The sequence below is a fragment of the Globicephala melas genome, chromosome 14 (assembly GCF_963455315.2).
Source record: "Globicephala melas chromosome 14, mGloMel1.2, whole genome shotgun sequence".
Taxonomy (NCBI): domain Eukaryota; kingdom Metazoa; phylum Chordata; class Mammalia; order Artiodactyla; family Delphinidae; genus Globicephala; species Globicephala melas.
Window position 1 is genome coordinate 11,257,426 of NC_083327.1, and position 144,179 is coordinate 11,401,604.

Sequence of the window (144,179 nt, forward strand, 5' to 3'; positions counted from 1 at the left end):
ATGCACTCAGGGATTACGGAAATAATTTTTAACTTCGTCAAGGAGGAAATATACTATGAAAGTAAAAATCCCAACATATATCTCAGTTATTTATTAATTTGTGCTTAAGACTGCCTTGGTCCCTCCCCCCTCTCCCAGCACAGACCAGAAGGTAGCAAATCTGCATCACCAACATCAAGAATTGAACCCACATCCAGCTGGTGAGGGAAGGTGGAATTCCTTTGCGCCTCAAATCCATGTGGCCCTGGGACCCAGCTGGGTCAGTGACAAGGAACTGAACCCATCTTCAGGCTCCCGATACAGAGGCTCATCATCAAGGAGTATCAGAAACCCAAATGAATCAGAAATTAATGAAGATAGGGCTTCACTGGTGGCGCAGTGGTTGAGAGTCCGCCTGCCGATCCAGGGGACACGGGTTCGTGCCCCGGTCCGGGAGGATCCCGCGTGCCGCGGAGCGGCTGGGCCCGTGAGCCATGGCCGCTGAGCCTGCGCGTCCGGAGCCTGTGCTCCGCAACGGGAGAGGCCACAGCAGTGGGAGGCCCGCGTACCACACACACACACAAAAAGACATTAATGAAGATACATTCATAGAACCTTGAAAGATGAAAGCTCCTGCCCAGAAACTAGGGGCTCCCAGGAAGGGAGAGGAGAGTATCTGATGATAAAACCAGGTGAGAAGCACAAGGCCTAGAGTCCTAGTCTTGCTCTGATAACTGATTAGCTGAGTCTGTTTCTTCCTAACAGAAAGCAAAGAATTAGACTGGGACGATCTCAGTGGTCTCCTTCAGCTTTAAAATGTACGTATCAGAAATTACAGATGAATGCTATGAATTTGGCAATCTGCTTGAAACCTCTTGATCACAATACATTTATTATCTAGTCCTTTTTTTTTTTTTTTTGCGGTACGTGGGCCTCTCACTGCCGTGGCCTCTCCCGTTGCAGAGCACACGCTCCGGACGCGCAGGCTCAGCGGCCATGGCTCACGGGCCCAGCCGCTCCGCGGCACTGGGATCTTCCCGGACCGGGGCACGAACCCGTGTCCCCTGCATCGTCAGGCGGACTCTCAACCACTGCGTCACCAGGGAAGCCCTATTATCTAGTCCTTTTTTTTTTGACTCGTGAATTTTTTTATTTTTATTGAGCTATAGGGGATGGGTTGGGAAATATCTCAGTAAGTTATGCCCTACTAGGGAAATGTCCATTCTAACTTTCCTGGGGTAGCTTTCGGAGCTTTTTCTTTTTCTTGGCGCTGCTGTTCTTGCTGACAGCAGCCTCTTCAGGTCCACTGCTGAGAGGCTCCTCCTTGGAAGAGAATTTCCTCTTTTTCTTGGGGACCCTCTTGATCGCAGTCTCCAGGGAGCATTTAACTCGAGATGTTTTGCTCTGTGGAAAATGTTCTTTCAGTACTTCTCTCTTCAATTGATGTCAGTTCTTTCAAACAAACATTTACATTGTTTTCTTTGATATTTAAAATGATGTTATTGTGTTCGTAAAAGTAAAAAAAAAGAAGGTATCACTAAATGTAAACATTTCCATTAAGGATTATCCTTTTTGCAGTTAAACATGCTATTGGGTAAAGTATGGTATAGGAAAGTGACTGAATGCATATGAAATCTTGTGGCTTGTTAAAGGTTGTTTGGTTGTTTGGGGTCTCCTAGGATACTTAGTTGTTTTTCCACCAACCCACACTTCCTCTACATTCCTAATAAAGCCTTTGGAATCTGCTGGGCTTTTTAAAGCTCTCTCACTACCCTCTTTCTATGACTTCACCACATAATTAAAAATCTAAAGTTATTTAGCATAATTTAATAGTATTAGCAAGATTTGTAACTGTATCCAAGGATATGAACTTGTTTGTTTTAACAACCGCCTGGACAGTCCAAAAGGCCATTAAAGAAAAAACATATCATGTCAAATTTTCAGTAGTTTTATTGAAAAATGCCTCTTTTGTTTCAGAAATAAATAATATAAGGCAGTGAAATTCACAATCTGCAGTTAAAATATAAAAGCAGCAATTCTATGTTCATAGTCTTGCAAACATTTTCCAACTGCTTTTGATAACTAAGAAACATTATGTTCTGGGAAAAAAAAGTTCATACTAAATGTACAACACAAACATGCAATTCCATCTCTGCAGAATAATCTGCAATTTGGTATAAATGTTAGCGTGTCTAAAACAAGGAGGTTTAAGGCAATATGGAACTGTATCCAGTTGATACAATAATTTCAGCTACATGGCTTAAGGTTTGTGGTTGTTAAAGGAGATGTATAAGAGCATACTATGCCCTAATGTATAACAGAAGATAGAAGAGGAAGATAAATAGTCGCAACAGAGTTGACTTTTCCCTCTTTTTTGGTTTTAGGAGGGGAACTGCTTGGATCGGGATGTAATTGAACTGCAAATAAGCATTGGAAAAGATAAACTGCCCTCTCGAAATACACAGTCGTTCTGGGTTCCAGGACTTAACTGCTGAACCTAAGAGTTTCGTTGAGGCTTCCCGCTGTGCTACCTAAAGGCACAAGGCACGTTCTCTCCCTGCAGCTTTTGTGAACAAAGTATTTCGCAAGCACTTCAAGGGCAAAGGCAAAGACTTCTACAGACTGCGTGCAGCGAGCTAGGCTTCCTGCAGGAACAAGGTTCTCTACAGCCAGAAAGGGTACTCTCGGATGAAGCAACGCCGGAAGAAACGTGACAGATAACACGTACACTGCTCCGTCTGACCTGTAAATGAGAATCCCAACACCTCCCCCCAGCCTGGCCGTGCTGCGCGCGCGCGCGCGCCAGGTGTCAGCTTCACTGCCGGGGGCCGCGGAGCAGGGCGCGCCGCCAGCGCTCATGGGGAGGACGCTCCTCGGCGGGCTCGTCGGCGCCATAGTCCTCGTACTCGTCCGCCGTCCGCTCGGGCTCCACCGGCACGATGAAGGGCTCGCGCTCAGGCAGGTAGGCCCCGCCCTCGGGCACGTAGGGCTCTGTCCGATTCAACATTACAGTTATGGCATGATTTGGAAGGCACACACGCACACACACACACACACACACACACACAGCAAAAGCTAAATCATCACCCGAGGGGATGGCACTCCAGTCTTAATCTCATAACTATAAATAGATAAATTACAATGTTCCCATTGCTTCCATTTGCAGAGAGAATTTGGTGATCAATAATGAAATGGCACTTGTTTTTAACCTTCAAAGATCCAGCAGTAAGTACAATCATTGCACAAATACCTGGGAAGGGTCAGAGACTGGGCCAAGGAGAACTGTAAACCAACCTAGGTAGGATATTGCAAATCCCCGAGTAACCGTTCATGACTTCAAACTCCTCAGTTCAGAGAACCATTTGGAAAGATGAGGAGGTATGGGGAAGTGACATTGGCTCCTAGAAACTGAACTCTGGAGGTGAAAATCAACTATCACCAGGTAATATACAGTACATGACATGTTCTGTGGCTGTCTCTCCCACGGCCTGAGTTACAGCTGGTGGGTGAGGACCTCCAGTGACTACAGCGAAACAGGAAGAGAAGAAGTGACTCTCAAACTTTGGTGTGAAAATTGCGATTACAAAATCCAAATGAAAGTACACGTACAAAAGGTAATCATAGTAAGACACATGCCCTGAATCAGACACATCGCTAACAAGCGAGAGATGAGATTCTATTTGGTGTTATTCCGGCAGAGAGCAAGCAGCAGGCAGAAGCTGATTGTACAGGACTGTTAAGTGATTTTAGTGGACAGGATCACATACAAATCATTTACAAGCCGTCATTAGTTTATTATTTACATAAGGTATTTCTCTTGAACCCGGTTAATTGTTTTTCTCAAAATGGCATCATCTCTGCGGTTAGTAGTTTTATTATGCGCCTCTTTCAAAGCGGAGGCTCCTCATGAGCTGTGTGTTTGAACGTTTTCTTTTAAATAATATTTTTCTACATTATTACTGAAATGCATCAGGCTTATAAACTAACACCACTGCTTTTGTCTCATTCAAGTTAGTATAAAGAGTCTCCACCCTCCGTTATGATGTCCACCCAGGTTCATTAACCATATCTGTGGTGAGATTTCCATACAGACTCATTTCCTAATAAGCACGTGCGCAAACATCTCAGAAACAGGATTTTCATGTATTCAAACTGTAAGCAGCGCTGGCGACTTAGAAAATTTGTTAGCCGGAACCTGAAACAGGTCAAAGATGATAGTTTTTAAAAGTTGAATTACTATGCAAAAAAACATCTATACACATTCATCTAAGTATGTAATGGTTAAAGTAGATATGTATATATCCATATATTTCAAGTTATTCACACATACCAGAAGGCAGAGGTAATTTAAATTTCTTTTATAAGGAGTGAAATTGTAATTTTGTGAATGGGTTGCTTGAGAAATTTACGATTCATGATTACTTCTGGTCATAGGTAAGTATGCACATAAATATATAGATATATAGATATTTAGATATTCAACTACTCATGCACTACTTGCTAGTAGCCAACCATATCAAACAGCAGTATCATTTTTAAAACTTGCAAGATGCTCGAGGGTGTGCTGATGGAAAGGTCACCGCTGACCGCTGCCCACAGCATTAATGTATTTATTTTCAGATCAGCATATCTCCTTTATCCCCACAGTCCCCAAAGTCAGGCTTAAGAGACTTCTGCCTCCTGTAATTGTCGAGTACTAGAATTTCATGACTGACTCTAAAAACATTAAGTCCCAGAGTTTATAAATATTAATTCCATGGACAATGTGAAATAGTGAAATATTTTCAGTTGTCTGTACCATGTTATCGAATAGTCTGCCTACACAATAGAGTCTCAAAACAGTTTTTTAGATATATTCTTGTATTCAACAAATCCCTCTTCCCAGCCTTTAGGGTTAAAAAAAAAACAAAAAAAAAACCCAGTCAATTGGTAGCATTCTTTGAACTCCCAAGAGAAATAGAGGTTTATGATGTGATTTGGTAAGTGCAGAAGTATAGAAAGGAGGAGAAGATAATTATTCAACTCCTAACAGTGAAATAATGTTATAAAATTAACATTAATTCTTTTGAGAGAGAATAACAAAACATACAACTGAAAGAGTTGATATCTTCAAGAAATCCTCAAATCAACTTTCCTTCCGTCCTAGGGAACTTCATTTCCATAAAGGTTTTTTAATTCAGGTGAGTTTGGGTCCCTATAATGGCAACAACATACCTGGATAGCCTTGTCCATTGTATGGGATGCTGGCACACTGGGAAGAGTCACAGTATCCAGGAGGACCTGGGGGGCCTCGGATACCTGAGTTTCCAGGACGACCAGGGGGACCTGGAGGACCTCTTGAACCTGTGGACCCTGGTGGACCCGTTCTGGATTCTCCTTGTGGACCTATTATGGGTTTAAAAGAAATATTTCCCCTCTTGTCAAACACATCTCCTGAGGCAGTCAACAATACTTCGGCACCTCCACTACTTCAAGACTAGACGATTCACTAGTGTATGGTAAGAAAATATGTCCTTAAGGAATCACCAGTATGACCCAGTGTAGAACTTTCTTACCAGTGATTCAAGAATTAATGCCAAAAATCCAACTATGTTAATGATTTTATTCAAAGAAAACTGACTTAGCAAGAATTGAGCCAAACTAAAGATATCAGTGAGTTCTCTGGTTTGCTCCCACTGTCTTAGAGGTAAGACTCGCTGCAGGAAATGGCTGTGGTAGCCAAGGCAGACATTCGGGTTGCCTGCTCCACCTCCAGACTATGTGAAGCAGTGCTATTTCTGGATCAAGTGACGCTTACTCATGCTTAACATAAATGTAAAGATTTAACCTCCAGGACTGACCATGGTTGCAAGGGTCTCACGGACCTTATAACGAAGAAAAAAATTCATTTTCAATCTAGTAAACAAAATGCACAGAACAACTATTATTTCCTTCCAAAACATCAATAAAGAAACTGTGAATGAAATCTTGCAGCGTGTCAGGATTTGTAATGAGAGTATATTTCCTCAGTCTACTAGCGACCTCTTAAAGAATACCAGAAGGAACAGGAAATGACAGCATCCTTAAAGGCTATGAGGCCAAACAAAACAAACAGGAATCCCATAAAGAGAAAACAACAGCCCTCTGTGTCACTAAAACTCAAACCCTCCTATATTAAAGTTAGAGTAAATGCTTAAATAGAACGCACTGAAACATTTTTGAACAAAGAGAACATAAAAATGAGGTATAACCTCCTCTATAACTTCTTGCTAAAATACCTTCCGTGATGGTCAGTATGCCTGAAGCTAACAGGATGAGTTTGTGCATCTCGTGGGGTCGTATGCTCTCTCGGTAATGATATGTTCACTTGTTTGATGTACTAGCAAACCTACCTGAGGGGCCAGGCAGCCCTCGAGGTCCTGGAGATCCAATACCCCTTTCGCCTTTCTCTCCCGGCAAACCTAAGCGAGCACAAAATGGGAAAACACAGAGGGAAAATGATCCGGAAACATGTAGCCTTCATCGGAACTGATAGTACTTGATTCAAGTAATTCGTTTCCCGTAGTGAAAGCAGAACCCAATTTTTCACAGAAGTCCACGCTTTAAGCCAAATTCTTTCTAGACATTTGTGTAATTCCAGATTCATGGCCAAGAAACAAATCTGGCTACAAGTCAGGGGAAAAATTACTTGAAGAAAACAAACACATCTAATATATTATTTTAGAAGCAGTAATTAAGAACAGAAATCTTGAATAAATAGTTACAACTCACTGAAGACGTCTTAAAGGTATCTTATCTTTAGTAGCCCTATCAGTACCTCATCTAAATAATCAGAATTATAGACATATCTACGTTTTCCGCAGAATGTTAGCCATCACTTTGACAAAAGTGAGTACCCAGCATCCTGAAACATCTGGAATCACATAATCCTGTTTTTCTTCTTTTCCTTCAGTTACACTTATCTACCATGAAATTAAAGCCACATAAACACATAAGACCAGTTTCCAGGCCCTGAATAAAGGAACCAGAAGAATTTAGATCCAAAATCTTAGGGCTGCTTGCATTCAGTTGCTGCCCAGCTCTTGCCAGTCAAAACAATTAATAAGATTTTATGCCTGATTCAGTTTGCCAGGATACAGTTTTCCCATTAACGACAGCAACAATCAGAAAATAGCGTTGTCTTTACTGAGCTCTCATGACAAAATCTTCCTGTTTTCTAAGACAGGGATCTCTACAGCCTGCAACTGCCTAAAGAGAAAGACAGGTTCATGGATGCACGGCTCTTCTGGGGCTGTCCGAACAAGACCAGTGTAGTTTGCTAAGTCCAGTCTTCTACATGCTTTTCAACCGGACCCAGCTCCTACGCTTGCAGATTCCTTCCTTTATCCCTGTGCAGCAGTCAGGAATGCCTACCTCGTTCGCCCGGGGGTCCCTGCATCCCTGGTGTGCCCGGGAAGCCTGGCCGCCCCCCAGGCCCTGGTTCTCCTCTGGCTCCTGCGCTGCCAGGGGGCCCTGGAGGACCCGGCGGGCCTGGTTGGTTGCGATTAGAGTGGTAGTCGTTTGGAATCTGATTCAGCATCTGATTGAATCTGCTCATCTGACCTAAAAAAAATAAATAAGACTTATTAGTAAGAAACCCAATAAGGGGGCTACCCTGGTGGCGCAGTGGTTGAGAGTCCGCTTGCTGATGCTGGGGACACGGGTTCGTGCCCCGGTCCGGGAAGATCCCACATGCCGCGGAGCGGCTGGGCCCGTGAGCTATGGCCGCTGAGCCTGCGCATCCAGAGCCTGTGCTCTGCAACGGGCGAGGCCACAGCAGTGAGAGGCCCGCGTACCGCAAAAAAAAAAAAAAAAAAAAAAAAAAAACAATTTTCTATCAGACAGAATGTAAGGATAACAGGCTATTATTTTACCTTGGTTTATTGTTTTATCTTAATGCTAGTCATTAAAATATCATTGGCTTTATCTAACAGGATACAAAACTGACAACGTATAAAAATAAGAGCTCATGGAAATAGAAACATCTATCTTTGAAAGTTTATGACACAAACTGCATTTTCCTGCAATTAACTAAAAACAACACACACACTCATACATTAAAAGGAAAAGAAATTTTACCACTTATCAGTTGTTCACAGACTTGTCTTGCAACTGCTCGCATCATGTTCTGGGAAGCAATGTCTCCCTAGTTAATTAAATCAATAAGCAGGATCAGCATATTATTTCCATAGTTTCAGAGTTCAATGTTTAACACACGATATAAATTTGTGAGTCAGATTTTAAGCAATACATACTCTATCACCTTTCTCTCCTTTCAATCCCGATGGACCCTGAAATATAGGAATTTCAGATATTAGAAACTGACAAACATGGTCTAAAATGACTCATGAATGGACAGGATGATGAAAGAGGGCAAGGTCTGCTTTGTAACAAATTAGCAAAATGACACATCACATTTACATCCATGTTACTCACATTTTGTTTGTCTGTCAAAAGGAATCTAATCTGTCTCCCTGTCTCTCTCTCTCCCTCTCTCAGAAGCACGTGTCCTCCAATATAGTGCTGAGTTGTGAATTTTATGATCACCAATTTAGAAGTTATGTACTGTGCATATATTTTATGATGCCATTCACAATACAGGTCTGCAACTGAAACACATGTAAAATTGCCCTTGCTACCATTCTACTTTCCTTTACGTCACCATGGCTGGGGAGCTCAGGTGGTTACTTTAGGTTGTGCATGAGGTTAATCTTGGTTCAGTCAGAACCCATAAGAACCTGTTCTAGTAAGAGCTTTCTGTCAATTCCCTAACTAAATATGTATCTGTAACTCCTTCCAGTGATTTTTTGTGCACTGGGCATGAAAGGAACCATGTGCCTCCCTTATTAAAGGGCTCAATCCAAGTGGTGGTTCCCACATCCAAACGCAACCACAGAACATTTGTCCCTATTCTGTCAGGCCTCTCACTGGCCATGAGAGGATCTTGGAAAAAGTCTTCCTTCTAGTGCAAGAAGTTTTTGTCTTTCAGTATATCTCCAGGCTGCCAGCTGAAAGGAACGCCCAAACCATTGACAAATCTGATGGTCAGATAACATCCCAAACCAAACTGCCTCTTACCGTCTCCAAGACTCTTGCCTGAACGGCTCCAATATCCTCCTTACTGGTCCTCCTGCAACCCATTTGGCCCCTTTTGAGTCTGTTCTCCACAGAGAAGCCAGACTGATATTTTTAAAAAGAAAATTGGCGCATGTCACTCTGGCTCCAAGGGCTTCCCATCACACTAAGAATAAGATAAGAGATCCTCACCATGGGCTGGGTGGTCCACATGCTTACCTGTGCCCAGCTAGCTGACCTCATCTTTCATCCCTCTCCCCTCACTCCCTTTACTTCCGGTGCCCGGGCCTCTCTGCTGTTCCTTCCACGTGCCACCTTCGTCCTCCCTCGGCCTTTGTTCATGCTGTTCCCACTTCCTGGAATGCTGTTCCCACTGCCTGCTCCCTTGCTTCATTCCACCTCCTCAGACAGACTCCCTGACTGCTGTATCTGAAATAGCCCCCTTCCACCACCACAATTACCCGCTAACCCCTTACTCTGTGTTTCTTTTCTTTGTTATCACTCATCATCACCAGAAACCGTATTGTTTATTTACATTTTGGGGTCTATATCCTCCACTAGAATCTCCATGAGGGCAAGGACTTTGTCTTGTTTACGTTTATATCCCCAGACCTTAGAACACCGACGGGCACATTTAGGCACCAAACAAATGGGTGTTGAGTAAATGAATAAAAATATTCCATCAGCAGTTCCTGGAAACATCCACGACACAACATCAGGTGTTACAAGTTAGCAAGAAGACACCACTGGTTCCAAGAGCTAATGACATAAGCTAACAGTGACTGAGCTAAGCTCTCTCCTAAGACCTTTATACTCCCGTCTGCTAGTTTTGGTTTTAGAAACTAAAGGTAAGATAGAAGAGAGAAGAAAAGGAGAGGTAATTTGCTACCTTAGAAGGATGAGGAAGGTAAAGGGGGAAAAGGGGGTAGATAAGGTCCAAATAAATGTTACCAAATTATAGTCATAAGAAAAACTGGAGTTTGCCCTTTGCTAAAAGTACTGGACTCTTATGGAAACATTATTTAGTTTGGAGCCTTTTGTAAATTTCAGGAAATTATTTTTTACACTTACTGCTACTTTGTTCCCATGTGTTCTTTTTTAATTTACTGCCACTCTGAGATTGTTCTAGGATGTAAGATTTAGAACTCATCTTTATTGCCAGTATCTAGAGCTCTCATTTCAAGTAAAGGAAGTAGAAGTTTCTTTCAGGTTTCTAACTTCAGCCATCGATTACATCCGTGATATTCTTACGTTAGACTCTCTTTCAGTCATAGTAAAACGAAATAGAATTCTGAAAGGGTTAACAAGTTCCATGTACTTTTAAGGGCTCTTGTGAAGTTTCTGTCATGATTCATTGAGGAAAAGAAAGTAATACAGTCATATACTAGAGTACACACAGAGTAAGAAGTACACCAGGAGTCCTTTCATCTTTATCCTGCTTGCTTAATTTTATGTAAACATAGAAGGCAGGCCATATCACATGAAGATTCTAAGTTAGTTTGACATTAAAATTTTTTAAGCTTGGGTTTATATAACTTTGGACAATACTTCAGAAGAGAGAAGTTCTGTTCAGAGAACAGCCCTGATAGATGTGTCATTACTAATAATTGGACTTGTTGATATTTGAGATAAATTTTTATATTTCAGAATTCTATTCAGACAAAAAAAAAAACTGCTTAAAATAAATTCATTCCTCATACATACAAATAAGGAAGAGCTTGTAACAAAGAATATGGAGCCCAACAGTTATTACAAATACTTCTGGGTATTTTAGAAGCTATGAATTCAGTTTTGGAAATACTGATTTGCAAATAGAAGATATGCATGATACCATCTCAACTATTCTTTTAATCAAAACATCTGATGAAAAGAAAATTAAACTGGATGTAAATTGGAGCAGGGCAGTATAAAAAAGTATAATGGGGCTTCCCTGGTGGCGCAGTGGTTGAGAGTCCGCCTGCCGATGCAGGGGACGCGGGTTCTTGCCCCTGTCCGGGAAGATCCCACATGCCGCGGAGCCGCTGGGCCCGTGAGCCATGGCCGCTGAGCCTGCGCATCCGGAGCCTGTGCTCCGCCACGGGAGAGGCCACGACAGTGAGAGGCCCGCGTACCGCAAAAAATAAATAAATAAAAAAGTATAATGGTGGGTGAGATAAATCCTTTTAATTCTGGGACTAATGTTCTAGCAACCTCAGCGCAAGAGAAAAGAGCCAGCAGTGTGGCTACAGGATACTGACGAAGGGTTAACTTCTGCAGAGCACCCGTGGAGGCGCTATGCACCATCATGTACTTTTCTATCTTAAGCTGCATACCGCTCCTAAACAAAAAGAATGATTTTGCTGACCCAGCTCTGAGTGTTTATTCAGTTCAGAAATATGTGTCTTGGCTTATAATCCCATTCTCCTTTTAAAGAAACCCTATGACCACAATTTTCATCCCAGAATGTTATAACTTAGAGAGAAAATTTTTAGAACTAGTACCAAGTTAAATCCATGGATTTAGCATAGCTTCAGCAAATGCTTCACACACATTACAGCAGAGATAACATAAATATGCCACAGCCTTGCAGTCTCCTCATTCATGGCCACAGTGGAATGACTAGGCATGCAAGCCGTCCACTTACTGGTCTGCCATGGTCTCCGGGTTTTCCTGGTTTCCCACTTGGTCCTGTGACTCCTGGAGAGCCTGGGCTTCCCTACAACACAGGGAAGCTTACCATCAAAGAAGAATTTCATCTAAAGTAAACTAGCAAAGCATGGCTGGTTTTAAAAGCTTTTAGCACATAATCACATACTAAGGAAGAACAAAATCAAATTTTAAGATAACATGGAGGAAAAAAATCTTGAAAATTCCCATTCAATCTTTATGGACTATATTTAATCGGTTTCACTATTCACAGACTGTGATCCTAGTAAATTGGCTGCTAAGTGAATTTGCAGAAAGCAATTCCTATTAGTTTGTTTCTATTACCAAACCAGAAAACTCATCAAAAGACAGGAGTGAACTCTGGCTGGGGAAAATACTGAGAAGGTAACTGGGCACCACGTGGTGGAGTTTCCCCTTGTCTCCTGGGAGTTGTATCTCAGCCTAGAAACTCACTTTTTCTTTGGTGCATTCAATAAAGGGTGCCTCCTCTTCTATCATACCAGCACTCTCCATCCCATCAAAACCATAAGAATTTCTCCCCGTTCCTTTCAGCACAGCTTTAAGACATTTTAGCAACATTTTTAGTAAAATATTTATAATATCGCTAAGTCAATACATTATGTCTAAAGCTAAAATATCCTTAAAATAGAATCATCAGATTTTGGTAAAACAATCCTTTATTCATCAATTATGTAAATTTTAATATCTGTAGTAAATACTTTAAATCAAAGCTTATTATACATTTTCAACTCTACTTGAGAACATCTATATTAAACATAAATAATAAAATTATTTTAACATATGCTCTCCAGTCCTCATATACAGCCAGAAGCCATGAAGAGCATCCCTCACCTCAAACAATGTAATTGTGATCTCACCTGGATGCAGGTATACAGACGCTTCTTTCAAAATCATTGGCTTCAGTATTTTCCCCAAAGATCTTAATTAGAAAACCTACTCGGGTAAAACTTACTTCCTCTGAATGACTTAAACCTGTTCGGTAATTAATGTCCTTAAAATTCAAATATCATAGGCTACGGACTCTTAAAATTCTAGAACAGGAAGTAACCAGTAAGGTCATAAAACCTACCACTTAACATGGGCATGGAAGGAACTGGTTGGTTAGGGATATTTTTGTTGTTTTTCAAATATAACTTGATTAAACGAAAAGACTCTATTTTAACACCTCTGTTTTCTCTAGCCCATTTTGATTTAGGAGAATAAAAACAAGTAGCTCCCTCGACAGTGTGCCCCCCAGCACAGATGGAACATGCCTCAAAGGTCAGGTTACTAGGCTCTTCCCTAGCAAGTGGGGCTAGGGGTTTAGGGTGGGGAGATAAGAGTGTCACCTATTCCATTCTTACCGGTGGCCCAGGGGGGCCCCTAGGTCCCATTGCTCCATCTTTTCCAGTAAAGCCCTATTGTAAAAATAAAATTAATTATAGATTAGTGAAATAATGACCAAGTAAAATGGAAAGACACTAGACAGGTTGATAAGAGTGACAGGTGAGGGATTTAACCCAACTGCAGGTAACCTTTCAATATAAAGACAAATATGCCAAAAAATGTTTTCCATTGAAGTTATGCTTTTTATTGAATAATTCATTTCTATACTCAGTCATTTATATAGTTATAAATATAAAATAATTTTAAGAATCAATCCAGTCTTCTCCGAAGAAAGCAGATTCCTTTTATGAAGATACTCACGTTTACTTTTATAAGAGTGTAAAGAAATCTAAAGGAAGACTAGCCCTTTCTACCAAAAAGTCAATTGTTGACTAACTGGCCCAGGAAGGATCAAAGTAAGATGAAGGGAGTGTTGCATCACAGAAGATGCAGGAGGGGCCAACCACCTGGTTAGAAAACCCCCTTCCTTGTTTCCTAAGCAACACCAGACAGCCAGGGCAGGGCCACTGATGCTTCACTCCTCAGGGATTTCTCTCCTCCCCTCCAAGAAAGAGGCAAAACTATCTTAACTCCTCCACTCAAAAGAAAGGAAATCCTCAATCCTCACTCAATTTTTTTATCGGTCCGTCTCTCCTCATCTCACAGAAAGGCCAGACCCGGTCAGGGTTGCAGTGGGAGAAGAGATCTGTACAGAAGCACCGGGCATCTCTGAGCAGCTTGCGTGGTGCCAAGTGACCTCTGCCTGGAATGAGTCACTCGCTGCCCGGTTAGCATTCATCCCAAGTACAGACCTCTGAAATCCAGCCAAGGATTTCTGAGTCAGGTCGTTTTTTGTGTTGCTGCATTCCTCTGTCAAAGGAGATTTTTGTCTCCTTGGAGAATATGTGTTAATTTTATGCATATTCTTGGATTCTAGCACAAATGAAGAACATTTGGATCAATACCTCCATTAAGTATCCACACTCCCATTGATTTTACAAAAGAGGACGTTTAAATTATTTCTTTAAAATTGTGTTAGAAATATTCCACCCCCTGCAAAAAAAATTTTTTTTTCAGAAACTTATAAACATTTCAGACTGTCTTCTGGAAGATCTAGGCCTGCTTAACAAAATGCAGACTACAAATTCATCTCATGTAACATCAACACTGCTTCTGAGAGCCACTTAAGAAGCAGAAATGCTCGGAGTATTGCTTGGACAGTTCAAATGGCATTTCTACCATCTAAGTTTCCTCCAGCTGCTGTAGAAGATACACTTTTTTTTCCACTTTTTTTAGGTAAGTATCATATCTCTGAATAATCCTCCTTCAGTCATCCTAAGAACTTCCTGATCAACCATTTTCTCTTTTTTTTCTAGCTTTATCGGGGTATAATTGACAAATAAAAATTGTATGTATTTATGGCATACATGTGGTGTTTTGATATATGTATATGTTGTGAAATGATTACCGCAATCAAGATAATTAACACATGTATCACCTCACATAGTTATCATTTTCTTAGGTAGGAGAATAGTTAAGATATACTCTATTAGCAAATTTCAAATACACAATATGGTATTAACTATAGTCATCACACTGTACATTAGATCTCCAGAACTTATCTTGCATAACTGAAACTTTGTATCCTTTTTAAAAAAATTTTTATTGGGGTGTAGTTGCTTTACAATGTTGTGTTAGTTTCTACTGTACAGCAAAGTGTATCCGCTACACGCATACATATATCCCCTCGTTTTTGGATTTCCTTCCCATTTAGGTCACTGCAGAGTACTGAGTAGAGTTCCCTGTGCTATACAGTAAGTTCTCATTAGTTATCTATTTTATACATAGTATCAATAGTGTATATACGTCAATCTCCATGAAACTTTGTATCCTTTGTCTAATATCTCCCCATTTCTCCCTCTTCCCAGGCCCCTGGCAACCACCACTGTACTCTGTTTCCGTGAGCTCAACTTTTTAAGGATTCCATACATTAAGTGAGATCATGCAGTATTTATCCTTCTGTGCTTGGCTTATTTCAGCTGGCACATCCTCCAAGTTCAAGGTTCATCCATGTCGTTGCAAATGACAGGATTTCCCTCTTCTTTAAGACAGAGTAATATTCCATTATATACATGATATATACATATCACATTTTTTAATCCATTCATCCATGGATGGACACTTTGGTGTAACCAACCATCTTCTTTTAGAAGAAATACATATCTAAGTTGGGGTGAAGCAGATTTTATTCTGATGGCCTCAGAAGGGCTACCACTGAGCCATCTGTAGCACTTTGTAGTGTAATTTTTTTTTTTATTCTCCATTTTCAAAACTGTAGCAGTTATTGTTGCTTCCCTCAATGGGAGGGTGGCTGAGAGGACCTATGGCTGCTTTCACAGATATACTGCATGTCATGCCTGCACCTGTGGCTCTCTTGCTACTTTCTGACCGTCCCCAGAGCTGTGCCTCATTTGAAAATCATCTGTGCTGAAGGCAACCCATGCCTGCTGTTCCTACCACCTCCACCTTGGTAACATGTCTTCCTCACCATGGTCCTTGGGTTTGCTCTCCTCAGCTGTCTTCTCTTCTCTTCTACCACAGGGTTCAACTTTCTTTCTTTCTTTTAGTTTTCAGCGGAGATGCCTGCACCCAAAGTCTAACTTTCCAAAACTGTTTATGTTCCCTCAGCTGTGCCTTCTACTCTCAGCACTCGCAGTAGGACACTAAGTGGTAGGTCGGCGTACAAGACTGTGATGGAAAAAGACAAATGATTTCCTGAAGACTTTCCTCAGCCTCAACACGAGAGTCCTGGGTGGCCTCACCAGGACTGGATTCACAGGTTAGAGCTAGAAGAACGCAGTCCTTTCCACTCCCTCACTTTTCAGGGACACAGCGATGGCAGCGGTGGCTGCCTGACTGCCAGTTCAGGAGGAACGTGTTGATGGGATGGCGCTGGCCACCCAGAGAGTCTGCACAAAGCCTGCACTGCATGATGGGCCCAACAGGGCTTCAGTAGCAGCGGCAGCAAGAGAGGCAGCCCATCATTTTTTTTTTTATTGGACTATCGTTGATTTACAACATTGTGTTTAATTTCTGCTGTATAGCACAGTGCTCAGTTATACACACACACACACACACACACACACATATATATATTCTCTTTCATATTCTTTCCCATTATGGTTTATCACAGGATATTGAACTATATTCAGTATGTATCATTACTTCCTGATTGCGGTATTTTTGGGTTTGTTGACTAACTGAATAGACAGACTGACTTGTCACCTTTGCAATCTCACTATTGTCCTTTATTGTAAAATAAGAATTCCAAAAAACTGAAGTGTCAGTCTCAAAAGAGTCAGAAGAATATGTATATAGAAGTACCACTGGGCCCCAGACTCCCAGAGAATACCATTTTCTCTTTGACCTCACTCTCTCATAAACTCAAGAGTAGGCATTGCAGCAAATAACTGTCACTGGCAAATCATCCAAATCTGGAATTATCTGGGCAAAATCTTTGCTCCATCTGACTGACCCAACGCTCCTGCCCCATGATGTCGGAGAGGCGTTAAGGGTAACAGATCAATGCCTTTAGTGACAGCTATTATAGCCCTGGCCCTCTGAGACCCTGCTGCTAGTCCTGTGTTTTAACTTGATAAGTCAGAATCTAGACAGCTCTCAGACTGTTGTCTGGACCAGAAGATGCTGAAAAGTCATTAGTGCCTTGGTTCTGAGCAACTCTAAAATAGTTTATTAAAGCATTCGTCGTCTCCTATGAAAGCAAATTTTCTGTAACATTGGATTAGAGCACAGAAGCCATGTTCACTGTGCTTCTCATTTACTTGTCCTAGAAAAGATTGGGTCTCCGGCACTGATTTCATCATAAGTCAAGAGCAAAACTGAAATCTGCCACAAATGAGCAAGATGCCTACTAGGGTCCAGTCGGCTTTCCATCACAGAGGCCTACAGGGGGTATCTGAGTTCTGAAGGCGTAGAAGAGATGTCCCTGACGGCATAGAAAGTGCCACGGAAATCAAGACTATTCTTAGAGTTACGTAAAAGATGCCTCACAACAAAGATTTTAATTTTAGGATTCAAAGCAATTTGCTAGGATTCTTGAATCTCTTTCCAATGAACCAAAATTCCTTTTAGGGACTTGGTTTTCCAAATATGATCAAAGAAAACATTTTTCCAAAATTAAAATTCTGACAACTCATTTGAAGTCCCACCATTTTGTTTCATAGACCTTGAGATTGACCTGGTATCGGTTGGTCCGCTGATATTAGCTTTTCTGCCTCCCGTGAGGTGTGTGAACTCTGCATTTCCAGCCATGCAAATTGAATTATGGGGGGTTCTTAATTAATAGGCAACAATGTGATATCATTTCCAACATCCTTACAGCCTGCCCAAGAAAACTTACTCTATCTCCTGGAGGGCCCATTGGTCCTGGTGGGCCAGGTAATCCTGGGGTTCCCTACACAAAAGGAAACAAACAAGTGAAACACTGTAATTAACTTCTTGTGTGAGAAAAGGGATTTGTGTTATTCTCTAAGATGTCTGGGGAAAAAATGCAGGGGGCTCTGAAAGGAAACAGACACTCAGAAGCAAGCCCAGTGCCAGCCCAAGAGGAAGATGCTCGCTCAGTCATCAAGCCCAGACCTGACTGAACAGCACAAGCTTGAAGACTAACCAGGCAACGGAATGGAAATGACGTGCAGCACACGGCCAGGCTTCTGCTTTGCTGCTTAACCTTGGCTCACCTTTTGAGGCACCACAAGGGCAACTATGCAAATAACACTTGACCAGCAAAGAAAAGGCAGCGTGAAGAACAGCTCACCGTCCGGCCTGGAAGTCCCGGCTCTCCAGCATCGCCCTTCATGCCCTGGCGACCCTGGAGCAAACAGAGGGAAAACAGGTCTCAGGTGTTTTACAGAAATTAAGTGAAAAGGAAAGACGTGAGCCATTCCTGAAATCTCTGTCACTTCATAAATCCAGTGAAGCATATTTGTGATGGGAGGTGAATCAATTATTGGAGGGACTGATGTTCACTTTTTAAACTACAAATGCTGTTATAATTTCCACTTATCATGTGATGGGATAATTTTATATAATCATGGGAGAATATGTCTCCTTTGAAAGAACCTAATTGAACATAGGGATTTTCATAGAAATAGAAGTTGAAGGGAAAACTGTTTTATTTAATATATTTAATTTGGTGCTCATTTTAATAGATATTCAATGAAACACTGTAACATAATTTTGGTCTTTATAACTACATGCTAGAAGACACTTGTTACACAGGCAAATCTGAATTAATTAAAGCTGATAAACTTCATTTAGTAGCAATAATAAGAAAAGTTAAAAGCCCCTAAATCTCCCTTTTGGACATAAGAAGCTAAAAGTTAGATGCATTCAACCCTTTTGAGTGAAAAAGTCCTAGCCCTTCAAATGTTTCATTTCTAGTGATATCTGATACAGATTGTTTTTCCTCTAAATGCCAAAAGGATGTATGTGTCTTCTATTATGGCATCTTTAAAAAGGAGTTTAGAACTAAACTTAAAACTATGAAATTATCTGTATTCTTATTCATTTACTGTTATGTTTTAAAGTATAGAAAAAAGTAGTTAAATAAAATATGAGCCTTTAAAGATAAAACACCTCTTTATAAGTTCAGATTAGCATTTGGAACAAAAGGTAAACATGTTATTAAAAATTTTTATAGAAGTAATGATGTAGATAAATAATGCAAGCTTGCCTTGAAGTCATAAACATTAGAAAAGGACCCCGGGGCTGCCACAGACTCAAAGCAGTATCAAAGCTTTCAGGATGTTGAAGGATATTTGCATTACTTAGTAAAAAATTTTTTTAAAGGTCAAATAATTGGCAACAATTTTCCCTACACAGTTACGTATTATTACATACAGTATTTACATATCTGAAATTACAGTCATAGGAAGTCTTCTCAATGACTAAAATTTGTTGAGTTCTCTGAGAAAACATTTGAGTTTGGCGAAATAGAATAAAAAAATGTTCCAGTTAAACTCAACGTTAATCCACCACCCTCATTTCATACAGAAAGCTTTGTGCTTACTTGTTCTCCTGGAATAGAGAGGCCGTTGGGTCCCTGGGGGCCTGGCGGACCCTGGGGACCGGGAGGACCTGAATCTCCACGAGGACCAGGGGGGCCCTAAATACACGGAAGAGAAACAAGCACAAAGTCATGGAATGCCCTTCCAGTGCCTGTCTTCATAACTCTAAGACACCAATCACATAATCTTTGCAAACATTTTACAAATCTATCCATCTATAAAAGCATGTAATGCCATTCCTTTCTTCCCTTTGCTACTCATTAAAAGAACAACTGGAAAGTACAATAAATTCACAAGAGCACTTATATTTCCAAAATTCCTATTAAAAGTAGGTTTCTAAAAGAAGTAAAATACATTGAATATAATATATTCATATATTTATAGTCCTAGATTCATTCAGAGATCAAAGCTCAAAATTCACTGGATTTGGGCTTCCCTGGTGGCGCAGTGGTTGAGAGTCCACCTGCCGATGCAGGGGACACGGGTTCGTGCGCCGGTCCGGGAAGATTCCCACATGCCGCGGAGCGGCTGGGCCCGTGAGCCATGGCCGCTGAGCCTGCGCGTCCGGAGCCTGTGCTCCGCAACGGGAGAGGCCACAACGGTGAGTGGCCCGAGTATAGCAAAAAAAAAAAAAAAAAAATTCACTGGATTTGATTTCTTTTAAGCTCGTCCTGATTTCTCTTAGACTTGGGCTTATTTCTGGGACTAACGTATGTATAAGTCAAGCAAGGAAAGAGCAGATATGTTCACTCTATGCTGGAGCTTCTTTGCAGTGTGTCTAGGTGGAAAAGGCACAAACTTGGAGTCAGACAGACCTGGGTCAGTCAGCACCCCAGCCTCACTTTCCTAACTGGGTTAGCTCATCATTAGTGATAGTATGACAAAAACTACACATCATCTCCATAATATATTCCCCTAAGAAGCTTCAGTTGTCTTATGGAGACCAGTATGGAACCGGTAGAAGGGGCTGGTGACCTGCCATGAACATACATGTGGCTGCTGAGCTATTTCTCTGAGACAGGTGAACCGTCCCCAGCAGGACCCTGCTCCCTGTGGGGTCTTCCAACTGATGGCCAGGTCACCCCCTCTGCTTCCCCAAGTGACAGCAGAGCCCTTAGGTGCTTCTGCAGGTTTCCCATGTGCAATTCCTACATCAGTGAGATGCCCGGTACATTCTTTATCTGGCTAGCCTAATCCATCATTTTGACACCCAGAGACAAGACAGAGATAATTATATCGCCTAAGGCACACTAAACTTGAATCAACTTGCTCAAGTTGTAGAAATTTGAATAACCAGACTTTAACATACAGGTGAAAATAAAAATGCACTCTAAAATATACTTACAATTGCCCCACTGATACCTCTCTCACCTCTGGGACCTTTAGCACCAGGTCCTCCCTAAAATACATAGTAAGAGTACATTTTAGAGTGAACACAGGAAAGTAGGAAGAAGTTGATATATAAAAGTTGCTTCGAGAAGCAGTGCATTCTCCAGACAATACAGTTATTTATAAAATATGGAAGTAAATACTTTATATCCTACAAATGTGTGGGGAAAGAGAATTTCGAAACTTTGTACATTCTAAGGATCTCATTTTTACATTCTGAACTTTTCTTAATTGTTAGCAAATTTTGAAGTTATTTGAAAATTTGAGGTTTACTGGGAAAAAAACAAGCATTACTTAAATACTATAGTTAAGTATTTTTAAGGAGAAAAATCTGTTTTGGAATTATATGAATGCATTCTTCAGGGAAAATAATATGCAAAAAGAATCTCTCAAAATCTCAGAACATGTAGTTTAGTAACAGGAATTCAGAGACCGCTGAACAAAGATGAAATAAACACGATAGTGAGATCCAACAATGTTATCATACAATTAGAGGGAAAAAAATCCCTACTTCTCAAGAACATCTGAGTCACATCCAGCATATAATTTTATGATTACAAATATAAATCAGGTAAGTCACTGTTAATTGCAAATAGTCTTATGTTGAATCTTGCTTTGCTCTTTAATATCTTTATTTTATGTTTTGCTTTAGGAAAACTCACATCACAAAAATATGTTTACAAAATCATCAGGACCACTGGTAATTCCAGAGACATTTTGATTCCGTATATGTGGAGCTAGTTTGTAATTAACTTAAAATCAATTTACATTATTTGCTATGACCCATGTATAGTAAAATCTGGTGTTCCGAGGCTCTCTGAACTGTTCGTATGTTAATTAACCATTTTCTTAAAAGAGTTCAATAGAGCTTAAAGGTATCACTTCTATTCTGAAAAACCAGCCCAGGTCAGATGTTAGATTGACTAAATCGGGGAGTCCACATTGATTAATGAGACACATGAGTGTACTCTTCAATGTTTTGCATTGCATTTTCTTGGTCTCCCCTCCACCCATGAATAGACCTGGTCAGTCTTCCCACTCAAGTTATTCCTAACACCAACACTTTCACCCAGAGTTTATGATATCATCACATATGTATATTATCCTCTATGTTATTCTATGATATGTTTGCTAATAACAAACACATATGCTAGGTTCTAAACAAGTTGTTGTTGGGCCAGCCTCTCAACCACGGCTCCATAACATACGTACGAGAAGCGTCAGGAAACAAAGGAATTTTCAAAATCAAGTGATTACAGAGAGAAACCCAAATTCATATCTTTAAGAGAAAAGCTCTTGAATGCTAGTCGATATCATTCATTCTTGTGTGGCTAGAGAAATGTGTTCAGATGTGTTCAAATTTTCTTCTTGATTTACTCCACTTCAGATCTCAAAACACGCTACAAACATGGTGTGCAATGCAGCTTGTTCTGCCCTAGAACACACCAGTGGCTGGGAGCTTCTTACGCATGACATACCGGCCAAAGGGTGATCATGCCCAAGATTTACCAGGAAAAACTAGAGGAACTCTTTGTTTCCTTACCGCAGGGCCTGGTGGTCCTGGAGGTCCAATGCTGTCCTGCGTACACGTGCAAGCATTTGGAAGACTGGGGCATTTTGCTTCATCTCTCTGAAATTTTGAAAAGAATATTTATCCATGAATTGATGGTAAAAACAGCTTCCCATCCCCCATGCTCACTAATCTTATATACACAAGGGAATCTATTTCCCAACTTGAAGAAAGAATTTTTAGCTATGATTACAAACAGTCTTACGTTGAATCTTGCTTTGCTCCTGATGTCTCTATTTTATGTTTTGCTTTAGGAAACCTCACACAACAAAAATATGTTTACAAAACTATCATCAAGACCATTGGTTATTTAATCCAATTTTCTCTAGTCTGGCGTTAGGGAAAGGCTGAGTATCTCAGATATGGAGGCCCATTTCCTTCAGAACAAAATCTAAACTCCTTTCCAGGCCTACAAGGGCTTACATGCACTGCCAAGCAGCAGCACACCACCGTTCACTCTCCCATTTCACTCTCCCACTGCCCTTCACTCTGCCCCAGCGCTCCCTCATCCCCTTCATGCCTCTCAGATGTTTAGGGCACCTTGCCGCCTTAGGGCCTTTGCACTTACAGTCCCCTCTGGCTGGAAGTCTCTATGTCCATTATCCACATTGTGTGTCCTCTCACTTCACTCAGGTCTCTGCTTAAATCTCCCCTTATCACTGACGGCTGAGGGTACTCACCTGGCTATCTCTCCCTGTACCCTGGCGTGTTTTCACGCAAGGACTTTTCACTCTATAACGTACTGTATACCTACTTGTTCATTCCTCCTCTCTCCCTGCCTTTCACTAGAATATTCCCTTTCACCGCTGTAACCCCGGCACATAGGATAGTGCCTGGCTTACAACAGGTGCTCGGTAAGTATCTGTTGAATAAATAACGCATACTCATCCCGTGGGTACGTGCAGCTCACTGTTCGCCTAAAGCTTCAAATCCATCATCAGCATTCACCTTTGTAATTATTACAACCTACACAGATACTATGGGTAAAAGCCATCATCTTGAAAAGAAATATGGTTATTTCTACTTAGATATCCAGAGAGGTGATGGCTTATCCTGTAAAATGCTGGTATTTTACAAGCAATAGGAAGGACTCTGCGATAAGTGGGTTTATCAGACACTGATTCAGCTGGACTTTTCTGACTATGCATAACCACCCTGGCTGGCAGGGAGGATTTCCAGATGTGGTTCTCTACATTCTGGACTTTCGAGGGAGGGGTCCCCAGCCTGAGCTGTGGTCGCTGATGAGCACACACACTTTGCGTGTCCCTGGCTCCATCCTGGAGATGCAGCTGCAGAGGGCTACTTGCTCTCCCAAGCCATCCACGCCCACATCCCTTATTCCTCGGGGACTCTTAACACCGCCACAGAATTCCATTCTGTTTTACTTACCCTGGAAGGAATATCACAGCATCTGTCTCTACTGGTCCACACTGGACTGCAGACAATATCAAAATTCTGGATTTGGAACTGCAAACAACCAACAGCAACATGAGCTAAAGATGCGTGAAAACATTTCATATTAACGTTTCCACATTTTAACCTTTGCCAACTTCTCACAGAGACGCTCTTGAGGGAACAGGCAATGAAAGCAATGGGATCCTTACCTCATAAGAACAGAAAAACCTATGCCTGAGAGAAAGCGATAGTAAAGCAAAATGCATACGTGATATTCCCACTTCTGATCCATTTCCTTGGCTAAAATGAAACGTTTGATTGAGTTTTGGGTTTTTTTAAGAAAACATTTACTTAAAAATTAAGAATGTATTTAATTCTGAATTTTAAGACTACACACATTTAAATCAACTTTTAAAAGTCCACCCTTGCAGAAAAGTAACATTAAAAAAAAATATTCCTCACTTATTCTAAAATTGATGCCCTTCTTTTCATAAGTTCTTACCTAGGGGCTAACTGATAATTTTATGATTACCTTTAGCTTAACTATTTCAATATAATATATATTTTCTATCTTTCTACATTTAAAAAAATAGAGCTCTTTTGATAAAGATTGTTTAGCTGCAGCCATTCTTTTATAAACTAATGTAATTGTTCTATTTAAATATCAAATCCAATATTCAATAAATGATTTTAATCAAAATTATATTAAATTTGCACTCTTTGGTTCTACATTGTGGCATAAAAATTTCACTTTTGAATCAACAAGAAGAAAATCCTATCCGTGGAAGAAAGCTACATTCAGTAAATGCAATTTTAAAAATAACAGAAGTCAAGGCTATTAGTCTTGCTTTTAGAACAATGTTATTATTGGTCAACATTTAATATGAACTTAATTAACCTGGTACAGTGAAAACCTTAGGTTGAAAATCTTACTACTAAGTAGCGTTGTAAAAGGGTTGGCAAGCCCCCGCCTCCAACTTGAGCCAGTGACACTTGTGAGTGAGGGGTGGCTGACCGACTACACTCATCTTCCTTCTGAGGCAGATGTGACCCCCCAGTGAGGGGACAGCAAGTCTGTGACGGTCACAGCCAGTGTCCACAAATCATAGTGTCCTGAGTGCACACGTTTTTATTAACAGTTACTACCTTTGAAGAACAAAAAATGAGTTGGTTTAGATTTCACTGATTATCCTGGCAACTATCTGTGTTGTACTCTCCAGTTTGATTCAGCTTCAAGTCGACTACATGATGTTCTCTGGTGCCTTGACAACTTAATTTGTTTCTAGCAGTAAAGCCCATTATCATGTTTTGTCAGTAGCATATTTTCTCAGTGTAACTTTTCCAGCCTTTCAATCTAACCAAGAAATAAAACAATTTAAAACTCACCGAGGAAGAAAACTTCACTGATTACTTTTAAAAATGTCATTTCAATCTTAATACAAGATACCAAGAAAAATAAAAATGTGTTCCTTACCGTGGCTGATTTCCTCTCCCCTTTAAGTAGTTTTCCAAGAATTTCATAACCATCAGTTGTGATATTTCCAGCTTCCCTGATGTCCTTCTCTATAATTTCATAGCAGTCAATGTAAATCTTAACACTTTTGGAGGTCACTACGATATGAACCTAAAAAGATCATTTGTTTCCATTACAAAATTTCTACCCAGAACAACCTGGCTCCTACATATTTCAGATCACAGTTTTAAAAAAATGTGTTCTTAAAGCTATTCTCGTCCCAAGTCAAGAAGCTTGGACTAAAAATCCAAGCACCAGGTTGCCGTGTCAATGTCATTTATTAACAGCGTCAAATTAAATGAACCACTTAACCTTTCTGGGTCTCAGTTTCCTTCAGCTATTATACACTTGCATAATTTCTTATTTTCCCCACTCTGTACTCTTCCTGAGATGGCCAGAGATATTGAAGTAGATGAGATGCTTCTGTAAACTATAAAGAGCTATTCAGAAAAGAAGCAGACTCAACAGATGTAGAGAACAAACTAGTGGTTACCAGTGGGGAGAGGCAAGCGGAGGGGCAGGATAGGGATACAGCAAAATAGGGGTAGGGGACTAAGGGGTATAAACTATTATGTATAAAATAAGCTACAAGGATATATTGTACAACACAGGGAACAGAGTCAATATTTTATAATAAGTATTTAAGAATAAATTACAAAAAATGAGCTATTCAAATACAAGTAAATAAATCATTAATATGTTATTATACTCAGGACAAAGGAGCCTCGAATGTCTTCCACTGATTTCGCTAAATTCCATTTTTAATTTGTTAGTCGCTAATCCCTGCCAAACAGATCTTACACACCATGTAGATACCTAACATAGGAAAGAGCTGGCACGTGTCTTTTATAGAGATTCAGCTCTGGGAATCAATAGATTCAAGATTCAATTTCCTTATAAGAAAAGAATCTTGTTGATTTAGTTTTTTATCTGATATTGAAGACACTCAGAATCTCAAAAAATCCATTAGTACAGATAATTAAGAAAACATCTGTATTTCAGTCATGTAAAGAATGGCTGTGGGTAATCTTTGACTTTATAGTTATACTCATAGTTTCCACTTATCACAGCCCAAATACTCAAGTAAGCCCATGATGATTACTTTGAAAAGTTTGGCTCCAAGTTAAGGAACAGAAATTCCCTTAAATGCTTTGAGTAAATAAGCATAAGACAATCTCTAGAGATTTTTTTAAGCAGTAAATATTTTTTTCCACATAGAATCACCACCAAAACACTAATTTAGTGCATCTATAAGTGGTAAGTATGAATTATATATTGCTTTTATATAAAAGTGATATATGGCTTACTAAAAATAATTTTAAATACCCCTAGGGAAATCATCTAATACTAAATTCAAGAAGAACACCATACAAACATTCCCAAGATATTTATTATCTAATAAGAACTAAAACTTATTTGTTGGCTCTTATATGAACAATCTCAGAAGCAAACATTCACAAACTATTTGAAAAATCATAGTATCCAGAAAAACTATTTCAAAATCAAAACTTTCAATTTTTGAAACAAAGTTATTCCAAATACACTTGTCATTCAATGCTAACCAGAAAGAAACACATGCTAAAAATATACTTTGCTACAATCTCTTCAGTGTGTTTCATTGCATTTTAAACACACGCATAATTACATTTCAGAGAGGCTTTTATCTGGAGACCATTGTCCCAAGTATTTAGGGACTCTTTCCCAACTGGTAAGGATTGTTGGTCACAGACCAGTAGAAAGAAATAGGAACACTCTTGTCAACTCATCACCCTTCCCAAGGTCTGCCATTCCCTAAAGCCTTATTTTTCATCTATTCCGCCTCTTTGTCGCATTACAAATTTCTCTCTTGAATCTATGTCATCTGTTACAATTGTCCCAAGTATTTAGGGACTCTTTCCCAACTGGGAAGCATTGTTGGTCACAGACCAGTAGAAAGAAATAGGAACACCCTTGTAAACTCATCACCCTTCCCAAGGTCTCCCATTCCCTAAAACCTTATTTGTCATCTATTCCACTTCTTTGTCTCATTAGAAATCTCTCTCTTGAATCTATGTCATCTGTTACAACAGGATGGAGACATAGAAAACGCTTCAAGAGAATTCTCCAGAAGCAGTAGTTGTCTGCCATTCCTTACTTAAGCTATCCCCATCTCTCCCAAGAGCCCCCTGTATGTTATTCTCACTAATTTGCTGCTATCAGAGAACTACTTGTTCTTATCTCAAGGATTGAAGAACTTCAGTTCCCGAATTACATGGAAAATGAGAGAAGAGTGTTCGAATCCTTGGATCAGTGGAATGTAAGCAGCCAATAGTGATCGCACTTGGTACTTGAATAGATAGGATAAATGAGAGTAGGTCAGAAGAACGGTGTGGGGTAATGAAGGAGGGAAAACAGTATAATGAAAAAGTAGAGGAGGAAGTAAAAACAAAGAAAGACATTATGCAAAAAGAAGGTAGAGAATTTGAGGAGAAAAGAACACTTGTGAGAACAGGAAAGAAGAGGCATTATGTAAAACCTAAGAATACAAATACCTCTCTCTATAAAGCCAAATTAAGAAGGGAATGTCAAAAAATAATTATCTTGATTTGCAATAATTAATGACTGTCACTCTTGACCTCTTCAAAATACTGCCTTATTTTGCTCAGTAAAATGAAGCACTCAATGAAAGTTGGAAATTAATAATAGTTATATTATTAATAATAGCTCCTAAATGGTTATCCATTGGTTAATAGAGGGCTGAATTTCTAATATCTTCAGTGGGTATGGAAGAAAAATAAAATAGTCTTTTTGGGCAAGTTATTCAAGCGTAAGTTTAATAGGTGTATCAATGAGCCAAAAAAAAGTTCCTAAGAACTTTGCCAGATTCAACATCTATTATCGGACAAGGAGAAGTTGAAGCCAGTAATATTTGTCTAGAATCTGCTTTCCCAATGAGGCATTTATTTTGCTGGACCTTACCAGGAAAGTCTGTAAACTGTTAAGCAAATAGGCCTTTATTCTCAGAGATCTCTGTGTTTCCATCATTGCTTTTTGCTCCTCACTAATGTGCCTGCTGAGGCCTCTCCAAGCCCCATGAAGAGAGTCCCTTGTCATCCTCACCAAGAATCTGATTCATGAATAAGAAGAACATTCTGGAAAGAAGCCAAGATTCTCAGGAAGGGAATCAGCAAGAAATTCAGCTAAATCTACCCAAGTACAGGGTCGTTCTTCAATTTTCACCTGAGAATCACATTGAACTAGAAATATTTGTCTTCTGTGTATGGGGACTAACTTTCTGAGAGCTACACTGGGGAAATTTTAGACCACTTGCACGACAAGTAGTCTTCCTCCTGCTAACTTGATCCAGTGGATGAAGAAATTCCATTAAAAAGTCCACTCCTGGGCTTCCCTGGTGGCGCAGTGGTTGAGAGTCCGCCTGCCGATGCAGGGGACACGGGTTCGTGCCCCGGTCTGGGAAGATCCCACATGTCGCGGAGCGGCTGGGCCCATGAGCCATGGCCGCTGAGCCTGCGCGTCCGGAGCCTGTGCTCCGCAACGGGAGAGGCCACAACAGTGAGAGACCCGCGTTCCGCAAAAAAAAAAAAAAAAAATCCACTCCTAACCTAGACGGTGCTTTTCATTTCTAACGCTGCCAACTTCAGCACTCTTATCTGTAAGTTAATTTTCCTGACAGCAAGTTTCTATTTATCCTCGATGTTGAGATTTAAAAAATTAAGATCATCAAGAATAGATAATCCCCTAAGAATTTATCTTAGAACTTTTAATAAGATTTTTTTAGAGAAGTTGTAAATGTGTTCATGCAGAAGTTAATTTAGTAAACAGTTATCTTAATTATTTTGATAGTTAATGATAACTTTTGGACTGGCATGTTTGTAACTTTTCAATAAACAAGCAGGCAGAAGCAGCTTACTATTCTCTATAAAAGAATAAATAATTTGATCAATTAAATACAATCCACAAAAATTAAGCTTTTGAAACAGAATGACATAAAGGTTCAAAGTAAAATGGTAGGTAGAAAAATGGGCATACAATATTGTATATACTACACGACTCATATTCTGAAAAGACATTAGCATTGAAAATACATTGAAATGTTAATAGTAGTTATCTCATGGTTAGTAGAACTATCGTTTTAAATTTCCTTCTCTGAATTAATCAAATTCTTTGAAATAAGGTATTATTTTTAAAAGACATGGCTATGTTTCCACCAGTTTAACATGACATTTTAATAAATAATAAATTAAATTAGTTTAAATTTTAAGTCATATATGTTTTTCTACAAATAACTTTTTTCTATAAATATTTATTTTTCTATAATCTTACGTTTTTACCTTATGAAAACTTCCATAGAATAATGTCTTCACTTCCTCTGTGTCAAATGTAATAGTTTGTACCTCACCCCTTGTATCCTTGTTAAAGAATGATAATGTCTTGCTAGAAGCTGTAATCAACACATAATTGTTATTAAATCAAATGCATGGACACTCTATATTGAAAGTATTAATTCTTGTTGGAGAATTCTCTAAAACAATTAATAATTTCAGTTAAGATAAAATGTAATTCAAATATTTACTGATATATTTTTAAAACTTTAAACATAAAAGCATAATGAAGTAAATATATATATATCTCCAGAAGGTTCTTAAAGAAAGAGAAAAGGAAAAACATAATCAAAAATATGCATGCATGTGCCTTAAAATAAGATAAATTATAATCCTTACGATCGGCAATCACCCCAACTTGTGGTTTGTAGTCTCTGTCTGTGATCTGCCAAATTGCGAAAGGGTCATTGGGAGTTTCTGGGAGAAGTCTGAATAGTAATATAATCGTATACGAAGTGGGGAGGCCATTGGGATGTAGATCTCTGTTGGATGAAACAAAATTAATTAATTAATAAGGATTTCTCACCAGAAATAGAGGATATTTTAAATCTTTGGGCTAGAATCTCATCATGAGTAGTATTAGAAGCCATTTATAATAATCTGGCTACATATTAGAAGGGGAAAAATTTAAGAATGACCTCAAAATAGCAAACACTGAAGACCCATTATGTAAGCAGTAATAGATGATTTATAATCGGATCAAGTCACAAAAGTCTGGGAAATTGCCAAGTGGTCTTTCATCCTACTGGTAATAAATCATTTTTTCTAAGCACATAGATAATTATAAAACTATATAATGATTTTAGGGTGATAAAACTTGTATCTAGGGATGTAATTTAAAGAGAGTAAATCTTACTAAATATATTTAATTTCCAACATCAGGAGTATGAGGTCATAAGCAAGATGGCTTAAGGCTTTAATTGCGCCCTCCCTGTATCTAATAGTTTTTACACTTCCCTAGTTCTCCCTTAAAATCAAGTAAATCAAATAATCTCCAGAAGGTCACATGTTCCCCAAAACAAAACCAATAATAGATTTTATGGCCACGTACATTGTGATTCAATTAAAAGGAAATGTTTCTTGGCTCTAAGGCTGTTAGACGTAAAATGTGGCCCCATGTGTCCTTCTAGGGTTGAGTCAGTCATTGTTCTGGGGGAATCTCTGAAGCAGAATTAATGGTTTTTTGTCTGAGACCATTTAATAGCACTATCTTCCTGAAGGTAGGAAAAGGGGCTTAATAATCAGCTCTTGGAATGGACTAGAGGACACGGGGAGGGGGAAGGGTAAGCTGGGAGTGAGAGAGTGGCAGGGACATATATACACTACCAAATGTAAAATAGATAGCTAGTGGGAAGCAGCCACATAGCACAGGGAGATCAGCTCGGTGCTTTGTGACCACCTAGAGGGGTGGGATAGGGAGGGTGGGAGGGAGACGCAAGAGGGAGGTGATATGGGGATATATGTATATGTATAGCTGCTTCACTTTGTTATACAGCAGAAACCAACACACCATTGTAAAGCAATTATACTCCAATAAAGAGGTTTAACAAAAAAAATCAGCTCTTGGACAGACGAGAAGCAACTCCTCCATGGATTTTGACAGAGGGCATAGATTGTCTCTTGAGGTTTCGTGTCCTAGTACCACACTGCTAGTATTTCTGGAATATAATGCTGCCCTACTTTTTCTTTTTTTAATTTTTATTGGAGTATAGTTGATTTACAATGTTGTGCTACTTTCTGCTGTACAGCAAAGTGAATCAGTTATACATATACATATCCACTCTTTTTTAGATTCTTTTCCCATATGTATAGCACAGGGAACTCTACTCAATACTCTGTAATGCCCTACTTCTTAAAGCATATGTTCTGGGCAAGCTGACACGATGCCTTTTGTATGTCCATAAACTGACCATCTTCATAATATTCCACATTAAAAATAATTTCTCCATATTAATTCATTTCTCACCTAGCCCATTTTTCTCCTTTTTTAGTTAATGAGTGATTAGGAAAAAAGTTATTTAATTGCATTTATGCCTCTTTCAGCCACAAGTTCTGAATCTTAAGAGGACAGTGGTCTGTCATAAGTTAAAATGTAGGAATCACATCTTGAGGTGACAGAGTTACATGCTGGGTACTTAGGTTCATTGATAAACCTAAAACTGCGAACCAGTGTGGTTAACCATAAAAGAGTTAGGAACTCACAGTGTGGTCACACTACAATACAATCTGTGCTTCCTTAAAAGAAATGAACTTTGGTTTTACTCTGAATTTTCCGTCAGCTTTCTCAGAGCATTTCAAATTTCAGGCATCATTGACTGACCCTGTCCTAAGTTTCGGAAAACTTTATTTCTTCTTGTTCTTTTCCCTCCATAAGATGCCAAACACATATTTTTTGACATTCAAGTGTTTTCATTCTAATAAATAAAAAGTACATATTTTGGTTATTGGACCCAGGTACAAACTTTCATCAAGTAAAATAACCAACATCTAGAGCTACCCAACAGATTGCCAGAGCACCAGCCAATAAAAACTAACTGTTGGGCTTCCCTGGTGGTGCAGTGGGTGAGAGTCCGCCTGCCGATGCAGGGGACACGGGTTCGTGCCCCGGTCCGGGAAGATCCCACATGTCGCGGAGCGGCTAGGCCCGTGAGCCATGGCCGCTAAGCCTGCACGTCCGGAGCCTGTGCTCCGCGACGGGAGAGGCCACAGCAGTGTGAGGCCTACGTACCGCAAAAAATATATGAAATAAAATAATTTTAATAAAACTAACTGCTGCCTGTCAGATCACAGATCATGGACAAGCAAGGCCACTGCAGTCTTTCATCTTGTGGAGTCGGAAACACTGGGGAGAATTCCTCTTCTCATTCTGCGTTGATTCCATGCAGTCCCTCTGCACCAAGGGAGAAACGTTCAAAAGAAGAAGTTGCCTCCCTGTTTAAACGACCTCTCTTAGCAGCGTAACTATAATCCTAGACTTAAATTCAAAAGGATCAGTAATCCATCATATGGCAGACACAGGATGAGATTCTTGGGTCTCAGAGTAGCAAGCTTGAGTCCTAGTCTCCCGTGTGACCCAATGGAACGCAGTTAACCCAACTGTACTTAAGGAAACTAAACCAGGTCATCCATAGGACTCAATTCTAAAATACCAGGGTTCTAAGACATCAGCAAAGATTCCAAGCCTCAAAAAAGCATCTGGCCCGTGGTAAGAAAGGGAACTCCTGTTGTCACACTCACGCTGTAGGCTGATTCACAAAGGCGTTCTTCTGAAGCCTGTAAGACGAGTGGCTGGGAAAAGACCCTGACTCCAAAGAGACTCCTTGCACAAAAGCAAAATTCTTTTCTGTCAGGTTGTATGCTTCAAGCATCTTAAAACCTGTACATCAGAAAAAAAAATATATTGAAATGAGGTCATTTTAATTATCTTATTGCTTGAAATCCTGAAATAAATTAGCCCGAGTATGAACGCTTACCTGGTGAGGTGTAGCCATCCAAATAAATGAGAGGACAACCTGCAAAGCACAGTGTTCTTTAAGTACGATTCACCAACAAGGTATACAAACATTATACACGCACAGAAAGCACCTGCGTACATACATCAAGTAACAAACCTGTTCATTCATTTATAAAACATTATCAATCTAACCTCTTCTGAGTTATTTTGTGTAGACTTTCCACGTGTACATGAAATTATACTACTGACCAGTGTGGCCATGTTTTCTGGACATTCTCCAGTCCAGCTGGAATTTTACAATGTTCTTAAGAATGGTAAGATTGGGGCTTCCCTGGTGGTGCAGTGGTTAAGAATCCGTCTGCCAATGTGGGGGACACAGGTTCGAGCCCTGGTCCGGGAGGATCCCACATGCCGCGGAGCAACTGGGCCCGTGAGCCACAACTGCTGAGCCTGCGCTCTGCAGCCTGCGAGCCACAGCTACTGAGCTCGCGTGCTACAACTACCGAAGCCCATGCGCCTAGAGCGCGTGCTCCGCAACAAGAGAAGCCACCGCAATGAGAAGCCGCACACCGCAACGAGGAGTGGCCCCGGCTCGCCGCAACTAGAGAAAGCCTGCACACAGCAACAAAGACCCACCGCAGCCAAAAATAAATTAAAAAAAAAAAAAAAAAGAATGGTAAGATTGAATTAGAGGAGGGAAATTTATAGATGTTTTTCAATAGATTAAAGAACTTTTACTGATGAGGATGATTATAATTTTTGTGACTTTCTGTTTGAATAAAAAAAAAAAATCCCACAAGGACTCAGAGGTGAAAAATATACAAATCAATTTTCACTGCAAAGTAAAGGAGCTGTTACAGTGGAGGATTCCTGGACTGAATGTCAATATTATGACATAGGGTGAGTGTGCTTCGTGTTTGGTAATTGCAATCATTGTTGCTTTTGTTGTGGTCATCCATTTACAATACTTGGTGTCAGTTGATTTATCTCTTGTAAAAATAAAATACAGTGTGAGTTGTGGAAAAAAAAATAGAAATCTAAAAAAAAAAGAACTTTTCTCCCAGGAAACTTCAGATTTGTGCAAGGGCAGGAGGCGTTTGTCGCCACCCAGTCTTCTCTGCCAAGCCATGGAGGCTCACACTGGCCACCAAACCTCACAGTGGCAGGTGTACAGCGGGTCTCACCCTGGGCCCTGGAGCTGGGGCAGCACAGGGCTGCATCCGGGACCTCGTGGAATGGAGGGGGCAGCTGCTGCTCCCTGCTCACTTGCACTAGTGTGATTCCATTCTGAGCTTCGGCGAAGTTTTACGGTAAACCACCGACGTTTGTTTACTACTGCCGCCTCCAACCCGAGTTCTGAGATCTCAATATAATGTTTCATAGGGGAAAACATAACACTTAAAAAGCACAGCCCTGCCTGGGATCAGGGGTCTAGACCAGCCACGCAACTGTCTCCATAATCTAAGACCCCAAGACTCAGAGTTCATGGATGGAGAAGAGGAACAAACCAACTTCGGTAATCAATCTTTTGTCCTTCACTGTATTTTAAGAGTTGAGCTTGAGGTCTCGGTATAATATGAAAAGTCTACACCCAAGTAAACAAGTGGGAACCAAGTGAATTTCTACAGTGCACACTCACACAAGTCAGTTTTCTCGTGGCTCTCCTGAAATACGGATGTTGACGGAACAAATACCAATTGATTGCTAACAGGGAAAAACCTTCATCCCACGGAATGCTTCTATAAATGCATTTCTAAGTTGAAGATTAATTTTCTCAAATGTCACAGGCATTGGGACGGTGGGAAAAGGATATATTCAAACACTTTATTTCCATACAAGGAACATTATGTCTTCAAGGCTAAAAATGGACCTCTGACAAGCACACAGTTAGCATGATCTCAATAGGAACAGTGATTCATCAGGTTCTCAAGTGGTTTCCCAGGATCTGTTTATGCACGGACTTGATCTCGTATAGGATAGGGAACGGTCTACCCCAGCGGTCCCCAACCTTTTCGGTACCGGGGATTGGTTTCGTGAAAGACAATTTTTCCACGGACGGCGGGCGGTGGCGGTTCAGGTGGTGATGCAAGCAATGGGGAGCGGCTGTAAATACAGACGAAGTTTCGCTCACTCACCCGCCGCTCACCTCCTGCTGTGCGGTCCAGTTCCTAACAGGCTGTGGACCAGTCCCAGTCCGCGGCCCAGGGGTTGGGGACCCCTGGTCTGCTCAGTAGTTACTTTTGCAAAACAACTGAGACTATGGACCCATGTGGGTCATGACTTACTTGAAGTGGCAGTTTCACAGACGAATGTGATGAGGTTGTCCTCTATCTTCTCAAAAGATTCAAAGTCGTCCACAATGAACACGTGCCGCTCGCTAGGTTTGCTGGCTATGTTGGCAAGTTCGTTGTAGTCGACGTCAGCCACGCCAACTACAAAGACACTGAACCCTGCAGAGCAGTGTTTATAGAGAGAATTACACATCCTTTTTTCCATCCTTTATGGTTTAAACAATTCAAAACAAAATCTTATCAGAAATGATGCCATATTTTCTCAGCTAATGCAACAAGTTCTTTTAATTGACATAAACTCTCTTTAATGAACATGTACTTTTTCCAGGTCTTCCTACTTTCTGGCTTATAAAATTCAATTAATTGGATTTCCTAAAATAAAGTCTTAACAATTAAAAGATGAACATTTTAATAGCAGAATGACTTAATGTGGTACTCATTTCCTTCCACACATCCACAGTCCTAATATACCCATTCATTCTGCAGCTGTCTTAGGCAACATTAACATTTCAAGCTCATGTGCCTCAGAAACCAACAATGGGCTCATTTTAAACTCTGAATTCCTGAAACTGATTTACTCAATAAACTCAGGCTCAAAGTCAGCACTGTGACCACTTTCAAAATGGAATCTACAAGTCCCCCTGGCAATAAACTTTCACTTATTTAGGCTAATACAAATAAACAAAGTTTTCACTCCAAAAGCTTAATTCAACAGTAGAATTAGTTACATAATTAGATATAAATAAGGTAACTTGAGAAGCAAGCATTCATAACCCCAAAGTTAAATCACAAAGGAGCCTAAAATATACAGGAATCTGCTCAAAGTGCATAACGTAACAGCAACAACTTATAAAAAGATCAGTGCATAGAACAATCTCTGTTGTAAGAAGACACAGTATGACTTAGCACTAGTCATGACTCACTTTTAGCCAAAGACCCATGTATGTGCAGATGACAAATTCCATGTAACGAAGGACTTTACGATTTACACCACAATAAATCATGCATAGCATAGAATTCTCTCTAAAATATGTCCACCTTGGACGCTGCCTGAAGGATTGGGGGTGTTCATGCAACTATAAAGACTTAGTTTCATCTCTAATCATCCTGAATACCTAATCCAAAGGGCAGTGTAACAAGGAGGCTTTCAGCATGTTTGATTGACAAGATCTACACCAGCAATATCTCCCTGAGATCTCTCTGCTCCTTTGCAGTGAACCTTCCAGCAATCTGTTTGGGATCTGCATCTGCCAGGACGTGCTAAACCGATGCCTCTCCTTGCATAGGACTGAACCAGCATCAAGACTCATTTATGCTATGGCAGGAAGCCTGCTCGAGGATCATCCCATTACTGCTGTTGTGTAGGCTTCCAGCCACTATGGGGGACTGACCCTGAGGCACGTCTTATACAAAGAATACACCATGTCATTTCTGAGCAATTATCAAACCATTCCATGATGAAATGTAAACTAACATTAGAAGGGTACGGAATACAGACTAAAACAGAAACTAAAGTAAAATCAGTAATTTTGGTCTTTTGCAATCATTCCTGGACGTTTGAAACTGTGAAAATAATGAGTGCCATCACGAGGCATCAGACTTAAGCTCGTGTGATGTGGAAAACAAACTTACGGTCACCCGGGGGTAAGGAGGTGGGGGACAAACTGGGAGACTGGGATTGACACATACACATTACTATATATAAAACAGATAACTAATAAGAACCTGCTGTATAGCACAGGGAACTCTACTCAATACTCAGTAATGGCCTATATGGGAAAAGAATCTGAAAAAGAGTGGATATATGTATATGTACAACTGAATCACTTTGCTGTACACCTGAAACTAACGCAACATTGTAAATCAACTAGACTCTAATAAAATTTTTTTTTAAATGTATGCTTGTGCTTACCTGACTGTTGGATGACCAAAGCTGCCTTCTTGACCTCGTCCTGTGACCGACCGTCTGTGACCACGACCAGCACCTTGGGGACATTCTTCCTCATACCACTCTCCCAGGTCAAGACCTTCTCCTTGATAAACGTGAGAGCTTTGCCTATAGAATGTGGCATGGAACATTTTAGTGTCATCTCAGTGGAAGCTCTCCAAGTGCCCTTAGCCACGCCCAACCGAGAAGCAATTGAATGTTAGAGTTACACTCCGCCTATCACTCCAAAGGCTTTGGAGAGTAAAGGTCTATGTACACGCTGATGAACTGTACCTGTTCTTGTGTTTCCTCCTCTGTACCGGATATTCTGGAGGGCCCCGAGGGCCAGGGCCTTGTCGTTGTACGTGTTCAGCTTAAATTCAGACTTGACCTCGTCGCTGTACTGCACAAATGAGACCTGAAAGGAAAGGCGGTTTGGTGGTGAGGGTAAGTCGCCTCTTTTAATGTTTCAATTGTCAAGTGATTCTTCTAGCTGCATAATGGGAAAAAGAAGTCTATTAGACCTGACAGAATATGGTATGCTCTTTATAGCTAATATTATAACACTGACTACTGTTGTCTCACTAAATTCTCTGATTTCTGATCTTCAATGAAAGTGTCAGTAATTGATATGAATAATGTACATGCACTGTATTTATTCTCTAGGATGTAAGAAGGGATGGGTAAAGCTGGAGAGCAATGAGATTCCAAGATCAGAAATGAGAACATACCATCTTGAGCTCAAATACTGGCTAAGCAATTGCTTCTCAGACAACTGACCCTTCTCACTGACCACATCTATTCTTCATTGTAATATAAAAATGGCACATGAGTGATAATAATCAGCACTCGTCACCAATTCAGTGACAGTGTGATTTAGTGGAAAGAATAAAAGCTTTATAGTCAGGATTCAATGGGCTCAAATCCTAGCGCTGCCAGTTAATAGCTTTGTGACATTGGGTAGGTTCCCAACATCTCTGGGCCTTTGTTTTTTATCAGTAAAATGGAGATAATTATACTTACTTCTATGGCCAGTTTAAGGAATGAGAATCATGTATACAAAGTAGCTGGCACATAGAAGTTAATAAAATATGGTAGCTTTTTTTCTTATTTTTTATCAGAAATCTTAATTTCTAAAAGGATTTCAAAAAAGGCTTACTTGCTCACACTTTAAGACTGTAACTAGCCTGACATTTTACTCTTCTTGGGTTGGAATAACATCTACAGAATTATTTGGGGATTTGAAATTTAACATATTCCACAAAGCATTATTGCATAAAAGAAGACATGATTTGTTTATGAAATTATTTGTGATTTATGTCAAAAATCTCTTATTTTCATAACATCTCTAAGATGTACCTGCCTAAATAAAGAAGAAACTTCACCAAGAGAAATGGGAAGGGAAAGAGGATTCAGAAAAATAATAACACAATACAGTCTCTTGCCTTAAGGAGTCAATGATTTAGACAGAAGAGAATCACACAAATAGTGACAATATAAAGAGATACGTGCCGTAACGGCAACATAAACAAAACCCTTCAGGAGTCTGAAATGCCTAAAACTATCAAGGAAGCCTCTCCAGAAAGGGTGGAATTGAAGTGGGTCTTCGAGGTTGCAGAATCCAGGTAGTAAGTGACAGAGCCGCCGGCCCTGAGTCCAGGGGTATGTTGGGAGTGGAGGAGATTCTCAGCTTTACTGGTGGGTCACAGCTAAGCGAGGAATTATTCTTTGAGGTGTGTCATGGAAGGATTAATTTTTCTAAGTTCCCACTCTAGTGAAAGCAATAAATTTGGAGTGATTCCAAAGCAAGATAATTGGTAGTTATCATTGTAGGAAAACAAATTAATTTCCCTTTGAGTTAACAATGGCCTTTCTTCTTCTGGTTCAGGTAATATCTGCAGCGTCATGATAGAGGGGGCAGTAGGGTTCCACACAGCCCCTCCAGTCACTATCCATCACTGAATCTCCTGACTTAACGGGTACAACAATCACAATGCATTTAACTTCCAGAACATAAAATGACCTTTCAGGAAATTGTATCATTGTCAAAAGATTTAAGCAGGAAGTTAGAGTTAGACTCCCCTAAATTCTGCAACAGGAATATCATCTCGCCAAGAGAATACCTAGAGGAATATTTATTTTTCTCTTTATTTATCATATGCACCCAAGTCCTTCCCAAAAGTCTATGTGTAAAGGAAAGAGAAAATAACAAAGTCAAAATGGAGTTTATACTGAAAAGTCTTTCTACTTAAAAGTTTAAAGGAAAGAGCAAGACATTACAGATGAATAACCTTTGAAACGACACCCACCTGAATTCCAGCAGGACTGATTTCATCAAAGGCTCCCACAGTATTGAAGATGAATTTTACAACTTTGTTAAAATTATCATCCCCGATACTCCAGGAGGCATCAGTCAAGAATACAATATCTGCCTTGGCCCCTTTGCACACTGGGGGAAAAACACAGAGGACGCCCCAAATCTCATGAATTCTTTCATTTAAGTGAAGTTACACAACCGAGACACGTAATCTAACACCCTGCTACTCCTCCAAGCGTGGTTCAGCAGCAACGGCATCGCCTGGGAGCCTGATAGAAATGCAGAGTCCTGGGGCCCACCCCAAATGTCCTGCAACCGAATCAACAGTAGCAAGGTGCCAGATGATTCATGGGCCCAGTGAAGTCTGAAAAGCGCTAGTCTAACTGGCCCTCAATTTCTGCTCTGGAATTACTCCATCTGGTCATTCTGCAAACATACGCTCCCTCCTCATGGGATTCTTCAAGGAGCTTCAAACAATAACTAAGGAGGAAATCAAGTGAAAAAACAACCATGCTCAGAACTTAAGAAGAGCCCTCAGTGGGTTTGGAGATTTTTGTATATAATTATCAAAGACTTGGTGTAGATAAGGTGTCTTTTCATTTTAAATTAGGCCACTAGAATTATATGGAGGGAGGGAAGGGATGGAATAAAATAAAGAAACACCTTTAATTATTATCTTCAGACTTGAAAGCTAAAAATTCTGAAAATAAAAATTTAACATTTTAGTGATAAAAGCTTACGTGTAGAATGTATAACACCAAGAATAAACCCTAATGTAAATATGGACTTTGGTGATAAAGATGTGGCAATATAGGTTCACAGGATGTATCAAACGTCCCACTCCGGGTTGGCAGGGGGGATGTTGAGAGTGGAGGGAGGCTGTGCAGGTGAGGGGGCAGGGCATGTCGGGACTTCTGTGTACTTTCAGCTCAAATTTGCTGTGAACCTGAAACTGCTCTAAAAAATAAAGCCTATGAAGAAAAAAACCTTAACATGTCTTTTTTTTTTCAAAATTCACAATCTTATATGTTGTGGAATACGAATACACCAGAGAAGTAAGTCATTACCACCAAAAAGGTAACAAACATATCCATGCCCCCCAAAAGTTCACTGGTGTCCTTTTATAATAGTCTCTCCCTGTCAGTCCTCTCCACACCCCTTCCCATCCCCAGAAAATCACTGATCTCCTTTTGACACGATAGATTAATTTGAGTTTTCCAGAATTTTATATAAATGGAATCAGACAGTATCTTTTTTTTTTTCCTCAGGTATCTTGCACCCAGCACCATCATTTGCAGATTCATCTATGCTGTTGTGTTTAACAATAGCTTGTTCCTTTCTCTTGCTGAGAAGAATTCCATTTATTCCATTATTGCTTATTATTTCACTTTTTCATGAACATTTGGGTCATTTCCTGTTTTTTTCCAATTACCTGGGTTTTTTTTTTCTTACAAATAAAACTGCTATGAATATTCATGTAGAAGTCTTTGTGGGAACATATGCTTTCATTTCTCTTGGTTTAGCACCTTGTAATGAAATGACTGAGTGGTACCGTAGGTTTATGTTCAACTTTAAGAAACTGTCAAGCTGTTTCCAGTGTAGTTATACATTTTACATTCCCACCAGCGGCGTATGACGGTTCTAGGTACTCTACATCTTTGCCAACACGTGGTCATTTTAATCTTAGACATCCTAATAGGTGTAGTGGTGTCTCATTGTGGTTTTGGCTTGCATGTCTCTAATGACTGATACTGAGTATTCACACATCTTCTTTGGTAAAATGTCTTTTCAGATTTTTTCCTCACTTATTAAAATTGGGTTGTTTGTATTTTTATTACTGTGATTTGAGAATTATTTATGTAATATGGATATAAGTATTTTAGCAGATTATGTGATTTGTAAATATTTTCTCCTAATCTGCGACTTGTCTTCTCATTCTCTTAACAATGTTGTTCAAAGAGAAGTTCTTAATTTTGATGAAGTACAATTTATCAGTTATTTCTTTGCTCACATTTTTGGTGTGATATGGAAGAAATCTTGGCCTAATTTCAGGTCACAAAGGTTTATAGATTAATTATTATATGTGGGTTTATGATCCATTTTTTAAGATGTTTTTTTATCGTGGTAAAAGCCACATAATATAAAACAAACTATTTTAACCACATTTAACTATACAGTTCAGTGGCACTAAATACCTTCACATTGCTGTGAAACTCTTACCATCATCCAGCTCCCTAATTTTTTACCTTCCTCAACTGAAACTCTGTCCCCACTGAACACTAACTCCCCATTCCCCCTCCCCACCCCCCATTGCCCTCCTGCCCCGGCATCTACCAAAGTACTTTCTGACTCTACGAATCTGACTGTTCTAGGTACTTCATTTAAGTGGAATCAAACAGTATTTTTCTGCACCTACTGTATAGTGGAATGCATTTTTAAGGTAAACTTAATATATGCCCTACAAACAGATTGTACCTTCTTTTTTTTTTCCCCCTGTGCTATACAGTAGGTTCTCAATTAGTTATCTATTGTATACATAGTAGTGTATATATGTTAAATCTCAATCTCCCAATTTATCCCACCCCCTTTCCCCACCTTGGTGTCCACACGTTTGTTCTCTATGTCTGTGTCTCAATTTCTGCTTTGTAAATAGGTTCATCTGTACTATTTTTCTAGATTCCACATAGATGCGTTAATATATGATATTTGTTTTTCTCTTTCTGACTTACTTCACTCTGTATGACAGTCTCTAGGTCCATCCACGCCTCTGCAAATGGCACAATTTCCTTTTTGTGGCTGAGTAACATTCCATTGTATATACGTACCACATCTTCTTTATCCATTCCTCTGTTGATGGACATTTAGGTTACTTCCATGTCCTGGCTATTGTAAACAGTATTGTAAATAGCTGCAATGAACATTGTGGTACATGTCTCTTTTTGAATTATGGTTTTCTCTGGGTATATGCCCAGAAGTGGCATTGCTGGGTCATATGGTAGTTCTATTTTTAGTTTTTTAAGGAACTTCCATACTGGTCTCCGTAGTGGCCGTATCAATTTACATTCCCACCGACAGTGCAAGAGGGTTCCCTTTTCTCCACATCCTCTCCAGCATTTACTGTTTGTAGATTTTTGGATGATGGCCATTCTGACCAGTGTGAGGTGATACCTCACTGTAGTTTTGATTAGCATTTCTCTAATAATTAGTGATGTTGAGCATCTTTTCATGTGCCTCTTGGCCATCTGCATGTCTTCTTTGGAGAAATGTCTATTTAGGTCTTCTGCCCATTTTTGGATTGGGCTGTTTGTTTTTTTTGATATTGAGCTGCATGAGCTGCTTGTATATTTTGGAGATTAATCCTTTGTCAGTTGCTTCGTTTGCAAATATTTTCTCCCGTTCTGAGGGTTGTCTTTTCGTCTTGCTTAACATGTCTTTAAGCCAAAAATATTTACTGAATTCCTTTCAACAGTCTAAAGAAACACACTACTATTTTATCCCATAATAATACACTTTTAATTTTACTTCTTTAATAGGCTTAATAACCATAACGTTCTAGAGCCTTCTAAGAGAAAAGAAAAATACTTTCAATTAAATGTTGGAAACAGAATGTGGGAAAAGAATAAACCAGTAGTTAATTAGCTAAAACTTAATTTGATGAAGCACTGAGCATTGCCCCAAATTACTGAGAGACCAATCTTAATAGCTCAGTCTATGTCTTTTTACCAGTTTACTACAAGGGACAAATATGTCTCCAACCTTGGTGAATGGAAATATTTTAGCTTTGTGTAATCCAGGGCCCTTCTTAGGTCAGAAGCCAGGAATTCCAAAGCCAAAGGCCCAGGGGTTATGCTGCAAATTTAGCCCAAAAGGTCCCCAGTGCCTGTTGATGCCAGCAGCCACAAGACAGAAATGCCCTCCGTGTGACAATGGATTATTTAAGGCATCCCTAGACCTTCATCTGCAAAATCGAGGAAACGGAGTTCCAGCTGAAGAGGCAGAGTGGTTTATCACTGGGTTTTTTTGTTTTTTTTTTTTAATGTCGGTTCATTGGTTTGTTTATTAATTTATTTTTGGCTGTGTTGGGTCTTCGTTTCTGTGCGAGGGCTTTCTCTAGTTGTGGCGAGCGGGGGTCACTCTTCATCGCGGTGCGTGGGCCTCTCACTGTCGCGGCCTCTCTTGTTGCGGAGCACAGGCTCTGGACACGCAGGCTCAGTAGTTGTGGTTCACAGGCTCTAGAGCGCAGGCTCAGTAGTTGTGGCTCATGGACCTAGTTGCTCCACGGCATGTGGGATCTTCCCAGACCAGGGCTCGAACCCGTGTCCCCTGCATCGGCAGGCAGATTCTCAACCACTGCGCCACCAGGGAAGCCCTATGACTGGTTTTATTCACACTAAAATGGGCCTGGAGCAGAAGAACAAATGCCTGGTAATCTTTGCCTTTAATTGAAAAACTCTTTAGCAGGAATAATAGGTCAGAAATGTTCTATATCAACTGCGTAAGTAAGAAGGCTATCAATCCCGATCAGCTGAATGCATTGCCTAATGGCTGTACTTACCTTCCCGGGCTGGTGGAATCGTGGGAGGGGGAGGAGGTGTAGGCGGCTCTGTAGGAGCTTCTGTTGGTTTTACAGCTAGAGTTAAAAAGAATAATTAGAAAAACGCAACATGTGCACATTTCATATCTCAGAAAGTAAATTTTTAGAGCCATTTCAGTCCTCGATAACGAATCAAGTGTCATGGGCACTGACATACTGGGAATCCTATCTTATCCAAAATTGGTACCATTGGTAGTCACTCAACATTGACTACAGCAGCACGAAGCAAAGCCCAGATGCAAAGGGAGAGCGTAAGACCTTCAGATACAGTCAGATGAGCAGAGATCACCAACACGGATCCATGTGCACCTTTCACTGTCAGCTAGAGCCAGCTCTCCCTCCTTTAGGTCATTCCTTACAATTACGCCAGCTCTAACAGGGCAGCACGGATCTGCTGCAGATAAAGGTGCTGAACCAGCTGCAGACGCCACCTCAAGGACCTGCCATCATGTCACTATTGCCGCTCGTAAGGAGAAGTGTCACACAGGAGTCACTTATGTCTCCCACACCCAGAGCATCCTACTCTGAAGCCTTACAGAGACTCCCCGGATTACTCAAACACTTACTAGTATGTTCTTTGACAGAGACACCTGGTCCCTCAAGATTTGGTGTCTGCACAAAGACAGTGACGCCATAATCAGTGTCTGGTGACAGGCCGGTGAAACAGTGACTGGTTTCTGATCCACGCACTGTAATTTCCTGTCCTCTTGTTCCTGATTAGGACAGCAGAGGAAAAATGCCAGTGTCACCAGCAATTATCTTTAAAGACATTCTGATCCATCATTTTATAAATAGAATGACACCTTTACTGAAGTTTTAAATGTAGCTACTATGTGCTCCAGGTCATTTTTTTGCACACGTACCATCTGCAGGGCTTAGTTTTAGCCTGTAGGAAGTGGCTGCCCGGTGAGCTGACCATCTAACACAGAATGTATCCCACCCGACCTGGTGAGTTTTCAGATCTGTCACATTCAAATATACTACAAAAGAAGGACAGAAATAAATAGATTTACTTCATAAATAAAGGCAAAAAAAAGCATACTTTTAATCACAGCACAATTTTAAAACTTCCACTGTGGCTGAAAAAAATAAAGTCTCACATTGTTTCTTCATAAGAAACAGACGTGAAACAAACACGAAAACATGGTATTGTCAAAACCGACCTCCCTTTCTATGACTGATTTTCAAGGGAAGGAAAATCCACATTCAGACGTACCTCTGAGATACTGCAGGTTCAGTTTCAGACCACCAGAATAAAACAAATATTGGTACAATAAAGCGAGTGACACAAATATTTTGATTTCCCAGTGCATAAAAGTTATGTTTACACTATACCGTAGTTTAGTAAGTGTGCAATAGTGTTATGTCTAAAAAAATAATGTTCATACCCTCATTAAAAACACTTTATTGCTAAAAACTGTTAACCATCATTTGAGCCTCCAACGAATTGCAATCTTTTTGCAATAGTAACATCAAAGATTACTGATCTCCGATCACCATAACGAACATAATAACAATGAAAAAGTTTGAAATATTGCAAGAACTACCAAATGTGACACAGAGACATGAAGTGAGCAAATACTGATGGAAAAATGGCCTTGCTCCGTGCCGGGTTGCCGCAAACCTTCAATTTATAAAAAAAACACAGCATCCGCCAAGTGCAATGAAACGAGGTCTGCCTATAGCCCCTCTCCACGCCATGAATGTCAACGACACCTCATGAAAAATAATAAAAAAAAATTTTCTGAAAGGCTATCTGCTAAGTCCTCAAATAGCCATTAAAGCACTGATGATAACAAAATCTACCTGCAAGCTGAATCAGTCATCATGGCATTTATGGGAAAACTTTCAATTAGATCAATACATTTAGGGAATATATGTTTAACATCCAGTGTCAGGAAAAAACCACATACCATCCCACATGGATAAAACCATAATTTTTATAATTTTTATCTTTTAAAATTCAAAATGTATTTTCTATGAAACAAACATATCTCATCATTATACATTTTGTACCCTTGATTATATGACGTAAGTATTTGTTTAGCTGGACACAAAAGAGTTACCTACTCAAGGCCGAGGAAACATGCGTAAGAAAAAGAAAGAAAGAAAATTAAAACAGAAGGACCTGGTCATTTACACTACACTTTTTCTTACAACCACAAAAAGCTACGTGACTCACAGGTAGTGCCTTGGTCCGTCAGAGGGACACTGAGACCAGAATCATACTGCGCGTAAACGTTCACGTCATAGGTGGTGCTGGGGCTGAGATTGTGCAACGTGTACGATGTCATTTCTCCAACAAAGACCTCCATGGGCTCATTGGAACCTTTAATAACAATCACAAAAATACATAGACATATGTCATTCCTAGTCTCAAATTTTTCTTAAAATCAAATAACTTATACTCAAATGATAGTATGAACACCATTAATTCCATAGCCCTCATGCACGTGCTCCCCGTAACACCCGCTGCATTACATGGTGAATACGAAACTGGAAGCGGAGACCGAATCCTTTTCCTTGTTATTCTCAAAGCATAGCACAGTAGGTAGCATGTGTACTAATGAATGTAGCAGGTTTGTAATTACTGTTCCTTTAACGAATAAATCATCACACCGTCAACTACTCTAGACTCTCAAGCCTCTTCTTTAAGCTGCAGTTTGCAGCATAGTGCTTTGTACATACTGGGTGCTCAATGAACATTTTTCTGTTGTAGAGATGATTTAAGAACGTCTATCTCCCACCCCGTTCCATGCAGTGTGGTTACTGAAAGTCCTCCACCTTGAAGTTCCCTCTCCATTTCTTACACAGGCTCACATATCCTTACACTTGCCTTCTCTCCTTTATTTTTTTCTAGTTCACATCCTTCCTGGGTGCATGGAAGATACCCCAGCAAATTTACTATAAAAGTATTTTGCTTCCATTTTGCTAAACATATAGACAGAAGATGGAAACACAGATGGCGAATAATTTAATAGAGGGGATGTCCATTTAGGTGAAAGTGTCCGTGGGAAGCCAAAAGAAAGCCTGTCGTGAATAAACTAAAATGCACATGCCCCAAATGGAATAATACCTTGACCTATTGGGAAAAATACACAAGTTTATACTAATTAAGTACTCATTCTTTCACAATCATAATAACATATAGGTTGTCTGATCACAGCTTCAATTTGTGCAATTTTATGAACCAGATCAGACGTTTTTGCCATGCAGATTAATGGGAGTTGCATCTAAACCCATAGTTACAATGATACTTTAGACCATTGGCTTAAATACTATTTCCAGAAACGTTACCTCTGGTAGGAGAGGACTTGATGTGATAACTGAGCTATCAGGAGAATCTAATCGTGGGGGATGCAACAAAGAACACCCTCATGCACAAATAACCCTCCAATGCATTTCTAAGATGATAAAGGTGCTTCCTTACCCACTGGCTTATACACAATTTTATATCCAAGAACGGGAGATGGTGAAGGATCCCAGGACACTCTGAATCTCGTATACCATTCATCTGAGATGTGTATGTTCTGAGGAGGAAGTAATCCCACTGAAAACAAATATTGGCACACGTTACTGACCTTTTATTGACAAACGAGGAGAGAGCACAGAACTTTATGAGTATTGACCATGAATATTGACAGTGCAGCCTCATGAGAGCAAATTAATAATATCCCATATTGTCCCGCTCCAGAAAACAATTAAAAGGTCTTGAAATGTTCAACAGAAAGCTTAGTAGTTTTCCAAATTCAAACAGCAAATCAAATGGACTCAGGAACCGGTGATTTCTAGAATTGGATTCAGAATTATAAAAAGTAAAAGAGATCTCATACCATTTTTTTGAATGTTATAGATCACAGATTGTTAGAGCCAAAAAAATGATTTATAGACTATTTAATCCAACCATCTTATCACAAAAATAAGATATGATTTGCCCAAGACCACACAGCTAGCTAGTGACCAAAACGAGGTTCTTCCCCAGCACCACTATAACCTCTACCAACATAACCTAGAGTAAATCCTCACACCTCCAGAGTACTACCCGACTCTATCCCCTATTAGATCAATGCTGTGCGGTAGCCTGTTAGTCAGCCACTGAGTTTTTATTCACAGCATTACACAAATAAGGACTTAACTTCAAAAACTTTTTTACAAGAGAAGCCAGAAGCGGCTTTGGCCCTTCCTAGAAAACTAAAGATCTAGTAGAGATTTTTGTATGTTCTTGATTAAGCACAGAATTCTGAAATACAGCATTTCCTCCAGAAAAATACCAAAATATATTCTGAAACCTAAGGGAAGAGTGAAAATGGGAAGCTGTTAAATTAAAATCATCTTGAGTCGCTAGATGGAGTCTGTGTTGACTCAGTCCTGTAGACAACAGGTGTCAATAAATATACAAATTCCTCAGCCTCCAAAGACTGAGCTGAAACACTCTGGTCCTGCTTTTCTCTCAGGAGTTTTCAAATGTTACCTCTCCCAAATCCTGTAATGTTGTCAAGATCATTTAAGTAGAAAAAGAGTTTGGGCAACTAAGTGTAGCAAGGAGACTGAAATCATCTTACTTAAGTGGATTTTTGCTGAACGAAGTGGAAAAGTGTCTTACCCATGTCTCCCAGTAACGGAACCCAGCGGACCCATGGCCCAACCCACCTTCACGCTCAGCCAGGGACTCTCAACTTTGGCTGCGCACTAGAACTTCAGCAGGTCTGGACCATGTCTAGACCATTAACATCAGTATCTCTCGGGCTGGCGTACAGGCATAAGCCTTTTTAAAGGTCCTCAGATGATTCCAGCAACCAAATTAGAGAACTTTTGATCTAAACCATAAGAAACTGCTACCCACGCAGGCTAGAAAAGGGGCCTGAACCCTGGTAATCCATTAGTACAATAGAAAAAATAATTTTTAAAAAAAGCTAAATTTGTAAAGACAGAAGATGATTCCCAATCATCCTGCTTCTTTTTCATGACTTAAGATTCTATGGTGATGGGGTCTTTTTTGCCGAACACTTAATTGACTGAGTTAACAGCTACAGCCTTAACTGATACCACACAAACTAAAACATTATTCAGTGACTAAGCAGTTGTTTTCCAAAGAATAAAACTATCTCAAGCAAAGCAAAATATGCAGATTTGTGTCTCATTTTCCTTCTTTCAGTGGACCTTTAAAAAGTTAATAACACATTCCGTTGTCATATCATTCTGACAACATTCAATACCTAATACAAATGTTAATGCAGTATTAATGGAGTGTCTGAGATGTGTATACTCAAATATGACCAAATTTAAAGATTATAAAAGGTTTAAGACATTTACCAGTTCTTCCATTTCCTGTCAAATGGGTACCATCTCCATCTTCATAAACAGCAATAACAGTAATTTTATATGGGGTATCAGATTGCAGGGGCTGTAGCATTACGTTGTTTCTTCTGCCTGGGACAGTGGTCTGCAGGGGAAGTTAAATTATGAGTTATCATCAGCTAGAGGACTTCCAGATCAATACTTTTGTATGTATTCCCATAAACAGGAGTGTTTTCTTCATCGTTTCTTTTTCTTGCACAATGCTCAGGGCGAGGCAAACTGTCTACCACTGTGCAGCAAGGGAAATGGTTTTAGAGTCGGGCAGGTCTCAGCTCAAATCCCGCATCAGCCACCTCCCAGTCTTGTGGCTCAGCATCTCAGAAGGAAGGATGGAAGCCGTGAGGATGAAAGGCAGTATCTCGTACAGCACCTCCACACACGTGACTGAGCACCACTGCGCTCCCTTCCTTCCCCACTCCTCCATGTGTGTCAGTTTCGTGGGACTCCTTCCACAAATGGGCACCCTGTGCCCACCGTGGGCCAGGTGTGGTACCAGCCACTGGGAGCCCACTGGGGAGCAAAAGCGGACTCAGTTTCTGTCCTCGAGAGCATCAGTTTTGGCTTCCCTGGTGGTGCAGTGGTTAAGAATCCGCCTGCCAATGCAGGGGACACAGGTTCGAACCCTGGTCCGGGAAGATCCCACACGCCGCGGAGCAACTAAGCCCGTGAGCCACAACTACTCAGCCTGCGAGCCACAACTACTGAGCCTGCGCTCCACAACGAGAAATCACCACAATGAGAAGCCCGCGCACCGCAACGAAGAGTAGTCCCAGCTCGCCGCAACTAAAGAAAGCCCGCGTGCAGCAACGAAGACCCAGCGCAGCCAAACGTAAAATAAATAAATTTATATTAAAAAAAAGTATCAGTTTTGCTAATATTAATTAGGGGAAAAAGAAGAAATGGAAAATACATTCAGCTGCCCCCACGAAGAGCAAATGAACCAGACAGACCTCTCAGTCTTTTTTCCAACTCTATGCTTTGCTTCTACAAAAAGCAGGGATCACTTAAACCATGAATTCCAGCGTGGAGTCCCCTAATTCCAAATGGTGAATTGGGAGGGAAATTACATCTTTAATGTTTCCAGAAAGTGATGGGAAATTGTGTATTTGTCCATGGCAAGGCTGAATAAACACTAAAGCAGGAGCTTCTCTGCTTTGGCAAACTAAGTGTGGTAATACCGCTTATCCCATCTTGATCAGAAACTCTTAAATGGCAGTTACATGGGTTTCTGATTAATAAAAATAGGAGCTTGGGGCTTCCCTGGTGGCACAGTGGTTGAGAGTCCGCCTGCCGATGCAGGGGACACGGGTTCGTGCCCCGGTCTGGGAAGATCCCACATGCCGCGGAGCGGCTGGGCCCGTGAGCCATGGCCGCTGAGCCTGTGCGTCCAGAGCCTCTGCTCCGCAACGGGAGAGGCCACAACAGTGAGAGGCCCGCGTACCGCAAAAAAAAAAAAAAAAAAAAAAAAAAGTTAAGATTTAGAGTCACATAACTCGAACATGAAGTTAGGTAGCTCAGAATAATAGGTATCATGTTTCACCGACTCAGTTCCTATGGTATAATTAGATAGTTAGAAATACACATTTTTATGAGATAAGATAATTTTTCAACCTGTGTTTAGAAGAGAAATGAGCCCAAAGATACTGATCGTGCAGGTGGCCCCAATATCACATCAGAGAAAGACTCAACTGTAATCACAGCACTTCCTAAAGAAGGAAGCTTCCTTTCACCCTCCAACCGGGTAAGAGATTTCAAAATGCTCAAATGAATGAGTAACCAACTCACATATTCATCAATTGGGTCACCAACGGTGGGAGAATAAATGATCCTGTATTGCTGAACCGGCCCATCAGCGTGGTCCCAGGCTACCGAGAGGCTGTTGGTTGTCTCCCCAAAGACTCTCAGATTTCTTGGTCCACTTCGTGGTACTAAATAAATAAATACAACAGAGTTAGTTTCCTGTCTGTGACCATAGTGGACACAGGGGTGGAGGGAGGGGCATGAAAGAACGGGACCCAGGGCAGAGTAACTGTACCCCGGTACTTCACGACTCTCTGGGTTGCTCACTCCCTCATGATGAAATAGACATCTACGGCTCTAATGTGAAACCGTAACCGGTAGAAAGTGCTGCATTCAGAGCTACGATTACATGCTGAACTTCCGGTGACGGAGAGCTAGGTGTGAATGTGAAAGCACAGACTGGGAGAGAAAGGGATTATTTTAACTGCTATAAGCACCTCCTGTTTAATGAAACAGAGAGGCCGCGCCCTAACACTTCCAAAGTGCCCAGTTGGTGAGAAGACCCATCGCAGGCAGAAGAAGGGAAGAAACCCCTCCTTAACTGGGGTACCAGATGAGAAAACGGCCAAACGGCGTCACTCAGCTGGGAGGGCCAGGGTTCCAGGCTGAACGTGACTGTGGGCAACCCAGCGCTCCCCTCACCTGCACAAGGTAGAGACGATTCCCCACACTCCTCACTCACCACCACCCCCCCCCAGGCCTCCTGCCCCAAGTCACAAGGGAACCCGGTGGAGAAAGGATTTCCGCCTCACACGTGCGGCCCTGGGCGGGGCTGGGAGTCCCCTCTGCATCCGAGTAGAGGGCAACGATGTCCACGGAATAGGGTGTGTCCGGAATCAGCCGCTCCAAGTGCACCGTGCGGGTATTTCCCGGCACCACGATCTGGAGGGGAGGACACACCAGATTCTGCTTGACCACAGCCCAAATGCTTACCGCGTCTTTTATTAGTCAGCATCATAATGTTTACTGTAAAAGGCTGAGCCCAGCACAGCAGAAACCACCTTCTGTGCTACCTCATAAGGTCTGTCCAAGCCACACTGTTAAGGGCAATTTATCCTCAGAAATTTCCTCTCCAAAAAAGTTAGTTCATACTTGATGCTTAGTAACTTCAACTATCTCCCATTTGTGTTCACGAGAAAGGTTCTCACATACAACATCCAGGGCTCATGATAGCTACCCAAAAGCATCCCGAATGTTAGATACACATAAGAAAAGGGACCACACACACACACACACACACACACACACACACACATACACTGGTAAAATAGAGAGCTACTCCATGCAATGGATAAGGGCAGTACTGTCTGAATGTGTCGTACCATACACAGGGACATACAAATCAATATTCTTACAGAACACATCATCGCTCCTCACTTGTTTACCTTTGTTCATTGTCATTGTTTATTTTGGTAAAGACTTGTAAATTAAATTAGTCTATAAATGTACTTCCCCATAGGTGTTCTATCCCTTGTCCAATTAGAAATTTCTGATCTCAAAATTATTAATCTACTTAGAAAACTGCATAGTACTGTGGATTGAAGATAGATTGGGCAACTTGTTAAGAGCCGATGAAGGCAAACTTTAAGGTATTTTCATAACAAAGACGTGTATGTTACAACAAAAGCCCAGACTGACAAGGTCTAGCAATGAGTTGCATTCACTGCTGGGGCTTTCAACTTATATAGCTAATTTGCATTTTTCCAAAATTCATTTTTGCTAACTGACCCTCTAGTTAATACACTTACTTTAGTTCATCAAAAGCAATCATTTAAGCATTACACATGGGCAGGCCCGTGGCTTGCATCCTCACAGGCAACCAAACAGGACACAAACTTGAGCCTTAGCTCATCAGGAAAGGAAGTTTCCAGGAGACCCGGTAGGTACCACACCAACTGACTTATTGTTCCGGGCCAGCAACTAAAGCAGGAGGCACAGTAAAATCGACAGCATTCTTCTGTCGAGCTCTACGACGACAGCATGACTTACAGAAAATCTACAGCATTCTTCTGTCGAGCTCTAGGACGACAGCATGACTTACAGATTCCGAGGGTCTCTGGCCAGCCAGGGGCGAATACACGATGCGGTACTGCTGCACCGGCCCCGGCGCCGAGCCCCAGCGAACGTCCAGGCTGTTTGGCGTTGGATTGTACACTTGGACGTTTCTTGCCAGCCCTCTCACCACTGAGGAAAGAAAAGCCAACACATATATCTTACATCTGTTTTATATATGTCAAGCTTTTGCTATCACTTCTCCAAAACTTCTACTCTGTTAACAGGATAAAATACTGTCCTCCTTAAACTTCTAATTATCTACACACAAAAGCAGATGAAAATTCTGCAAATCCAAATGTAGTCAAAATTAGCCAACTATGTCCTTGGTCTATATGGAAGCAAAGTTGTTGCCAATAAAAACAAGCTAGTGAAAGTACGATAATAGCACTGGGTTGGCCATAAAAAAACAAGGGGCAAGGGACAAGAAGCTTCAGTTTTCCAACACAGGTAATGGAGAGATAGAGAAGAGGATTTCATAGCTCTGCCTTCTAGGTGAAAACTGACAACACCGATGAAGCCATCTAATTCCATCAGCTACATTCACCCATTCATTCCTTCTCATTCAACAAATAGATACCGAATGTCTTCTGTGATTAAAAGAAAAGGCAAAAGGAGGGAGAAAAGATACACTCAGTTCTCAGTTAACTGCCCCAATAGGGACTTAGAAAACATGCAAATTAAATCCATGTATTAACCCCAAACTCTAGTTTAGCCAATAACATCATCTTTCCAGACCGCTAATCTTTTGCCAAAAGAAGTCATCTGTATTTGCTCTCTTTTAGCCATCAGCAAGTGTATTTTTAAAGCCAAAGAAATATTTATAGGTATGCCCCAAAGCCTTTAAGCAGTACTAGAAAGAATTGTAAAACCACTATACGCTGGTTTCTCAAGATGTTAATGGCAAATGAAAGCACACAGATTTTCAGCGCCAGAAAGCACTTCATCAGCAAACCAGAGAAATGTGCGATCAAGTAATGTGACGAACAGATTTCAACAATTGACACTACGAAAGCCAATTACAAAACACTGCTTCACACAAATTTATAAGGCACAAAGCAAAGCTCATGAACTTTTGTGAGTGAAACGGAATACTGGTGATTACACACACACTTATAAATCCTGAAATTATCATTTCAGAAGAAGAATGCCATTATAACCTTTTATTTCATACACTAAAATATTAACAGTTGGTGGCATTTGGATGGTAAACTATGGGTAATTTTTATGTTTTTGCTCTATCATGAATTTTCCAAATTGTCTTCAATGGGCCTATATGGCCTTTACACGGAAAAGCAAAACGTATCATGAAAAAGCAATATTTTTCTGCCTTCTTACTTACATGTCCTTCCAGTATCTGATGTGCGTCCTCCATCACCTTCAGAATACACGGGAACTACTGTAACAGTGTATGCGGTATCTGGCTGCAGATTCCTAAGAATGGCATAATTGGTATTCCCAGGGATTGGAACCTAAAGATTTTAATAAAATGTAAAGTATCTGATTTGAAAAACTTGTAAAAGAAATAATACTTCGAATAATATAATACTCAAAATATTAACTCAAGACCAAACCAAGAAGCAAGTTCTATAATATTGGGATGTAATGATGCGCCCCCAGACGGACTGTTATAAGAGTTTCTGAAGACTTCTCTGCACTCACCCCAGGCTCCCTCTCAGAACTCCCTGAAATGATTATTTCCCCTAGCCCCAACGCCCCGCAAAAACTCCCTGATCACCCAGGCACAAGACACCAACCTACCACCCTCTGTCAAGTCCTACCGAATGAATATGAACTTCTTCAGCACTAAGGTAAATTGGTTAACTCTTTAGCTCCACTTTGCAATCGTTCGGCTACAGCTAAAACAAACGTGCTTTTTTTCCCTACAGGAAATAAGTACCAGTTCCTCCGGACCGCCTGCTGTGGGTGCGTAGAAGAGCTTGTACTGGCGAGGACTGCCCTCTGCGTGGTCCCAGCGAACGTTCAAAGTGCTGGTGGAAGGGTCGTAAACTCTGAGGTTCCTCACGGTATTCAAAGGTTCTGAAATGCACGGAAAGCACATCACAGTGTGGTCCTAACAACCCAGCGCTCACAAAACACAGGTTCACTGATGTCTCCCCACCCCACAAATATTTGCTGCAGTCCTGAATAAGGGAAAGAATGTCTGCGATCATCTGACACATGTCTCATCTCTCCAGAGAGATTTTGGCCCCTGAGCGGTTTTTGTTTGTTTTATCCTAGAAAGTAATAAACGTCCTCCTTGAACAGAGACAGATGACTCCAAGTAAGGATATTAAAAAACAATTAAGATCATTATTAACATGCATTTTAAAAGATTAGCAAAAGGCTGCGTCACCCCAGGGTTTCCAGAGAAAGATGTGATTCCATCCCCGTGAACGTTATTTAAAAAGCCGTGGGAGGGCTTCCCTGGTGGCGCAGTGGTTGGGAGTCCGCCTGCCGATGCAGGGGACACGGGTTTGTGCTCCAGTCGGGGAGGATCCCACATGCCACGGAGCGGCTGGTCCCGTGAGCCATGGCCGCTGGCCCTGCGCGTCCGGAGCCTGTGCTCCGCGATGGGAGGGGCCGCGACAGTGAGAGGCCCGCGTACAGGAAAAAAACAAAAAACAAAAAAAAGCCGTGGGAGACTGGGTTCACTTACTGGTCTTGCCCCTTCCTGTCATGCGACCGCCTTCACCATCTGGATACAGGGAGGACACAGTGATTGTGTAAGGAGTGTCGGGCTTCAGCTTCTGTAGGAGCACACTGTTTTGCCGTCCTCCTACCATGGTCTTGAGTAAAACAGGGATAAGTGTAAGCCTTGCTCGCTCCATCTCACTAATCTGTTAGAAAAAGCTCTTTCTACAGGGGAGCTGTTTGAGACCTTTGCCAAGATCTGGAAACAGGTCCCGGAGTGAAACCTGAAAATGTATCTTAGGGTATAATTTTAAATGTAAAATATGCACTTTCAATCATAAAAAGGATTTTAAGCCTTAAACTGGTGACCTTACAAAGATATTTCAACTTGCTAGCCGCCAGCACTGTGAAATTTCATCCAAAACACACTTCACAGATCTCCTCCCCAAAAAGGCATTTATCATAAGTGAGTTGCAAAGGAACTTTGAGATAGCAAAGAATTGCACAATAGTAGAGGCTCTGCACCATTAAGTATTATTCTTACCTTTTTACAGATGTTTTTTATTTGCTTTAGAAACATATTTAAATGATTCAGCAAAAGATCTAAAGCGTTTGGTTTTCTCCCCCTCAAAAACTGCCCCCCTAACAGCATGAGCTGTGTAAACTACGTGACAGGACACTCTGCCAGGCCACACTCAGGATTCCAGCCTTGTGGTATGAAGCTTTTTCAATATCCTCTGATTACAGAGTTTGAAGGGTTTTATTCATTGCTTAAGGCCATCTAGTTATCTTGCTGAAAGGAAATTTGTATGATTTGTTAACGGTCTACCAAATTCAGATGTTTATGCCACACTAGTTAAAAGCGCATGAAAATGGCATGCTGCCCACGAGTCCACATGTGGATGGTGGGTCCAGATGTTTCCCACTTAGCACGCATCCACTCAAGCAGTCTGCGTTTCAGAGAAAACCTCAGTGAAGCCCCCTCAATAGGGGCAAATTGAACCACAGTGGCTAATTCAAACAAATTTAGTATTTGAGGTTATGAGAACAAAGTATCAATGTATTTGATACTTAACAAATCTGAAAGCATCCACTTAGTAGAACTAGCCTCAGGAGGAAGCAGAATGGTGTGTGCCTGCTTCTCCCATCCAGCTCTCCAAAATATGCCAGCATCAGTGATTCATTGCTTTGACTATTTCGTAGACCAGCATTAAAATGCAAATATCCTTAAGAATAACAGACCTTAAGGGCTTATCAGCTAATACTGTACAGAGGATAAGTTTATGAGACGCCTTCTAATTATAACAAACAGCTGAGAGACAGGAAAGAGAGACCCAGGGCAGCAGCTGGATGGTCAGTATCACCAAGAACAGAAATGCTAAGGACAAGCTTTGCCTAAATCTGGCCTGGCACAGACGAGAGTTCTGTTTCTGCCATTAAATTATCAGTCCATCCAATGTGTCTTATTTTATATAAAAGCCAGTTGATGACACTTGGTACTTAGTTCACTATTGATAAACTATAAGAAATTCTTAATCCAAATGTATCACACTACCTAAGTCTAGATCTATGGAAACCTCAACACAGCAGCTCACAAGAGCATTAGTTCAGCTAAACCCACTTCCCGCGCAGGTTCAGATACCTTTAACCACTGCCAGCATCTACCTCTGCTAACACCTCTAAACTGGGAAGAGGTATGACCCATTTGCTGGAGCTCAGAGAGTCAGACAATTAAAAGTTAATAACTCACTCTCTCTAAGGCAACATGAGGAAAAATCACAGCCCCCAACAGTCAACAGAATGCTAGACCTCACCAAAAGAGGTATTTGAAATAAATCAGAAAGCATCGCCCTATCTGTGTAAAAATCATGCTGCTTCCTGACTCAGGGTAATGTGTGCAGCTCTGATCACACATCTCATACAACAAAGCTGAAGAAGGTTCAAAGACAGACAACTAAAGTAAGCAAGGTAAATGGACAAGGGTTCTTGTTAAATAGGGGAAGGCTGGGAAGAAAAAGAAGATGAAAGCCGAGTTTACAGTAGTCCTACAGTCCTTCTCAGGAACCTCCATTTGGATAAATGTAAAAGTGATAAATAGTATAGGTTAGGTTGAACAGATACCCAGATGTAGAAACATCAGATCTAGAAGATACCTTATGACATGCAAAAAACAGAAAAATTAGAATAATGGAAGTTTAGCAAACTCTCAACACTTGATCAAGTTAGAGATGTAAGAAATGAAAATACAAATAGAGTCAGAAATCTAGTTATTTTCATGGATGACCCGTGCCTAATAGTTTTTAAGGAAAACATGAATGCATGGAAGCACATGCCTGATGCTGTGAGGCTCCATCAGGGGTGAAGCCAAAAAATTCCATGCAATACAGTAAATCTTGCAACTCTCAAAACAGTAAGTGTGACTAACTAAACACTGGGAGTGAGAGGGCCTTGAGACGGAGAGGGTAGAACTTATCCAAGTCACGTTTTTTCAAAATGAATTACCGTTTGTTCATTGCCTTCCCCTGCGGAAGGCTGATAGGTGATTCTGTATTTCTGCACACGACCGCTAGCAGGATCCCACTTAACAGTCAAGCTGTTAGAAGTTGCATTGTACACCTGAAGGTTCCGTGGGCCACTTTTTGGAGCTGAAAAAGGATTGTTGAGAAACAGAGTAAACACACTGGAGAATGCCCCTCCCACAAATATGCACTGTTCCCCAGGAAATCAAGAGAGCTGTATACTTCTAGGCTTAGAACTAAAATTTTTTTTAACATCTCTATTGGAGTATAATTGCTTTACAGTGGTGTGTTAGTTTCTGCTTTATAACAAAGTGAATCAGCTATACTATACATGTATCCCCATGTCTCCTCCCTCTTGCATCTCCCTCCCACCCTCCTTATCCCACCCCTCTAGGTGGTCACAAAGCACCGAGCTGATCTCCCTGTGCTATGCAGCTGCTTCCCACTAGCTATCTGTTTTACGTTTGGTAGTGTATATATGTCCATGCCACTCTCTCACTTCATCCCAGCTTACCCTTCCCCCTCCCCATATCCTCAAGTCCATTCTCTAGTAGGTCTGTGTCTTTATTCCCCTCTTGCCCCTAGGTTTAGAACTAAATTTGACCTGACGGTAAATGATGGTCATTGACTCTCAAATGACTCCTCAACAAATAGTAGCAAAGAGCAAAGATTTTTGAGAAAGACCTGTTTAAAAGAGGCCCCAATCAACACCTTACGATTTAAAAGCAGAAGGCCTGTTTGCAATGGATTTTGTGTTATTTTTCATTCATTCATTCATTATTTGGTCATCCGTACAATCAGCAAATTCTTACCTTGTGTTGTTAAGGGTATCAAACGCACTACAAAAAACAGAATATGGGGAAATATTACGAATATAGGCATAGCTCTATTCTGTTCATTTTAAGATAACAATGTCCTACTGAAGGCTGAACACCTACTTGTGCGCTCGCTGCCAGTCAGGTCATCGCTTTCTGACTCATCGGGATAAATGGCAGTAATAGAAACTTCATAGAGAGTGTTCGGGTTCAGGTTTTCAAACACCAAAGTATTCTCATCTCCATTTAGGATGGTCTTAGGGAAAGAGGAAGAAACAACAAACCCACACAAGGTTAAGTCACCGGCTACATCATGCACTCCATGGCAGTTGGTTGACATCATTTAGCCAGATATTCCTCCTGCTTTGAGGCACGCCATGAGCTCAAAAGCCACTAGTAGGGAAGGATGCTTTTCAGTCAACAGAGGTAATACACATTTCAAACAAGAGTCCCTATAATGAAATGTGATCTCAAAAAAGAGAGAGAGCAAAAGAGAGTTAACACTACCTCCATCTTATCTGTGCTTCCGGAAGGTGCCCAGGTGATTCTGTAGAGAGACACATCCGAAGCTCCGTGATCCCAAGTCCCTCTGAAGCTCTCTGGTGTTACTTCAGTAATCTGTAGGTTTGCTGGGGCTGGCACAGTGCCTGTCACGAGAAAAGGCAGGACTGTTTTTCGATGTGATTCCCAAACTTAATATAATAAAACTGCCTTGTTCTGTTTTTAACGGACATGGGAAAACTGGCTGACAACCTTGCTTAGAGCCAAGTATCTAACCAATTCAGTTCATTTGAAAGTAAATATGAGAGGGAGCCCTGAAAACTGCAAGCATTTTATGGCTGTAACAGACTACTTCCCGTCTATTAAAATGGTGATTTTTTTTTAAAGGTACCGTTTAGTCATACTGTTCTAACACGGTGGTTCTTCATCGTTTTGTCCCTCCCACTTTTTGAGAATCTAAGGAAAACCCTGGACTCTTTTGCACAGCAGTACAGAAGCACAAACTTTAGCCCATAATATCAGAGACTTCATGGACCTTCATGGCCCATGAAATCTTATGATCTAAGTAATCCACGCATAAGCTTTTCCTGCAGATCACTAACCTTACACACAATGTGAAGCTGACTGTATCAACTCTATTCAGAGACAGGACCAGCCCTGCAGTGCTGATGATGGCTGAAATCCCAACTAAGAGCCCTTCTGTTGACCAGGCACTGCAGCTGGTTTGCAGCACAAGCAATTTGGAACGTCTGACACCACTTCTGAGCTTTCATTGTCAATTATTTCTCTATCTCCTGGTAACCAAAGCCAACTACACAAAAGCCAGAGCCACCAAAAATTTGTTTCTAATAGTTACAATGAAAAGGCCCATTGAGATAATACCACTTTCACAAGCACAACTGCAAAACAAACCGACCATTAAGGGTGCACTTTGGATGTATCTAAAAGTTCTTCGGAAATCCTAAGGATTAAAAACAAGTATTAATTTAGTATATATTAAATGACAGCCTTTGACTAGGCTTTCTTCCTGACTTTTTCTGCCCTTTATTGTTCCTTTACTTCCCTTTAAATTCCTGCTGTATTTATGAACATCTGTCAGCCTGCTCATACGGACAAATTTTCATCTCTAGCCACTACCCTTCCAGGAAAGAACTGATGCCAAGAAGGTTATTAAAGTTGCTAAGAGATTTCACATGGTAAGAAAAGAGCAGAAGTGGATACTGTCTGAAGTTAAGGAGGAGGCTGTGAAATTTGACCAGATGTCTTGATCATGTATAGACCAGCTGGGCACTGAAGGAGAAGCTCCTGAGCCGCTGGTGAGGGAGTTGCTGGATAGGAAGTAAAGTTCTGGACTATAGCACTGATCCCTCACCACTAGCTTCCTGGGTGAGGCTGGGCAAGTCATTTAAATTCTCTAGACTCCCTGTGCTGTCCACCATGGGAGCCACCAGCCACATGTAGCTATTGAGCATTTGAAATGTGGCATCTGAATTGAGATGTGCGAAAAGTGTAAATTAAGACACACCGGATTGCAAAAAAATTACTACCAAAACAAATGTGAAATATAAATAATTAGTATACTGAAAAATGTTGAAATGCTAACATTTTAGATACACTGGGCTGAATAAAACACATTATTAAAATTCATTTTTCTCCTTACCTTTTCTATTTTCTAGAAAAGTTTGAGTTACCTCTGTGGCTCCCATTATATTTCTTGGGAACCCTGCTGGCTCTAGACCTCAATTTCTTAACCACCATTTAATTAGGAAATGATGTGCTGAGCACTGAGTGAGAAACTAGAGACTCAAAATTGAGCAAAATAAATATGTTTGTGCCTTCATGAGGAAGGGGCCAGGGGGAAGTAGAATAGATAGGAAAAGACCAACAGGCAATAAGAATTGGGTTAAATGCTATGGAAGCAGCATGAGAAGGAGAGAAAGCGACATCCCTTGAGGTGGCCCAGAATGGAGCAGGGAAGATGGGGCCCCTGCAGGTGCCCTGTATTCTTCCACCTTCCCACTGTGGAATCTCCCCTTCCTCTGAGTGCCATGTAACTCACCTTCCTTACATGATCCCATGTATTGTTACTTTTTATCTTCACAATGGAATACTACTGAGAGCAAAGATGCTTATATTTTGTTAGCCCTGATAGCACTTTACATATAGTAAGATCTCAAAAAAAATTGATAACTAATGCATGCTTTCCAGAGAAAACGTCCAATATGCTTTCTCCCCACCCCCTTACACACACACACACACACACACACACACACACACACACACACACACACACACACACACACACTGGTTAAGTATCTGGAAGATGAATTAGTGACAGTGGCTGGTAGAATAATAGGAAAGAAATTATCATAAAAGGAATGGACATAGAGATAGAAGATGGGAAGAAATCTATGAACCCAAACATTATTAAATTCTGGCAAAAATAACATTAAGAAATGCACAGAGAACTATACTCAGTATTTTGTAATAACCTATAAGGGAAAAGAATCTGAAAAGCAATACGTACATACATGTGCGTGTGTGTGTATAACTGAATCACTTTACTGTACACCTGAAACTAACACAACATTGCCAATCAACTATACACCAATAAAAAAAAATTTTTTTTAAAGAAATGAAATAATCCAGATAGTTCAGCGACACGTGCATGCAGTGTTGTCTTCCAATTATCCATAAAGCGTAAACCAACTCACGGGTGGTTTCCTGAGCAGTCGCTGGGGGAGACTCCCCTTCATCATACACCGCAGACACGCTGACTGTGTACCGGGTTTGTGAGAAGAGGTCTTTAAGAGGTGTGCTGGCCCATGACCTGTCCACCTCTACCTACAATAGAGCAGTGGAACTATTTTTACAGAGTTTAATTTTGACATCCCTCTGTTGTTGGCTATCTCTCTCAGCACAAGAGCATAAGAATTGTGGTACAAAAAACAGCAGTGTTTTCCAATTTGCATAAGAGGCCAGGAATTGGAGATCATTTAAAATGTTTCCAAAGTGGAAAAAATGTATGTACTGAGCTGTATCTGGCACTAGGGTCTGGTAAATGATGACTGCCTAGGAATTCAAACAACCTAATCGTTTCCCCCACTTCCCCGTCTCCCTTTGTATCACTGCGCGATTCATTTCGGAAAAATTCTCCTGTGCATTAGCTGATTAGACCCACTGGTCATTGCACTGCTTTTGACGTTGAAACCCAGAATGAAATGAGTGTGTGCACAGGTATAAATTAGCTTGTGTACAATCCAAATGACCTGCACAGTCTGTAACTGGGTGCTTAGAGAAACCACTTCTAGCTTCCAAAAACGCCTCTGAGATTCTCACATTAATGCCCCTTCAGGCAAACATACGTTCTAAACCCATTCGCTGGTGAAGCTCCTCAGTTTGCTTCCACTTTGAAGCAGGTTGTCCTGGAAATAGCTCTCCATCTCAGCATCATCTCAAACATGCTCAAAGCCAGAGGGACAATCCTCTGACATTATGTTCCTACTTTCTCTCTGTCCTGCTCAAGTGTCCTATCTTCCCATTCCCTGACAAACTTCCCCTCTTCTTTCCTGCATCCCCTTGCTAGCTTTCATTTTTAGAAACATTATTATGACATGTTTTAGTAATTCGTAGAATGCAGAGCACCATATGAAGCATCTGCAGGAGAGCGAAATGCCACCTAGACTCTATAACTCTTTATCTACAAAGGGATGATGTTTTTAGGATTAATATCACACAGCAAAACATTTCCAAACTAAATGCAAGACAGTCCAATATATTACCAATATTCAAATAGTGCTCTATAAATATATAACGTTTCCAACACTATGTTCATAAAGTGACAAGTATTCAAAACACATAATACTTGTTTAGATGCTTCTGTTAAACCTACTAGGACTAAACAAATATTTCTAAACCCCTTCTAATCTCAACCTACCTCTTTGGCATCCTCTTCCGGTGTTTTGTAGCGAACAATGTATTTACGCACTTTTCCAGGTGCAGGTTCCCATAAGACGTTCATGGTGCTGTGAGTCACATCTCTGAGTTTCAGATCTCGAGGACTGGGCAAAGGCACTGCAAATGCATGAGAAATTGGGGCCAGATGTGGTTCTCAGCCAAAAAGCTCTAAAGCATCCACACAAGCTTTCAAGAAGTTGTTTGGAGAAAACTTAAAGGTGTGCAGCAAAGTAACTAAACAAATTGGCTATGATGATAAAAGCACTTTGATTCTGCCAGGTACAGCTGAATTCTTCTTAAGGAGGCTTTTTAAAAACAGGATAAATTTAAATTTTTATCACAACTCTAACTTCTCATTTATATGTTAACTTTCTCCCGCTCTATTTAAATAAGCTCTTACTTGCTGCTCAGCTATAATAAATCATAATTCACCATATATGTACAGCTCATGTGTCTTTATCAGACATTTAAGTCGGTCAAGATAGAAATCAAAATGAGTCACGCTTCCTGAAGAACGTGATAGAAAAACAAATGGTTACAAGAGTGAAGCATGAAGATGAGACGAAATTAAGCAACCAATAAGCTTACAAGAAAACCCACAGGAGCCCAAACGGTGAGAAGAAAATCCAAATCATAAATTTTCACCAAGTCAAACAAAGCTTTACCTTACAAAGGACCAGGAGGATAACTAATGGAGAGATTTTCTCTTGTTCTATGAGACGCATCTCACTCTCTCAAGCTGCCTCTTTCACCCACCTCCTTTGTCTCTCCTTCCAAGTCTGTAAACCTCTCTTCCTGAATCTCTGTCTCCACTTCCATGTTTCTGCACCTCCATCCCTTCAGTGTTTTCGTCTCTCAGCCCCTCTCTGTGCCCTCTCCTCCCCTACTGCAGCAGTCTAGCCCCACATCTAAATCCATGGCCGCATTCGTCTTTCAGCCGCTTCCTGCTCTCTCCACCTGCCGTCGACCCACTGCCGCAAACCACCAGCTCCAGACAGGATCCGACATATGAAAGATGATTATTTGTTGTCAGTGACTGTATCCCGCTCCACCTTGCGGGGTTTCTCTTTTCTGCCTCATCATGCTTCTGTCTCAACACCGTTCCCCCTTGAACGTTTCTTCCAACTTCTTAATTTCCTTCGAAATGTGCTCTGAGACTCACCAAATTTAAGCCAAGACATACTTAGAATTCCAGCACGCCCACCTCGAGAAGCACGAAACAAAACTACTGGCTGGGTAAGGCCAGGATCCTAAGAGCAGTCACTGTCACTTTTCAAGAAAAAGCACCTAAGTGCTAGTGAGGCAAACCAGAAACACAAAAGGGGCTGAACAATACACACAAGAGAAGTGCAAACCACGAAAGGGTCCGGGTCCTCCACGCTGCCCTACATTTTTATCAGTACATTCCCAACACCTAAGCACAGGACTGGAGTGTCGAAGATGATCAGTATGTTTGGGGATTGAGTTCATTTACTTAACAGAAACAGACATTCATGTGTGCCATAGTTTCTACTTCAACAAGAACTTAGAACATCTTGATCTTAAACCTAGTATCTTCCTGCAAAACTACACTCACCCGACATTCCCGTCTCACCAATGCCATATACAATATTTCATGGATCTATAACAATATGGATTGTAAGATGCACCGTTATTTCATGTTCTATTCCCTGACTGACACCTCACCAAGTGCAATTGTAAGACACCATTGACTGTAAGATACGTCTCAAAATATGGGAAAATAAATGTGAATCTTACAATCAATTTAAGATGCTGCCATAGGTCCAGAAATAACATTAATTCTCAAATTAGATTGCCATAAATAATAACCCGACAACTGACACACAAATTATCAAAATTATCGTTAGCACGATCGGGTGAAAGAAGAAGCCTAAAGAGCGTGTTGTATTCACAGCAATAAGGGAAGAAGAACTGGCGACGTCTTACAGGTGACCTCCCTCGCAGTGAAGGGGTCGCTGGTGAGGTCGTGAAGGGCGGCCTGGACCGTGATCGCATACTCAGTATTGGGGAAGAGGTCACTCAGCTGCACATCGGTCACTGTCGGTTCCATGCGCATCTGCCGATGGACATGCCGAGGGGAGACAACACATTCCAATTAAACGTTTCCACTAACAGGGGATGGACAATTACACCAATCTGTGACTGCTAGATTCTCACACAACTTTGAGTTTTCATTTCTCTGCCCTGAATTTCCTTTCTCATGCTGATGTTTTTTTAAGATTCGTCACAGGTCACAAATCTAATCTTGTGTTTTTCTGTTTTGGGTGTAAAGTTATAAATGAGTTCGTGAGTAACTGCCCCTTAATGGGGACTCTGCAACCGTGAAGTCCCAGGAAGACCCAACAATAAAGAAACAAACGCCTCCCACCTCTTTGGGTTTGGTCGGCTCTGTGGCGTTGATGGGTTCGTAGGACAAGGCGTAGCCAGTGGCGCCCCCCACTGGCTGCCACTTCACGTGCATGGTGGTCGAGCCAATGTCGTAAATGGTCAGGCTGACCACGGGCACCGGCACTGTTGGAATGTAAAAGAAGACACCAGTCTAGCTCTTGTCAGTCTGCTCATTTTTCAATCGTTTCCTACTTATTGATATTTGTATATGCTAAATAGAAAATAGGTTGCTGTGAGAAATCAATGAGAGTTAATATGACCCTTTCCTCTCCCCGCAAAAACCCGATCTCATTGTTTATCGCCACCTCATACTAGGAGTGCATATGATAACTATTTCATAGAGCAAAGAAGTTTAAGTGTAAAATGGCATTCTAGTGAGTTCATGTGGAAGCCAAAACAGAGACCAACTTCCTGAGATTTCAATCTCTTTTTCCGGAACATCTGTAAGTTGACCATTTTCATTCTTCAACCATAACGTTTCATACATAAAAAGCCAACATAATATTTCATTTCATTTTTCTTTTTAAAACATTTTAAATGAGGGTGTCATCTGTTAATAAGTGGAACTTAGGGGATTCTTCAGAAAGAAGATTAGCCCATGAGGCAGAGTAAAAGGCTTACTGCCTTCTCTCCACTTAACACCTACACAGCTTTCTAATTTTTGTCCTAAGATTGAGTTTAAAGTTTTAAGGAATTAGCAGATTAATCCTGTCCATTATGAAATACATTATTTCCCACCTCTGATGGTCTAAAATAAAGGGAAATAAGAGAAGAGATAAAGACCTAAGGGACTGAGCAGTGAGTAGAGGCGATTCAGTGACGCCCACTCCTGCCTCTTGTAAGAGGCCTCCCCTCTTCCTGGAGCCCAACCATGAAGGAAAGAGTATTTTCATATGGCTTCAGAAACCCTACCAGGAATAGGAGTGAGGAACATCGTTCCCCAAAGCTCTACTCAAAGCCAAAGCCATTAGAGCTTCTCCAGTAAAGGCCAGAGTCCAAAAGTCAGTAAAAAAAAAAGGGGAGCTCTCACTGCCAGCAGGAAGAACTGAGCTGGTCACTCCTGCAAGCTGCTCTTCCAGGTAATCTGAGTCCCACTCCCCACATGGTATCTTCCCTTAAGAAGTAGATAACTGTTAAAGGTACTTTTCCCTCTAAGATATCTCAGACCATGACTACCCAGCCAGGTCCCATGATGGCAGAAGCAGCCAGTAAAAGGAGAAAACCACGGAGTATTTATTGAGGACCTGCACAAAGTACGCATTCAGTAAATATGTGTTGAATGGATATCGAATAAAGGAATGATTTGGAAGGCTGATAGAAGTCCCACACGGTACAAATGAACTTACTTACGAAAGACAAATAGACTCACAGACGTAGAAAACAAACTTATGGTTACCAAAGAGGATGGGGGTAGGGGGGACAGAGAAATTAGGAGTTTGGGGTTAACGTATACACACTACTATATATAAAATAGATAACCAACAAGGACCTACTGTATAGCACAGGGAACTCTACTCAATATCTTGTAATAACCTATAAGGGAAAACAATCTAAAAAAGAATGTATACGCATAACTGAATCACTTTGCTGTGTACCTGAAACTAACACAACACTGTACATCAACTACATTTCGATAAAAATTTTTTAAAAAAGAACACAAAAAAAATCCCACGAGGGCTGTCACCTCTTTAACTTAAAAAATAAAACAATGATAAGATTTTTTTTTAAATCTGACTTACAGGTTTTTTCTGTGCCCTTCAGAGGTTCACTGTATTCATCTTCTACCACAGAATACACGTTAACAACATACTCAGTTTCAGGCTTCAGATCTTTCAGTACTGCGCTACTCTCCAATCGGCTCACATAAAACTAGGGGAAAAATTTTAAAAAGAATAACAACTTATGTTATCATCACTTCCCTCTTTTCTCCTATGATTGTGAAGTAGTTAACTACAATGAGCTTAGAAATTATATTTTAATGAGACCGTTGTCTTTTGTTTTTGGAAACCACCAGATTACCATGAGACCTTGGACAATTCATACAGTTTATTCTCCCAGCTGTTGTTTCCTTATTTGTAAAATTAGTGGGTAAAACTAGAAGGTCTTCAGTGTTCCCTCCCTACTCGATGATTCTAATATAAACTCATGGATAAATTAAGCATCCTCTTAATCCTTAATTAAAAATACTTAATTAAAAAACCATAAGAAATTAAGCAAAGCTCTTTCCCTCTAATTAAGACCAAATGGAAGCGCTTGCCTAGCAAGAAATGGAGAGCGCCATCTTGGACCCAGTTCTGCCCCCTACATCCCCCCAGCGTTCCTCTCAGAGCCCTAAGGAGGAGGACCCAATCTCAGGACCAGGAAGGAGTGGGCTATCTACTCACTTCTTGCCGTTTCCCTCCAGAAACTGGGTAGTATTCCACCTTATACCTATCCACACTGTCAGAAGGAGGTGTCCAGCTCACTCTCATAGAACGATGGGTCTGCTCAGAAATAACTAGGTTGGAAGGTGCTTCCAAGTCACCTACACGAGGAAATGAAATACATACACTTTTTTCATTATTATAGCAAGGCGATGACATTTAAATTTGGTTGAAATGGTATTCCTCTCCATGTTTCAGGCTTTTGCATGTATTCTTTCACATACTAAGAAGTTACGGTAAATCAGCTTAGAGGCCCAATACTCCTAAGTCCTCTCTGAATGGGTGGCCAAAGGGCTCTTCAGCCTCAGGAAACTCAAACCTGAGCTCATTATTTTTCATGAAAAGTTGCTCCCCCTCTTCCTGAAAGCACCACAGTTTATCAGTCACCTAGACTCAAAACCTCTGACTTAGCCTTGGATACTTGCTCTGGTCTCTAAACTTGTACATATCCCAGTAAATGACACTGTGAGTCCTGACAGCTCCACTGCCTTTATCACTCTTGGCACCACCCAAGTTCACTGCCCTCATTATCATATTGACTATTTATATGCACGTCTTATCTCCATAACTATAAGTTATACTCTGTGAAGACAGAATTGGCTTCTTATTCACGTTTAGTTCCTTTACAAGATCTAATTTGGTGGTACGAGAAGTTAACCACTTTCTCACTCAGAAGACAGGAGAAACCAGCAAGTCTTCTAAAATTCGGGAATATCCTACTGCCTGTGATTGTATTCTCTGTATAGTCATGTATAGTCATGTATAGTCATGTATAGTCATGTATAGGTGAAATGACTGATATAGAAAAATATTTGGAATACATGTCAATAAAAATAGAACTATTAGGCTCATTAGGACCGTTAGAAAGATGTTCCAAATAATAATTATACGAGAACTAATGCAGTGACTCTGTGAGCATGGCAAATCATTCTCATATAAACTCTTTCTACTTTCTTTGTAAGCCAAAGCTGAGAAAAAGAATTTCCATTCTTAGTATCCTAACCTTTACTGTACTTGGGTCATAATCAAGCCTACAAAATTATCAAGCAATTTTACTGTCTGGGAAACTAAATGAATGCAACTATTACGTAGCTGATGTAGAAAAAAAGAAAGAAAAAGAGATAAAAGATGTTTTCATCCCCACTCAAAATTCTCTCCAACTAAATAAAACCACAACTCTCTCAGCTAATCCAGAGCCAGATGCCTACAAATTCTTGATTCCTGGCTGGTCTGTTTCTCCTGGGAAAAGGCAGTCTATTGTTCAAAATCCAAAAAGAAAATCTGCAAAATTTTGGAGAGAGAAATTCAAGAAGGAACATTCAAATAAATGTATCCTCAGTATCCAAAGCACGTGAAACATTTCTACCACTTTATTTATTAAACTCATTCCAACTTTCCAAAACCAGAATAAATTAGTGAAAGACAATCTTTACCAGAATCTACATGTATTTAAAAGAAATTTTTCTCATATAATAAGAACCATAGTTTTTATCATTCGTTTTCCAAAAACCTTCAATTTGGTGCTTACCATGTTTTGCCCTATGATTTACACAGATAGTAGTCATTTTACACCACTCTTTGTCACTAAAAATTCACTTCCATAATTTTATTTCTAAATCTTAATTCCTTATCAATAGCTACCTTTCTTCGAGGACCTCTCAAAATGTCTTTACCCATTTGGCCTTGAGTAAGTAATTGAACTTCTCTAAATCCGTTTCTTCAGTGGTAAAGAGAGATGGTATCCTCTCTAAAAGTCCAAATTCTAAAATTATAATTTGTCTTTATATTTAGAGGTTACAAGTGCAAAGTATCAAATGTGATCATCTGTAGTTGGGGCAAAGCAAATCATATATAAGACCCCTCTTCCATTTCTAATCCAAAACAAAAGGCAGCAAACCTTAGAAAATAAAAGTCTGGGAACAACCGTTTAATAGTTACGTAGAGTGAAGATGCTTTACCAGAGAATAGATATACACCAGGAAAGAAAGCATCTCTATTTCTTCCCCAATCTCACTTGTGTGTGTGTGTGTGTGTGTGTGTGTGGTGCAGGCACACATAAACAAAATGTATCCTCAAATAAGCTAGAAGTCATGTATAGTTTGATGCCATCAGAAAAAAATCAGGGACTAAATCAACGATTCTCAGCTGGAGGCAGTATTCTCCCCAGCAGACATTTGGCAAATTCTGAAGATATTTTTAGTTGTCATGACTCAGGGGATGCTACTGGTATCCAGCGGGAAGAGTCCAGGGATGCTGCTAAACATCTCACAACGCACAAAAGAATCCACTTCCTCCATCCTAAAAAGAATTATCTGGACCAAAATACCAATAGTGCTGAGGGTGAGAAACCCTGGGCTAACCTTACCTGGACCTTTGACGCTGTTACACAAGTTGACGATGAGGTCATCCACGATCCTGGAGAGGGACTCAAAATCCGCCACATTGTATGCGTGGGTATCATCAGGATCTGTCGCAATCATCTTTAACTCAACTTCATCAGCATTCTTAATACCTTGGGAAAAATGGATATACACAAATTAAAAGCACGTCTCAGGAAAAAATTCATGAAACAAAGCAAATATTTCATGGGCTACCCTTATGTATTCAGTGTTAACTAGAATGTATATATGATTTTCCGGAATAATAAAATGATTACATATATAAAATAGAAACAAAAAATAATATAAACTAAAGGCTGTTTTGTTTAGCTGCTTCTAAATGCTTCTGGCACTGATTCCCCACCAAAAAGTGTCTCTCCAGTGTTTTTTCTGGAAAGTGAAATAACGGATATCAAAAATAAACATGGTGCTGTGGAAAACCAAACAAGAATTTTCCTGAATCCTATTAATAGTACATTTGTCCTCTTGATTCATTACTCTCTTCCAAGAAGCCATGTAGTTTCATCCCATTACACGGAGAAAAGAAAAACATGAATGAACTTCCTGGTACATTATTTTGATAAATGATGTGATAGGGCAAGTGTGTCTGTTTGTTTTTTCATGTTTCAGAAAATATCTTTAACTACAAAAATACCCTCGGCACATTTGTCACCTCTGGGGGCGTGGCAATTCTCGTCAATGCTTACCAACAGCAAACAGTTCCACGCCCTCATCCTTGAGTTTTTTTGAAGGTGCCTCAACGTCATCTTGTGATTTTCCGTCAGTGATGAGAACGCCGATTTTTCGAGCTCGAGGCCTCATGCCAGCTTGGGTCTTGAAGCTCTGCTGGCGAATGAAATTCAAAGCCATGCCTAGTGGGATTGTTAAAAGAGAATCAGTCACATCATTTTTCAGCCACAAGCTTTGACCGAAAGCGAGAGCTGACAGCTCGCTGGAGCATCTGACTCACCTGTGAGGGTATTGCCTCCTTTGTAAGGTAGGTTTGCCACAGCCTGCAACAAGCTCTTCTTGTCTTTGTGAGCATTTAACTGCCACTCTGTTCTGGGGTCCCCGCTATACTGAGCAAGGGCTAAAAGGACACCATTGGCGTTAGCATGGTATAAAAGAGCATGATGGAGACGTCTAAATGCCTTCAATGTTGTCACACCTACCAATCTGTACTCTTTTGGGGCCAATCTCAAAGACTTCCACGATACGGGAGATGAAGCTCCTCACGGTTCTAAAATTCGCCCGGCCGATGCTCCACGACCCATCCACCAGCAGCACGATGTCTGCTTCAGCCCTGGTGAGACACTCCATCCCTGACACAGCAATCGTGAGACAGCACAGAGTAAGGAGCACATTCTTCGTCGGGTTACTTCCTAGCCACGCCTCTGCCACCCCCTGGGGGCTCAGTGTCGCCTAACTGCCTCAGTTCTGTGGCTCAGCGATGTAATTTGGAGTTGAAGGCTTTGAAAACATGTCCATATGATTTATTAACCTCAAATAAGAGTCACAGGAACCGTCCATCCCTCCAGTAATTATTTCAGTGGAAAATCTTTCCTTCATCTTTGGCTATATTTCTAGCCGCAATCATAGAACACGGAGGATTAAACCGTCATCGTAAATTTGAATGAGCTCACAAACCCAAAAGGTAAAATATATAAGTGGGAATGTAGAGCCACCTAACGATAAGACAATAATAATTTTAATAAAACTTTTAATGTGATCTAGATTGGATGTTGCATTTTTCTAAATATTCAACGGTCATTAGCGGACAAGTATGAGATGAACTGTTAAAACGTGTAAGCTAGAAAAAGTTTCAGTGAGCCAATAATATCTTTTAAATTAATTAAAGCCCCCAGTATTACATATATTATGAAGGATTAGGCATATAACTCTTAAAATTAGAACTTTTTGAAGTAAAGATATAGTGTTTAAAAGTCTGATAGCTATTATTTAGTTTTTAATTATTTAACTGAATCATCTACTCTGTATAACAATCAGGTAGATACAGCTGGTGAGGTCTGCACATTTAAAAAGTCAAGAGAGAAGGAAGACAATCTAGAAGAAAGATACAAACAAGTATACAGATTGAGAGCTACAGACACCACAGGCACAAACACTGATACAAAGCTAGGGTGCTTTGGAAAGAGAGAATTATCCCAATATCCTCAGTGCACAAGCTACAAAATAAAAATATAAGTCAGTTAATTAACATCATCATACGAGAAGCAATTGAACATTAATGCAAAACAGCAAAACTTGACCCTTTCACTTCTTTTATCCACATCCATGTTTTCAAACGCTTTCTTTTCTAGGAGCTTACGTTACCAGCTACAAATGTTTCAACTTCTTGCCATGTTAGCATCTGATCTTTATATTACAAAACAACAACAACAAAAAAAAACTCGCTGAGAAAGATTCAGTGATGCCCATCACAGTCCAAAGGCGTCACTGCAGATTGGACGCTCCATCCGGAATTAGGATTCCCAAGTACTAGTCCAAGTACCTAAGGCTTTACAAGTCTGCTCCTGACCTGCCAAGACCTACTCTTTGTCAGCAAATGATTAAAATATTTAGAAGCAAACTCTACCCACCACCCTCACCTAGAAGAATGTTCAAAACTAGCTTCATGCGTATCAAAGTTGTGGTCGTGGCAGGAGCAGAAAAGTATGAGGGCTTTATGTTACCATTTTGCTTCCCAAGTCTTAGTTGCCCACCTATTTACGGAACTAGGTGCTGCTTGCTCAGCCCAGATAAATCATTTTTACGATGACTTTAACAAAATAAAACTGCATTTTAATTATTAGAAAGAGATTAAAGATAATGTATATTAAAGATTAAAGGTAATGTCTATTATCATTGTAAAATCTCAACTTTAAATAATACAGTACTATGTAACTAACGCAACACTAACAAGAAAGCCTTAAAAAATGTCGGCGAAAGTGTGCTTAGCTGTATCTTTGAAGAATGTTTTAAGTATATGTTACTGAAATAAATTTTAGTGTAAAATTTAATAGTAAATTTTCATGTTATGAGTCACCTAACAATTCATATTTGAAAAAAAGTTGCAAAATACTGACTTTTCCTAGGGGAATGTAACTCAATTTCTTACCAGAGGATAAAACTGGCATTACAGTTGTGTCAGAGAGAGTTGTCATTTCTTGTCCAACAAGTGGTGAACTTTCTCCTCCATCAAACATTCCAAAAACATTTACTTTATAGGTGGTACCTGCCCTGAAATGTTAAAATATATAGTCTGTATGCATAATAACCTCAAGTGGTAGCATTTTTTTTTTGCTTTGTTATAAACATTCAACTTGACTTACAAACTTTCATTCAGAGGAACTTATAATACATAACATTGCAGAAGAAGGAAACTAATTTCCATCACATTCTAGTTTAAGCCCACACTATGAGGTATCAAGGGGAACTAGCCCGCCAGCACTCTAGAGAATACTAGGGGTTCACGGCGCCAAGTTCCACCTTGCCTTTCCATTAGGTGTAGAATCCCCACCTTCCCACTGAGCCACTCAGGGAAGGATCGGGCTTGCACTCTTATTGCTTCTAAGTGATGGGCTTTAAGAAGACAATTTAAATGTTGTACTTGCAAGGGAACATAAAGCACCTAGCACAGTGCCTGGCACGCAGGAGGCTCAATAAATTTCATCCCCCCTATTCCGATAAAAGTCAATATCAAGCATTTATACAGATTCCAATATTGTTGAATGAATCGTTGAAACAAACCAACTTTGCACCAGGCAATGCACAGCAGCCTGTTCTTTTTACTGTGAAGAATGCTGCTGTTCCAACTCAAACCTCCTTCTTTCCCACCACACAGCCTGCAGCAAAAGCTTGCACCCGCCCCCATTCCCCAATCCTCCCAGCTGAGCCCAAGAGCAAAGGCCTGCCCCCTGACTCCTGCAGCCCACCCTGGGAGACGATGCACACTCGCATCTCAGTGTCAGTCACCTGGGCCTTTCCGGAAGGCATGGGGACTCCTACGTTCCCATAAGGCTGGCTGGTGATAAACTGCTTTTGGTGAAATCGTGCAATGTGGGTGTTAATTTTTAAAAAGCAGGGTGTTACTGAAGAAACACCATCCCTGATCACTTAATAACAAAAGTCATTAAAAGAGTACAACTGCTCAGGCCTAAATTTGAGTCTCTGAACCCTAACCTCAACTTCAGCAGCACCAAGAGTGAGAAAGCAACTTTGGCTGATTTTAAATACTCTGCCGGCAACCAGACACATACGTGATCATGTGTGGAACGCACAATCTGTTAACAACAACGGAATAGAGTTCATTCCTACCTAAGTTCCTCCAAAACAACTGTGTTGTCATATGGTCCAACCACTAACTCCCCCAGTCTTCTGTCATCTCCCGTGGGGTGAAATGTGACCTTGTAACCCTTGACCTCCCCAGGTGCAGGCTCCCAAGTCACCCGGAAGCTTGACATGGTTGGGTCAGATGTTTTGAGGTTTCTGGGTGATTTAAATCGAGAAGCTGTAAAGATAATAGATGTTAAAATATTATCCATAAGCCTAGGCTTTGGGGTTTTTTTTTAGCCCCTACAATAATAAGTTGAATTCAAAATATCTAAGTGATATACATGGCAATCATCACAAACAAAATACTTCAAAATATACATTTATAAAAAGGATTAAGTCAGAAAGCACAAGCTATAATACCCAATAAAAATCAGAATAATAGAGTGCTACCCAAGTGGAAGTATAAATACTACTCACAATTCAGAAGATTAGATTAGCATTAGAACATTAATATGTAGAATCATTTTACCAGGAACTAGATTGGTAAAAATCATATGCTAATTAGGCAACCTACCTAACTATTATAGTATAATTTATTACAGACTGCATTTTAGACATTTACAAATGAAGTAGATATATTAAAATCTCCCTTTAAAATATTACACACTTTCCCCAAAAAATTATTATGGTTTTATACCTGTTGTTCCTGAACCTTGCCTAAGCTTTCCTTCTCCTGTCTTGTAAACTGGGAGAACTGTGATGTCATACGTGGTCTGGGGCTGAAGTCGCTTTAACATTGTTGAGGTGACAGTGGGTGACACCTTGGCAACCATCTGTCTCCCGCCCACACGGGGGCGATACACAACACGGTAGTTGACAACTTTCCCAGGTGCTGGTTTCCAGGTAACTCTCATTGTGTTTTCTGTTTCTTCATCCACTTTCAAGGTTTTCGAATCATCGGATACTGTGAGATGAAAGGAAGATTACAGTGTATGCTCTGCTGAAAGAAAACGTTTATGTCCACCTCCCCATTTATGTGACAAAACGCTATGTGTGGTTTCTTAAATACGTACACTATTCCTTTACTTAGCATTGTGAGCTCTCCTAAGTTCAAGAGGGCTTGTGAGCCTAATCTCGGTGAGGTCACAGTGAGATGTTTTCTCTTCAACTGGCTAATAACTAAAAAATGGGAATTCATGTTGCAAGGATTTCATATTTGCATTCCAGAGACTTTAGTAAAGAAAACACCCATTTCTGGAGATGAGCTTTTAGAATTTTTATTATATTTCCATCTGTAAAGAATTCCTGTAGAAATTACAGTGTGCAGAATTCTAAAAATCATGAATACAGGGTCAGAAATATTCCTTGAATCTTTTCAGAAGAAAGAACAATTCATAAATGACTAGCCATAGCGACTGCAGTTAACACCATCCTTTGTGACTGCCATGAACATGTAAGACTATCAGCGCAAAGGAACAGGAAACTGACACATAAAAATATCTCAGGGGGGGCTTCCTTGGTGGCACAGTGGTTGAGAGTCCTCCTGCCAATGCAGGGGACACGGGTTCGTGCCCCGGTCCGGGAAGATCTCACACGCCGCGGAGCGGCTGGGCCCGTGAGCCATGGCCGCTGAGCCTGTGCGTCCGGAGCCTGTGCTCCGCAACGGGAGAGGCCACAGCAGTGAAAGGCCCGCGTACCGCAAAATAAAAAAAAAAAGAAACGGCACTACAAATAATGCATATGACAGAATTATTCAAAAGGGACCTTAAAACAGCTATTATAACTATATTCCATATGCTAATGATGGTAGAAGAAATGTTAAGCAAGTTAAGTAAATACATAGAACAAATAAGAAAGACTCAAACCGAACTTCTAGAGGTGAAAAATACAATGTCTAAGATGAAACATGCACAGGGTGGTATTAAGAGCAGATTAGAAATTGCAGGAAAAAAATTAGCGAACTTGATGACATGATAATAGAAACTATCTAAAATGAAACACAAGGGACCTCCCTGGTGGTGCAGTGGATAAGACTCCGTGCTCCCAATGCAGGGGGCCTGGCTTTGATCCCTGGTCAGGAAACTAGATCCCACATGCATGCCGCAACTAAGAGTTCATGTGCCACATCTAAGGAGCCCACGTGCTGCAACTAAGACCTGGTGCAACCAAATAAATAAATTAAATAAATAAATATTTTTTAAATAAATAAATAAAAATAAAATGAAACACAAGAAAAGAGAAAAGATTGACAGACAAACTGAACAGCACAGCAGTGAGCTTTGTGATAACTTCAAGCAGACGAGTACATGTAGAACCAGAGTATCGGAAGAAAGTGGGGGGCAATAAATAAAATATTTGAAGAAATAATGGCCTGAATATTTTCAAATTTTATAAAACTATAAACCCACAGATAAAACAATTTCAATGAACCCGAAGCACAAGAAACATGAAAAAACTACACCAAGGCACATCATAAGCAAATTACTTAAAATCAGTATAAAAAGAAAATCTTGACAGCAGCCATATAAGCAAAAGATATGTTGTTATGTACAGAGGGCAAAGGTAAGAATGACAAAATAGGTAAAGAAATTCAATATATGGTTATAAATTAGTTTTCTGAAAGATGCAAGTATAATTTCAACTAAGAGTATATTGGTTGCAATTTTTTAATTTTAGGGTTTAAAGAAAGTAAGAGAGGGAGGGTGGGAGGGAGGGAGACGCAAGAGGGAAGAGATATGGGAACATATGTATATGTATAACTGATTCACTTTGTTATAAAGCAGAAACTAACACACCATTGTAAAGCAATTATACCCCAATAAAGATGTTAAAAAAAAAAAAAAGAAAGAAAGAGAATTCTCAGCCAATTCCATTACTTTCTGGAAATATTAAAATTTATTTAGTTAATCCTCAATTCTTTATTACTATTCTCCAGGTAAGTGAACTATTAAAAGAAAAAATATATATTTTCAAACAAAAAATGTAACGACCTTACATAGGATTTTGGAAAGAGTATGGGAAAGAATAGTACACAGAACAATCTATTTGTTACAAATGTTGAATAAATCAATGTGTGTCTAACACTTTTCTAGAAAGAGTTCTGCTAAAATATGTTTTCTGACCTCTTGTTTCCATCTCTTCAACTTTTGTTCAGTGGAAAAGGACATCTCTCCCCTACACAAATTTCTCAAACCAATTTCATACAACTCAGAATTGAGAAAAATGGACATTTAAATCTTATAAGTATTGATCTAAAAAGAAACCTATGTCCCCAAAAGAGTGGGATCCCAAACTTTAAAATATTCCCAAATTGAAATATGTTAATAACAGTCAAATATTGTACTTCATACCTTGAAATGCTTCAAGGATCTCAACTGTATTCCTGATTTTTAATTGATTCTTTAAAATAGAGGAATTGAAGCTAAATAAAGTCCAATATATCTCATCTTAGCTTTAATGGGAAACTTTGGATTTTAAGGAGGGAAAAAAAATCCTTGTTGGCTTCCCATAAGGAAAAAGCAAGATTTTTCACTCCATTCATAGGTATGCCACATGCCATAAAAAGCTGTTAATACTCCCACTCTAAGTTCTTTTCATGTTTTAGCAACTCGCACAAGATGCTTTCCAACACCCACTGTACCTCTGCTAAACCAGCTGCCATAATTGGAGGGCCGGTAGAAAGTTTCCCATCTGCTGGCTTTCTAGCCACAATTCATGGTTTTCATTGTATCAACAGTCTGCATACCATGCCTCTGAGTGTCAGGTGAAAACAGAAAATATTTCCTGAAAATATTTCCAAAATGTCTCCTTGGAAGTTTATAAGAAACTCTAAGAGCATGACCCAGTGACTCGACCCAGTTATCCGCACCATTTAGGACTCATCCACCACCTGAATATGCGACGCCTGACTCAGATTTCTCAAAGCACTTTCTAAACTACCTCACTTTCCACAAAGAGAGCAAAGCAAAACACAACAACAAAATGGTAGAAGAACAAAGAAAGGTTCCTGTCTTCCATCTTACTTGCCTAGCTGTTTGAGCAGCTGGCATACCCTCTAGAAAATGTACTTTCATTGCTGCCTAGTATGCTCATAGTTAGAAAGAGGCTTTTCTGTTCACTCACCTCTAAATCAATCAATTAGCCAAGAAATAGTGAAAATTTCTTAGATGCTCAGCTTCTTAGAGATGAAAATTTATCTAGGATTTCTGCTAACATACTTGCTTTGGACAAAAACATATCCTTGGGGAGATTTTAAATCCCAAATAAATATCTGAAGATTCAATCTTTTCACAAGAAGAAATGATGGAGGAGAATCTTTGGGAAAAGTTTCCCTCTAAATATATAAATTTTGATAATTTCTCAGCCACGTGAATTGTATCTTCACTCCTACAAATAAATTTAGCTAGATGTGTCATATGTGGCCTAAGTTTACAACATGGCTTCTCTTTACAACAAGTGAATATTTACCAGAAATAGAGATGAATTTGGGCCAGCTTCTTAAACTATATCAGCCAATATATTCAGACACAAGATTTCAATCACTACCATGGAAACCAATCATGTGACTATCCGAGAAATGTGCCCTTTCCTGTATTTAAATCTCCTATCAGGAGTTTGATTTTTTTAATCCAGTTAATTTTGACACAGATTTAAGCTTAGACATATCCAACTGAGTTTGCCAGTGATTTTAAAAAAAAAAAAAAAAAGATGAATTCCTCAGAGAACTCAGACCAAAAGACTTTCATTTAAGGACAACCTAAAATCCGGATACAGGACTTCATTGAAATTGCTCATGGTGTTTCCCTCTCTCCTCCTTTGGCAGAAAAACCACCCCTTTCCTCCAATTCTTTCTAATAAAAGGAAATGCAAGAGTGCCCCAATCTTTCCCCTTTTCCTAAAATCCTCCCAAGCAATAGGAATAAACTTTTCTCCTATACATACTTAGAAATGCCCATCCTTAACAAATTACTTTTTAGGAAGGACAATTGAGAAACACCGACATGCCTCTCACTAGTCACCTGATAATAAATGATGAGAGGGTGATTCAGAATTTTTCACAAGAAAGAATATTAATGAGATTAAGGTCAATTTTAGCCTCCAGAAACCTGAGTAGACTTGACTTAGCCTCCCTAGGATTAGTCTTGGATGTATCATATCGTATCATATTGAGACAATCCTAGTCTCAGTAGCCACGTCATTCATCAACCTTCTCAAAGTAGCCAGGCACTGTGCTTGGTGCTTTGCCCACTGTTATTTCATTTAATCCTCAAGACAATCTGAGGCTGCATTCTACACATTAGGAAACGGAGGCTCAAGGAAGGTTCCAGAACTTGCCCAAGGTAATATAGTTATAAATGTGCCTGAATTTTCTTTGTCTCCATAGCTTCTGATCTTTATACTAGCCGAGCTTCTTTTTTCCACGAGAAAAAAAAAAGAGAGAGAGAGAGACTGAGAGAGAGAGACAAACACAGTTCACCTTTGAACAATGAAGGTTTGAACTTCGAGGGTCCACTTATACATGGATTTTTTTCACTAGCAAATGCTACAGGACTACATGATCTGAGGTTGGCTTTTTCCTGAGATGCAGAGGAAGCTCAGATAAGCAGAGCTGACTATAAACTGTACTCAGATTAACCCTCACATTGTTCAAGGGTCAACTGTGTAGGTAGTTGGAAGGGATTCAATATTTCAGACTTTGATATAATTTTAGATACAAAACAAACCTGAATTTAAACCACATTCATTAAAGGTCTTAATTTTTGAGTCCCCATTTGTCATATAAGGAAAAACTGCAAGCAGTTATGATGAGCTGATAGCTATTAGGTAGCACCAACACACTCAAACCCCCTCAGACTGTTACCTACATTCAGTTGTGGCTTCTCCACTCAAAGGTTCTCCTTCTCCGCTACTGTAAATTGCAAATACTGAAACTCTGTATTTGGTCTCTGGCTGCAGATTTTCTATGATAGTATGAATTGCATCTCCAGGAAGACTCTTCTCTCCAGCCTCAATATCGTCATACATCGATTTCCAAGAGACCCTGTAACCGCGAACCATTCCTGGAGCAGACGTCCAGTAAGCGCCAATCGATGTGTCGGTGATATCTTTAGTAATCAAATGCTGAGGTGAACCACGCTCTAGAATAGAAATGAAAGGGGGATCATTTTTTAATGTCTACTATACATGTAAATACTCCTTCATCCTAGTAGACATCCTGATTTGCTGGAGTCAATTTGTCTAAAGTTGCCCATTTCTTCCTTCTAAGCTGTCTGTCCTATTCTGTCAGTGGAACAGAAGATGGGATTAAACTTTAGAATTATACCTGATTCCTGCCTATCACCCTGGCCCCCATATGTCCAATCAGACTGAAATGTCCTTCAGGACAAGAATGGCATCGAAATATGAAGAAGTACGTGCCTAAAAAACAATTCCAAAGGGAAAAAAAGCATCTAAATCCCCAAATTTTACAGTTCATTTCTCCTTATTGTGCACAAAGATCTTTACTTCTTCACCATCATTTTTTTCTCTTATCTTATTTAAATAAGCTCAGTTTCAACATACCACTTCCAGTAACTCCAACAATCTCATATCACTTGCAAATCTTAATTCCAACAATTTTTTGGGGGGGAAACTCTATTCACAAAGCTAAAAGAGCAGAAATGCAAAATTTTAATTATAGCTTAACCCTAAGGAAACTAAAAACCACCAATTCTTCTGGAAAATCTAAAAGCAATTAGTCATCAAAATAAAACACACCACTTGTTCTAGCCAATCGAAAATGCTTGCTGCTAAATTTTGGCTCTCTCATTTAAAAAAAAAAGTACAACCCAAACGGAAAAATACAGCAACCTTGACTTAATAGGAGACACAGATGTCTACCAATAAAACCCTAACTTTCCATAATTTAAATGTACGATAAATATACAGGTCACTTTATATTGGCTACCTTTACTAGGGTTTATGCCACAGTATGACATAAATATAAAACTATCTGCTTCTACAGCATACATTTTACCAGTAATTGTTGTGTATTCAAGAAAATGATATATAATGCTGCTACAAGAATGTTGAAGACTGTTATTTCGCTTGAATCAGAGTAAAAATGAATATCTTTAAAATACTCATAATTATTTAAATTTCAGTACATAAAGATAACAGTAAATGAAAAAGAAATCTTAGTGGACAAAAAACTATCATATATGGTAGATTACAGAGGGAAAAATAAATAAAATGGGAGCTGGGCATCCTACCAGACCCCAAGATGAAATGGAAAATTCTAACTCCATTATAAATAACTTCAACTGCTGACAGGACATCTCATCTCTGGAGGGAAATTAGTTACATATTTCACTGCAACCTAGAGTATTTATTTTCAAGAACATACTGACTTATTTCCCCCAGTACTTGAGGTTAATCTTCATTTGAAGGTCTTCTTTAATTGTATTTGCTACTTAAATGGTCACACATCTTTACATCTTCTCTATTTACAGGAACATAAACAAACTGTTTCTTTGGTTGTGTTGTGTTGGGTTTGGTTTGACTTGGTTGTTGGGTTTGTTTTTTTGCGTTTTACTTTGTTTTGATCATCGATAGCGCAACTACTGGTCTCTAAGTTTTAAATCTGCAGCATGTTTCCTCTGCTTGATATACACTACATCCTTTTTTCATATGTGCCTCTTCACTTAAATTTCCTAAGTTGCAGTTAGCAACAACTGTGGTGAAATAATACTTGAAAGTACTTGAAAGTGATTCTGAAACTAAGTGAGCTAACGAGCTGCATTAATAACATTCCCGAAAAGTATAAGACAAAGTTAGCTTAGAACATGGGAATTATCTTCCAAATTAACACTGCAGTAATTTACAAACAATAATTTTAGTTTCTAGTTTTCCCAAAGGTTATGCTTCTCAGCCTGTTTTTCTCCCTACTTTCTATAGCACCGAATTTGTGACATTGTTTATTTCCATGGCAACACGACATCAATCTCACAAACACAGGCTAATGATTTCACTGTGAGAAAAATAATAGGAAGGGAACTGTGGTTGAAGCAAAAATACATTCACAAAGATACTTCTGGGCTACAAACAAAAGAAGCCTAGCTCACGAGACATGTATTCCCATGGATTTTAATCAACTATGTTAACACTCTCAAGACCTGGAAAGCTAGAACAAAATATTAGTAAAACTGCAGTAAAGGCCTTTGCAAGGTTTGTCAACGTCCTGGAAAGAATCTGTAAAACCACTTTTTAAGATTCAAATAAAATATTAGCTGAAAAATATTCCTGAGTTCCAGTTAATGGCAGGACAACACTAATTCAAGTGAACACTAAGTAAATTCTCAGTTACAGAAAAACATCCTCAGAAAATTATAGTTTCTGCCTCGCGCATAAAGGCATTACTGGCAGGCACTGGTACTGCAACACTGCATGTTCATGACAAAGAAATATGGAACCCAAAGAAAGAAAAAAAACACCTCAAATCAGAAGCCAAGATTGAACAGATAAACTGCTTCAATGGGTTTCTTGTTATGTCAGTCAATTTGATAAAAATAATCCTAAATATTAAGTTTATACTGTTGTCAAATGCATTGAAAAACAGTTTTGCTCCAAAAAGCGGGGGAGTTGGGTTTTCCAGCTGTTGCACTACACCCAAAAATCTTGAGAATAGGATGTACTCGTGACAAGTCTATTTTATCAGACCTATAACCCTTGAAGTTTTAAAAAATGGAAACTTGGCTTGGCCAAATATTAACTTACAAGAAAAGCAGCAGTTGAATTCACCCTGTGATATGACTGGCAGGCTGCCAAGTGGCCAAGCTGGTCTGGGGACCTGGTGAGCAGGCCGTCACCTCCTGGGGCCCTGGGACCCTCAGCAACACAATAATTGGACTGGACCTGATCAGATACACAGAATCACCCAGACAGCTAAAGGCTCGGCCATGCCCAGGTCGATTAAATTGGAGTACCTGGAGATGTGCCTGAGCTCTGATGCTTTCCAAAAATCCTTTCAATCTCCTCTGTGATCCTAATTCCTCCACGATCCTCTACCCTTTTCTCATTTGGGGGCTTTTATTTGGAAGTTGTTTGGTCAGTGTGGGAAGGAACCCTCACACTCGCTCTCACTCTGAAATGAGAGACAGGTGTGGTGAAATAAAGGCCCGTGTGATTAAAGCAAAGCTGGTCAAAATTGGCGGACACAGGGACGCTGTGTGGGACGGCGGGATGGTGTCTATATCGCATGGGTCTATGGCCACACACAAGTCACTCTTTAGGTAGTGGCACGTGCCCAAGGCTGACCCTCGGAGAACGGAGAAGTCGACTGAAGCCTCTCATCACACCCTTTCCATCCCATAACATGAGTGGGATGTTCACCGCTGTCTCCTCCCCTCTATCCTGCGTCAAAAGGCTCTCAATGCATGCTTCTTCTTCAAGCGTTGATCACATTTTCCTGTGAATGAGGTTTGACCCAAGGGTTACCTAGCCAGGCATTTGCTTTTGGTTTAATATATTGAATTGGAGGTTTTGTCCTCAAACTATGGAACTTCGGACATCAGTAGCTACAGAAAGAGATTATTTGGCTTGGAGAGGGTTTGCGAGAGTCTCGTTTTAGTGTACCTGGGAAGGAAGAGGAAAGAGAGAGGAATAAGAAAGATGTAAGAAGACCAGTATATAGCCTCTGTCCAGCAAAGGTTACCATTCTTCAAAAGGGGAAGACATAGAAACAGTGGCAGTGAGCAGAAACCAACTCCAGGAGACCTTTTTGCCACTTTGTCTCCACGTTTCCCCAAACGTGGACCCACTTCTGCACCAGCAAAGGCTCCCCTGTTTTGAGTTCCTCTTCTCCCTTTGCCCCAAGACTTACAAATATATGTTTTATGATGTTTGGGTTTGTTCACGTTTTTTACCTAAGTGACATTGTTTTCAATAATTCAATCTCATGGTACTTGTTTTCTGCTGTTCTGAACCATATGCCTGCACTTTGCATATTACTTTTACCTCGGGGAATAGAATTTCCGGCAATCGTTTCAAACAAGTCATCTTCTGCAATGACGGCATTCCTTCATCTCTATTCCTTTGATTCCTTCTCAATAGTTCTCCTTTCTACTCTGTTCTGCCCAGTATAGTACCAGGATAGATGCAAGGAATAACAATGCTTTTCTGTCATAAATTTAAACAAACAAAATTCATCAGTTTTTGAAATTTTGATACTCAGTATTTCTGATCTGATTACAGAACATACTCACATATATTCAAAAGGCATCATTTCTGGTGCCTGCGTGCATGCATCTCTGTGCTGCTGAGACAAGTAATTAGACAGGTGCATTTCTCATGATCTGAACATCCACAAGGGGTTGATTCTACTTTTTCCACAGATGAGGCCAAAGAACTAAGGCCTCATTTAAGTAACTTTCCTACATTTCCTCAGCTCTTTTCCATTTGCTTTCTAAAAAGCAAATCGTCATCCAATTCAAATATAATTATACACAAATTAGCCAATGATGATAACTGAAATATTAATCATTATGAAATGAAACTCTATTTTCACCTTATAGATTGTTCCAGCCGGCTTTCATTGAGTTTCACATACCACTTTCAAAAATAGAAGTTAAATTGAAAATGCAATGTAAACCCTCTTCTGAATCAATTTGTCTTTTCCGTTAGAGCTCAGCTCAGAGTCATCCAACTTTCCACAGCAGAATACAGAAGACCTGCTCTGGATAACGTTCATGTGGAAACACACTTGATTTACAACCAATGACTTGGAGTCACCATTCCAAAGGACAAAGTTCACTATTGATCAGTTAACTTAATTACTTTAAGCAGCACATAGTTCTATAAAACCCCTAAACAATTAAATGGACCTTCAACCTCAAAGCCCGGGTGAGATTTCTTCCGTTAAGTGTCACCTCTCTGATGTAATATAGATTTTTCTCTGATAAGCCATTGATTTGCAGAAAAGAAAATATGAATTACTGTTGGTGATTGTGCTAAAGTTCCCTGGAAACATCAGAGTTGTTATACCCAGAATGTATGATTTTTCAAATTATGAGACAGCAGTAAATCTAGGATAACATAGAGGCCTTATTTAGTCCATCTTGGAGGGGCCCCATGTCACTCAACATCTTGCAGAAGAATTCCTGTGATGTGCTAAAAACCTCATTGTAACAGAACGTCAGCTTAGTTAGCTTGGTTTGATGTATAGGAAGCCATTCATGTGTAGGACACTGGAGAGTTGCTCTGGCAACTGAAACAAAGGAAATTCTGAAAAAATCATCTTTTCCATAGCCAAAAAACACACTCAAAAATAAACGAACTATATTATTCCAAAACTGAAATTTTCATTCACTTGTGGTAAATCTCTGAATTAAAATGGGCATTATTCATTTCGAGGTTTATAAGGGCAGGTTTGCCTCTCTGTAAACACTAACAGTGACAACCAAAAGTTCTTTCAAGACTTAAAGTTCATTTACATGTACAGCATTGTTTTAGTAATTACATTAAACCCACTTTAACAACAACAGGAGAAAGAAACAATGTTAATCAAACCTAATAGTTTGTGCTCAGATCCCTCCGAAGTTTGGATCTGAAATGGTAATGAACTCTGCCTTTGTGATTCTGTTTCATACAGTACTGGGGCCAACCATGAACTTCCCCAACGCCAATGCTAATAAATCTCTCTTCCAGGGACAGGGGAATTTTCTGATCATTGGCGACATTTCAAGAAAGCACTAGGAAACAGATTCAAGTTAGGGATGGTTGTAGACCACACTAATTATTTTTTTTCATTCTTTTTTAATTGAATAGAATGCACTTCAGTCAATCTATACAGTTTTCAACCCACAGAATGCCCGTGCTGGCTGAGCCATGCCACTGGACGGAAGAAACATTCCTTCAAGGTCTGCTCTAACCACCTCCTCTCCCCAGAGAAAAACAGATTAGAAAAACAGCAACCCTCAAAAGCAGTTGCCTGGCTCTGTTTCTGGGCTTTCCATTCCCTGCATTTACCATCATATCCTATTCCTGTATATGGTATGTGGATTTGGCTAGGTTAATATAATAAAATGAAATAGAATAACCAGGGGCAAAAACCTTCTATTATTTTCACTTAGTCACAACTATGCTTTCACATATTCCTCAAGTTTACCACACATGGTGCAATGAGATAAATATGTTAATAAAATCAGGCTGGTAGCAATTTCTCTAATCCTTCACTACAGTAAAGAGCTTTGGTGTCAATGGAAAAAAATCTACTCTTACAATTTAGTTATGAATTAACTATATTTTTAAAGGGAACTTGCACATCATCTAGCTTTCCTCCTTCTCAGGGAATGGGAAGCAGTAATTTTTTAATTTATTTTACTACCTGTGCATCTCCCGTCGAGATTATTTCTGATCAGATACGTGTGTGTGCACACTCACACATGCATACAAGTTGTTAGATTTTCTATACCACATGCGCAAAGGCATAAAATTATAAACAGTTTAGCTATACACCTGGCCTAGAAAAATCATCACCCAGTAGTATATGTTTGCTGTTAAGTTAAAATGTGCATCTTACCTTCTAAAAATTGGTAATACGTTATTCTTAGTAAAGATGCCTTAATCTTTAGAATCAAGATTTTTGACTGAATATAAATATATTTTTAAAGTAAGAAATGCAGAATTTGAGCAGGTTAAAAGGTACAAGCAGAAGTAAAACTATTACATTATTTCTAAGATATCCTTTATAAGGGAGAAATGTTCGCAAATATAATCTCCAACTATTCTATAAAAATGAAAGCTCAAAAGTTGATCCTTAAAAAATCCTATGAATAATCTACGTTGAAAGCCTGTAGAAAGCACATGAGAAAGAGAACTTCAAAGGTCAAAAGAAAAGGACAATCTTCTCAGAAATTCTGAATGTTGCCCCAGATATGAAGATCACATGCTTTTGTTGTTTGGACTATGTCTCCGTAATTAAGGCAATTTCCATTCCTTTCATTATTTTCAAAACTTTAGAGTAACCAATCAATATCTTTGAAATACTTACAAAAGCTGTATTTTTAGATATCAGTTCTAAAGCGAATGTTGTTTCCCCTTGATGAATTTCATATACGTGGGGTATTTTATTTAGAGTTGCCAAAGCGTTTCACTTACATTCTCCCATTTGATCTCCACAGTAAGTCTGGGAGGAAGGGGGAACAGTGGCCATCCCCTCTTTATAGATGGGTAAACTGAGGCTCAGCAGGGTTAAGGGATTATTTCAAAGTCACATGGCAAGGTAGCCAAACCAGGACTCTTCTGATAATCGGTACTTTACACACTGATATTTAATCTTTCGTTTAAATCCTCTTCTAATAATAAATCTCACAGAGTAGTGGACTTAAACTCTTGATGACTATTAGAGATAGAATTTTGATTAGTCTGTTTTTGTCTGTCTGTTCTTATTTCTTGACTAAGTCTTGACGTTTTAATCAAAAGTGCCTCTTGTAGGCCTCGTCCCTGTCAATCATAACACATACAGTCCTCCAAGCTCCTGGATCCACTAAATTTGATGGACATTTTGCCAAATATCACTGTGATCTCACATTACAAAAGATACTTCGGATTTATTTTCTTCCTACAATTATTTTAAATAAGTCATAGAAAAGATGGTGATAACAAAAGGAAAGCTATACCTGATCTCCCATTTAGGCCCCCAACTATGGAACTGAGTCATCATTGTAACCATCCACGGATAATTCTTTCTAACACTACAATCTATTCTCATTGTGGTTGAGTTACATTTGTATCTTCTCTCACACAGGACTTACTTTGTGGTTGTGGTGGGTCAAATCTAAGCTGCCATTATAGTTCAAAAGAGCCTAAGAAATATGCAGGCCTCTGACAATGAACTCCAGAGAACCAAGGAAACAGCTCCGGTCTCCATGGCTCTTACTAAGTACTGCATTAACTTTGAACTTCTAACACTGAACTGAACTTTAGAGATCATTTAGAAAACAAATAAACAGTAACTTGGATTCTCACATTTTTCAAGCTATTATGAATGCTTATATGCATGGTGCATGAAAAGAGGCTGAGAGTCAAAAAAGGTTTCCGCCTGCTCCTGGGTGATGACAGCAGCTGTGTTACCTTGGGCAATCCAAACCCTCTTCCTCCGCAAATGTTTCCCAAGGCCCCTTCCCACCCAAGTGTCACACACCTATTCTCCATTTAACCAGCCCGTGGCACTGCAGACACATTTCTACGGCCTTACCATGCGCTCAGCTCCCCAATACACTTCTCCCCAACCAAATTTAATTGTTTCAGTAGCTTACATTCTACGTCTCTGAATAAGAGGCAGTTTTATGACGACTTATTTTTCAATACAAATTCCTTTTAAGAAAAAGGATCGCACACTCCCAGATTTCATTCTCTGAAAACATTTTAAGCTCCCTAAATGCGATCTCAAGCAAGCTCAGGGATTTCTATACAATATGACAGTAATTACCTTCAAGCGTTGCCCCTTCTCCAAAAAGGGCATCTCCAGCCCCGGACGCATACAAGGCTGTCACAGATAAGGCATACTGTGTCCCTTCGTTTAATCCTCTCAGGACAGTATTGGCTGTGTCTCCCTTCACAGTGACCTCTTGAGTCTCGCCTCCTGCCACGGGGGTGTATGTGACGAGATACTGTTTCACTTTTCCTGGTGCCCCAGTCCAAGATAATTTCATAGTTGATGTCGTAGGGTCAGAAACTCTTAAATCTCTTGGGTTCCCTCTAACTTCATTAAAAAATAACAACAACATTAAAACTGATTATTTAATAAAATGACTTAAAATACACTTTGTTGCTTTATATATATATGTATAAAATCAAATTTATATCCTAGGTGAGATTATGGCTATCGTAACTATTGACTAGCCAGCAGAGTTTAAGCATCTCTAAATTGGTCCCTATGTGTCAGTAGAAACAAAGCAAAAGCCATCTAACTCCTCTTCTGTAATTACACATTCTAAGGTCTTTCATGTTGGAATCTTTCATGTAAAAACTTCAATGTTTTCTCTAAAAGTGGAACAAAGCACTATAAAATGTATACGTGCTGATTAGTATCACAATGGAGATTTTAACTCTGCTAAGAAATTATCAATAAAAAGGTTTGTTAGCATAATGCTATGAACGTCTAAATGTGATGGCCATGAAATACACCAATGTGATAAAAATGATAAATGATAAAAATAATGCCGTCCCTAGAAAAAAATATATGAGAGGAAACAGCCCAAGCGAGGTCAAGTCTTGGATAAAACTCAAGGGCTGCCCATCTCTTTGCAACTATGTTTGGCTTTTCATGCCTTTCCTGGTAGAGTGGCCATGTGGTCTCTGAAGGGTCTCAAGGCACCCAAGTCTATGACTCTCCCCACCAGGCACACATCTCCAGCCACTTTAACTCCAGAAAATAGAAAGGTGAAGCATCATTGGGTCTTTTTCTGGTGCCTGGCACAAAGAGCCCTAGGTCCCCAACTGGAAAGAGGGAAAGAGAAGTGACTTCCCAGAGGGAAGAGAGGAGGAAGAAAGCAGGTGGAAAGAGAAAGTGTCTCTGTGGGAGAGGCTAATTAGCTAGGCTGCACCAGGAGGGAAGTAGTGACGCAGGCCCAGCTAGAACGTGACTGTCTGCACAAGGGCAATAAAGTCCACAAACTCAGATTCACCACGTATGAGCAACATGACTCTGAGCTATTATTTAGTTCCCTTGACCTCAATTTTTTTTGTAGAACTAGGATAAAAAAGTAACAACTTCATAGAGTCTATGCAGGGATTAAATGAGATAATATATGAAAAGCTCTTTGCACAGAACCTGATACAAATAGTTGCTTAATAACTTCATTATTGCTAATGTGTAGTTATTATTATTTTTTAAAAACTTTAAAGATAAGGAATAAAATGAAAATTAACAGTGTCTTAATTTTCCTCAATGAAACCACACATTAAATATTAATAATTTGCAACTAATATCAGAATCTATCCTAGGAGTCTAACCATTCCATTTAAATAAAAACATGTTAATATTCTTAAATCTTCCTGAAGAAACGATATGTAATCCCTCTCAATGGTACATAATGGTTTGATTTTTAATCCCTTCATCCTTCAGTTTATATTAGAATGTTTAATAATATTATTTTAAAAGAATATTTGGACCATCTCATAGCATTCAGGTTCTTTTGACACCAATAAATGCTGTCATGAGTAAGTCAAACATTTGAGTAAGTCAAGTCTAATAGGACTACCATCGAAGATACTCAGATAATTGAGACAAAGTGTCTCATGGCTCATAGCATCTGCATAGTTGTCCAAAGCTGCTCCTACAGTCTAAGATTTCAGTTGTTACCAAATGATGAGCATATTTCCTCTACCTTCTTCAGTGGCTGCATTTCCAGTCAACGGAGAGCCAGATCCTGAGAAATATTCAGGAATTACAGATACTTCATATTTTGTGTCTGGAGTCAGGTTCTCCAGCGTTCTCCTCCTCTGATTGGCTGGGCTGGTAACCTCTTTGCTTTCTCCACCAGCAACTGGTCTGTAGATAATTCGATACCTCAAGACTCTCCCCGGAGCCTGAGTCCAGGTAATTTTAAAGCTATCTGTAGTCTCATCCGTCACCTTTAGGTTTCGAGGTGCTCCTTTTACTGAAATTTAAAAAATAATAAGTTGACTGATTTTATGTGAAAAATAAAACGCTAGTTTTTGATCACTAAATTATAGCATTTCTCTCAGCAAATCCATGAGCAGTTTTTTGACAAACATCCTGGTTCCTGCATGCATTTAGCCAGATATTAACTAGATTCTGAAAGAGCAAACACTCCACGATACCCAGAAAGAAAAGAAGTACTGTCAACTTTTTAATCAAATAAAGAGGTATATAACAGTAAACTTTTAATATCATAAATACTCTATTAAATTGTAAATTAATGTTGACATAAAATTCAAAAATAAAAACAATCTGTTTCTTCAAACATAAGTAACAAGGCTTCCACCCTTATTAGATTTTCTCAGAAAAGTAGGAAGATAATACCTAACACCCAGGTCTACCACATTTACCCATGTGAACAAACTCTCTTATCCAATCAGTCCCACAATTCATTTTCTTATCTGCACAGTCATTTGCCTTGAGAATAATTAGACCATACATGTGTTACACCAAATACACTGTAGGCACCTAATGAATGCTAGTTGAATCTAAATCCCGAGGTTAAACTACAATGTAAGTAACATCCACACACTCAGTCTTAAATGAAATTTTCGTTAAGCCCACATGAGAACATCATTTGATTTTGTGGTTTAATGACCTTTTTGTTTAAGAAGCAAATTGTTCATATGGACAACACAGTCAGGAGAGATGACCTAAATCTACTGGGGTAAAACCACAGTGCAATAGATCTGCATGCACCTCACATACAATTAGAAGTTTATCTAAATGTCCAACACATCCATAGACCACTCCAGGGAAAAAGGAGTTGTGTATCTCAAGAAAAGAAAGAAATGGCAGGTGGCAGACTTACATCCATGATTCATTTAATATGGCAAGGAAAAAGACTAAATTAGTCAAAACAAAACTGATGGATTTGAATACTGGCTCTGAAATTTAATTAATGTGTAATTTTGAGTCTCAGATTACCCAACAGTAAAAATGTGACTATCTCTAGGGTTACTGAGGCAGTTAAATGAGACAAGCCATGGAAACAATTATCATTGTTTGGAAACAATTATCACATCAATTATCAGTACCTGACACATGGCAGAAGCTCAATAAGTGCTAGTCTAATAAAGGTATTGAATCAGACACTTCCTCATTGACAAAAGAAAATCTAAATCTCAGATTTCAGTACAGGCAGCAGAATTGGAAAGGTATTACCAAATTCTATTGTAGTAGCCCAATGACCAAAAACTAGAGTGTAAACGAATACAGTTGGCTCTATTCAAAACCCCTTTAGACTTCAATTTCTTCTTGAGGCATAGTTCCATCCCCATCCCAAAGTGCTGAAGAAAGAGGGCCAGGCTCATGAAGCCGCAGTGTGGGCATTACAGAGAAATCATCAGAAAGTCATAAATACCTAAGTGTGGACTGCTAGGTTATACTATCACAAAAATCATAAGACAAGAAGACATCTTAGGCCATTTAGTTTATCTACTAGCCTTCGGGCAGAAATATACCTAAATCATGCACAAAGAAAAATCAATCTTGTTTGAAAATTTTTTCGGAGAAAAGATTCTCTAGCTTTTATCAGCAAGTAGACCAACATATGCCCTCCCTGTCAGCCAGTACTTCTTTGTAACTAAAATTCCTCACGCTGCTGTTTCAGTCTCTTCTGTACCGAATAAAAATGGAGGAGAATGACTGCTATCTCTTGTAATATTCACTGTATATATCAAGAGTAACTGTCTGGTGCTGGCCTGCTAACCAGGTTCATTAGAATCCTTTAAATGTCAAATGTTGACAAATGTATCAGAAAGTATTCAAATCTATCCAGTAAGGTGGACACATCTAAACAAATATTGCTTAAAATATCTGGTAAACTTTGTACACCCATGTTCTTAGCAGCATTATCCACAATAACTAAAGGGTGGAAACAACCCAAGTGTCCACCGATGTTGGTATATACATACAACGGAATATCATTCAGCCATAGAAGAAAGAACATTCTGACGCATGCTACAAACACTGACGAAGCCTGAGGACCCTAGGCTAAGTGAAATAAATCAGTCACCAAAGGACAAATACTGTATGATTCCACTGACATGGAAACCTAGAGTCATCAAATTCATAGAAACGGAAAGCAGAATGTTTGTTGCCATGGTCGGGGGGACAGAGGGTAGCAGGAATGGAGAGTTATTGTTTAACAGGTAGAGAGTTTCAGTTTTGCAAGATGAAAAAGTTCTGGAGATGAATGTGGTGATGTTAGCACAACCATTGAATGTATTAATTGTCACTGAAATGTACACTTGAAATGGTTAAAACGGTCAAGTTTATGTTTTACGTATATACATGTATATTTTACCACAATTTTAAAAAAGAAAAAAAATTTGGTAATATATATTCGCCATCAGAAGTCTGGTAGTTTCAGAAGTATCTGAACACGACACTGTTGGTACATGGGACAGAAAATGCTAGATAAGCAGTATTTCCAGAGTTAGTTCCATAATTATTAACAGTTCCTCTATGTCTCAACCTCAAATTCATCACAATAAATCTAGGGTCTTTTACTTAAGAGTTTTTCTCTTTTTAAAAAGATTTATGAGGGCTTCCCTGGCAGCGCAGTGGTTGAGAATCTGTCTGCCAATGCAGGGGACACAGAGGTTCAAGCCCTGGTCCGGGAAGATCCCACATGCCACGGAGCAACTAGGCCCGTGAGCCACAACTACTGAGACTGCGCGTCTGGAGCCTGTGCTCCGCAACGAGAGGCCGCGACAGTGAGAGGCCCGCGCACCGCGATGAAGAGTGGCCCCCGCTCGCCGCAACTAGAGAAAGCCCTCGCACAGAAACGAAGACCCAACACAGCGAAAAATAAATAATAAATAAATAATAAATAAAGATTTATGAGTAGCTGTGTTTTAAAGGTACTGAATCTTACGAGGGCATTCACAGTGTTGGACTATAGAGCAGATGGTTATTTCAAATGGTAACTTTGTTCTACAATAAACTGTTAGTTTGGGGAAAACAGTGGAGAACCCTCTCACACCTTCTGCGGTGGTCTCCTCTCCAGCTAAGGGTGTACTGAAGCCATCCTCGTATTCCGCGGTCACGTTGACCAGGTACAGGGTCTCTGGCTTCAAGTTGCTGAGAACGACACTGGTGCTCGAGGCTGGTTCCACCACTGTCACCTCACCATCCCCAGTAGCCTCCTTGTAGCTGATGTGGTATGAAAAAACATTTTCTCCAGAAGGAGACCAACTGGTTTTCAAACTGTAGGAAGTCACCTCAGAAAAACTAAGGTCCTTTGGAGGCACATAAGCTGTTAAGGGAAAAAAAAAAAGGACATAGTTAAAAGTTTTAAATCTATAAAGCAAAAATGGACCTAATGACTACACACTTTTGCAAATTGCTTACACTCTTGTGGGAGAGTGGTCATTGAGACCAATGCACTGAGTAACGTTGCACACAAGACCACTGAGAGAAAGCATCTCACTCACAGCCCCACAAAGAGGTCCTGATCATTTGTCTTGACCATTCATAATACTAAGTTATGTGTTTAAATAACCAGTTAAGACTGAATTAGAGTTTTGAGCTTCCTAAGACAAAGCACTAATGGAATGGTCCTGCCCACAATTGGAATACTTAAAACAGTAACAGACCTAAAATGAACCATCAAAATGTTCCCATTCATCCCAGGCAATCAGATATTAACCTTTGGTGGTAGACAGATATTTCAAAGTAATAATTTAAAATTTTTTCCTAACGAAAGAATATTTATTAAACTAAATCATAGGAAGGCACAATGTTGAAGGCACACTCACTGTCCTTAGGGGACATACAATCAAATTGGAGAGACAAGAGAGTGTAAAGTTATTAACAAAAGAAAGTAGTATATTTGAATGCCAAATGACTATAAGTGATAAGTGTTATAGCCCTAGAACAATTAAGAAGCTTGATGAAAGAGATGGGACTTTTAATCGAATGTTGAAAAACAGAATTTGGACAAATGAAGAAAAAAGGATAGGGAATTCCAGATGTGAGGAAGGATGCCCAAAAAGTGGTCCAGGAAAGAGAATGCATAAGGAGGATTCAAAGATCCAGGACTATGTTCCAGTCACCTTTGATTCAAAGCAACTAGCTCAGCATCTAACACATGGTAGACACTCAATTCGTGGTTATTGAACTGGATGCAATAAATGGGTTTAATAAAGCTGGTTCCCCGCCCTGACTGAGGATCTAAGATCAAAAACAGCTCATGACTCTTAGGATAAACAGCTTTTTCACTGATAAATACCTGACCCACACCCAGGAGAAAGTCATATCTCAGAGCTAAATGAGTTAAGTTCAGTAGTTTTCAATAACATAGGAAGGTTACTTTTTCCTATAGATAAAAATAATTGACAAAGCCTATTATCCACAATTTTAGAAGCACAAATGCTGTGTTCATGAAGAGATAACTTTTACTTTACAAAGCCTACTGACCTTTTTTCTTTATAGCTGCCAATTCTTGCTCAATTCTAAGACAGATAGACTGTGTGAGTTCAAAAGATATCCTCTGAAAAGCATCAAAATCTTCCACTGTGAACACATGGGTCTCAGCAGGAGGAGAGGCAATGGCTTCTAATTCTGAGCGAACAGCATCCTTCACACCAACTGCAAAGATTTCAACATCTGAATTCCTTAGCTTTATAGCTGGGTCTCTGAAAGCATCGGAAGATTTTCCATCCGTGATAAGAATCATGACCTTTGGGACGTCGCTTCTTGAACCCTTGCTCGGCACAAATATTTTCTCTCTAACGTAAGTCATTGCTTTCCCAGTGTTGGTGGATCCTCCTCTGTAGGGGAAGGTGTTTATTGCTTCGATTATATCTTCAACTTTGGTGAATTTTTTCAATGTGAACTCAGTATGAGGATCCCGGCTGTACTGGACAAGACTTATCTGTACCCTATTTGGTGAAATCTCAAAACTTTTGACGAGAACTTCCAAAAAGGCTCTAACTTTAACAAAGTTTGCAATCCCAATGCTATAGGAGCCATCAACCAAAAACACAATATCGGCTTTTATATCCACACCACGTGAGCATTCTGTAAAAAGAAAGAAAGCCCATTAAAGTTCAACAAATCCAAATTAATCAATAAAATATAGATACAGCTGTCCCTCTGTATCCTTGGGGGATTGGTTCCAGGACCTCCTTCCCTACACCAAACTCCAGGGATGCTCAGGTCCATTCTATAAAATGGCATAGGGAAGTAAGCCCTCCAGATCCGCGGATTCCGCATCTGCAGATTCAACCAACGTCAGACCACACAGTGGTTGAATCTGTGGATACGGAACCTCAGATATGGAAGGCCTATGGTATCTGCTTTTCTTAGTAAGCAGCCTTCTTTAAAAGAAAACTATTGCAAACATTTTGTTTAAAAGTAAACCTGAACCAGCATACTATTAAATGGACCTTCAGGTATTCCAGACTCAGTGATACACCCATTAACTCACCCACTTGAATTTTCATTGGCTGAGTCTTCTCCATTATTGAAACCGGTTCACTGGATGTCAGTCCCTTCATGGCAGAAACGCTGATCTGGTATTCTGTGTCTGCTGAGAGGTCACGAACATTGAGTGTGGTCGTCTGAGGACCCACACTCAGAGCATGCTGTCGGCTTCCTGCGGTCATGGGTGTAAGGAGAACTTTATAGCCAGTTACTGGGCTAGGAGATGGATTCCAACTTAGCTTAACGTATTTTGATGAGACTTCCGTGGCAATCAAATTTGAAGGAGGTTCAACAACTACAAAATAATGAGCAGAAGAGTGATTTAAAACAGTGAGATGCAACCCTGTTAACGAGGTCTTCATGTTTGCACCTCAATTTTCCTTATTCGAATTAATCATGAATGCATCAGGAAAAGTTCCCCAATCCCAGTCCCCCACTTCCACCTGTACCCATCAAACCGAAAGAGACTCAGTGCCTGAATTTTAATCAGAGAGATGAGAAGTTTAGGGAAAAAGAAGTCCTTGGAGAAATTAATAATAGGACATCTGATGCCTAATTCATTCTCTGGGACCAAGATTTTCCATTCTGGTTTTGGTATTACACTCATTGCCTTTATTCAGGTACCAAAGGAAGCACTTGATGAGTATTTGTTAAATCAATGACTTACTCAATGCTTTAGAAAGTTTTTCTCTCTTAATAGTAATATAAGCATAATAATGTAACATTTAAGATACTTTATAATATGCCAAGAAAGATAAAGAATTCAGCAGTTCTTAAATGACAGGCTCTTATCATCTTAAGCAATTGTATTTCCACTTATTCAAGATAAGAAAAAAAGTTCAGCTATGTTCATAATGCCACCAAACAGGGGTGAAACAATGGTTTACAACATGCATATTGACAAGCAAATACTGATCATCTAAAAATGTTCTATCCTTACTCAGTGTAGAACAGAGTCGTGTATTGGGCTGGCCAAAAAGTACGTTCGGGATTTTCCGTTAAGATGTTCCGAACGAACTTTTCAGCCAATCCAACACTTAGCAGATAACAAAGTATTTTAAGCTATTTCAGACCAGATCTTCCAAGTTTTAGACTTGCCAGTGGAATCAGTTTCCCAGAAGATATAGTTCTAAGTTTTTATAAGTCAGGCCGCAACAGTGGATGATAAAATATGTACAAGGTTACCCACTGTCCTCTCAAAAAGGCAATCGGATGTAGTCCATAAAAATGACGCATAAGGAAGTGAGAAGCAGTGGGAGGAAAGCAATGGATGTGCCAACTGGAAGTTTAGGCAAAGCTCTGGATTGATGCGGAGACAGTGCTGGGGAGCGGAAGTCTCAGGCGATCGCCAGCAACAGAGAGAAGAGGCCCCAAAACGGACTGCAACGCAGCCCACACCCCTTCCAGGGAGAGTTCAAACGGGGGCAGAACCAAACTTTGGCCTAACCTCGCACACACACCCTAGTCAATGTGAAACACGTGAATGTTTTAAAAGACTGAGTAAAGAGAGGTTGACCCGGGGAAAGATGGGCGGGGGTGGATTTTGTAATAAAGCAGAGCAAACAATCAGACATTAGGCAGTAAAACAAAGAAAGAGATTCAGTCCATGAAATAATAATAACATTGCCAAAATACTTGGGGTTTGTAGATTAAGGAGTTTATATGATTGAAGATGTAGCTCTTTAGAACTTATCTTTAATCAGTTGCGAATTCTTAGGCTAAGAGGCGAACAATTATGGAAACTGTGACTTTTTAATACTCCAAAGGATGCTTATGAAATGTCTTTTCTCTCTCCCATGTACTTAAAAGCAATGACTGATAAAATGGAAGCATTTTCCAAATGTGGGAGGACCAAACTGACTGATCTTTGAAATATTCTTAAGAGCCCTGAAAACACTCTGCAGAGTATGGTGACGGAAACTCTTTTCCTCCGCCATTTCATAGAACCAGAATGCTAAACTAAACGTCCCTCTGCCTGTGAAGCCGTAACTGCTCTCAAGCAATGGAAGAGGGGGACACATGGGAACGCCCAACAATTCACTCACCTTCTTCTCCACTGACCAATTCCCCGAGCTGGTCGTCCACACCTGAGCACACCTGGGAGATGATCTCGTTCTGGATGTCCACAATCGCGTCGAAGTTGGCCACGTTGAAAACGTGATTTAGGGAAGGTGTGGAGGCGATTTGTTTGAGTTCTTTTGCATCTGCGGCTTTAATGCCTTAAAAAAAAAAAAGGACAAGGATGTGGGAAGGGAAGTGTGGGAAGTAAAGACATTTTCAAGTCCTATTCAGTCATAAACTGGAATTGTTTTGCGTCCTAATGAATGTGCAACTGTTGAAATGACAAAAGCATTTTCCCATTTCACGTAACATGGCCAAAGAGGCAAAAGGCTGGTTGGTAAAACAGAGTGGGCTCTCATGCCAACTGTGCCATCGTTTGTCCCTGCCATCTGTACAGATAATACTTTGTACTTCCAGGGTCCTGAATGAGCTGGAACCCTCTGAATTCTTCAAGTGTTACATAAGAGAGGAAACATAAAAAACACTTAATGATAATAGGAGGAGGATCTTTATTAGAATCATTGGCCCAGCATTCTTTGAAAAGCAGAGTGTTGACAAAGAATGTGAATACCGCCTTACTTAATGCATATGCTAAAGGAGTTACGTGAGAGAAATAGATAAGCAGAACTTTTACTCGAAAATGATTTGGATTAACACTACACTATCAAATGCAGTAAAAACTGCTTTCCTTCCTTGAGAAAGAATCCTTCCTTGAGGAATCAACCCTTCATCTTCCTGGCCATTAAGTATTAAAGTAGTTCTAAAATGAAAATACTGAACCAAACTTGACCTACCCAAAGAGAACACTTCAACCCCAATACTGCGAAGCTCTCTTGCTGGAATTTCCACTTCGTCCTGGGATTTGCCATCGGTAATAATAATTGCCACTTTGGGAAAGCCAACTCTTGATCCAGCAGATTCCGTGAAAGTATTTTTAATTAAGTAATCAATGGCTTCCCCTGAAATGAAAAAGAAATATGTTCAGTTCCACGTGACACAATTTTACCAAAATCCAAAGCTATGGGATTAATTTCAAAATTATTTAACATATGATAATTTGGGCAATGCGTCATTTCTTTCCCAAATAGATACTTCATTTATCTTAAACAATACCACAATTTGTAAAAACATACCTGTCATCGTGTTGCCACCTTTGTATGGGATTTTTTTTATTGCGGTAAGTAGCTCATCCCGTTGGTAGTACTGATTTAAGTTAAATTCCGTCCTGGTGTCAGAGCTGTACTGAACAACTCCAACCCTTGTCTTCTCTTCCCCAACGTCAAAAGCAGACACAAGAGCAGCAATGAAGTCTAAAATGTACTTGAAATTATTTCTTCCCACACTCCATGAGCCATCCACAAGGAACACTAGATCAGTCCAGGCGCTGACAGAGCATTCTGAAATGCATGTGATATATTTTTTAAATGACACACTAATAAATCCATCTAGCACTAAGGAATACAAACTAACGTGGCAAAAAGGCTGTCAACTCAAAGACAACAAACCCCATAGGCTAAAAGGAACATCTACTGGGAAACAGCATTTTGTTCATTCGAACTTTTCACATTGTTCTTTACCCACAACTGACATGCACAAAAGAATGTAAGACTTTATTGGCACACATAGAAGCATTTTCAGTATGCATCTCTGCAACTATACGTCTTTAAACTGTTGTATAAGACACTGTGCAAGACTAGATACATATATGATCCATTCTCCAAGAGCCTGTGACCCAAGTATCGTTGCTATTGATTTGTCTATTTTTATAACTATATCCTCACTCTTTTCTCCAAGTAAAAACTATATAAAATATCTAGGAGACATACAAAAGAAATGTAAGCAAAGTGTTTTCATTCTTGGTATTCTGAGATCAATAAAGACAAAACAATTGCTGTACCATTTAAGCAAATGCGGTAGGGGTGAAGAAAAGAGCACATCTTTTTTAACAATTCTCCTGCATTTTACGATATAATTGTCTAACGTTTGCAGCTCGCTAGTCTAGAGGGTTAATGGAGTCTTAACAGAAGTACCAACAAGCATAAATGTGATGCAAAATCGCCATAATATCTTGTCCTAATTATCAATGTATTTTAAATTGACAACTAAAACCTTCTTGTACTAAACAAAACGGGGGAAAACATTTTCATTCAAAAGTAAAAATATATGTAGTACCCTTAAATCACTAACAATGCAACAATTGGCCTTTATAACCAAACATATTTTTCCCTCTCTCTGTGGTCAGGTGGGGAGGGGGGAACACGTTGGTTTTTATGAAAATCTGTATTCATAAGGCAAAGCTGAGTGAATTTTCTGAAGATATTTTTGTCCCTGCAGTCAGTTGGTAGATAATAAGAGAAGTACTTGGCTAGGAAGAGGAGGAAAGGTCCTGGGAAATTTGCAAGCCAATACAAGTTGCATGCCTAAATAATTTTTGCCTACTATTTAATGGGCCAATTTAAGCCTACTGAAAGTCAGTATTTAGAATAATGCTTTGATTTAGAATAAATATTGATGATTCAGGGAAAATACTTGCATTGTAACTGCATACTATAAACTTCGCTTCAGATGATTAGACATCAAAAAGAACTATAAACAGTGACCTGGCGGGAAAAATTCAGGATAGAGGGAACTTCATGTTCACAATCTTTTTATTGTTATCCTGAGTCATAAATCCAATTTACAAGGTGGCAAAATTAGAAGTCCAAGAAACCCTTCAGGGATCCATCCCAGCAAGTCACACAGAGCAGTGTAACAACAAAAGGGGCTAGAAGCCACAAAACCAGACACTAAAATTGCTTTCATTTGATTACAAATGCATCAACTTATCAGGGACGTCTTACAGAGACTCCGGAAACGGTTACAACTGCACCAACTAAGCCCATGTAAACACCCTAGAAATAAGCAAAACATATACAGAGACGTAGAAATACATTTTCATGGCAATGGAATTGCTGAAAACACTGTGAGGGCATCTCCCTTGTGGTCCAGCCCTACAGCTCTCATGCATCCCTGAGCTACCACCTATTTCTATAGTTCGTCTTTGAGAAAGGAGTTAAGTCCAGTGATGAGCTTTGTTTTTCACCTACTGCCAAAATCCTGCAGGGGGATTTGGACACACACACATTTAAAACAGTCCCAGTCAAAAGAATATTTAGTACATAGAATGAATGGTTAGAAAGTCAGAACGTAGGCGTTACAACCACTTAGTCATACATTACTATTACGTTGCCTGTACTTCCTGTAGATAAAGCTTACAGAAATTAATATAGGAGTGAGATGAAACTATGGACCTAGTTGGAACATCTCCTTTAGATTACATTTATAAGTTCCGCAAAGCCAAGCACAAATATTAAGGGAAATGCTTACTTTGTATCTCTGTTTTTCCAGGTTTCTTCTCCCCTGGCTTTATCGGGCCACCTGTTTGAACTGAATCAAAACTTGATTATTACAAAAAGAAATGGACCCATACAATTACTTCCTAAGAAGAAAATAAGTACGTTGTCTTTCAAATGTATGGTCCATTCCCAGCTGGTCAGAGAATACAGCCAAATAAGCATTCCCTTGCAAATATCATTATTTTTAGGGAGATTTTAGATACATTTCAAAATGGATATTAACATTGTTGTCGGGCAAAGCCTAATGTTTTTAACAGTTTTCATTCATAATATTCCCGCTGTTTCCAGAGACCAGGATTATAAATCAGGAATGAATTATTCACAGCTACTAACATCTAGGATCATTGAAAGAATAGTTAATATGGATATAAATTAACTCTGCATAACAACAACTTAAATTTGAAAGCTGGAGAAATCTTTTGCAAAACATAAGGTATAAAAGTACTTTAGATGTGTGCTTACTTGTTAATTGGCCTATAACTGGTACACTTTCTTCTACTTCATCATATGAAGTGATTGTCACCACATACTCTATTTCAGGTATGAGCTCTGTTAATAAAGTTTCAGTGGTACTAGCTGCAAGGGTAAATTCCCTAGTGGGCCCATCTGAAAATATAGAAAGAAAAACATCAGTGCAACAAAACTTTTTTCACATATAACATAACATATACTCAAAATCTGAAAATTCAAAATACACATTTTTTTTAGAATACCCAAACATTATTTTTTACTGCCTTCCAAAACAAACATTTTGAATTCTAGAAATTCAATAAATGGACTGGCATTGCCTTTACTTGTTACAATCATATTCCATATTTGTTTGTGGACTCAAGTATTCCTCTAGATTAAAGATATACCAGAATATCAAACAAAAATCTCTCATTATTTTTGAATATTAATGGTAGACAGCACATTTTTTAATAAATTAGAGATAAAGCAGAAAATAATTTAATTTTAAATGATGCATTGGAGGAGAGCACTGAAAGAAAAAGAAGGGTTGAAAATCAACTCAAAGACAACAAACCCCATAGGCAAAAAGGAACATCTACTGGGAAACAGCATCCTCTTCTACAGAAGTGCATCCTCCGTACTCCAGCGGGGGATGGGAGCATACGCTAATGGGTAACCATGGTCCTCTGAATTGACTTAACTAGGTATCAAACATTTCAAGGTACAGTGTACTGAGCGTTTCCTTATATACTGACAATTATGTACTTCCTTCTAGATTATGATAATGCTCAATTCAATCAGGAAACACAGTAGTTCCTAGGGACTAAGTGACTTTTAAAATTCTTAAACATATTAAATTTTCATCAAAACATAAATAATCGAAAAAGGTAACGAATGTAAAAGAACCCTGAGAAATGCTCCAGGTTTACATGTGGAGCATTGCAGAACCCACCAGGGCCCCCATGGGAAAACAAGACACCAGGGCTCTGCTAGGTTTTTAAGGTATAGGAGTCAGTCATTGCCAACATCTGGAAACCAGATGAACTCTTTTTCAACTGTTTTTCTGCTTTGGAATAAATGAAATAGTTAACGGCAAATATATCTGGGAAGAAAATATTCAAGGAATAAAAAGTAAATTCTTGATCGCTTTTTAAGTTCTCGGATCATATGGGAGAAAAATACAGCTTCCCAATTTCCTGATAAACCAGGATTTAAAATCAGTGGTATTTTTTAAAGGCCACAAGTATGTAAACACGGCCCTGGTGCTAAGTCATGTTGACATCATCTATCGCTTCTGTCAGCCAATACAGACCTCTTCCTACCACTTGGCCAGTGCTAGTAAAACTGGTTATTTTCCCATTCCACGTTAGAAATAAAAGTTAATCAACAGAGATGGGTTCTCCACACTTGGGCAACATCACGAATACTAAAGAAAACTTTTGAGAACAAGCAAAACAAGTTTTCTTCTTTCAAAGACTCTTAGCCTTAGGATCTACAGAATCTATCTAGTAAATCGTTGTCTTCCGTCATGGCAGCTCACCACCATCCCAGAATCTGTGTCCTGGGTACTGAAGTGTGCAGGACACTGGGCAAGATGTAATAACTCACTTCATCACTTGTCACTTGAAGTGTTGGACAGATTAAGTGATTCAAGAAGAATGTCAAGAAGTGATCATTCTATTTTATAAAAGCAAAGATTACCAGCAATATTCTGATGGGGGGGGCAGTCTACTTTTAGTAACAACAGCTTAGCACAGCAAACCAAGTTAATAAAGCTAACACTACAAGAATATAATAACGGGTCCTGGGCTGGAAATCTGGAGATCTGAGTCCACCAAATGTCTTGCGACGTTAGGTGAACCCCTCAGGTTTTCTAAATCCTGGCTTCCTCATGATGAAATGGAAGGAGGGGAAAAGATCAGATTATATCACCTTTGATGTCTCTGTCCTAAAATCCCAACATGTCAAAACTTACCCGTTGTGGAGTCCACTGTTATTTTGAAACCCACAATTGGATCAGGTGGTCTTGCCCATGACATATGAACAGTATTTTCATCTATAATTTTAAAATTCAAGTCTGAAGGTGGGTCAACTGCAAGAGAGAGAGTTGATATCAGTTACATTTTCCAATGTCACAAAACGGTCAATTTAATTAATAAAGAATTGTGTTGAGCAAAGCTTACTAAAATTGTCTTTGCATAAATTTGTTTCCAACAAATATAAAAGATATCTTGTTGGACGAGAATAAAATTAAAAGCTGACAAGATGTGACAAAACATCAGAGAGTATACATATTACAGAAGACAGCACAAAACACTTTGGATTCTTGAGTTGCTCGGTCATCCAAGAATGGCCAGCAAAATCAAGCATAATAGAAACATATCTGGATACAAGTACATATACAGGTACAATGAAATCACATATAATAACCACATATGCAAACAATTCACATAACAATTAAGGAACTTTCGATACATGCTGAGTGCATTTTGAATAAGCATGCCAAATCACAACCTGCTTACAACCACAGAGGTTAAGTGAGAACACTGACATAATACATTTTTTCCATAATGTGGAAAAGGATCAATGATATTTTGGTTCATTCTCTGCATCATTGCCTTGTTATTAATTTTTGTTTGATAATTCTCAATCTGTGGCAGAGATGAAAAATGTATTGAAATAAAAAGGAGGAATCATGGGAAATTTAGCACTGTTATGTCTCACAAGGAAATATACATTTAAATGTATATTTGTATTCATATAGACCAATGTTCAAAAATAGTAATAAGGGGTGTCAATCAGTTATAAGTATATAAAGAGTGATATACAGATGTTTATAAAACTAACAAACATTCTGCCTGTTTACACCAATTTGCTGTACGTTTGCAAGGTGTAAACCAACACTGTTATTTTCCTTTGCAGCAGGTATACTCCATACTAGAAGTGGCATTTTAAATTAAAATGCCAGTATGGTCCTTTACAAAACAATGGTTAATTATGAAAAGACAACATCAATGTATATTTATGGACATTTATTTACAGAACTTAAAGAAAATAGTGAGGAAGGATCAGCCATCTGAAGACACGACTGCGCATAAATCTTGGAGAAGTCAATGACAGGAATAATTGAAAAGTACAGAAAGCAATAGTTTACATACAAAACTGTACAGCATCATGCATGTGTCAATGAAATGTTGACTTGTTTTTAGTTTCCCACAATGAATGAAAGCCTCCATGTACAATAGTCGTTACACAAAGACATTCCAGAAATATTTTATAATGATATTCTCTCTGCAGTGTTCATGCCTCATCATGCAGCATTGTACTGACTCACTGTCAGTGCATGGTCGATGCATTAAAAAGTATTACTCTTGAAGCAGGTCCACACAATAAGATGACTTTCCGCCATACTCTTCTTAAAGTGTTTCGGATTGAAAGTATTCCTGGTGAGTCAGAATTTTTGTCTCTCTTTTGAGAGATTACAGTCTCCTTTTAGGTTTTCCTAAAGGTCAATTGAACTATAGCAGTAGCTTTGAGACATGAGTCATAGAATTGAACTGGGGTTAGGTATTTATGTAATATTAATAGCACATTTTAATGGAAATTATACAAATTAAGCAAACGTTTGCTTTAATGAACTGCTGCTTCCAACTGTAGGAGATGGCTTTTTATTCTTATTGGATACGCTAGTAATGGAATGAATGTTATTTTCTTACTATCCATACACAGGCAGTGAGATTAGACTATTAATCTACATGCATAGTTTAATTACTCAACATTCTGCTGTCTGTAACCGTTTTGCGAGGTTTACTGGCAGTCATCACTTAGTATAACAAGCATGCAACAGATGTTAATAGGACAATAGGTATTAAGAATATCATTATAAAATATTGTTCCAGTAGCAATGGCTCAGGACAAATTTAATGCAAAGGCAGAGGCAACTGGCCTGAGCATGCTTTTAAAAAAAATCAGTACATGGAAAAACAGTACCACCAACCTTGCAAGGAAATTGACCTGAAGCAGCAGACATTAGGTTAAAGCTGCTGAGGGGCAGCAGCCGCCCACCTTGTTGATTTCCAAATGACCAGGATTCCAGAAAAACTGAAAAATTGACTGTTGGGAAAAGTCTTTAACATTTCAGAGGACTTTAAGGTGTTTATAGAAACTCAGATGTGGTACTTGGGGATCAAAAGTAGGAAAGAATGGTCGACCAGCTTGTGTACAACAGAGAGCCCTTTCCACTTCTCTTCTTGCCACTTTTATCTCTTGTAAAACCTTTTAGGCTTGCCATTCTGTTTATATATTTTGCTTGTTTGTCTCATGAAAAAAGATAATAAAGCAGGTGTGAGTGTGGACCCCTGTCAACTTGAATCAATGCGAAATGTATCTTCATTAACTTTGAAAATCTTTTATTTTATATAAAAATAATTCACAACTGCCCTTGCATTGTTACAAGCAGCGTCTATGCAGATGCCAGAATATTTCTAGGATGAACTACCTACATAGGGATCATGACTGTAAAGACTCATAGTTGTGTAGAAGAAGAATCTGAACGAAGACAAAGAGAAGTAAAATTATAAATAAATAAGATAGCAATCATATGTATTCATAAAACTGAATACTGATAGTGAAGAAACTAAAATTTTAAGTATTCATAACACTAGCAGTTTAAGTTCATATTTATGAATAATGCTTTTTGTTATCAAAAAGCTATGCTATGAAAACTGCATTCTGCTGGTATCTTCCTTAGATAAATTGGCAGGATTTAGGACTTTTTAGGAATAATTATAGCTAGCACTTGCTGAGTGTCTCTTCTGTGACAGGCAGAGAGCTAGTCACTTTATATATTGTCTCCTTCTTTTCTTATGATCACCCAGAAGAGTGGCCTAATTATCCCTGATTAACGGGTGAGTCAGTGAAATTCGCAAGGGTTAACACAGCTAATAGGCAGGAAAACTTTGATCCCATAGTCTGACTCCAGAGCATACAGCTTCCCACCATATTTGCTTAAATGTAAAAAATAAGAAATATTTGAGTGAAAGATTAACTTTAGAAACCAATATTGATATGTATTTGCCTATTAAAATATACATAAGTATTTCTCTATAAAAAACCTTTATTTGATGCCTGGTCAACAATCGATATGTGCTATTCAGACATCTCCAATTCAGATACAGATAGAATTTGGTATATTAACTTTACAACTTGTTCAAGCAATTTTGAAACCAAAGTATCGACCTTGATATATAATTTTTTCACAAAACATTGTTTTTAATTATGGCACCCAAGAGGAAGACATAAAAGTTTACCCAGAGGTGGATGGATGGATGGATGGATGGATGGATGGATAGATGGACGGACAGGTGGGAGGAGATTAGTCTAGTAAGATTTGGCAAGTGTATAAAATGTATTAAAGGTAAAGGAAAACTGAGAACACACTACTAAAATATCATCTTGATGAACTAGTAAGACCTTTAGTCTAATCTTTGTGATGGCAACACTGAGAAGGGTACTACCTTAATGGCAGAAACCTTGAGAAGTGCACAAAGTGTGGTTTTACTATATTCCGTATGCATTAGTTTAACTTTTCCTTCCAAAGCTAGTATAAATTTAATGATCTCTGCCATGATACAGATACTCATTTCGTCTGTGTTTATAAGATACCAAAAATAAGCGGTTGAAAAGTTAATATTTTAGACAAGTAATAAATTATTCTGTACAGATTACAAAATGCATCCTTTCATGAAACTGACTGGGTCGACCCGTTTTCAAGCAAGAAAGCAGCACAGTGTGGGCAAACTAGCACGAAACCAGGACTAGAAGACCTGGGTCTTGTCTATGCCTTGTCCCTAGGCAATCAGGTTAGTTGACTGAGTTATTCAGCTTCTCTGGTCCTCATTTTCTCATTTGGAAAATGAGAGGATTAGAATAGATGATCTATAAGTTCCCATCGAGTTTGAAATTTCTGTTAGAACATAAGTTAGACACAGGAGTATAGAAATATACATTAATTAGCCTCTTAACCTAGATGTAAGATAATTAAAGCTTAAGACTTCAACTCACTCATGAACTAAAAATATCCAATCGTTCATTATATATTATGAACTACAAATCAGACTTACCAAAATTACAACTCTATTTTTTTTACAAAACATATGTCCATCTCAAATTCTAGATTAACTAGAAAGGCGTCTAACTCTCAGGGAACACTGGCCATTAATCTTTAAATGCAAAGTGTTAAATTTTCTAAATGGCAATTTACATACTGTATGATACAGGAACCAAAAATAAGTTACACATTCTAGATCTTACAGAGCACTGGCCAGGTTATAAGGTTAATAAAGTCTATGCTGTAGCTAAAAATTACAAATATTAAAAGCAAAAAAAAAATCACTTTCACTCTTATTTCTATGGAACAAATACTGTATTATGAAAAATAAAGTTCCTTGTATAAGTAAGTAGAAGAAAACAACATGACAAAGGTGGTACCCCTATAAAAAAGGAGCAATGCAAAAAGTGAACGCCAAAACCTTTTAATTAAAGGTATTGAGCTTTCAACATATAAAAAAAAGTAAGTAGAAATTGACTGGAAAATAGTATGAATACAAGAGTACAAGCATGAGTTACAAAAGGGAAAGAAAAGTAGCAATGGCTACTTTTTTTTTTTTAATGTACCCTTTTTTTTTAAAACATCTTTATTGGAGTATAATTGCTTTACAATGGTGTTAGTTTCTGCTGTATAGCATAGTGAATCAGCTACACATATACATACATCCCCATATCTCCTCCCTCTGGCGTCTCCCTCCCACCCTCCACAATGGCTACTTTTGAACTAAGATCAAAATAACATATCAAGAAGCAGGGCTGCCAGTTGAATTTGTGAAATGTGACATCAGAAATACTTCAGAGAAATTCTGTTTGCAGCCCATTGTCCCCAGAAGGGCCTTGGCCACAAACTTTGTTAGCCCTTCCCAGGCTCCTGGGGCCACTTAGTAATTAACAGCCGAGCTTTGCTGTCCAGTGCTGGACCCACAAACCACACGTGGCTATCAAGCGCTTGAAATGTGGCCAGTCCAGATGAAATGTGCTGCAAGCATAACATACATACGCAATTTCAGACTTAGCTACAAAGAATGCAAAATATCTTACTAATAATTTTTATATTGATTACATGTTTAAATGGTATTATTATGGATATATTAGGTTAAGTGAAATATGTTATAAAGATTAATTTCTCCTTTTTCTTTTTCCTTTTTTAATGTCATAACCAGAAGATTTTAAGTTACATATGTGGCTTGCATCTGTGGCTCACAGTCTGTTTCTATTTGACAGTGCCAAACTAGAATAAGGCCCCCTCCAAATAACAGATCTTACAAAAGGATCATTATTAAATGCTGGACTAAGTGGGTGAGAGACAAGAAGAGAAACAGCTTAAGAAAGCAAAAGAAAGAGCTGTATAATGTGGAAATAAATACAAATCTAAAAGATAAATTATGAGAAATACGGAAACAATCAGTGATGTAGACAGTAAAATGTTCTTTTCAACTGCACTTTGCTAACCAGCCATTATCCAATTCAGAACTGATTTTTTTCCATTTACATCATTTCCAACCCAATTCTTGTCCTAAGACTTCTCAACCCTTTCTGATTTTCAAATAACTATTTTCTTAATGAGCAATAAATATGCCACTTTAGTGAATTATCTAAAAATATCTTTAGTAAGGCTTCCAGAAGTTCCTCAAGTGAAATTCCTTCCTAACAACGACATAGAAAGGAACATTAAAGGCAACCTCAGCTGAATATTACTTCACAGAGGCCACTCTGAAAAGCCTCTACATTCATAAAGTATTAATCAGATAAGAAGAGCCAGCACGTTTCCCTCACTTTTCTGAACAAGCCGTACATTCTGAAGACTCTCTGCTTTGCCCAATCTTAGTCTTTTGTACCTGCAGTCTCAAACTAGAGAATCAAACACAATAGAAAGTTTTTCAAAATCTCAGTGTGGTCATAAAACAGCTCTCCTTCCCCACAGCCTCTAAGAAACACAACCCCCCCCCCGCCCTACCCCCCTTCCACACTGACCCACACAGAAGTATTGCTCTCCTCCCTTAATTTCATCGGGGGCATTTCTGCATTGGAAAAAAAGTATACATTTCTTAAGATGTCTTTTATGGTATTACCCCATTTACCTTGCAGAACAATAAATCTAGTTTATCAGGTCTCCAACGATAACTGAGAGGACACAGAAGCCCCTCTTGGGTCAATATACAGAAAGGGCTTGTTCCGCGAATGCTGAGAAAGGAAGGCATCAAGTGCACACAGCAGCAAGCCTAAAACAAGGTTAAAACTCTAGCAGAAGTCCTTCGTTTTCCAAGGGCTGGAGCGTACTGAGCCGTTTTGCAGACCCTGAGGCCCTGAGACCCATCTCCGAACCTCTGAGCGACTCCGCACTCAGGTCTGAAGCTGAGGGAAGGAGGGAGGGGTAGGTGGTGCCCGGCTTGCCAGGCGCCCGCTAGCTTCCTAGCTTGAGAACCTTGGCCCAGACCCAACCTGTTCGCGTGGGGCTGGGGCTGGGCTTGGGCCACGGGTCTCGTAGCCCAGCGAACCAAACAGAGACAGCGGCGACCTCGGGCCGCGAGAACACACCCCGCGTCCCGGATCTCTGCTGGCCCGCCAGTCCCCTGGGCGGTTGGGCTGCTACCTCATTTGCCTGCACCGCCCGCCTAGCCGACTGAACTCCCCACAAAACACACAGACGCGCAGAGCCGGCTCTGTTGGAGTCTTTTATTGCGTGCTGTCACCGAGGTCGCAGTCCCGAGCCAGGTGCTAACCAGCCACGCGCACGAGCGGCTCCTGGGTACCCCCCCCGGAGGTGATCGTCCCGCAGAGCTGGGTGCAGCCGTCGCCCCCTCCCGGACGGCTGGTCCTCTCGGAAGGCGGCCGTGTCGGTGGCAGTGTGGACAGCACACCGCAGAGACCAGAGAAAGGAGAGCACACAGCACTGTACGGGACGGCTTAAGCAGAATACGAAAGAGCGAGACCTGAGAGCTGGGAAATGGACAGACCTCAGAGAAGGGGGCGTTTCTCCGAAGGAGAGAAACTCCGGGAGAACACACGAAGCGCAGAGAGAAACACAGCAAGCAACAGAGACAAGAAAGATCTGCTTCTTTCCTTTCTAGACTTCTGCATGGTCACGGGGGAGAAGGAGGGAAGAGCCTTTTACCTTCTGCCTCAATGGAAGACAGGAGCAGGGCCGCGCCCAGGGCGGCGAGCGCTGGGGGAAGCCTGGTCCGCATGCTCGGCCTCGGGGCTCAAAGCCGCATGAAGGGATCTGCGGGAGGAAGCAGTGACGGCGTCAGAACCGGGTCCGGGCAGGCCGGGAGCCAGGTTAGAACTGGAGCCTGGACCCGGGCCAGGACCCGACCAGATCTGCCTTAATAACCATAGGGCCCAGACCAGCATATAATGGGCCTATTGTGAAGCAGTGTAAGTCAAGTTCATCTGCAGCAGTTTAATCACGGGCACTAAGAGAGAGTTCAAGTTTAAAGCGGGTCCTGTTTTCCTGGAGGCTGGCCCTGCTTAACATCCGGGGTGAAGGCCTTACCACGCCCCACATAACTCCATCCCCCTGGGTGATGGCTAATTCAGAGGTCATCTTTTCCCTGACTCAACCAAATGCCTCTTCCAGCTGGGGGGTTTATTTGGCCAGCAGTTTTTTCCTAGCTGCTGAACTCTTTAGGTAACGGTACTTTAGTGGTCTCGGGGTAATTTGGAAAAGTATAATAAACCTCTTTTACTCTCTTTTTTTCTTCATTTTGTTCTGCCTACAAATACGCAGCTCTTGAAGGTCTGACATGGATTATACAGAAATATGTGCAGACCAAGAGAAACCTGACCCCCTGCTAGCTATGTTATCTTCACAGCTGATAAATCTTTTACTCAAGATGAGGGGAAAAAAACAACTCTAAAATACATCATAAAAAGGGAAAGGCAATAGAAGAGACAAAGCACTCCTTCCTGTTTTCCCAGGACTTTTTTTTTTTTTTTGCAGTACGCGGGCCTCTCACTGTTGTGGCCCCTCCCGCTGCGGAGCACAGGCTCCGGACGCGCAGGCTCAGCGGCCATGACTCACGGGCCCAGCCGCTCCGCAGCACGTGGGATCTTCCCGGACCGGGGCACGAACCCGTGTCCCCTGCATCGGCAGGCGGACTCTCAACCACTGCGCCACCAGGGAAGCCCCTCCCAGGACGTTTTTTAATAAAATTCTCAGTAATAATTAATCTTCTCATTTAACTGTTCATTTATTCCAGAAGATTACAGGCTTATATGCTCAGGAGGAGAATACATTCTACACTGATTTTTCCTGATTCTGTAACTAGGTTATTAATTCTTTAAAGACAAATAGTCTTATTCGTCTTTTGTGGTTCCCAGCACACAGTAGGTGCCTAACCTATGTCAGTAGAAGGAAATCTTCCAAAATATTCTAAGGTCCAATTCAGAGACAAAAGCTACTAGCAACGAACTTAAAAGTGGGGGGGGGGCTTCCAGAAGCAAAACATAAAAAGAGAATTGATTCTGAGGTACATAAATGATTGTAAGACAACACACCAGGCCTCGTGAAAAAAGAAGTCATGCTTGGGAATTCAAAAATGAGCCACAGGTCGAGCCCTCTTTGAGAAAAGAAACTGACAACCTCCAACCGTGTCTTTCCAAATTATTGGCACAATGTATTAGGGCAGCTTTCCTGGACCTGAGTGTAAATTGCATTTTAAATGTCTGATGAACGGGTGTGCCAAATTGCCCGGAGCTCATTTTTATGAAGCCAAGATTAAACTTTTGTCGCTGCTCTGGGGATCCAAAAACTCTAGCAATTTCTTTCTTCCTAATTAACAACTCTTTGACATTTCTAACCCTTTTCTAAATCAGTGAAAAGCAAGAGGTGAGACTGGCCCATTGTCCCATCATCTGGCCTTAACTTTGCTATAATAATTTCCAACTCTGTTGGCAGTCATGCTCGAGAAAAGTTAAAGGCTAACAGTCGACCCAGCGAAAAACCGTGTGCTGCTTTTTTTTTTTTTTAAACCTCTTCGCTAGCTACAAAAACCTGAGTAGTGGAAGGGCTATTGCCTGGGTCTAGAGCGCCACCTATCGGCTACCTGACTCAGCGGCACAAGGAATCATGCCTCGGGGTTATCTGAACATAGAATCAGTTCGGCCAGCCAGCCAGGCATTCCACCCATATGTTAAAAAAAAAAAAAAAAGTTTTATCTCCTTTTAGCCAAAATATTTATATGAATGTTTAGCAGCACTTCACTGAGCACTCTCAGACATAAAATCTGAAAGCGGCCGCCCCTACGTGGCAGCGAGGATTCCCTCACTTCACCCTCATGTATGAATACGAGTCAATTGCGGGGGTGGGGAAAGGGGTAGGAGACTTACGGGATTCATCTTCTCTTGCCAACTCGTCCCCTCCCCCCTCTCCGCTGGAAAAGGCCAATTCCTTTAACTCCCTTGTCAAGTTAAAAAAGGAAATGACACCCTCACCCCTACCCCGCGGGGTGCCTCCAGATCCCCTGCGCGTCACCCACAGCAACCTTGACATTCGTTACCCAAGGACCGAGTTTAGCGCTCATTTCCTTTCTTGCCCCGTCCCTCCCCAGCGTTCCAGCACACTTCAGAGGGCCACATAATCCGGGGTGATTTGGGGGGAAAGGGGTCCCAGAAAGCCCCGTAAGGACCCTACGGGTGCCTCCTTTGCTGTACCTCTTCTGCTGCCTGGCTACAGTCCCCGCTCCGTAAATAACTCTCTGATCCCTACCCTCTTTGGATATGGGATGGAAACTCCCCCAGAGGTTCCACGACCCTGAGTAGGGCGTCCACTTATGCACTGAGGGGGAGAGGTCGGGGGAGGGAGCTGTCTCCAGCAGCTGGATAAAGTCGGCCAAAGCTGAGTCCCCGAGAGCTTGAGCTGACCCACCATGTGGGATGCTTTGAAAAGCTGAGAAAGGAGCCAGATCACTCGCCCGGGAGTCTGTCTCCGGACGCCACACACACCAACGCAGCCTCGACGAGGGGCAGAGCCCTCCGCCGGCCCTCCAAAGAATTCCGCGCCGTGCATCGCTAAAACACCTTCCCTGCGCGCGTGCGGCACCGCGGCAGCCGCGAGGCCCTGAGGGACTGGCGGCCCCAGGAGCCGGCGCGCCCTGCGTCAATTTCAACGAAGCATCTATAGACGAAATCCCTCCACATTCTGGCACATCGAACGGGGTGCCTTACGCGCGCACAGCCTCCCTGCATCAGCTCTTCAGAAAACCTACAATTCTTTCCCCCTCAATGACACGAATCACAAAAAGCTCAGAATACCCGGCAGATCTCAGGCACAAGTCCAAACGGTCCCCGCTCGGGCTCCTTAGTGGCTTAGAACCGAGCAAGGAAGAGGCTAGAAGCAAGTTGCCCTAGTTTTCTTTGGAAGGGACGAGGTGACGGGGCCGGAAGCCGGACCGACCTGAGGCGGTGGTGACCGAGGTAGCGGCTGCGATAGCGGCTTCCCGGCGTCGTAGAAGCCGGCCCTCGGTGTGGCCCCCGCGCGCCCCGGCAATCGGCGCTGCGCTCCGGGCGCACCTGGCGGCTGCCCGGAGGTGGGCAGCGGCAGGGCCACCGGGGCGGACTTGTAAGAGAAGGAGGATCCCGGGCGGAGAGGCGGGAGCCTCAGGGCAGGCGGAGACGGCCCGGGACCGCAGCTGCCGGCGCGCGGACGCGTCTGGGGCGGCTCGCCTTCGTCGAGTGGGAAGAGGCTCCGCGCCGCGGGCTACTTAATAGAGGGCTGTTCCCAGCTCTCAGTTTACTCGGTTACGAAACGCCTGAGAAGGTGGACGGCTGCCACGGGGTGATGTATGCTCCTCCGGCGGTGAAGGAGGTCTACTTTGGGGAACGTGTGCATACTTCGAGCATTCCTTCTGCGTGAGGTGGCGATCGCCGTAGTAGCAGTGCCCCGCCGGGGAGGAGGGAGGGGGGCAGGGAAGGGGGAGGAGGAAGCGGGGAGGGGGACAGCCGCAGCCGGGTTCACTGCCAAGGGAATCCGCTCACTCCTCCGCTTGGGGCGGGCTGGGGAGCTCGGGTTTCCCTATCCGTGCGATTTTAATAAATTTATTTTTCTAAATTAAGAACGATGGGAGGGAAGTAAGCGGCTCTCGTTTTCAGAACTGCGAGGATGCGGCTGACCCCACCCCATCATAGCCCCATCCCCCATCATCGCCACCTACACCTTCCTCCCCTTCCGTCCTGGGTGCACTTAAAACCGATTTACAGGGTTTCCATTAACTAACTGTCTGCGCACGCGGCACGCCTTCTGTCTTTTTCAATCTCCGGCGATTGGAAACACGGATGGTCGCCTGCGAGGGGCTCAGAGAGGGGATGGCTTTCCCAGTCCTGTCTTTCTCCCCTGGGGCTTCGGGACGGAGCTGGGAAGTTTAACTGGAGCCAAGAGAGAGGGCAAGGAACGCTAGGAAACCTAGGGATCCTCAAAATTAGAAGCCGCTCAGGAGTTACATCCACCGTAGAAATTTCTCACTTGGGCCAGAGCAAAACTTGGTCGCGAGTCGAGGCTTCGGAAGGAAAGCTCTGCCCTTAAAACGCCCCGGGGTCAAGGCAACTAAGGGGAGTCAGTTTCCCCCCGCCCCGCACTGCTGGGAACTGGAGGCCAAACGCGGGGCTGACGTTCTGCCAGCACCTTCTCGAGGTCTTGCCGCCCCTCCTCGCTCTGCTCCACCTCTTGGCCCTGAGAGCGGAGCCTGGCACTGAGGGTTGCCAAATCGTACTTGACGCACCGGAGGAAGCGCGGGGATCCTACACTGTGGCATCAGAAAACCGCTTTACACACGTCTGTGCGCTCAGCCCAAGTCCAGCACCTTTTGGCCTCTTGGAGCCCAGGGGTTACTCCCACATATTTAAGCTGCTGGGGAGGGAGGAGGGGGCCGGAGGGGAACGCAGGAGCGGCCTCCCTGGAATTCACCGCCCGCAACACAGGAGGAGGTCGTGTGGCCAGCGTAAACTTCTTTTCCCTATTTGGTCTGACATCTGCTAACCTGGCCTTCCCTTCACCAGGCGCGATAGCCTACGAATTTGCCTTTAGAATGATGACAAGAACTTGCAGGGCCGACGGTCCCCTGCACTCCGCCCCACGCACAGGCTGCTCCAGCGAAAGCCGAAGGAAGCCTGGGAGAAGACTGGAGGGAGAGAATGGAGGAAAATGGGAATCGCCACCTCTGCACATTCCCCGAGTACACACGGCCCACTCGAAGTCTAGCTGGGAGCTCACACAAAGAGCCCACACACGCACGATGCATAGCCCTTTTCCCCTTCAAACTCACCCCCCGACGCCCCAGGCGTGAATAACACGACGGGCACACCCCAGCGTGCGGTGATCACCGGGGTAGCAGCCCTTCACCTGCACTCTCACTCCACTCCCCTCTCACAGACGCACGTAGGCGGGGACAGAGCGTGGAGCCTCTGCCTCGGGGACAGAGCGTGGAGCAAACAAGTCCCGGCAGCCGCCTTCCGGGCACCCATCAGTGCTGCGCCGCGGCCTGGAACCGCCACGGACTCCCCTGGGAAATACGGACTCCCCAGGGAAATCCACACTCCCGTCTAGAAAAGGAAAACTGCTTGCACGTCAGCCCAAGCTGGCTGGAGTTTGCATTTCGCCCAGGTGGGCGTGTGTGTGTGTGTGTGTGTGCGCGCGCGCGTTTTCTTTATGTACTTAAAAAAAAAATTGTGATGGCGGTGTTGACTAGGAAGCAACTTAACTCTGGGTGTTGATATTCTTGGTTTAAAAAAGAGTTCTCCCCTGCTGATTTGATTCAGAGCCGCAAATGCATCTGTCAGCCCGGGCGGGAGTCCAGCAGTCGGCCACCCTCCGGGGAGCAGAGGGCAGAGGCGGGCTTCCCCTTCCCGAGGCTGGAGGCCGCAGAGACTGGGTGGGAGAGGCGTCCGCCCCCAGAGGACGCGCACTGCGCCGCTCTCCAACCCCGCGCGGCGGCCGGGGACCCGCGTGGCCAGCCTCTTTTGCTCAAAGCATTCTCGTCCGCATGCTTAGATTTAATGCATTTGAAAATAGTTGCTGCGAAGAAGTGAAGGTAACGTTAAACCACCGGCCCCCAAAGCACTGCCTCACTCGGAAAAAAGATCATACGGAAAACTTCCAGAGTATGGCGAGAGGAGAAGGGAGGGGACACTGCCGTCGGGAAGTACACAGATGCACATCCACAAACACACGCACATCCACATCCCAGGGGACACGAGTGCAACTCAAACGTATCCAAAGGTGCGCCGGCGTGGGCGGGGTTCCTCCCAGCGTGCGGTCTGCACTGTTTGACCTCAGGGGACCCTTCCGCTGGGCTCCCAGTTTGGAAAGCGGACACACGAGTAAAAATGCACTAATACGTATATAATAGATAACTAATAAGAACCTGCTGTATAAAAAATACACTAAAGATTTTTTTAAAAACGTGTAAACCGTCTTCCAATCTGTGCCCTTCAGTAGTGCGTCCAACTCTTCGTGACCCTTGGAACCCGTTAGTATTTGCAACAAATTGATGATATTTATCGACTGAGGCAGAGTTGGTTGGACTTATTCAGTTTGGGGATCTCCCTCACCTCACTCTCACTGCTCCCACCTCTTCTCCCTCCGACTCCTGGGTTCCCGGCGGGTCCGGAGCTTCAGGATTTCTTGTCCGACAGCGCGATCTAGCGGTCAGCGCGGTCCCTGGCGTCGGAGGTCAAAGTTACAGAACGTAGAGGCTGGAAGTTGACGGGTTTAGGTTGAGTTTTTGGAAGATGTGTCATCCATGTATCTGACTCCCAGGATTGGCTGAGAAGCGACAGTATGGAGGAAGGAGTGTGGAGGTGACCTAACTTTCTGTGTGCCCATCAATTAGCCGCCCATAGATATGCCTGCCCCAAGGCGGCTGCGAGGTTCGGGTTAGGGGTAGACAAAGGAAGAGGTGCTAATTTCAGGAAGAAGTGCAGCTTACAGCACCGCCCTTAACTTCTCAAAGGGCAAAAGCGGCCTCTTCGTTGATTTGCTTGGCGTTAGGACAGCCAGCGTTCCTGGCGACAGGATAGTATTGTTTCCATCGCAAGTTCTGGCTGATTTCCTTTGTGGGAAAGAGAAACCTGGGCTCAGCGAGTACAGACGGTCCAGCTCTTAGGCCTGCGCGCGGGCCGCCCCCAGAGTGAGCTTTAAGGGTCTTGGTGAAGAAAGCTCTCGCAATCCCCTTGAGATAAACGTGTGAAGGAGGGAGGCAGAGACGCAGTGACAGCAGCAGTGAGGGACAAGGTATCTGGTATCCTGTTCTTTAGATCCCCGTTCTCTAGGCAAGTTAAATCACACTTACCAGAAGCTTCCATGTGTCTGTACAGAGCCAAGCTCAGAGAGGTGGATATAAAGATAACTACAGAGGCATCGCCCTCAGAACTCTATCTCACAACACCTGGGGCACCTGAAGCAACTTCACGTTGGGCCCACTCAAATCTCCCAAGAGATTCTGCCTCCAAAATGTTTTACCATTAGAAGTGAGAAGCAGCAGAACACGACCCGCTCTGCACCAGCAACGCTGAGGAATCGGAGACCAAAGGAATCCCTGAAGGAGGGGAGAGGGGAGCTGTGCCCGCCTGCCTTCCTGAAAGCTTCTGCTTTCTCACAAAGGTCTGTTTCAGGGAAGCCCACAGGCTTGGTGCCACTTGACCCAGACCTCTCAATTGCACTGACACATCCTCCCCTATCAGAGTCTGAGCAACTCTGGAGCAGAAAACAGTAACGCACCGTGTTCATCCTACTACACAAGGTGACTCGGCCTCACGTGACCTCAAAAAGTTGTGGTTGCACGGGAAGCTTTGAAAATGCAAAAAACAGTGCATCCGGATACAGTATCTGCTTAGGATGAACCCTTTAGATTTAAGGAAAGTCAAGTGCTGCTGGGAGTGGATTATTCAGTTAGCTCTGAACTCCTTAAGCAAAGTGAAAAAGATAGAAGAAAATAAATTCACTTAAGAGTTCAGAAAGCAACCCTCTGCCACTTCCTCTTTCATTTCTGTAAGATTCAACACTGTTCAAGTCATCCTTACACCGCAGGGCACTGGGAATCTATTTCGTTTGTAACTATCAAAGTAGCAGAAGGTCCAGAATTTCTAGCCAGGCCACTGCGCTGTGTGTCAGCAGTGGGTTTGTGTACACTGACACTGGGGATTGTGTGCTTGACATACGCTTCCACGTTGGTGGAAAATGTGAAAACTCATAGGAACCCATTCTTCAAGATTTGGTCTTGGCCTTCAAACTCACGGCATAGTAGACTGAAACGCAGTGATGATGAAATCATAGTCAAAAGACAGGTTTCATTGGTCTCAGCTGGAGCTCCTGCGTAGGATGAAGTGTAACCAGACCAAGGCTCCACTTGATAATGCATTTGATACCCTTACTAATTCATTCAGCTACATTTATGGTGCACAGACACCCAGGTAGTCAAAGCAGACAAGAGCTCAGATTTGGGGTGCTCCTGAATGTGGAATGCGCCCTCTGGTGGACAGGAGGAGAAGGGTGGCCACTGTCTGATCAGACTCAGGGTTTAATCATTTTACCTTGAGCTTTCATTCAGCAATTGCTGTTATTCTAGTCATGGTGTTCATGAGGAAAGGTGGGAGAGTTTTTTCCTTAAGACAAATCAAAAGAAGTCCTGTCCATAAAAACTTCAATGTAGTAACAGAGACCAGAAATAAGCATTAAGCAAGAGTCAAATGTTTCAAGAGAGGTCTGGAGACTGTGTAGTTGGAAGCTGAAAAAACCATATGAAAAATAATTTGGGTGGGGCTTCCCGGGTGGCGCAGTGGTTGAGAGTCCACCTGCCGATGCAGGGGACGCGGGTTCGTGCCGCGGTCCGGGAAGGTCCCACGTGCCGCGGAGCGGCTGGGCCCGTGAGCCATGGCCGCTGAGCCTGCGCGTCCGGAGCCTGTGCTCCGCAACGGGAGAGGCCACAGCAGTGAAAGGCCCGCGTACCGCAAAAAAAAAAAAATAATAATAATTTGGGTGGAAAAACATGGTATAGAGGAACAAGGTAAATGACATTGCAGGAAGCAATCAGCTCAATCCATGATTCAGAACATTCCACCGAAAAAAAGATTTTTTTACACAAACCAATCTCTCTATAAACCAATCTTTCCACAAACCAGTGACAAAAGAGGAGGGAAAGGGTAGATTGTTATGAAAAAGTATTTAGGAGCTACTGCAACCAAATAATAACAATAACAATGATAATAATAGTCACCAAGAAATGTGAAGGGTCTGGAATTTTATCCTACTTGCAGGCTAACAAGCTACCCTGCTGCAGTTTCATGGCTGCTGGCAGACAACCCAAGGAACCAGAGACAAAGGACTATATTACTCACAGCAGCAGCCGTAGCCAGAGTATTGTGCTTTGCACAGTTCCCTAAGCCCCAATTCCCACAGGGTGATGCAGAGGGGACCAGCGACCTTGCATTCACAGTGGCTGCATTACAGGACCCAAATCTGAGCGTGGGGAGCCCAAGTCTTTCACAAGGGCAGTAAGCTTGCCTGACTTTTGCCTTGAAAAGAGACGTTATATTTGTTATATTGGACAGTAAACAAACTTGCCCTTTGCTCTTCCAAGGCTGCTAGTGTACAAACACCCTAGAAGAGCTCATCTGGAACAAAAGCAGCCTGTGTCTCTGCTCAAAAGACACACAGACACAGGACAGACCCACAGAGAAATGTCTCAGCAGTGAGAACTGTTGGGAGTTCACGGAAGGGAGAAAGCACGGTGTCGAGATGGTCCCTGAAGCATTTCTGGAGGAGGGAGACTTGAAAGGACTAGAACTAAGCATTCCAGACACCAGATTCAAAATGAGAAGCTGAAAAATTAGCAAAGGACAGGAAATATCTTGGACAATAAATAAAGCTGAGTTGTTTTAGCAGAAAGTTTGTGAACACAACTGGAATAGCAGTGGAGCGTGGAAGTAGCTGTGATTCTGGAATGTAATCCCTTAAATATAATCATTTACAGGGGGTATTCCAGACCCTGCACAAAACATTTTCTACTTATTAGTTCATGGAATCTGATTTCTCTCTCTATGCTATAGATGAGAAATTGAGGCTCAGAGGAGTCTAGTGATTTGCTGGTCAATTTTGGAACCAGGATCTGAATTCAGCTCTCTGACATTCTAAGCCTATGGTCTTTCTATTATATTAGAATAAATGCTTGTTAAAAGAATGATTTAAAAACTCTTGTAAAAAAGCCTAATCTGGCAATGGAGCTCATAGTAACTTGCTGGGGAAGAGGGTATGCCAAAGTCCAGGCAGAAGATGCGGAGGGTCCGTATCAAGGTGCTCACAGCAGTGGCCGGCAAAGAGGAAGGCTGTAGGAAGTAAGGATGGGAAGGTATCTTAAGATGAGCAAGCAAAGTCAGATGACTGGAAGAATGATGGTGCCATGGAGAAAATTAGGGAAGTGAGGCAGGCGAGTTAGCTTTAGGAGGACAGGACACAACAGCTTCAGATGTGCCTTCTATATGATCAAAATCCTTGTGGGTTTTTTCCTAATAAAGTTTATTGGTAGCTTTCTATTATATTAATAACTATTATATAATTTCTATTATATTAGTAAATTATAATTTTTTATATATTAAAAATAGTATCTCAGATTCTTTTTTTAAAATATTTATTGGAGTATAATTGCTTTACAATGTTGTGTTAGGTTCTACTGTACAGCAAAGTGAATCAGCTCTTTTTTTGGATTTCCTTCCCATTCCTTCCCATTTAGGTCACCACAGAGCACTGAGTAGAGTTCCCTGTGCTATACAGCAGGTTCTCATTAGTCATCTATTTTATAAATAGCATCAATAGTGTATATATGTCAATCCCAATCTCCCAATTCATCCCACCACCTCCCCTTCCCCTTTGGTATCCATACATTTGTTCTCTACTGCTGTGTCTCTATTTCTGCTTTGTAAATAAGACTGTCTACACCAATTTTTTCAGATTCCACATATATGCGTTAATATACGATATTTGTTTTTCTCTTTCTGACTTACTTCACTCTGTGTGACAGTCTCTAGGTCCATCTACATCTCTACAAATGACCTCAGATTCAAATATGGATTTATTTTTTTAAGACAGGTGTATTCGTGTCTCTTTTTCTCAGGATTTTGCAAACTGTGAAAAACTACTAGAGTCACATTTGCACTCTCTGAGACAGGCAGTTATTCAAAGGGAAAACGATGGCGTTGTTTGGCCTTGGCCTCCTGCAAGCTTACTCATGGGCGGCTAAATACATAACACTGCATGTGATACAAAAGCATCTGGAAAATGCTTAAACAATGTCTCCATCCTCCCCCTGTCTATCTGCTGCCAGAGTGTTGGACTCATCTAGATGAAAGTACATCAAGTTCTCATTCATTGCTTAAACTGAAAAAATAATCACCTCAAACTCTCGCATATGGCCTAGTTTTTCCTTTTTTAAAAAAAAAAAAAGGGTGGTTTTATTTATTGAATGGTTTCTTTTCTTGCAGTTTTGGGGTTGTTTTTCTGGTAGCAACAGCTTTGGAACAAAACCACAAACTGCCCCCAGAATAAAAGATTATGACCTCTGGTGTTAGGAACACCGAAGGCTGTGTCCGTAACAGGGACGTAACTAGAAAACCAAGGATTGCGGATCACGTGTATGTTTTTATTACCACGTTTGCGAAATGAGGTCCTAGGCCCTTACTATTTTGATTATGACCTATGAGAATGAAGTTGCAACGTCTGGTATCGCATTTTCCAGCAGTGCCTGATGCTGTTTCAGACCTTTACACTGGAGCTGAGGCGAGGGTCTCGGCCCATCAATAATGGGCTTTCACAGTGTGGTCACGGCGTGGGCCTGGCTCAGCCATGTTCCTCCCACTGCCGTCCTACTGCAAGGTCACCATGTGGCCTGAGGTGGCCCTGGAGGGTCTGAGCCAATAGGTCCCAAGCCTCCCAGCACAAAAAGTCACTTGGTGAGACTGACCAATTTCTGTCAATTTCTGTACTGATGCCTGAGCACCGCCCTTACACCAGTTGAACCTGATCCAGGCTGGCGCGGGCATCTGTATGCTTTTGAAGCTGCCTGGATAATTCTGATGGCCGATGAGGGTTGACATGTGCCCGTCTAAGCCAAGTCCCTTCGTGTTAAGGAAATGCTGGGAACCCGGCTGCCAGTGGAAGATGGAGTGTCCTCACCTAGAACCGGCAGGTAAAGAGGACCAACCACCCGTAGGGCTGGTCCCCAAATCCGTGGTCCAAGGGGGTGTTTAAATTTGGGTTCAGTGTTGGCAGCAGCAGTTAGGAAAAGTATTATGAGAAAACCAGCAAACTGAGGGAAAGTGTATTGGCCAGAGCTGGCAAGTGGGGCAGCGAATCAGATCCAGCCCCACCAGCTTCCCAAGTCTCCACAATGCCCACCTCCACGTCACACCTGCAGGGACCCTGGCTCACTTGTCAGTGGCTCAAAAGTCTAAATCAGACAAAAACAAGGTCCAGTGTCATTTGCCAAAGGACACTCAAGATCCAAGATGCTATTTATCTCTTGTTCTTACTGATGCTGATGTTAAAGTAGACGTCCAAAGGTGAGAAATTTTTGTTTTATTTCTTCTGATGAAAATACTGGTAATGTTTTTTACCGTATTTGTACTCAACGGTCTAAAATATGGCACAAAATAAACCTATCTATGAAACAGAAACAGAATCAGGGGCATAGAGAATAGACTTGTGGTTGCCAAGAGGGAGGGGTGTGGGAGAGGGATGGATTGGGAGGTTGGGATTAGCAGATGCAAACCGGTATATCTAGAATGGATAAACAACACAGTCCTACTGTATAGCACAGGGAACTATATACAATATCCTGTGATAAACCATAATGGAAAAGAATACGAAAAAGAATGTATATAGATGTATAATTGAGTCACGCTGCTGTACAGCGGTAATTAATACAACATTGTAAATCAACTATACTTCAGTTTCAAAAAAGTAAATATTTGTACTCAACAGATTAGTTGAATAATTTTAGAGAAAGACATGAAACGGTATGGTGGGTGGGCCTCAGCTAATGACGATGGGATTATCACAGAGTGATGGGAGCAAAGGGATCTTAGAAGTCATGCAACCCGCTCCCTCATTTCACATTTGCAAAACCTGGGAAGCAGAGCAGCTGAGTAGCTGGCTGAAGGTCATGTCTGTATCAGCTTATCAGTGGTGCCAGGACTAGAAGCCAGGTGCCAACTGCCTGGTTGGGCTTCTTTCCACTCTTCTGGGTACCCTACTCCTGGGCACGTCATTAATTTGGCGAAACATGTTGGGACTCATCGCCTCACTGTCTCGAGGATGGGCTGGACTAGAGCAGTGGAAGGCCTCCTGCCGCCTATCACAACGTATCTGCATCTGCAATCCTTTGAAGTTAAAGGAAAACAAAACTTGCCGCAAACAGGCAGTGACATGTGCAACGAGATGCGCCTGGCCCGCTCAACGCTTAGCAGTACAGCTGACAGAGCCGCTAGGAAGGAGACCAGACGCCTGGGGCCATGAGTTCTGCTCCCAGAGAAAGAAGGGGCGGTAACTCCCTCCTCGATGCAGACACTAAAGCAGCACCCGAGCAGCCTGTGACTGTTCTGAGCGCAGGTGAAGATACAGACCAGCAGAGTGACTCGTGTCCTGTGACAGGCAACGTCTGCTTTCTTCCTGAGAAGGATTGTCCTCTGGGATCCCGTGAGAACTTTGCTGCACCCACTTTTTTTAAAAGAAGTTTTTAATGATGTATGGTTGATTTACAATATCATCGTACTTTCAGGTGTACAGTACAGAGATTCTTTTTATATATATGTGTATATATATATTATTCTTCAGACTCTCTTCCCTTATAGATTATTACAAAATATTGAGTACAGTTCCCCATGCTCTACAGTAGGTCCTTGTTGCTTATGTAATTTATGTAGAGTAGTCCGTATATGTTAATCTCAAGCTCCTCATTTATACCTCCCTCCACACCCCTTTCCCCTTTGGTAACCATAAGTTTGTCTTCTATGTCTGTGAGTCTCTTTACAATTGGCATTCTATTGCATCAGAAGGGTTCCGCTGCTGGCAGCAGAAAACAGAAAAAGCAGGGACTAAAACACTCACAAAAGCAAGAGGGAGGCAGCCCACAGCTGATACAGTGGATCTGCTCCATGAACTCTTCAGGTACCCGGGCTCCTTCCATCTTACAACTCCACGGATGAGTCCTCTGTTTCAAGGTATATATGTACAAGACATAACATACAATTTTAGCAAGAAGGAAAAAGCAAAGGGCAAAATAAGGTGTGGGCTGGTCACACGGTGATCTGTGTGGTCTTCTGAGGAAGCTTCCCACAAGCTGCTCTTTGATGACTGTGATTATATCTCATTGGCCAGAACTTAGTCACGTGGTCATATCTAGCTGCAAAGGAGCTTGACAACGTAGTTTATTCTGCCGTCCAGGTGCCCATCTAAAACTCTAAGGTCCTATTATTATAGAAGAAGGAGAGGAGAGAATGGGGGGTGACCGCTGATAGACAGCAATCCAGTGGTAAATGTCCACTTTCTGTGGACATTCGATGTCCATAGAAAGTGTGCACTTGGTAGCTAACAAGTAAGCTAGGCCAAGCCCTATCCACGGCGTCATAAAGTCCTGGTTACTGATATCAGATTTAACAAGACCATATTCAAATTTTGGACTCATGCCCCTCAGTCTGGAGAACTAGCTGCAAAGTACAGAGGAATCCCCTTTGCACTATTATCTTCAGAAATTCCTTAACTCCTGCTAAGTCCTGGCCCGCACACTTAGCATAGTTTGGAGACTGGCTTTACTTGAAAGCAAAACCATCCTGTGAGCTAGACAGTCTATGGAAACAGCAGGTCCCCAGAGAACAATGAGGCCGTGGAATCATCACTGGTGACATCACTGCACAGACATGTGTTTTCCCCAGCGAGTCATTTACTCCATTAAAACTTCATTTCATCTTTCCTCTCATAGAGGGCATTGAAAGGATTACATGACATTGTTTTTACAAACATTATTCTGGAACACAAAAAAAGGCAAAACAAAATGCAGTTATAAATAGAAAGGGAATATAGGAAATTTTCCAGGAAAATGTAGGCATTTTATAAATGACTATGACTTAGCTTCTCCTGTAAAAAGATGCTGTGTTTGTCTTATGTTTCAAAGGGGCAGGAAAAGAGATTAATCTGCGAGGAGACACCACTGATGTGGTAGGTAGGGGGTAAAAGTCAAAAGAAGGTTCAACAGAAGAGAATTAACGGAGGGAAAGCAGTTTAAAAAACTGACCAAATAAAAGACACTCTGCTTCCCTGGTGGCGCAGTCGTTAAGAATCCGCCTGCCAATGCAGGGGACACGGGTTCGAGCCCTGCTGCGGGAAGATCCCACATGCCGCGGAGCAACTAAGCCCGTGCGCCACAACTACTGAGCCCGTGAGCCTAGAGCCCGTGCTCTGCAACAAGATAAGCCACCGCGATGAGAAGCCCAAGCACCGCAATGAAGAGGAGCCCCCGCTAGCTACAACTAGAGAAAGCCCGCGCACAGCAACGAAGATCCAATGCAGCCAAAAATAAATAAATAAAATAAATTTTAAAAAATAAAATAAAATAAAAGACACTCATGAAGCAGAAAGTGCACTTAGGGTTAGGGTTCCCGTGCATCTCCATGCAATGTCCACAACAACGGTCATTCAGTGCAGATGGAGCTAATGTTATTTCCTCAGCACCCCAGATGAAAACAAAGAAATCTGATGTTTAAATAGGAGGCTACAGGCTACATGATTTGCTTAAAGCCACATGACTAGAAAGTGGCACCCCTAGTTCTCAAACCCAGTTCTACTGCCAGTTCCTGCCCCAGCCTCCTTCGCGCCTGGCTGTTGGCGGTTTGTCCTGTCTCTGCCTCATGGTGGCATCCCACTTCCCATCTTTGCCTCGTCCGTGGACTCAGACTCCATCCTCGGAATGGCTCTCGCCACCCCACTCTTAGCTAGGCCTTTGGAGAATGATCCTGATCAACCCTGATGGAGCGATCCTGTCAGATCAGCTTCCTGGGGACTCTGAATGCGAACAAATTTGGCAGGAAACATGACACTGCAAAGAAGGAATTTCAAGTATCGCTCACTAAAACAGTGGAGGAATTATTTGGGGAGGAATCGGTCTGATTCAATATCTTTCTACTCTGGCAACCAAAAAAGCTAGACCTCAGCACATCTATCCATCTACTTTGACACATTGTTGTGTGTTTTTTTTTTCCCATAACTTAGTAATATCTTACAACTATAAAACCGAAAATCTAGTACAAGTATGGTTATGATATTTATTTTCAAAGCCCTAGTGAACTGAAAACTGCATACACTGCCAGTAGAAATGTAAATTGGTACAACTGCCTTGAGGAAAGTTAGCATTTTATTATTATAAACACACACTTACTGTATGACCCAGAAATCCCTATCCTATGTATTTAGCCAAGAGAAATGAAAATATATGTCCATATAAAGAGCTATGTGTGAACGTTTATAGCAGCCTTACCCATAACAGTAAAAAACTGAAAACAACTATAATATCATCTAGCGGATAAACACATTTAGACCATGCATACAAGGGATATTACTTAGATGCAAAAACGAATAAACTACTGAAATTAGCAACATGGATGGATCTCAAACTCATTAATTAGACCCAGTGAAAAAAAGTCAGACACAAAGGGATACAAACTACATATGATTTCATTTATATGACAGTATAGCTAGCAAACTATAGAGACAGAAATCAGAACAGTGATTTCCAGGGGCTGGGGGTAGGGGTGGGGGATTGACAGCAAAGGAGCAAATGGATCTTTTCGGGGGTGAAGGAAATGTTCTGTATCATAATGGTGGTGTGGTGTTTGAGATTTTTTTGAATCTCAGATCTGAGAAAAACATGTTTAAAAAAAGAATTTATTGCATATTTGCCATAAGTCATGCACTTTGCTGGGATCTAGGAATACAGAGATGAAAGACCTGGTCCTTGACTTTAACGAGTTTATAATCCAATGGAGAAGAGAGTGGAGTGAACCATGACACTGAGTAACAAGTGCATTGGTGGAGACATGCAGAGCATGTCGGTGAGACATATTAAAATGTGACTTGTTCTTTCCAAGGAAGTGGTAGATGATCTTGAGAATCCAGAAAACCAAGTTCATAAATAAACAGGGCTGTTACGTAGTAAGAACGAGAATCCTTGGCTTTAGCATCGTGATCTGTCAATTCCTCAGTGACTCAAGGATAAACACAGACTTTATTGATCGTCCCTTTTCTAATATCTACTATTTTACTACTTCGTGTCCTGTTTACTTCAATTCGTTGATTTAATAGCTTGACTTTTAAAAAAAGTTAAGCGCACAGAAAATCTGGTTGACTGTCATACTGCCTCATTGTGGGACATCCAGGAATCATTTAGCATGGTGTGTTACTTCATGGTACCAAAGTCCCTTCCCAAAGAGGCAACAAAAACAGTACAATCTGATGATCTAAGTAAAGCATATGCATAGTCTCACAAAGCAGGTTACTGCATGTTACCCCACAATATTTCCATATCTATTCCATTGGCCAGAACTTAGTCACATGGCCATGCCTAGCAGGAAGGGATGATGGGAAATGTAGTCTTTATTCCAAGAAGTCGTGAGCCAGCTGCTAGTAATGGAAAGGATGGGTGGTGTAGGATAACCAGTAGTCCCTGAATCAAAGATGAGATTCCCTTTATCCCTCAGAATACTGGGTCTTCAAGATAGTGCATTTTCTAGTTAAAACATGAACTCTACAATTTAATTGTCAAAATTTTCCTCTGATTGGGAGCTATTTGTTTTTTCACCTAGTATTACCCTGAAGCTTCACAGATTACTTTATGAAGCTCTAAGGACAGTGCCTGGCACAGAGTAAGTGCTAGACAAATATTAGCTATTACAGCCATGGTCTCTTGGTCAGGAGATCATAGAATCTTAGAGCCTCAAAAGAGAGAATTTAGTCTAATCCTCTCCCCTCCCTCACCCCTCACGCAGAAGTTTGCTTACAGTCCTGGTAACCTAGTTAAAAAAAAGAGGCGGATTTGGTAGAACAGTGCTCCACGAAAGCAAATAGCACTTAATAATGTATTTATAAAATGAGAAAAATGTCTTTTGCAGAGTTGTGTTTTCCTTTAAAAATATTTTATTTTCCATTAAATTCCACCTCATAGGCCTTCCTTAAAGCTTCCATGGCAGGTTGGTTGTCAAATACACCTGATTGGTTCTGCCTCTATCAACTGCAACTTTGTGTGTGAATTTTTACTGCATTTGCAAAGGTTAAAATTTGTATTCCTGTACAAGATAGTGTCAAAACTCTCCAAATAAAAAGTTCTTCTTGGGACTTCCCTGGTGGTCCAGTGGGTAAGACTCTGCGCTCCCAGTGCAGGGCGCCCGGGTTCAACCCCTGGTCAGGGAACTAGATTCTGTAGATTCTGCATGCATGCCGCAACTAAGACCCACGCGGCCTAAATAAATAAATAATAAATAAATAAATATTTTTTTAAAAATACTTTGTTCCCTTTTTTAAAAAAAAGTTCTTCTTATATATATTTTCTAATTATTAATTTATTATAATCAGGCACATTTGCTAATAAATTGGCTACATTCTTTGTAACAAAACAAAACTGAGGGACTTCCCTGTTGGTCCAGTGACTGAGACTCTGCACTCCCAACACAGCAAGGGGGCCACAAAAAAAAAAAAAAAAAAAATTACAGTTGCCTTTTCCAGTCATCTGGTAGCCATTGAAGGCCTTTCCCAAATTTGCATGTCAATATATCAAAGAGAATTGGCTTTCTTTTTAGAAATTCAGGCTTTCATTTCCAAGAATGTCACTGAAAACTGGGCAAGAAAATGCAAAAATGTTTCAGCTTTCTGTATATCTTTTCCTGGGAACCAAGCTCAAAAATGACATTTTGTTGTATGCGCTCATGTTCTATTTTGGCCGATATTTCCTGATGGCTAATTTTACAAGATAGACCTGAGAAAACCTAGATAAGATTGTTGATCTATTATTTTTATTTTATTAGAAAGCATCCTGGGTAATTTCCATAGCATCAGAATGACCTGGCGGGGTGGGGGGAAGGGAATAACTACATATTTCCATTAATTGCAATGTAATAACAAAAACCAGCAAGGAGATTTCCATTATTTTTCTTTTTTTCGGAAATTAAATAGAAAACAGCATTGCCGTTTACTTAAGGACTAACTGGTTTGAGAACTGAATGTATAATTAGGCCAAAGACTAATCACGTGAATTATTACACGAAGGAAACAAATTTGCCTCCAAACAACCTTAAAAAGGAGTCAGTCCAACAGATCTTGGATCATATTCTTTAGGAAACTAATTTATCTTCTGGGAGCACAGAGCAAAAATAAAATCTTTCGAGTGTTTCCTTATTCACTAGTAAATGTAAAGCGTTAGCAATATTTCTAACATCTCTGCCTCACAGCTATGCACAGTCTAAAATCAGTGATTCAGGGACTTCCCTCGTGGCGCAGTGGTTAAGAATCCGCCTGCCAATGCAGGGGACACGGGTTCGAGCGCTGGTCCAGGAAAATCCCACATGCCACAGATCAACTAACCTCGTGCACCACAACTACTGAGCCCACGCGCCTAGAGCCCCAGGGGCACAACTACTGAAGTCCACGTGCCTAGAGCCCGTGCTCCACAACAGAGAGAAGCCACTGCAATGAGAAGCCTGCGCACCGCCATGAAGAGCAGCCCCTGCTCGCCGCAACTAGAGAAAGCCCGCGTGCAGCAACAAAGACCAAACGCAGCCAAAAAAAAAAAGAAAAATCAATGACTCAGACTTTATTCTGTCTCTTCTCCTTCACAAAAACCTCATTATCCAAGACGTGGCTCCAAAGTCTTCCATGAAAAATCCCTCTCCCAGCACAGTCTCAGCCTTTCCAAGTCTCTTATTCTTTCCCAAATTAGATTGAGACCTGTGGGCAAACCCGGCAGCCTAATAATGTGATGCCACCTTCAAACCATACTCTGTAAACATCTATTTGACATACAGTGCAGGTGAGATGAAACTGATTACCTATTAATAAAAAAAGTATGCCCTTCAAAACAAGTGGCACTGGATATACCACGGTATATATGGTATACGGTGTTTTAACTCATTTGGAAATGTCTCAAGTTGCAATGCTTTCACCCCTCCTTTTATGAGTGATGAAAAGAAGGGATAAAGAAACTATAACCCAATTACCATATGTCAAATGTCACGTATCAGTTGTATTAGTTTACTGGGGCTCTCGTAACAAAATACCACAGCCTAGGCGACTGAAATAACAGAAATTTATTTCCTCACAGTTCTAGAGGCTGGAAGCCCGAGATCAAAGCGTAGACAAGTCTGACTTCTCCTGAGGCCTCTCTCCCTGGCTTGCAGATGGCTGCCTCCTCACTGTGTGGCCACGTGGTCATTCTCTGTGTGTGTCTGTGTCCCAATCTCCTCTTCTTATAAGGACACCAGTCATATTGGATTAGGGTTTACCCTAACTACCCCACTTTAACTTAATCAGCTCTTGAAGGCTCTATTCCCCAAATACAGTCACATTCTAAGGAGCCAGGGGTTAGGGCTTCAACATATGAATTGAGGGCAACACAATTCAGCGTGCAACATCTGGCTATCCTCGAATGCTAAAATCAGACAGGGAAGGACTTAATTTCAGCCCCTGACAGCTTTTGACTACAAAATCCTAAAAGTAACAATCTGACATAGCATTTCATACTTCACTTTTGGATTTCAAATTATTTTCTGCACACGAAAATTTGCAGAAACTGAAGGAACAAAAATAGATTTATTACTAATGTGCTTTGACTTGCTAAAGCAGAGTCAGTATCCTGAGAGGGAAAAAACAGCAAAATAGGCCCTGCTTTTATTAAGCACTAGTTCTCCCTTCAGCTTTCTTTTGTGACTTTTGGAACAAGGCAACCTCTTGGGAGATACGCTAAAGGGTTTTAAATTTAGAAAGCAATTTTTAAATCACTCATTCCTTAGAAGCCACAAATGTCAACTGCATCAATTATGGTTTTGGCTACAAATAATAGGAAATCTTGCTAAAAGAGGTTTAAGCATTAAGGACACTGATTATCTAACAAGAAGCCCAGCGGCCCACACTTCCAGGTTGGTGAATTCAGCAGCCAAGTGAAGAAGGAACCAGTGGTTTCCTGCCTGTCCCCTCCGCCAGGGCAGGAGTTGGTTCCTGTCACCTCGGGGTTGCCAGGTGGGCGCCCAGCACCACCTCATCACACCCGGAGGCTGGAGGGAAGCCCTTATCCTCCTGCACCTTTGTACCAGGGAGCAAAGCTTTGCCCAGAAGTCAGCCTCTTCTACCTCATGGTGCTGAAGGAGGCAGAATCTGCCACCCCAAAGCATGACAGTAGGACTTGAGGACATGCACCCCAACATATGCTGCTCTGATATATTGACTGCTTTGAATTGTAGGCACTTGGAAAACCGCAAATGCAGGAAGAGGCTTTCTGTGAACTCCCCTCGTGTGTCTAAAGATAGATTCTCCAGAAGGAACTCAGATGCCATAAATCCCCTCACGGGAGTTTCCTCAACCTAACCTGGGAAGACTGACACTTATCTCAGGAAAGGGGACTGAAAGTCATACCACATCCAGACAAACTCTTGTCACCAACTATCACAGCACTACCTGTTCTTCTAAGGGCCCACTCCTCTCCCCTAAACGTCATTTGCCCTCTTCTAAGAGGCCTGCATCCCTCCCCTTTCCCTAGTAAGATGGTGTTTAGTCCTGATCTCCAAACCACCACCAGGAATCACTCATTTTCCCCCAGGGGTCTCCCATGCACACATGAGGTCTACACGCTAATGAACCTCTGCTTGTTTTTCTCTGTTAACCTGTCTTTTCTTACAGGGGTCTCAGAAGGGTGGAGGGAAAGTTATTTTCCCCTCCTTCCGTCCCAACCTCCCCAGGCCCGCCCTGGTAAAAGGAGACGGGATTTATTCCATTGCTTTTCACACAGATACACAGTAGAGATGAACACGTGCTGAACTGAAGTGCTTTTAGACGAATCACCGTTCACCTCAGTGGAGGCAAATCGATGCACATTTCATCCGAGTTTTCATGAGGGAACTTAAGTTTATCAGCATCGTTCTTTCAGTGTGTTCAGCAGTGTTTTAGTACCTTGTTCCAATTGTCTATTGATGTGTAAAAAGTTACCCCAAATCATGGCTCAAAACAATAATATTCATTTCCTTTGCTCCGTGACTGTAGTCCCTATGTGGCTGCAGTCGGGCAGTGGCTGGGCTGAGGTCATCCTGAAGCTTCTCCACTCATCTCTGCACCTGGGTTGCAGCAGCCCAACAGCTGGGGGTCCCTGGATGCTTCTCTCTCTTCCTCTCTGGGAGGGCCCCCCACGTGCTGACCTCTGGGCAGCTGACCGTTTACAGGGCAGCTGAGGCTCCATGAGCGAGTGTCCCAAGAGAAAGTGTCAGATGCTGTGTGACTTCCCACCCCAGCCTGGGAAATCACAGAGCATCACTTCAGCTATATGCATTCCTCAAGGCAGCCGCAAGACCGCTCCGGGTCAAGGAGAAGGAACAGAGATTCCGCCTCTTGACAGGAGGAGTGTCACAGGACTGGTGGGCATAATTAAGTACCACCACACACCCCTTAAAGACTGGCCCTCCTGTCACCTACTCGATTGAACCACCTTAACTGACCTGAGTCCACAGAGCCTGCTTTCCACCGTCACCTCCAGACCCTCAGCCCTCGTTACTCTCCCTGTGAGTAATTCCCACTTGAGCGTCATGTACCTCTTCCCCCAGGATGCACTATTTCAAGAGAGAAGTCATGGTTTTTGTGAAAAGGGACCAGGACTTCTGGTCAACCCCAGGTTATTTTTGACGAGGCCAAAATCAATTCCACTAAGACAAAGACGCTCATAACCAGAATTTCAAACTAGTAAACTTGGAGGCTTATTTTCTCTCACACTTCGTGGTCTCCAAAGGAAAAGAAAATTCAAAGACAGCCAACTAGCAGTGGGAGAGGTTCTCCTACACCTAAACCCACAGCACAAAGCTGTCAGCTTTGTCCATCCTCCAACAGACATGAGCAGAGAAAAAAAGGCAAGTAGCCCAGTGTGAAAGGAACGCCCACTTGGTGGACAATTCTGGGCCTGCCTGTTCTCCCCTCTGAAGGTGGAGGGCTGGTTTCATATTGCTTTGCCCACCTAGCAAAGCGGACGAGCATCTGGAATCTCATCCCTTTCTCCTCTGAACACCTCTCGCTCCGTATTGATCAAGCTGACCAACTTTTTCTTGAATAAGAGATTCAAGTGAGAGCCTGGAGTAATGAGTATTCCTCAGAACAATGTCACAAGAAAAATCAAATAGGGACTTCCCTGATGGCACAGTGGTTAAGAATTCGCCTGCCAGTGCAGGGGACACGGGTTCAAGACCTGGTCAGGGAAGATCCCACATGCTGCAGAGCAACTAAGCCCATGCACCACAACTACCGAGCCTGCGCTCTAGAGCCAGTGAGCCACAAGTACTGAGCCCGTGTGCCACAACCACTGAAGCCTGCGCACCTAGAGCCTGTGCTCCGCAACAAGAGAAGCCACCACAATGAGAAGCCCACGCACAGCAACAAAGAGTAGCCCCCGCTCGCCGCAACTAAAGAAATCCCGTGGGCAGCAATGAAGACCCAAAGCAGCCAAAAATAAATAAATTAATTAATTAAAACAATTTATTTTTTAAAAAAGAAAAATCAAATAAAATCCCTAGGGACAGGTCAACCATTCGGAAAGAAAGAGAACCTGATATATTTTGCACATATTAGTAGGAGGGAAGGGAAGGAATTCAACGATGCTCCAACTAAGACAGAGTCCACTATGTGGAAATAAAGTATTCAATACCCAAATATTCTCAATTCAGTCTTAATTTATATTAAATTATATTATTTATATTACTCTGTTCATTTGTTTGTTTTTCTTTGTTTTAAGCAGGAAACGTTGAAGGAAATTTTAGGAAGTTATTTTTACGAGCACATTTGAGAATGCAAAGCGCAAGACTTACAAATAGCTTTGTTTGGATAACATGGAATTGAGCATATATACACAGCAGTTACCATCAACTATATAAAACCTATACTTCTGTATTTTGTGATATATAAAATGATATAAAAGACATTTGGGGGTTGAGACAAACGAACACAGCCAGTATAATAGGAAATAATATTTCATTCGTTAGGAGTGAATTTGCTACTATGTTATGTAGCATTTTGGTGTGAAATTCCATATACTCTACAATTTTAAATGATTTAGTAAAAAAATACATACATGAAGTGTATGCAGCAAGATAACAGTTGTCAGATATAGATGGCAAGTATACAAGTATTGATTGCACTTTTCTCTATTTTTCTTTGTCTGAAAATTTTCAAAATACAAGTTTTTTAAATATATGGATATTATTCCTGTCTCCCAGTTTTTTAAATTCTTAAAATAAGAAGAAAGGCATGTTGAAGTTGGCCTAAGATGGGACCTGTCACTTCCAAAAAGAGCTGGCGAGTACGGCAAAGTGCTTAGCTCTCCCTCAGATGTTAAGGCCTCGTCATCAGAACAAAAAAAAAAACAAGAAATCTTGGCTCACCCTTAGTTTTCGGGGCTGGACACTGTTCCGCCAACGATGCTCCCCTCATGCGAGGCAGCCTGGAATGTCCTAGGAGCTGCCAGGTCACCAGTGGTGAAAAGTGTTGGGCTCTCTGTTGGTTTCACTGTTTCTGTCTCCCAAACTCAGTAAGACAACTGGTCAGAATCAGCCTCCGTGGCATGATATGACAGCAGTGACAATGAGGCACGCTATCAGCAGATAATAATGCCTAACACTTATCAGGTACTCAGTAAAAGGCCTGATAAAGGCACAGTCAAGATGACACGTGGATATTAATGACAGATAAGGCGTGTAGTCATGATGGAGAGTCTTCCCTTCAGCCGGGTGTCCAACAGAAACTTATGAAGTCTTTCCTAGTGTCCACGTGGACGGACTCTCACAGTCAAGCACTAGTGGCAGCAGTAGAGGGGCTCCGTGGGCTGGGACACCCCTCTGTCCATGTGCCCCCCTCTCCCCTGACTCCGGCCTGACCTGTGTCCAACCTGCTGTGTCCAGGAGAGCCCCCTCCACCGCAGCTGTGGCCCCGGCAGCCTGCATGCGCCCTCGCTCCAGTCCTCAACCTCAGCGTCACCTGTAACCTGTCCACCTGTTCCACACGGTTCGGGACCAACATTGTCTCATTTCTATTCATTTTTTTTTTTCAAAATGGTAAGAGCCATTTTTATTTTCAAAGTAACAAGTAGTCAATGTGTAAACAATTAGACAATGCAGAAAGAGATAAAGAGAAAAGTAAAAAAATCATCCTAAATCTCACCACTGGAGAAAACTAACCACCATTTACATTGTGATATCTTATTCATTATTTTTTCATATCTCTACCAATGTTTCAACTTGGGCCTCCTGCCCCCGCCTGCCTGAGTAGCCAGAGACACTGCGTCTTCCGCTGGGAACTTCCTCTGTGCCAGAGCGCTCAGGAAAAGAAGGAATGAACACTGACTTAAGAACGAGGGTGTCATCAGCCTGACCACCCCATCCAAGAATAAGCTCAGTCTCTGGGGACTGTGGTTCCTCGGGGGCCACCTGGACTCAGTATTCAACTCACTCCACAGGGTTATTATGAGGATCAAACGACCTAACAGAGGTGGCAACACTTAACAAAGAAAGAACTTTATGTTTGTTATATAAACCAATGTCGGGTTAGTTTTGTCTCCCTTATTTAATACTTTCTACTCCACATTAAACATCGAAGTTGTATTTTTATAAAAATGTCCTCAACCATTAAAAACTTAGCATATATTCAGAGGGTACTCATAAAATATTCACTTATTCAGCAAATATTATGTCATAGGCTAAAGAAGCATCAGTCGACTTCAAGGAACTTTACAATTGAATGGAGGAAATAACAAATGCGAAGCAGGCTTGCTGTTAGGGGTTCGTGTAAGCAGTGCTGCAGGAGTTCAGAGGAGATAACTTCTGTCGGGCAAAAGCCTGATATTTTAAATTCAGGTTTACTGAAATATTTAATTCTGCGGTAATAGGATGGAGGCGAAGTTTCTCTGTCTCTATACAACACTGCCCCCTAGTGGTGCGGTGGCCCCCTTGCAGCGCCTCCCAACGCCCCGACGGGGTACAGAACAGACAATGGAAACGCTGTGTCAAATCACTACCGAATCTGGATGGATGTGTGAGTATTCGTTTCCAGTTGAGCCGTTTTAAGTGAAGCCGTTATTTCCCTTGTTTTCCCCTTCCAGGAAAACCGTGTCCTACCATAAAAGTATCCTGTCCTTTGGGTCCTAGCCTTTTTTTTTTTTTTTTTTTTTTTTTTGGCGGCACGCGGGCCTCTCACTGTTGTGGCCTCTCCCGTTGCGGAGCACAGGCTCCGGACGCGCAGGCTCAGCGGCCATGGCTCATGGGCCCAGCCGCCCTGCAGCATGTGGGATCTTCCCGGACCGGGGCACGAACCCGTGTCCCCTGCATCGGCAGGCGGACTCTCAACCACTGCGCCACCAGGGAAGCCCTGGGTCCTAGCCTTTTATCACAGGGTGCCCTGGGAGAAGGCAATGACGCCCGAAAAGCGATATAAAAGGGAAAAGCTGACCTTCCGCGGCCTTCAGGGAAGAGCCGATTCCCGCTCCCAGGCCGCTGTTGAGAGTGGCCCCCGCGGAGCCGGCGAAGGGCGGGGAGCGCACCGTTCTTTCCCTGGGGCTGCGTCTCACGGAAACAGGGTCCTGAGAACACTGACATGTTGAGGGCTGTACCAAAAGCCCAAACTCCTGTCGTGTCAAAAGTGGGGCTGTTTTGCTGAGGTGGCGATTTCGGCACTCCTTCGGGGCAGGCGCTTACCTTCTTCTGGGAAAACCCCGGGACGGGTCACGTGACTCTTCAAGAGCAAGGCTGAGGCTCCAGAGTCGTGGGAAGGGCCGTCAGTGCCGCAGGCGCAGTTACAGCCTTGAATGCTTTTGTTCCGTCAACAGAAAGAAATGGTCGCTCTCTAAATATGCGTGGGCTGGGGTGTGCCTAAAAACAGTTGCTTCTTTTTGTGGCACGTGAGGATTTTGTTGGAGAGGTGCTAACAGGAGCCCACAGCCGGGACGGTCATCGTCACCAGAAATTTTGCCAGACTCAAGGCCTCGCTGCGGAAGCGGCTCGGGGTATAACTCACTGAGAGCAGGCATTCTGTCTGTCTCGTTCATGGAGGTATGACCCAGGGCCTAGAAGCCTGCCAGGTGCATAGAAGGCATTTCAATGTTTGTTGAATGAATACATGATGGGAGAAGCGCTCCCCATTTCTCCATACAACACAGGGCTGCCCCGGGCAGAGCAGTGCCTGGCCGTGGCGTTGGCGCAGCAGCTGGACAAGAAGGAGAAAAGGGAAGAAGACGGAAAATCATGTTCCTGGCCATATGTGATGTGCTGATGACTCACAGAAATGAACTAGAGCACCTTGAAGGGTGGCAGAGCCCCCAGGTGGGCACATGGAGCTCAGAAACGTGGTTATTTGGACACGAGTGTAAATGTGACCCCGACTGGCTCCCAAGCTGGTGTGACCTTCAGCGTAAGTAACACAGCATCACCCCTCCTTGTCTGCGAGCAGCACCTCTCTGATCTACACTCCCCGTCTTCTTACATTCAAGGGCCTTGGAGGGTGGGTCACCTTCCTGAAGGAAAATGCTGCAACTGTTAAGTTATAACTTCCAGTCCTAGACCACTTCCTCTGGCAACTTCTTTTTCCCCTCTGAGTATTGAAGGTGGAAATCTAAGAATGATGTAGCTGACCCTCTTTACACATTTACCTGTACTTCTCTTAATTCTGCTCTCTTCAGGGCAGTTATTCTGCTTCTCACACAACACATAAGACGTTAGGTTACTGTTAACATCTTTCCTGACACCTCCTGCCACCCTTACCTTCCTCTCACCCAAGAATGACAATTCACTTCCCTCAGTATTTTAAATCTTGCTTAGTCTATTATAATATCCTCCTCACTAGCCATTCTGTCTCCACACTGCTCCATCTTAAATGCCTATTGCCTAAATCTTCTGAATTTCTCCAATCATACCTCCTCCTGCCCTCGGTAGAGCCCCATCAAAAGGTCAAGAAATGCTGCAGTGGATCTTTGGATGCCAAAATATGACAAATTTCAGATCCCATACATTTCAGAATTTCTCTTTCTCCTGCACTAGAATCGTGAGCAGAAGATTTATTCCGCATTTCTAGAATTAACTAGTTTTTCTCTTCTACCAAGATATTTTCCATCATTTGTTACTCTTGAAAAACAGAACCATATCTTTAATATGTTTACCTCCTTGATTAAAGTGCCTACCTGCACTTGATTGAACACACCAAGTGCATATAGTATTAAATCTTCAATCCAATGTTTATCATGGGTTTAATCTGTGAGAAATTCTTCAGAGCATTAGCTCCTTAAATAGAAGAAGCTATTGGTTGGCAAGGAGTGGGCCCCAAAACAAAGGGGACCAATTATGGTACCTTTCCATTGATGGATCCTGGGCCAGAGCCCTTGCTTGAAATTTATGAACAAAAGACCAGAAATTACCCTTACTTTCTTTCAGGTGTGTCCCCTCAAAATTTCATATTTGAAGTCACCTCAAGGTGACTATATTTGGAGATGGGGTCTTTATGGCAGTAATTAAGGTTAAATGAGATCATAAGAGTTGGGCTTTAATGCAATAAGATTGGTGCCACTTATAAGAAGAAGAGACACCAGAGCACTCTCTCCCCACACCACAGTGGAAGGACCATGTGAGGATGCAGTGAGGTGACCATCTGCAAGCCAGGAACAAAGCTCTCACAAGGAAGCAAATAGGCCATCACCTTGATCTTGGACTTCCCAGAAGGAAAGAAGTTGAAAATGGCTCAAAGAAATGGATTGTAATAATTAATATTGTTATAAGGTCCATACTACCCAAAGCAATCTACAGATATAATGCAATCATTATCAAAATACGAATGGCATTATTCATAGAACCAGAACAAATAATTTTAAAATGTGTATAGAAATTCATGAGGCCCTGAATAGTCAAAATATTCTTAAGAAAAAAGAACAAAGCTGGAGATATCATGCTCCCTAATTTCAGACTCTACTACAAAGCTATACTAATCCATACTGTATGGTACTGGCAGAAAAACAGACACACAGATCAGTGGGACAGAATAGAGAGCCTAGAAATAAACCCATGCTTATAATGGTCAATTAATTTATGATAAAGGAGGCAAGAATATACAATGGGGAAAAGATAGTCTCTTCAATAAACAGTGTTGGGAAAACCAGACAACTACATGCAAAAGAATTAAACTGGACCACTTTCTTACACCATATACAAAAATAAACGCAACACTGATTAAAGACTTAAATGTAAGTTCTGCTAGTAGAAAACTCCTAGAAGAAAACATTAACCGTACACTCTTTGACATCAGTCTCAGCAATAATTTTTTTGCATCTGTCTCCTCAGGCAAGGGAATCAAAGGCAAAAATAAACAAAGGGGATCTAATCAAACTTAAAAGCTTTTGAACAGCAAAGGAAACCATGAACAAAATGAAAAGGCAACCTACTAAATGGGAGAAGATATTTGCAAACATTATGTCTGATAAGGGGTTAATATTCAAAATATATTTTTAAAAACTCATACAACTCAATATCAAAAAAAGCAATCCAATTAAAAAAAATAAGCAGAGGACCTAAATAGGCATTTTTCCAAAGAAGACATACAGGCAGCCAACAGGCACATGAAAAGATGCTCAACATCGCTAATCATCAGGGAAATGCAAATCAAAACCACAATATCACCCACACCTGTCAGAATGGCTATCATCAAAAAGGCAAGGAATAGCAAGTGTTGGCGAGGGTGTGTCTGGAAATGTAAATTGGTACAGTCAGTATGGAAAACAAAAATTAAAAATAAAACTGTCATACAATCTAGCAATTCCACTCCTGGGTATTTATCCAAAGAAAATGAAAACATTAATTGGGAAAGATACATGAACGTCTGTGTTCATAGCAGTATTATTTACAATAGCCAGGATATGGAAAACAAGTAAGTGCCCACCAGTGGACGAATGGATTAAGATGTGCCATATATACACAGTGGAATATTCCTCAGCCATAAAAAAGAATAAAATTTTGCCATTGCAACCATATGGGTGGATCTGGAGGGTATTATGCTTAGTGCAATAAATCAGACAGAGAAGGACAAATACTGTATGTTTTCACATACATGTGGAATCTAAAAAATAAAACAAACAAACATATAGAACAGAAACAGACTCAGAGGTACAGAGAACAAAATAGTGTTTACCAGGGCAGAGTGGGGTTGGGGGAGGGGACAAATAGGTGAAGGGGATTAAAAGGTACAAGCAACTAGGCATAAAATAAATAACGTACAAGGATATAATGTACAGCACATGGAATATAGTCAATGTTTTAGAGTAACTTTGTATGAAGTGAAATCTAAAATTATCAACTTACTATATTGTACACCTGAAACTAATACAATGTTGTAAGTCAGCTATACTTCAATTAAAAATTAAAATAAATACAAATAAATAATCATTACAATGATCATTAGGATAGAATCAAGGTGGGAAATGACCAGACTCTAAAGGTGTATTTTTGTGACCAAAACAGTCACAATGATTCATCACATTCTGATTTCCCAAAGAAGATACGGTTTTAAGAAAAAGCACCATGGGAAAAGTATCCAATAGTAATGGCCATGAATAAAACATTTAGCACATTAATTGGGGTAAAATGGCCCTGGAAAGAGATTAACAAGGCCAAACAAAGACATTCGCCTTTAATCGTCAGAATAACACCAGAGAATCCTTTTAGCAACTCCCCAAAGGGAAGATGACAGCCTCCTACAAGAGGTCAATGAAGATCTGACCTAGTCTCAGAATTAAAGGAAACAGCCCATCTTTCATTATACTAATGGAACATTTATAATTGGAAACCAGTGATCACATAATTAAAAACCAAAAATGAAAGCCATACAAGTATATACCTACACACACATTTATTATATTCTAGCACTAAGGCTGCAGCATCTAATACTGTGATCTCCTCTTCCTCTGGCAGACTTCATGTGTGCTTTGAAATACCATTTCAGTAGACAGCGCTCTAGTTTCCAAGCAATTTAATTGTAAACATTTAATCATGACCGCCCTCTGGTGTATTATACTAAGATAAACATTTAGAAAATGGCTTATGTTTTGATTGGTTTTCCTCACTAATGAGTTCTTCAAAATATCCCTGACTTGGAGTTGCTTTAAAATATATATATATATATATATTAGAAACAAATGTAAAACTATAATTTCAATAGAGACAGGCAGTCAGAGCAGATACATGGTCAGCTTCATGGGAATCACGGAGGGGAGAGAGAGAGAGAGAGAGAATAAAAAGTCGCCAATCATTAAGATGCAGATTTACCAAACATAACCAGTGAATCAGCAGTGTTCACACAGAATAAAGTCTATGAGGGAACCAACTAGTACAGTTGTCCTAAGTATTTTTTTCTTCTTTCCCCATCTAAGAAGTAACATGGTACATAGTGGATTTTAAAGATGGGATTCTGGGGGCTTCCCTGGTGGCGCAGTGGTTGAGTCCGCCTGCCGATGCAGGGGACACGGGTTCATGCCCCGGTCCGGGAAGATCCCACATGCCGCGGAGCGGCTGGGCCCGTGAGCCATGGCCGCTGGGCCTGCGCGTCCGGAGCCTGTGCTCCGCAACGGGAGAGGCCACAACAGTGAGAGG

General features: G+C 41.1%; 1 protein-coding gene and 1 long non-coding RNA gene across 2 annotated transcripts; one reads left to right on the forward strand and one right to left on the reverse strand.

Annotated features, from left to right (window-relative positions):
* Positions 1–1,924: 1,924 nt before the first annotated feature.
* On the reverse strand, positions 1,925–115,871 carry COL12A1 (collagen type XII alpha 1 chain). Its single transcript, XM_030859316.2, has 66 exons — positions 115,693–115,871; positions 112,411–112,518; positions 105,163–105,279; positions 103,200–103,343; positions 102,709–102,768; positions 100,476–100,739; positions 100,137–100,301; positions 99,327–99,500; positions 97,286–97,576; positions 96,274–96,876; positions 94,838–95,110; positions 91,514–91,786; positions 89,614–89,886; positions 81,011–81,283; positions 75,844–76,110; positions 75,189–75,381; positions 73,990–74,111; positions 72,044–72,193; positions 71,842–71,961; positions 71,579–71,743; positions 70,859–71,005; positions 68,455–68,594; positions 67,810–67,939; positions 66,051–66,193; positions 65,609–65,738; positions 63,642–63,778; positions 62,419–62,548; positions 59,711–59,850; positions 59,327–59,459; positions 59,201–59,227; positions 58,372–58,514; positions 55,895–56,024; positions 55,136–55,275; positions 54,578–54,707; positions 53,225–53,367; positions 51,936–52,065; positions 51,169–51,311; positions 49,339–49,468; positions 47,456–47,575; positions 46,208–46,354; positions 44,889–45,005; positions 44,592–44,738; positions 43,987–44,061; positions 39,424–39,563; positions 37,409–37,532; positions 37,100–37,243; positions 35,182–35,346; positions 32,916–32,954; positions 32,680–32,818; positions 29,782–29,924; positions 29,392–29,501; positions 25,022–25,171; positions 23,542–23,619; positions 22,126–22,212; positions 20,539–20,592; positions 19,196–19,291; positions 17,942–17,995; positions 17,525–17,578; positions 13,083–13,136; positions 11,696–11,767; positions 8,253–8,288; positions 8,077–8,143; positions 7,372–7,560; positions 6,351–6,419; positions 5,194–5,364; positions 1,925–2,970 (listed from the first exon to the last, which is right to left on the reverse strand). Exons 2-66 carry the CDS (start codon positions 112,481–112,483, stop codon positions 2,795–2,797), a joined length of 9,363 nt encoding a protein of 3,120 aa, XP_030715176.1. The 5' UTR covers positions 112,484–112,518; positions 115,693–115,871; the 3' UTR covers positions 1,925–2,794.
* Positions 2,810–18,823, forward strand: LOC132593364 (uncharacterized). Its single transcript, XR_009558750.1, has 3 exons — positions 2,810–2,941; positions 15,793–15,943; positions 16,956–18,823. It is a non-coding gene; the product is annotated as an uncharacterized lncRNA (long non-coding RNA).
* Positions 115,872–144,179: the final 28,308 nt, after the last annotated feature.

What these genes read in the sequence shown, in the direction of transcription:
- COL12A1 (XM_030859316.2), bottom strand. Translation starts at nt 112,483, where the DNA reads ATGCGGACCAGGCTTCCCCCAGCGCTCGCCGCCCTGGGCGCGGCCCTG. An exon ending in AGGAGGAAACACAAGAACAG is followed by an intron (nt 37,244 to 37,408) that starts GTACAGTTCATC and finishes CACATTCTATAG; the next exon opens with GCAAAGCTCTCACGTTTATC. An exon ending in CAATGGACAAGGCTATCCAG is followed by an intron (nt 2,971 to 5,193) that starts GTATGTTGTTGC and finishes TGAATCGGACAG; the next exon opens with AGCCCTACGTGCCCGAGGGC.